Raw genomic sequence first — 143,912 nt, 5'->3', positions numbered from 1 at the left:
GGGTGCAAGAGAAAGTGTCTGTTTGTAAGGATAATTGCTGTCTAAGCACCAGATGGGCTGGACTTGGACATCCTCTCTTTCCTGAGGACGAAAGTTTCATTAGCATTTGTTGATAAGTGGTGATTTAGGAAACTCTTGTTTAGTCTTTTCATTCTCAGCACACTCTTCAATTTGGGTGCATCTTAACTGAAAAATAGGGTGGCCAAACTGGACCCAGTATACTATTCTTTATCCTGTGGTAAGTGCTTCCATCTCAGCAATATCCCCATGTACTTTAGAAATATGCTTGTTATTCAACATCTATGTTATTAACAAAATACTGAATACAATTAAGGCCAGAACAAATTCCTATGGGACCTTACTTGAAATACCCATTGAGTTTGAAAGTGATTCACAGATATCTTCTCAATGTGAGCCAGATAGGCACTTACAATATACAGTACTGTCATCACATTTCTCTAGTTCGCATGTGATGATTTTTATATGGGACCCCATCAAAAGCCTTAGTGATAAAAAAAAAAAAAAAGCCTTTGTGCCCCTTATCTACTAGGTAGCTATTATATCAAGGAAGGAAATGAGACTGGTTTGACACAGTTTGTTCCTGACAAGTCAGTTTTTACTGCAGTATTAAAGAAACAATTTATATTGAGGCCCAACATTTGCTTTAGTATATTTGTGAGACTTGAAGTTGGGCTGACTGTTCAGTAGTTTGCTGTCTTCCTCCCTCATCTTAAAGAGTGGATGTTTGCTCTTCTTTAGCTAATGTCATTTTACTGAACTACATTATGTGCTGAATTTATAGCACTCACAGTTCAAAGATAATGCTTTAGCTAGTTATTTACATAATCTGTATTGAGAATTTCATTAAGCCATTCTTATTTAATTTTCTAATCCACGTTAATATCGGTAATAAATATTCTGATCCTGCTGTGACTGCTATCAAAATTAAGCATCTGGTCACAATCTTTTCTGTGAAGAGTAATTAAATACTTCAGTTTTCTCTCATATTTGTTATTTATTCCCTTTTTTTCCGCTAAGGTGTGTCATTTCAGCTGAATTTTAATTATTGCCAAATGCTAGGTATTTTGTTTGCTTGTTTTGTCACAGAGGCTGAATACACAGCATAAAACCCATTGTCTTAAGGGCAGTTGCTCTTTGTGTTATCACTCAGCCTTTAAAAATGTTTTTATACGGCTTTTGATTGTTAGTTTGACCTTATCTTTGAATCTAGCAACAGATTCAGCCATTATTCTAGAGAGATTTTCTCACATCTAACCATGCATTAAAAATGTACTTATTCTCATAGGTATTTGTTTGTAACCTGAATTTTGCACCTAGTTTTCTTTTTCTTTTCAAAAATACATGTTTTTAACTAGTACAATAAAATATAACAGTAATAAAAATCCAACCTGCCACAAAAGTGACATTGTTCATTAGAAATTCTCTTTGATTTTTTTTGAAGGCTGGAATTGATGCTGTAGTGCTTGGTTGTGATATCCTTTGCAAGTACTCAGTATTCTTTGCAGTTTAACTGAGCCTTTTTTTGATTTTTATTCTTTTGAACACTTTGACAGAACTTGCTGTCTATTCCTCTAGATTCATATGCTGGCTTGTATAGTTTGCACTTACATTTTATATCATTTCTTTATAGAACCTTTCCTTCTTTGAAATTCATCTGTGTGTTGACTATTCTGATAAAATATAGGAAAATGTGTATGAACAGATTTCTGCCTGGCAACATTTATATGCATTAAAATCTAGTGAGTAAATTTCAAAACAGAAAAACAATATTATTTCAGTGTCTTGCCTTATCATTTAAATAACATTCCTAGGCAGCTTAAATTTGAAAAGCTGCAGCTGATGCTTATTTTAAATTATTTTGTTTATGTTCTTTTGATGGATTTTGTTAGTATAATGAATTCTCAGTGAAACACTATTGATTTCTTTGAGGCTTGTACGTTGATATGTGTAGGTCTTTCACCATGCACATGACTCTTGATAGGAGATAAACGGAAAAATGTCAAATTAATACTTCAACTCCCAGTGGGCATACTAATGCATCATTGCATGGTATTTTACAGTGGAAGATCTCAACAAAAGTTGACCCTGGAGGTGTTGAAGACTGCCATGAAGTTAGTATAAGAACCAGAGCGGTGGGGGTTTTTTGCTGCATCTGCTTCCCAGGTCCAGAGTTCTCTGTCTTTGCAATGAACTTGGCCAACTCCAGCTAATTGTAGTTAGAGGAAATTCCAAATGATGTTTCTAAGGAATCTGCCTCAGTGTGACTTCCAAAAGAGGGCTAGATTTAAATAAAAATACACAAAGATGTGCATTTATTTCAAGTGTTATGGATACCATTCATTTCTTTGAGGTATAGGCACAGAGGTATGTCTCCATTCCCCACTTGCCCCATACTTCCACTGTACTCCTTACAGCCCTTGTAACCTTTGGAACAGTACATCCAGCTACCAAGCAGCAGTTATGTTGATTTCCCCAGTGAACTAGTATTACTCAAGTTCCCTGAATCGATAGTGGCTTGAACCAGAAAAACTTCAGTCACAACAGATTTTGGAGTCGTAACTGAAATATTTGTTGTTAGGATGCATTGTTAACAGGAAATGTAAGGTACGTCATGGAAAACAGAGTTGCTTCTGTTTTGAAGAGGTATTTCTTCCTGCTTAACATATGGGTTCAGAGAAGAAGGATGGCATTTCTTCTGTGCTCTTCCTGAGCTGGGGAACTTAGAGAGACGCATCAAAACAATAGTGAAGCATTAGTGTACCACTGTTGTAGTATCATCGGTATTATAGTGTATACATAGTACATAGTGTATATATAGTGCATGTATAATATATAGTATAGTAGTATAGCATGGTATTATAGCACTGTAGTATAGTGTTATGATATAGTGTTTCTGTGCTACTGACATGCAGGTTTCATTCAAAAACTTGTACCAGGTGAATTCACGAAGGTCATAGCTTTAGTTCTTCTATTTACTTAGAATGATTGAGATAAAACTGGACAAGGAAAATAACTGGATGGGGGAACAGGACACTGCAAAATCTAGGACCTCTCTGCAGGACAGCAGAAGGTCTCAGGGAAACCAGTCAATTGTCATATGAAGGAGGAAGATCTGGGAACAGAATCTGAGATATAGAGTTGTTTGGACAAGGTGTTTATTGCTTATTGTCATAAACAGAGCATGTGGAAGGAAGGAGGCAAAAAGTGATGGTTTTGGGGAGCCCAAAGAGTTCAGGGAAGCATGTTGTTCACTTTTATGGGTAAGAGGAATTGGGTGGAGCATGTGCCAGCTGGCCAGCATCCAGATGTTGTTTGGACCAAAAATAAGTAAACCTTCTCCCTACTTGCAGTCAGCAGAGCCCTGATATTGAAGTTGGAAAAATGAACTTCTGAGCCTGTTGAATAAAGACAAAAGAAAAGAGGAATTCAAAAGGGGAAGGGGTGGCTGGATAGAAAAATTGAAGAGCTTGACAAAGGGAGGGGGTGTAGGAGTGGAAGGGTACAAAAAATAAAGAAAATGAGAAAGGAGGTGATGCGGAGACAAGCTGTATAAATAGACAATGTTTCTCAAGGTTTTTGGACTCATAAATAGAGCTTTTACATGTCTTGTGTCCTTAGCCTGCTGACATAGATAAAATTTTATGAGCAGAGTTTATTTGACAGTCAAGAGAGAGAGAATATGATAAAATCTCAATAAATAAGAAAGACCTTAAGAGCCAAGAGGTCTAGAAGTTTGGGGGTTTTTTAATTCTGACTGCAGTATTTGGGGAGTGTCAAAAAGATATTTCAAGAGATAATATGTTTATGATAATAAATTTTAAATGAAAGAACTATCAAGAAAAAATGTCAAAAAGTACTTTTTAATTTTTCTCATTTGAGTCACATAAACTCAACAATTTCATAACCTTTTATTCTAGCACCTTTTTATTAGTTTGGTTTTATTTATCATTTAGGCAATGGTAATGTCATCAAACCTCTCTATCAGCATGGTATTAAGTGAAATTAGATCTAGGTAAAATGATCTTATGATAACAAGAAAGGTATGGAAGGAACAAACATTCATTGACAGATTCTTCCCCATACCAAATCTGGAGGAGTCTTCTATTGTTATATACTGAATACAGTCAGAATTTAGTATGGTTATGTCCATTCTCTTTCCATTTTTCTTGTGAACTAGCTTTTGCTTTTGTCAGCCTTTTTTCCATACCTTTAGCATCTCCAGTTCAACTGTCACAGAGATACTCAAGGAAAGCCGTGAATATTCTCACAGGTATTTTCTTTGCACAGTGCCAAAGCCGCTTGTTGCAGTACAAACTGATGGCAATACAGAGTTGTTTCAGTTTATTCTTCTCTCCTCTCTTCCAAAGGCAGAAGCCATGCTAATCATGTTAGTTTATTTCCAAGGAAATAGTTTTGCCTGTTGGAAAAATGCTGGGACTTCTAAATATAATTACGTAGAGGGTGAATAATGACATGGGACGTACCAAAGAGCAGTTTTGTAGTACCAGTTGGGATTACTGGGAATGAGGGTAATAGCTGACTGCTGCTTGTGTGTGTCTTGCATGACAAACAGTACCATTAAAGTATATCTTGAGATTTTTCTTGTTTCTAGGGAATATACTAGGGAATGCTGGGCTCAATATCCATCCATATTGCAACCTAATGGAGAAAACTCCAGTAACAGCTGCTCTTGTGTTTTGTAAACATTCCTCTGATAAGCTTCTTAAGGATCTAGATATGAGGTGTTCAGTATGGATCCATCTACTGACAGTATTATAAATATTGTATTTCTGACCTTCAGATTTTCTCTCTTGATTTCTGGTGAAATGATATACTTGCCAGTTTGACACTACTGACGTTCTGTCTGCCTGGTCTAATATTGTTATACCATGATGCTTTGTGATCCCATTGTCATGGGAATGATATATCTCAAATGATGAATATACTTGGAAGCAATGTGGGAAATAAACACATTGGCTAAACTTCATTTACAACAAGACTTTTTGTTGCAAAATGACTCCTTTGGTGTCCAGTATAATTGATTCGTGTAATGTTGATGTATCTAAGATCAATGCTGTTTCTCAGATAATTTAAAGGAGGATAAGCTACTATTCAGGTGGATCCTGAGTATCTCAATTATGTTTTTGGCCAGATTTTCCCTTGCTTTTGATTTCCCATGCACTGCATTACTGGGCTTTGCAAGACAAACTGAACAGTAGTGGAAATAGAAGCTTCTTGTTTTCCTTCAGTGGTGAATGCTTCACTTCTCTAGAAATGTTCTCTTCCCTAGAAGTGGTGAAAGTTAACTTCTTTTTACCTCTAGAGAAGTGAACCACAAACCATATGAGGTGAGAAAGAGGAGAAATGAACACATAAAAATTTTGCACTCTGGTATAATTTTTTTCATATACCTGTTCTATGTTTTTGAACACACCTCAAAAGCAGCCCTACCTTAGAATTCCATGCCTGTTTTCAAAAGTTGATTGGATGTATGAGGTGAATGAGACCTTGATAGTGTTACCTACATTCCTGATAAATTGAAGTCTATTTTGATTCAAGTGTTTTATGAAAAGTTAGTGGGAGTTGTTTATGCATAACCTTCATGTCCTCATTCCTCTGTTATTAAAAAGAAATGAAATGAGAACTTAAACATAAAAAAAAAAAAATTGTCGACAATAAATGTCAGGCTGATAAAAACCTCACCACTGACCTTCAGAACAATGAGATTTGACTATAATGTGATTATCCTCTGAGGTCAGAAGTTACAAATCAGATGATGCAGTGATGACTCTAGTCCTCTGCAACCTACACATTCTGCATAACATCCCATGCCTCATCTGCCACATCTTTTCCACTGTCCAGAGCATGATCTATTATTTCTGTTTGCAATTTTGCATCTTTCCATTATTGGCGGATGTTGTGGTTTAACCAGCCGGCAACTAAGCACCACACAGCTGCTCTCTCACTTCCCCCCAGTGGGTTGGGGGAGAGAATCAGAAGGGTAGAAGTGAGAAAACTTGTGGGTGGAGATAAAGACAGTTTAATAGGTAAAGCAAAAGCCACGCACACAAGCAAAGCAAAACAAGGAATTAATTCACCACTTCCCATGGGCAGGCAGGTGTTCAGCCATCTCCAGGAAAGCAGGGCTCCATCACGCGTAACGGTTACTTAGGAAGACAAACGCTATTACTCTGAACATCCCAACCATTCCTCCTTCCTGACCCAGCTTTATGTGCTGAGCATGACGTTGTATGGACTGGAATATCCCTTGGGTCAGTCGGGGTCAGCTGTCCCAGCTGTGTCCCCTCCCAAATTCTTATGCCCCCCCCTAGCCTGCTTGCTGGTGGGGTGGTGTAAAAAGCAGAAAAGCCCTTGACTCTGTATAAGCACTGCTCAGCAATAACTAAAACATCCCTGTGTTATCAACACTGTTTCCAGCACAAATCCAAAACACAGCCTCATGCTAGCTACCATGAAGAAAATTAACTCTGCCCCAGCCAAAACCAGTGCAGTGGACTACAGCAGACAATTGAATTCTCTGGCAATTCTCACCTCTTGGTCAGCTGTGCCCCAGTTCATAACCAAAGCACTTAATGTGCTATACATATAACCGGCACATGGGAGCGCAAAAGCTATGGGAGCATACACTTGCCCCGATATACCTGTATCAGCAAAATTAAATGGAATGGCCCATAGCTTATAACCGATTACAGATTATATAATGTCATTGTAAAATTGCTCTTAACTGTAGTTTGTCTCTCCTCTTTCCTGTTGACTTGGGTAGCTGACCTTAGTTTAATTTGATTTACAGGCGCAGAAATGATTTACAGTTAACACTCTATCACAGTGTTTGCTGGAGGCTCTCTGATCCAGTGTCCCTATCACATCACTGAGATGATGCCATCAATGATGCTTACCTGCCAGCCCAGCTTTTGGATTTCTACTGCCAGTTTGCAAAGTGCTTACATCAGCTTCTAGAGTCATGTTTTTGTTTCTGGTTTTAAAGAAAGCTCAACAACATGTAAGGGACAATAACTACCAAGTAGTTTTGAGATTACATCTGGAAAGCCACACAATCATTTATTGATTAAACAGTTTCTTTCCTTACTGGGGATCTTACTCACTTTTTTTCCCCATAACTTTATCTAGCAAGACTTGATGCAGGTCCAAGCAATGCTTAAATTGAGGTATTGGAAGACTTAAGTGCTGAAAAATACTTTGCATAGAGAAGGAGTCAATAGAGGTTCTGCTCTGGATGGACCGAACTCAGGAAGTTCATGATACTATAAATAATTTTTTTTCATTTTCCTTCTCATTCTCACAATAGATGAACTGCACTCAGCTCTCTTACCTCTTGCTGTCTCTCTCACAGCACGCAAACCCCTGTGAGTCAACACTCTCTGTAAGAGCAGAACAGCGGGAGAGCAAGGCCACAAAGAATGCAATATTTTTGTGGGGGTTTTCTTAGATTAGTCTCCTTCAGATTTCTTATCTGTATCCCAGGAAACCTGAGAGCACAGATACTTGCTTGTCAAGAGGCTCTCTGAAGCAAAAATAGGCTGAAAACAATCTCTGAGAAGGCGAGGAACATCCTAGGAGGGATGTGGTGGCCAGCTTCGGCTGGCCCTCTGAAAGACTGGCTTCCACCCTGCTACTGATAGAAAGCTGGCTAAAAAAAACCAAACCTAAAAAACAACCCTCTGTTTAATGTAAGGCAATATATTCATAAGGATTGCCTTTCTGCTTCCCTTTTTTCCTGACTTTCTGTCAATTTGCCTTCAGATTGCAAACTGCCTGTGGGAGAGGGGAGTTGTCCCCCTCTTGAAAGATTAGAAACATCTTAACAATAAGGTGATTCTATTGTAGAAAAGCTGCTTTCTGTGTTTGCTCACTCCGACTGAAAGACAGAGCCTTTGTATTTATGGCATTTAATCCTTTAACACAAACATCCTTGCCTGTACTACCTATAACTAGTAAGAAAATACTTTTACAATTAGTTTCTACCATTACTCCAGTTTTAGAAACTCTTAAAAGTATTTCTGTGCAAGTGCATATAGAAGAATTCTAGAGCATCCATCCTACAGAAGTAGACTCTGTCCAAATACAATCAATCTCAGAAAGAGCAAAGCTGAAATGTAGCATTTCACATAAAATTTCTCAGTGATATTTGATAGCTTCATAACAGTAGAAGAATTTGGGAGAAAATTTGACAGGAATAACTCTCTCTGCTTCAGAAGGTAGCCACCTTCTTTAAGACCTAGTTGTAAAATTTTTTACCTAATAGAAGAATTTGTTTTGTGGGTATGACTTTGTTTGGAAACTTGGAAAGCAAAATCAAGTGAGCTTCCTGAATGGAGCTGACCCCCTGCTGTTCAATTCTTCTGCATCATTTAATGTGCTTGTAGAGAATGGATCTTTAGAGTCTCTCTTATACTCCCAGAGGAGATTAATAGTACTGGGAAGTATTTATCAAATGTTGTATGGGAATGTTACTGTTGAGGCTTAATTTTTGGTGAGGGGATTTTAGTAGTTTTTTTGCCTAATTCCCCAGTGGATTGTATCCGTTGGGCTGTCCGAACACATTGAGTGTTCTAATAATGTTCTAAATCTTTTTTTCACATTTACTCTCACAAGATATACTGCAGAAAATTTTTAATCTGATTACTTTGTTTAGAGATCTAAATTGCAAATCCATCACAGATAAACCCACTCATTTTTATAAACTGAGTAAGCAAAGATAAAAGCACTATCAGAAAGGATGCCTTTTAGCAAACTGTTTTATCAAAATGACCCCAGAACTATTCAGTTAAAGTTCAGGGAGAACTTGAATCAAATGAAGTGCCGTTTATTTCCAGAGAGGATCTTAATCCTTACTGTGCTTTGCTTAACATTACAGGATCTTCTGGGAGAAGTTGGGGCTTGCCTTTGAAGTTACCAACTGAATTCTGAAGACTTTGCAAGAGAGCAGAGCACTTTGCTGGACTGACAAGCACAAAGGTGGTGAAATCACATCACTGTTAATGAATGTTTTTCAGTATATTTTGAGAAGATGAGTTGGAGCTAAAAAGAAGTGAAGGGGATTATTGGTAACTATGCTTTTCACTGTTTGAATAATGTTTCAGATAAGGATATCAATGTACTTTTTTTTTTTTTTTTTTTCTTCCCCTCCTGAAACATGATGAGGACCTAGTAGAACAGGGAATGTGTAGTAGCACAAACTGTACTGAGGAATAAGATATTACAGTTGGTTATAGCAGGTGAGATACCCTGTGTGTTTTCAGTCGGCTCTAGGGCAAAAATAGGAACAGCAGAAGACTTTTTGAATGGTGAAAGGTATTTTATGTTGAACAGCTTTTAATCTAGTGCAGCTGATCTTATATAATATCTAACTAGTAAAGCTTTGTTCTATAAGAGTAGCACAATGAAGTTGCAAATCCATTCTGTATGTTATGAAATGAGTATTTTGAAATAGACTGCTTGATTTGAAGAAAGAATAGTGAACTTAGAGGTGGAAATTATTCTTGCCAAATATACACTTTCATGCAGCAGAGTGAAGGTGGCAGTGGCCACATACACATACTGGACAGATTTTTCCACTTCTTCAGGAAAATTTATTGAATACCATTTTAATGATATTTCACTGTGCTACATTTGTTTCTTACAGGATTAAAAAATGCAATTTCAAATAATTCACTTAAATAGCAAATCTCTTATCAAAAATGCATAGATGTATTTATAGTCCAGAGTAAATCCCGATAAGAGCAAGGCACTAGTCAGCCAACCCTGATTTAATAAATTATTTTCCTATATACTTGTTCTCTATATTTATTCTGAAATATAATAATGGTGATCAAAAACACATTGCAAAGCAAAACAATAAACGATCGTCTGCAGTTGCAAATATCTGTTATCACAGATTCATTCAATGAAACAGTTTCTAAGATGAGTTGCAATGCTATAGGCCTAGCTTAACTCTGATATATATGCAGTGCATGTATGAGATGCTAGCATTTAATCAAGAGAAATACAAAGCATTATAATGCCATGTTGTAACAGACCATAAGGGGGCGTACTTAACAACTACATTGAATCGTTAGAGCTTGGGAATAGAGACTGAAAGCAGGAGATTTGATGCAAGGCAGCGGAACATAGGTATTCTCTTCAACTGTTGTTGACAATGAAAATCAATTTCCTAAAAGACTTCGTCAGATCTTTAGACTCAAAGTAATTAAGTCCCCCCATGTATATATAAATTAAATAGTAAATACCTAACTGAACCAGGACCGTTTATAATTAGTTTTCAAAAATGGAGTGGTGTTTTTTGGTCACTTGGAAAGAAGTGTGATAGCTTCTTGTATTTGACTGGATGGTTACTTTATTAAGTGTAAAATTGGGAATATTTACACATACAAATTTACTGTTTCATTTTCTTTCCTATATTTATGCACTAAACACATGTTCTATCTGTAATTTTACCATAGGTAGTTGATGCACTTCTTTTATGTTGATGTTGTTTACTAAGAGACCTTTTATTGTTACTGCTGTAACTGAGATAGGAATCTAGCCCACAGTATACATTCATGCAGGAGACATTTGCAGCTGTCAGATAGTTGGCAGCTCATTGGCTTGTTTTGAGATCTGTGGATAAAAAACAGTGCAGATTAATAACAAGATATAGGATTGTATGTTTTTTTTGCTAACTGACACTTGGTATCAAGGGGGCTTAACATAATAGTTGACTGTTAGTTTACCCTGGCAAATTCTATGTGAAAAACAATAGTAATGTAACACTTTCAAAAGAAAATGTTATACTTTGCCCTTTATTTGGGAATCTTCATGTTCTTCTTAAATGCTATTCACACAATTTAAGCAAGTTGTAATTACCAAAGTTAGACAGAATTCTTAACGTTCCCCTATTTGTCAGCAGTGGAAAACCAACAAATACAATGTCAAAGCTTTGCTCTGTACAGGTGTGCAACAGCCTCTCACTGTATCTTCACAAGCAAAATATTGTGGTAACTCTAGAAGATATTTTCAAAATCTGCTCTTTATTGCGACCAGCATATGAAAGGGAGAGAAGTATAAAAGTGCTCCGTTTCACCTTCTCATTTGTCTGCCAGGGCTGATATTCCCAATGTGCGTACATCACCTTGTAAATAGAAACTATATTATGATATGCCAAATTCTGGCTTTGATACACTTTCTGGTGAATAGATGTTTGCTGATGATATAGTTTCAGGACTTAATGTTTGTTCAGTTTGAAATGAGATCTTAAATGAATGGTTTGTTTGAAGATGATATACAGACATTGATTGTAAGCCTAATGGATTTTCTCTCTGCTTTTGGATTGATTAAAGAGTGATTTCTGAGTTAGAGAATTGGGAATAAGTGATATTGAACACAGACATTCCATGTGCATTTTCATGCTTCGGTAAGTCAAGTTCAAAGAAGTGTGTCAACAGTATATTGGAAACGATACCTTAATCTCCATCAAACCATCTCTGAAAATGACCAAAACCTTGAAAGGAATTTCTGTCTTAACAATGAGTCAAAGACAATTGTTGCATTTTTTGAAAGGATTACTTTTTCTTGCCAGTGAGTTTGTGTTTAGGGGAAACAGGGAGTGTGTTCTCAGTCAGGGGCAGTAGTTCACACTCCTTCTTCAGATGAACTATTCAAGTATTTGACATTCCTTCCCTTTCCCACCAAAACCAGTGATCACAAAAATGTGGGAACTTAGCTGAGCTGTTCTTAGCACAGGATTGTTCTCATGTAGGAAGATCATCCCTTTGTGTTGAAGTAATTGATCCAAATCATTCACTGAACAATTCTTCCTCCATTTCAGTGTACTGTTCAAAAATTTGGTGGATAAAGCATTGCTAGATTTAACACTGGAATCTGGCTTAAAAATAAAAAAGTATTTTGCTTGATTTATTTCCATCCTATGGACAGAATGACTTGGCTTACAAGCTTCAATTAAAAAGTGCGAGATTAGTGCCAGAAGAATTTACATCTAGAACGAATCCCATGAAGAAAGAAATTAAACATATATGGATAGTACCAACATTTCTGTGATGCACATAAGGGTCATACGAGTAATCAGACTGGAATTTAATTGTCATGTCTTAAAAAAGCATAGAACATGTTCAGCCATTATGCAAGATGTTATGGTTTAATATTCTTGCCTGGATAGCATAGTAATAATTAGTTGGATAGAAAGAAAATGTGCCCCAGATTAATGTACCCCCTCAGTCTCTGAATCCCTCAGGAAAAAGTTGCTATCCTGAATCTTTGGTGATATAGGACTGCTCTCTCCAATAAAGTAGTACCAACCGAATCATAAATGTTTTCAACTACCTAATACAGACAAAATGTTTTTAACATTTGTAGATGTGAAACGTGCATATGCATGTGTACATACCAGTATGCAGATACAAAGCACGTTTTTTCTGCAGCAGTTGCAGAGTAAAGGGCACCACCCTTCCCTAGCTCTTACTGAACTCTTGTTTACTTGTTTAGACTTCTGAAAATCTTAAATGAATCCCAAGTTTTTTTGCCATCTATTCAAGTTAGTTATACTAATTGAAGCAGAAATAATCCAGAAGCTGGCCTTAAACCAGGAATGAAAATGGAAACTACTCAGTGTAGAAATCACAGTACTCATCTTACTCTCCTTTTTCATCAAGGCTTCAAATACAGATTCATAAATTCATAGGTGTTAAGGTTGCAAGTGACTAACAGTCATTAGAGAGTGTGACCTTTTGCATAACAGAAATTATGATTTATGTAAATAAATTCTTGCTTTATATCCTATGACTGTGATTGAACTAAAGCATATAGTTCATAAAAATATCCAGCTTTGATAAAAAGACTTTCCAGTGCTTGAAAATTTGCCACAATCCATCTGCACAGAAATTGTTAAAGGTGAATGGATCACATCTGCCATGTATTTCTGGTGAGAGCTTGAACTTATCAAGATATGACACCATATTGGTCTAAATACATCTAAGTATATCCCATTATGGCTAGTCTTCATATGCCAAAATATGACTACTAAAAATCAAGATCATTGTTAAAGAAATGGTTGCAACTTCTTTAAACACTAGCATATGTTTAAAAAACAAAACCAAAAACCCAACACAAATAACCTCCACCCCAAACACTGTTCAGTATTGTTATGAAAAGCCAGGGATCCAACATATAATATATGGAACTGGTTGTTCTGAGGTTCATGTTGCTTATGCCCATTTAGGACTCAGTGCTTACAAAACTTAGATAAACCAGTTAATGTCACCAGCAGAATGAGGTGAAATAAAGCGGTGGAGTTGTGTCCTTATTAGTATCGCATCTAACTAATATTTCTCCAACAGTGCTACTGTTGTGCTAAATTCAGCAGCATTACCTCTGAGATGTTTAATTAAGACAGGGACTTCTATGTTGTCTTGTCTTTTAATCACCTTTTGGAGAATGGAGGCATTTCTTCTTAGTGAATTCTAACAACATAATAACACCAGCTTCTGCAAAGCAGAGCAACCAGTGCTGCGTTACATAAAAATCTGGAAAAAAAAGTTCTGGGAGAGAAAAAACTGGAAATAGATTAAATGCTTTGTTTTAAGATTTGAGATTTTTTTACTTCTCATTTAAAAATGGTATTTTAAAATAAAAATATCCCTAAATTTAAAAATAAAATAAAGAATTAGGAAAACAAGTATTATGAAATTGCTTTATGCTGCCTGGCTTCACATCAAATGAAACACATTGTTCAAACTAAATTGAATGTGGATATTTTTGGATAATTGATACAAGGAGTTTCATTTTTGGTTGAATGAACACTTTCAATCACAGAGAAACGTTTTGGTTTCATTTCATGGAAAAAGTTCCACCTTTTCCAGTCAAACAAATATTTCTTTCAACAATTTTTCAGCAAATGAACTGAAAACACTTTCTTTACCTGCTTGCATTCCTACAGCGTGTGTGCTCCTCTGCATTCAGTATAAAGCACTTGCCAACATGAATGCACTAATTTGCCTGAGAGCTATGTTTAATTTAGGGCCCACTAGGGTCACAACAGAATGAAGAAAAGGGTCAGAGTTAGATTAAATAGAGAAGAGGTGTAAAAGCTTAGCTGAGAGTTCTGCAGAGGGAAATTGTTGCTTGTATGACCACAAAACCAAGCCAGGTGGATGCTTTTGAGTCAGGCCTGACTCCAGCCTGTCAGACACTGTTAGCCCAAACACAGCTGTTACCTCCCCACACCTAATACACTTACACAAACATGAAAGTTTCTTTATTCGCATGGAAATTAATTAGCCATAAACCCGTTTGGCAATGTGGATAAGTAACCCCAGCAATCCTGACCCCTGCTACTCTAATATTGTCTGCATGCCCAGAACTGCTAGCCCAATAGTACTTTTAGACATAGGCCATGGGATCCTACTGAATTCAACTCTTAACTCTACTGAACTCTGAACTCAAAACATTTAATCTGTTCATTAATGTTGAAAAATGATTCCTTTTAGCCAAAATCGAAGCACAGGTTTCAGATCCTTGCTCGCATCAGTGCTCAATCAATTTCTCATTTTTAGACATAGTCTAAAACACATGCAAATGAGCTCTATTTTCCCAAAACCTAATAACTATCCTAACCTGATTGTTGATATGGATATATTGCATCACCCATAATAAATGGAGGTTGCTGGCCGAGACTAAATCTAGTCTGGTGGCCCCTTTGATACTGATATCTAAGTACACGCTATCTGACCTTGTTGATCTGGACCCTAGCCCTTATTCCAGATTTAGGCTTTCTTATCTTAGCTACCCTTAGTCCAAGGTTATTCTTACTACCCTTGTTTGTAGCCATGTTGAACACCTCTTCTGGGTAAGTACAAACCAAACTTAAACCCTAATATGTATTTCTGAACCCACCTCAACCTCTTTTTATTCTCTCTTGTTTCTTTCAGCTGTAGCCATAACCTTTATCCAAAACATCATCCTATTCTATTAACATGCAAAAAGCAATATTTTTTATCCAAAATAACATGGCCCAGGAGGTAAAATCATGTTTGGAGCACTAAATTTGCGCTAAGTACAGTCCTAATCTTACCTTATCAGATGCTGCAGACCCCATTGCCCTTGATTTCAGGTTGATGCTGCTTTGGCCGTTCCCTTATATTTAGAGTGGGAATAAAAGCGGTTCCTCAGTTCAAGGTTTGTATACAGATGGACTGAGGTTTACGTTTCAGGCACAGAGTTAAGACAGTACCTCAAAAGATTGTGAGGCCAGATTCTTATATTTAGGGGTAACAGGATTGCTGCTTAATAATTTGCAACATAGGCTTTCTTAAATGCGTAAGCCTTAAGCTTGCTGTATTTGAGTCCTAGGACTGCACTGGAAAATGGTTATGTGTTCTCACAGCTGAAAAAGATTGAAAAGCAGTGATCTAAATAGAAGGTGAATGAGTTTGGAGCTTCTAGTCATTTGTGAAAATAAAAACCCTGAAGAGCACTAAGTATGCCACTTAAATTTACACATGTGCCTATTTTGAGATGTGAGGAATGGGGAGAGTATCGACTACTTTTCAGGCATATTCAGCATGAATTAGTGTGAAAAGTGATATATAACTCTTCAGGAGTATCCAGTTTATTTATAGTACCAAAACAATCTTAAGAAGGTTGAGCGTTTTTAATGCATCTATTTAAATGGATGCCTGTAAAACGTGGCTTCTCAGGAAAGAAAGCAACAGGACAGACCTTCAATCATTTCTGTAATGAGAAAATATTCTCAAATTTAACAGGAAAAGAAAATCTGAGCAATCACTGTTTTAATGTATTGCTAAAAATCTTTCTTGCTTGCTCTGGAGATGATTGAGGAGGCTGTATAGCCTTTTCTAAAAAGTAAGTCATAAAGCAACTGGCTCTACCATCGTATTAATTAAGTGCCTTCTCAGCTGATTCTTCTAACCTTAGCCTGCTTAGGCTTTGCAAGAGCAAGGTTTTTCAAGTTTTCCTTTGTGGTTTAGACTGTCAGGTGCAGCAGTTGACTTCTTTTGCCTCAGACATTTTACAGAGAGGTTGAGTTGTAAGTTTTCATGTCAAATGTACGGTATTGGGTTGTGAGTGACAAGGTGGTAAAAAATTGTAACTCCATCTGTTATATGTACTACATTCTCCCCCTCTACTCTGCTCTTGTAAGAACCTACCTGGAGTACTGCGTTCAGCTCTGGGGCCCCCAGCATAAGAAGGACATGGGCCTGTTGGAGCGAGTCCAGAGGAGGGCCATGAAGATGATCAGAGGGCTGGAGCACCTCTCCTATGAAGACAGGCTGAGAGCATTGGGGTTGTTCAGCCTGGAGAAGAGAAGGCTCCGGGGAGACCTTATAGCAGCCTTCCAGTACCTAAAGTGGGGGTACAGGAAAGCTGGAGAGGTACTAGTAGTGATAGGGCATGTAATGATAGGACAAGGGGTAATGGCTTTACACTGAAAGAGGGTAGATTTAGATTCGGTATTAGGAAGAAGTTCTTCACTGTGAGGGTGGTGAGGCACTGGAACAGGTTGCCTAGACATTGTGGATGCCCCATATGTGGAAGTGTTCAAGGCCATGTTGGATGGGGCTTTGAGCGACCTGGTCTAGTGGAAGGTGTCCCTGCCCGTGGCAGGGGGGTTGGAACTAGATGATCTTTAAGGTTCCTTCCAACCCAAACCGTTCTATGATTTTATATTTGAAGTAGTTTAATTTTATGAGTTTAATGCTCCATTATTTTTCTGATCATTTTTACTCAATGAATCTGCTAAATTCCTGTGCCAAGCAATGTAAAATAACCTCGAGAACATCTTATGAATCCAAACACATATAGTAGGACTGAGCATGACTGAAGAAGTACTGTCAGTTACTTTTTCTTTCCTGCTTAGTCCTTTAAAACAAACAGTTATCTCCAATTTCTGGCCCTCACGATCACCCTTCTACATTGTACTGCCATTTGTTTACACTAGTATTTGTGCTGTAGCATGCTTGTGGGTAGCACAGCTGTGGAGGTAGCATGAGGTGACCCTGTGGTGGTTTGCTGTGAAACAGCAGGGAGTGCGCACCACGGCTTCGTACCTCACCACAAAGGCTGGTGGAGTTTGTGGTTTGTTGTCTGTTGGTTTTGACCAGTGAGTAGTGAAGAAAATATGTATAAATGGTTGCTAAAGTTAAAGAGTGTTTGCCCCGATGATTACTACATTTAACTGTTAGAACTATAACTTTAATAGTTTGGCAAAATAATTTTATGTGGAACTAAGAGATAAGAAATTATGTGTATATATATATAGTGTACATGTATACATAAATAGTTTACTATTAAATGCAAATACTTTAAAGATAATTTTGATACCTTTCAACTTTTATTTGACAGCTTTCAACTTTTATTTGACAATGTCTACCAGAGAATAGCTATTTAGTGTATTTGTTAATGGCCTGTATCATATGCCCTTGATATATGCCTACATCCTTGCCATCATCCAGTCCTTCCTACTCAGAAACTGCTCTCCTGGACAGAGCCATCTTTTTCCACTGACTGCAGCAAAGTGAAGAATATTATTTCCTCTAATATTTTCTCCCTCAGATGTGAAGTTTTTTATTCCCTCTCAGAAACATCTGGTCTTACAATCTGATTTAGGTAGTTGCTTTAACCTCCCTCTATCAGTATTCATCAAGAAATATTTATGTTTGGTTTCCTTTCACGATGCTGTATGCAACCAGAACAGTAAGGGCTGTTGCAAAGTTGGACTGAAATTTTCCTTCCAGCCCTTTAAGCTGAGCATTATCACCCACAGTTGTCATGTCCCTCCGTCTCCCTCCACCCCGCCTTGAGTTTCTGACACCTGTACAATGTGCAGGAAAGGATCAAGAAGGCATTTTAACTCACATAACCTGTATACGAGTGAAACAAGTAACCAGAAAGCAATTGAGTCTGCATAAAGGGAAAGATATACACTACATATAATTATTTGTGACAGAGAATTTTCTGGATTTACTGGTGTACGAAAATAGACGCAGATTTTCCCTCTGCAGGTTGTGCAGTATGACATATTTTGTACCTTATTAGATGCCTACACAAGATAATGGACTGACTGACCAAATTTTCTGTACATACAAAACCATACTCTTAAGAAAATATAATTTGATCAATGTTAACTGCATGGTTCAGTGATTATGATGCTTATATACACAACTTATAATTTTTTAGTAAGATCTGTGTATATAGTTTCTATATCGTGTCCCATTTTGCTTACATAAGCTTTTTCTTACTTGTAACATAAGAGACATCTTGGACTACTTTTCCATACATTTAAAAGCATGACTACATCTTACATCATTATTTTCATCTTAGTAGTTCACTACTATTGAAGTATCTTCCTCTGCAGACCTTTTCTTCTTGACATGAGTTTGATATGCATTCACTTACAGCTGTCAAAACTGTAGCCTGTGTATGTTGTTATACCCATGGCTTCCTCATTCTTTGAAGCTTATTGTGCAATTGCTGTGCGTGTTATGTTGAGATATTCAGGTGTCTGTGCAATAAGTCTTCACAGCACAGACCAGTAGGTAAGACCGTAAGAGAGAAAAAGCAGTATTTTCTTCTGTGCTTCCTGTAAGTAAATCAGTGGTCTGGCCTAAGTACCAAAATCTACAGGAGATTTTCTCCAAATCCTCCTACTTGACTCATTTGCTTTGGACAATGAAAGCTGGGTGATAGATTGGTATGGCTTCTATGGTGCTTGAATCAAGCTTGTAGCAGAACAGCCTAGAATAGCTAGAAATGAGCTGGTTGGGTTTTGAAAACACGTATGTAGTACTATTGTCAAAATAATTGTTCTTGGCTGTATGATAACTTTGGCATCTGCTGGTACCTCCTCTCCATAACCGTCAGCACAGTCTCAGGATTTAGGCCTTTCTCTCCTCTAACTTGGCCTGATTTTACGTCTTTGTAATTCCACATATTTCAACACAGTCAAACAAAATAGATGCTAAATTAGTCTGTGTATCATGCTTGTATTCATGACATTTTGAATTCTAGTGCATTGTAAACCTTATAATGATCTGCCAACAGCAAAAGAAAACTATGATATTGAATTGTGTCCTTAATAACGTCATGAAGTGCAGTGACTAAATCAAAATGTCTTTAAATTATAAGCAGCATGTATTTTGAGTAAAATTTTGAGTAAATTGTTGTAACAGAACAGCATCCACAAATAGATTTACCTGCTTTATATCCTTCCTGCTGTCATGCTTCATAATATATGATAATAATTAGTTTAGCATAGGAATAGGAAACCAGAAGGATGTAGGAAACCTTAGCAGAAGAAAGACATTGAAGCTTTCTGACAGAAAGTTCTTCAGTACAGTGTGATCTTCCGATTTGTCACTTAACTATTGAATTACCATCTCCATTCATAGTTATGCGATAGTATGTTGAGTCTGACTTTTCACATAGCAGAAAATTAGCTTTCGTTTCTTAAAACTGAATCCTCTTTGCAGCAATAAACATGGGAAAGAGGAGTAAAGCTCATAATACAGGTACTTCAATTAGGTGGAATTATACTGTCTCTTTGAATAGTATAAAAATGTGTCAAAATTTGTGATGGAATTTCCTAATAAGTAGGTGTGCATCATAAAATAATGGCATGAGATTTACATCTGTGATTTAAGGAGTCAGAAAGATGGCTCTAAAGGCTGCCTTCTCAGAAATACCTAGGGACAGTGTGGTTTTCTTATAAAGATCAATCAACATATGTTCACAGCTAAGTATATAATACTACACTGGGACAGGACTTGTAGGGGCTATTGCAAATTTGAATTGACTTAGAAATATTGAATTTTCTGCAGAATGAAACAAGGGAGCAAATTTTGAGTTAGCCTGGAAAAGGAATTGTCAGTGACTTTGAGAAATAAATTTTTATGCAGCTTAAAAAAATTAGCTTTCATGTTAGTGAAAGGTAGAGCCATCAAATCCACACTTCAAAACAAAAAAATGTTTAAGTACTTTGTGATACTCCAGGCAGATGCCAAATTATAGGTAAAGTCAGTAAGAAATGGAAAGAATGCTTTTGTGGAAACTGTGTCAAGAGTGGTTTTGGATTAAAAAAATCCAGCTGGATAAAGCAAACTCTTTCCTGCTATGAATTAATCACCCGGCTAGGTTACTTCTGCTGTAATTAGTTCTGCATTAGTGGAACTCAGAGCCTCAATAAATCAAAAAGGTGAGAATTCTGCCTCATTCCACTCTGCATTCTAGCTTCCTTCAGTTCAAATTTCTAGAATAAAGAAGGCTTCTAATTGATTTTTCCTTCACCTACAAAATTCACAACACATCACTCAGGTGAACATCTGTTTTGTTTCCTCTCTGGAGGTAACACAAAGTTATGTGTAATCCTCATCAGCAATTCTTTCAGCTTCTTTGACTTTTTTTCTGCAGCTTATTTCAGTAGAGTGTGCAGAAAGAGCTCTGTCAGGACTCACCATACTGTTAGCCATCACCTGTTGCTTTTGCTCAATAGCTAGAAAGTGAGATAAACTTTCTTAACTTAGTGTGGTTTGCATAAACTTTTGAGAGGACGAGGGGACATACCGCATTCATAAGTTTTTCTTCCCTCCGCAACAACATTATCTATGGTACTTACTCTTACTTACATCTCTCTTTTATATTACCTGGTCTGATTATCTCCTCAGCTTGATGATGCGGGAACTGCAAGCCAAAGAAGCTTTCCTCTACTACTGAAAATTGAGTGTATAGCTGAAAGCTTTATGTGAAATGCAGCAGTAGCCTTTTCCCATTTTTCATTATTTTGGCTTAAGTACATCTATCTTTATTAAATGCATCATGCTTTACTATCTGTAAGTGTAGAAGGCATAAATGTCAAACATACTGCTGTTTGTATATTCTATAAACTAAATTGGTCTAGAACTGCATTTGCAGTGTTACTGCAAGATGCATCAACTCCACCATCTAGTAACTATTAACAACTAATTAAAAGAAGATACACGATCAATTTAGCTGTTACATTAGCAGTGTCCTACTAGAGGAGGAGGGGAGGAAATAAGGACTCTTTATGAGACAATGAAGGTAGCAGGATAAGAATTTTTGTATAACAGTGTATTAATTTCTAGTATTATCTTTTCATATAGGAAGTTTCTGAAATGTTCACAGGAACATTACTTGGTCATCATTGAGAGAAATAATCTTTTCAGCTGCTTAAATATAGACCGTGCAACACCATTTGTGTAGCTCCTCATCTCTGAAGCGTTGTTTGGTATTTGTTAATTAACGGAAATGCCCTTAATACTGGGAATGACATGAATGTGAAAGAATAAATAAATGGCACTCAACATCCAGAGACCTTTACCTTTGTAAACTGTGTTTGGAAGAGCTGCAGAACTGTCAAAGGACCTGCCTGACCATGTATATTGATGGGATTATGCAGACATGTCTCTGCTTGTTGCTGAGAGGTTCACGAGGCTCCCACAAGACTACAGTATAAAGAAAACCATTGATGCACCAGCACAAAAAATCAAAGAATAGTCCAATAACAATCACAACAAGGAGCAGCAGCTACCATTAGCGGAGTAACCAAAGAGAGCAATTGTAAGCCTTGTTACTGAACGGAGAGACTGAAGGAAGAGTAAAAATAATAGTTTCCAGGGAATATAGGCATATTGATGTGGCTAGGAAGTAGCTCCTGCCAGGATTTGTCACCAATTACTTTTCCCCATACTGTAAGGGGGAACCCTATTGCTCTATTTAATTATACAGCATTGTGATATCAGTATTCCCTAGGTTCCTCAGAAAGGGCTTAGAAGAACAAACCCTTTCTATAATAGCTGTGTATACAATCAGTTAAAGAAGCTGCCAGCTCTTGGTGTGATTTCTACATGGGCAGTTTTTGAGTGATGTTGCTAAATACATTCTTCTTATTCAGGTTTTCATCTCCAATTTGGGGCAACAAAAAGAGAAAAATATAATAAGCAGCTATTCTGACCACATACATCAGAAATGTACATTTGATGACAGCAACTACAAGATTTTCTTTCCTCTCTAAGCCTACTTTATCTTACATGCCAAATACTGTGATACAGCCAAGTAAGCACATTCAAAGCATACTATCAATTCATCAGTTTTTCAAAATTCTTGGTCATCTGGGTGGTTTATCATCTTTGGTGTGAATAACTCAAGCATGTATACTTCAAAGTTGCTCCCTGAAAATGTACTAGTAGTTCAAAGAATATAAACACCAAAGGGGATGAGGGAGAATTGATTTTTAAATGTATCTAAACATTTCCAGAATATACTTTTCAACTTTTATTTATCTTTAATAATAGTACATTTATTCAAAACACTGGAATCAAATGTAATAGCATGATGTTCTTTTTCTGTATTTTGTAGGCTAGCCAGATTGGTTTACCATGCTCATTTTGTAAGAATTTATATATTAGTATATGGGAAAAAAATCAGGACTAAAGAAATAGATTCATGCAACATAAGTTCAAACTGTACCTTGCTGGTGCAGGTAGCACTGTCCAGGAATTCCAGGAACTGACTCCTTTTGTCCAATGGAGTTGTAAGATATTGTTAAGGTTGTTGATTACCTGCTAAACAACAATGAAAACTTCCCACATAATGTGGAATTAAGGACAGAATCTTGAGGCCTTCATGAGTCCATATAGCTCCCCGGTGACAAGTAAAGCAGGAGACTAAAGTAAAACAAATAAATAAAAAGATGAAAACAAACCCTGTACTTGTTTGTAAGAGATAAAATGTCACAAACAAAGTTCGTAGATATTTTACATTTTGGTATATGTACATCCTTCAAGTTTGTGCATTGGCTAAGTGTAAGTGGTACAAATATAGAAAAGTTCTATGTAATAACTTAATTTAAAAATATAATTGGATTCCACAAAATTTTTACTAACACTAGAAAAACACCTGCCATGTTATTTTTAGGCATTGAGAGATTGGTAGAACAGGTAGAACAGCAAAGGGAATGCTTAGCAGCCAAGAAGGCCAGAATTTAAACAAAAGCAAAGTTGTGGCAATATCTAGACAAAAACAAATACCAGAAGGATTTTAAAATTTCCATGAAATTTTTCATTGGAAAATGCTGAATTACCAAAGACTTTAAAATGAAAAAGCTAAGAAAAATTAATCCTTGTGAAACAATACTGAATGAAACACTGTTAAGCCTATGTGAAATCAAACCCGGTATCCAAATAATTACTTCTCTACTTTTTATTGATGGTGCTTGAGAGATGCTTTCTCTGTAGGTTAGCGTACTGCAGCTGTGTTTTAAAAGCACATTTCACCCCTCTTCACGGGAAAGCTATATAAAATAGGCAAGTAACATTTTATAAAATATTTACAATGCAGTTCACATGAAAGCAGGGCACTAAAAGACTGACAATAATCAAGAAGGTGCAGTGAAAGCATGTGCAAATGCTGAAATTCAGAGGACCTGAACTGTGCTTTCCAGAAATTGTGTGTTCCTGCACTTTTACTCTCAAGGAAACCCCCTTTGAAGCCAGATCCGTACTCTGGCTTCAGGCTGAGGTCTGTACTAGACACTGCTTGAGGACTGCTTGGGATGCTGTTGTTGGCACAGACATCACAAGCGACGGAAGACGTTTACTTAAATGCCCAGCAACGTTTGTGTACATCTCGTTCTTAATCTGTCCCTTTGATAGCATGTAAAACTGATCCACAGCAACATCAGAACATGGAAATTTGCTCTAGATTTCCCCCCAGGGATGTGAACTACTCTGAACTCTGGGAGACTGTACCAAGATGGACAAATTTCTGCAAGTTTCTGTGGTTTTAGGCCACTAACCGTATGTGGTGTCATGACTTAGATAACAGGATACTTTTCCTTTGTCATAAATAAGACACATGCTTTTCCTCCACTGTATTTGCTCTCTCCCTAATGCATATTCTACTTTCTGTGTTACTGTCAAAAATATTATAATGTAATGTTGTAGGAGAGTAGGTTATTCACTCATCTGGGATATGGAAACCCTGTTAATTTTAGAACGTATGTTTAATAAAATTGCATCATTGGCAGGGACCCTTTCATGGTATTATACTGTGTTTATTAGACAGAGAAAATCTCTTTGCATTAGGTTCAAAGCTAGAAATTGATTACCAAAGGAGCCGGGTGCCTAGGTTGCTTCGATATTTTGAAAATCCCACTAGGCCTCTGTTTGCAGCTTTTTGGCACCTAAATACCCTTGAAAATCTGGCTCAAGAGTTATTACAGAAACACAAAGGAATAACAACTTATGTTTTTCATGCCAGAAGGATTTTACTGGCACTGAGCATCTTGATGTTGCACTGGGGGAAATTATATTTACATGTTTGAGAGCACTAAATTAATTATAACATAAAATAAGACTTTGTTTAACATATGTAAAGAATCTGTTTTAAAATACATTATTCCTTGTAGGGATTGAGATAAAGTAAAGCATTTTACCAAGCCTAGGAAGGCTGTAAACAGGGAGATGGCCAGTGTTCAACGGTTGATTAGTAGTCTGGAAAACAGACATGGAGCAACCAAAATAGATTGCTCAGCCTTAATGCCAGACCCATCACTATTAATTTTTTTTTTCTTCCTTGCTGCCATTCTTTTGTGTAAGCCTCTTAAAGTCTGCTTGTCCATTTTCCAGTTCTTATGAAAATATCTTGTATAATTTCAAAATAACCTTAAAATTATTTACTTTGACAATTTTAATGTTATGAATCAGAAAGAGGAAAAGATATTTTGGCTTCTGGGTTATCCTTAGGCAAGGGAAGAAATGAATGGAGTCTAGTGTATGTACTGAACTATGTATATATTTTCTTCATGGCCTCAGGAAGACCCCAGAGCTGAAAGCTCTATATTAATTTTTGATGGTTAGTTTCTATTCTGATGAAAACTGTTTCTTTGTATCTGTTACAATACAGTTGAAGCAGCAAGACCTATAGGGCTGGGAAAATGTCAGTAATAGGTCTATAATTTAATTTTTAACTCATGGCAATAATTGCAGGAAATGGGTTTTGACTCATTTTTCCGTAACTTAGGTTGTATATCCATCCATGATAAAATGACAGAAAATAAAATTGATAGATCTGACTTAGGCAGGATTTTTCCACCTTGCTTCCTCTCCTGAACATGAGCAATGAAAATTGCAAGATATAACATTTCTGACACATTCTGAAGGACTGGTAAAATCCAAATTCTCTGCTACACTAAAAATAAAAATCCAACTTGATGTGGAAATGGGGATATATACCACTGAAGTAGATTTGTGCTGAAATAGATGCACATGCTGTAAATCTGGTTGTTTGCACTCACTTTGCTCTGGTGGAAATTCAGGGTGATACCTAACTGGATCCAACACAATGTCTGCAACAAATTTTAGCATAGTTCTCTGATGACCAATACCCCATCTTCTAGGAGAGGATGGTACATCGCCTCCATAATCACCTCTGTAGTGGTTTGGAGGTCACTGGGTGCTTAAAAGCGGTAAGGTAGTTACTTTTTCTCTACTGTACCTGCCACAGATAGCAGTACTTTCCAGGGCAAATAGTAGAAAGCAATGTTGGCAATGTATGCCAAAAGTGTATTTAAACACATCTCTAATGCTTTCTCTTTGTCTTTCATTGCCTTAGTATCAAAACAGCAAAGGATTTCTTTTATTGTAAATTTAATTTCAACAACTTATTTTTTATTTGCTCTCTCAAAGAAACCTATCCATTTTAAATCAAATTAATTACAGAGAAGTAACAAGTGTACAGGCTATTCGACAACATTTTTGTATACTGTTATTTAGTTGTATTCTAAGACATAGTTCCTAGCTAACAGTAGGAAGAATTATTATTATTTTTTAAATAAATTGAAAATTAATGTGCCCTGCAGTTTGGAAAAGTGAGATCTGGAAACGATTTGAAAGCAGAAATTGATGGAACTGGGCCATTAAACCAGATGAAGACCCGGTTGATATTTTGAGATAATTTTGCTATGATCAATATTATTTGGATAAAGTCTTTACAGGTAATGGCTGTTTTAAGGAATGAAAGCATATTCGCACCTCTCTAGAGTAGTTCTGTGCAAGAAGTCCCAGCTGGTAGAAAGCAAGTGATGTTTCTGCCTGTGTAGCACTTGTTTTTGATTTCAGAGGGGAAACAGAAGAAAATTACTTCAATGGGTGGTGACATTAAATACAGCTGCTGCCTGGCAGAAAGTATGTTATCTTCCTTTTACCCAAGTGAAAACACTTCTACCTTGTGTCATGGATAGGATCAGAGCTCCAGCTGTATTGTCCCAAAGGAAGAGACAGAAAGGGATGCGTTCCCCAAACCTTTCCTGCAGTTATGAAATAAAGTTCAATAAGTTTGTCATTTTTATTATGCAGAGGAAGATGGGGATGACCAGAAGGACATTTTTGATGGAGCTGGCAAGAAGAAAAGGTTTCCGAGTAGAAAGTGAACTAAGGTAGGAAAATGTTTATATGTGTAGAAATAACATGTAGTAATGCTGCTTGAAGCGTTCTAATTTAATAAATGTAATCATACAAGTAAGTGTGGTTGAAGATTTTGCCTACGTATTTGGTGGATATACTTTGTTCTTCCCGCTATAAAGATGCTTCAGGATTTCAGTGGGTGTTGCTAAAGCGTGGTTCGTTTTTATTGTCTTCTGGGCAGAGAACAGGCAGAACACAAACATTAGCAAAATTTCTTATTTTTTACCTCTGAAATCTGTGGTTCTAATTTACCTTAAGTCTGTTAATTTTAACATGTCTACATTTTTCAGTGTACTGCTTCTCACATGACATATAAAAACTGTAAGGTGTGAACTTGTTTTTCATGGGATATGTTTCTATGCCTTTGTATAGTCTCACTGGAGTCAATGAATCATGTCTTTAGCTGATTTAAATCAGCCATTGTTTATGTCCTCCTTGAAGTCAGGTTAAGATTAATCTAAACTCAATGGCCAATTCCTGAAATGAAAAAACATTAAATACACAGGAATGGAAAATGTGATGGGTTGAGGGGGACATTTCTCTAGAACATCTCTAGTATTCTAATATTTAATCTTCCTGTGAGTAATACACTGATGTGAGTCTCAAAGTTACTGGCTTACGCTTTGGTACAATCTGTAAGAGCACTGGGGAAAAAACCTAGGAATAAAGTACCACAGATGTGGCATTTCAGGATGAAAATATACTCCAGCTGCAGATTTGTCTGGTGGTGTTTCAATAAGCCAACTCATTTTGAAGGAAGCCTTCCTCCAAATAGTGCTTTTCATGAGTGCTAGTTATATTATGCAGTTCTCCGAAAGCTACATTGTTATGTAGGCTCTCTGAAAGGCTGGAAGAAAACCAAGTATTGATCATTTGTCTGTATCTGTATGCAGATAGTATACAACTGGATCCACCCTGTAAAAGCTCATTTCCACAGACTTTTTTCAATCCCATTGACTTTGAAAGCCTGAGGAAGAGGGGAGGATGAAATAATTTGTAAAGCAAGATTCAAGCAGGTATTGAACAGAAGTAGGCAATTAGTATTTGATACAAAACTAATTGAATTCTCAGGGGAAAAAAAATGAACTGTGCTGTTCTGAATCCTACATTAACAATCCATTGAGGACTGAGTAGAGGCTTTATCTGGTCTGCTTTGACACACAGGTATTTATTGCCACTATTTCAGACTTTCTGTAAGTTGTATGTAAGGCAGGTGTTATGTTTAATTTCAGCCTAGCTGCTACTGGATAAAACATAACTATTTAACTGTTGATTTTTGTTTTTGAAAATGCCAGAGGAAATGCTAAATTTGTTACGTTCTGTGCCAGGAAAAAAGTACAGCTGTACAGGTACCAGAGGAAACTGGTGCACAGCAGCTAAACTGCTGCTGTGAGCATAGCGATGGCAAAGTTCCCAGATCTGCAGCTTGGTACAAATACATTACATATGAATATTTTATATAAAGTGGAATAAACCACAGGAAGCAGAAGTTCTATGTCTCTAACTGATTTTTTTTTTTTTTTTTTTTTTACTCAAGCAAAGATGTGACAGTTTAATTAAAGTAGAACCTAGCAGGGTTAGATAATAACAAATGCAATAGTATTTAATGGAGATTCACCTAACCTAGATTTTTAATCTTTTAGATTAAAATAAATTTGGATTATTTTTTTTTCCCAATGAGCTCTGCTCTACAAGCTTCACAATATGGAGAGAAAAAAAAAGTGCTATACTGTGACAGTTTTTGTATTTCCAAAGTATTGTACATTCAATACATTTCTTATCTTTCAAAAATATAGTACATTTAATGCATTGGAGAGTTATGTGATACCAGTTTTCTATGGTCAGTTTCCAGTATTTGTAATTGTGGTTTGGCGATTTAATGAAATCAGTGATTATTGGTATGAATCAGGGTCACAGGGATAGGCCAAGGGGTTTTGTTGGTCTCCTGGAAAGTAGTTTGCTTTGAAAGGTTGTACAGCCTGCCTTCAACAGTTATCAGCCGTCATTTTTAAAGTCCATACTAACCAGCTATCTCTACCAGTGGTGTCCTGTCTGCTTGGACAGGTTGGTGGATTAACTTCTCCAGGTGTTACAGAAGGGCTGCAAAGCAATCTGACAGGTCTGTTTGAAATTTACTGTATGTGCACAAGGCTGTCACCAGCATGGGCTAGCAGGAGGTTACGGAGGCTTGCAAATGGAGGCAGCTGCCATCGGGGCAGTTTATGTTCCAATTCTAGGCTTATTTATATAGAAACTAGGTCAAATAATGACGCTGTCTTGTCTGTGCCTTTTCCCCAAGAAGTTTAGGAATCTGATGACTGATATAATTTGATTTTGGCATATATTTCAGAGATAGAGGTCCTACAAGTTTCATGAAAATGAATAGTTTTGTCCTTTATCTGTTGTCTTTGTGGGTAACAGCACCCTCCTGGGGTTTGTGTGTGGAGGGGGAACACTAGGAATCACTCAAGATTTCCTACCAAGTTAGTAGTTTTCTAAACTTGCTGAGGAACATCAGCAGGCCAGGTAGAAATTTACAGATCATCCCAAGTATTTATGTAATTTTTTCTTGAAACATAACTTTTTCCCTGTCCATTATTTTCCTGTGGAAGGTGCAGAATTGTGTCTTTTTAATGATGAACTATCATGGGATTCTTTCCAATGTTATTCTAGTACATGGACCCAAATTTAGTGTAATAACGTCTGTGCTACTGTATTTTTAAGCAATGTACACCATATAATCTATTGAACAATAACTCAATCTGTACATTTTATATTCACTAAACTAAGATATCAGTTTCGTAAGAGACCGGCCTCTTAGTAGCAAGGAAGCAGTCTTTAGATGGAGTGCATAATTCATAAGATTTAAGTTATGAACATTTGACAATGCCATATGTAAAAAGCTTAATGTAAGAACAGAAAAGTTAAATTTACAAAAAGATATTACTAGCTGTAAAGCTTTAAATAATTATTGTTAACAGACTTTTTAATACTGTAAATCTTTCATTCATTCATCAGGAATATTGAGAAGGGGCTGTCAGGTATCGTAAAGTAGCCTTTTCATTATGGTACTGCTCGCGCAAGCCAAATATTTTCAGAGTTGCAAAAAGTGTGTAATAGGTTAAAGTCTTATGGAAGGCAAATGATACTGAAAGAAACAAAATGCTGCTCTTACGGGAGCTTACGGCTAAAGTCTTTCCTTAAAGGAGATTCGGTGACTGGAATAGATATATTGTGATATGAAAATACAACTGCTTCCCACACCCTAATGTACAATATATACTAAAATTTCAGGAAGTACGTGGTAAGTAAATATGGAAATAGCAGCTCTATCTGTGTACAGCTGGGTTCAGGAAAAAGGGAAACTTCTTTTTCTGTACTTCTTGACAGTGACTCTGTCACTCATATTGTGGCCGAGAACAACTCCTACCTGGAGGTGCTGGACTGGCTGAGAGGACAGGCTGTGGGCGACACCTCCAGGTTTGAACTACTGGATATCTCCTGGTTCACAGCCTGCATGGAAGCAGGAAGACCAGTTGATTCAGAAATGAAGTATCGTCTCATGGTAAGACAGATCCTTCAGTGCAAATACAGTGATGTTCAAAATGCATGACTGTGATTAGTTGTTTTTTTTATATACTTGTGTTGTGATATAATTTTTGAATTTAAAAACTTTTTTCACTAAAGTTTAAATGAGTAATTTGCACATTTTTAACAGATTAAAAAGACCTTCCATACCTTCTCTATCAGTGTCTGGTAATGCTAAATTACTATGCTATGCCATCACATGTTACAAACTGGTAATATACATCATTCCTGTAAAAAAAGGGGTGCCATTAAAGGGGAAATATCCATCAATGAAGCACTCACTGTTGTTGTGGTACTTGTGGTATTTCCACAAATACTTCAATGTCATGGTAAATGTCCCACTGAGAGCAGTGTGTTTTAAGGGGCTCCTGATGGAATACTTTGCCTCTTCAAAACAATACAAAAATATTAAAACCTTTACTGTTTGGAAGTGATCAGCTAACCGCTAGGCCCTTGAAGGACCTGTGAAATGAAGGCTGCTGCAGTCTGTAGACATGCATTTACAAACTTGGCACCATCAAGTAAAACTGTCCTAAGAAAAAAAAATGGTTTTATTATATTGTATTCTCTCTCAATGGGAGCTGTAAGTCAGAGGATATTGTGAATGGCAGGCTGATTATTTGGTGAACGGTGTTTGACCTTGAAGCAATGGATGATGACAAACTTTCCTCTGATCTATATCTGACAAAATTATGTGCTAATTTCTCAAATTGGAGCGTAGTGTGAAACGGTGGTATTCAATACCCCCAGTACAGACTGTAAATGATGAGGGTCTGGTAGGGATGCCTGGCGTGCTGTGCACAGAGCGACGACAGCACGTGCCGCTGGGCCGTGAAATGGACCCTGCGCTGCGGCACGATGAGCCTATTCCCTTGTTCTGCACGCACTCAAGCCTCACGGTGATGGATATAACGTGCACTGGTGAAGAAATTAATTCATACATCAAGAGAATTACAAGTCTGATCTAAAGCTCTCTGAAGTAAAGTGAGGGATTCCTGCTGATTTCTGAGGGTCTGGATTAGGCTCCATGTGAACTGTTATCCCACTGCAAAAATGATAACTGGGAAACCTGTAAACACTGGGACCACGGCAGGATCATCAGCGTGTACCTTCCTGTGAGGCAGAGGATGCCTGAATATTTAACAGCAATATCACACTGTTTGCTGCTTCTTCATCCTGATGTTTAGATTATGAAAGATGATTCATAAATACCACCCTTCCCCAAGAAAAAACTGTAGCTCCTGATTAATTTTTTCAAACATCTTTCATTACCCGAAACTATTTTCCAGGATTTTACATATAAGAATTACTGTTTAATAACACTTGGGGGTGGTGGTGGGGGGGTGAATACACCAGATGGAGCTGTCGCTCTCAGACTCAGCGTAATTCCATGACAGAATATGTGTTTGTATTTGCAATCCTTCCAATGAAGTATTTTTGCAGTATGTTTATAATATTTTCAGTGAATCTGCTGGAGGGAGAATAGACCAAAGAAATTAACGCAAAACAGAAAAAACCTGAAAACCTTGTAACTACTGCATTGTGTAATCTCACAGGCAAACAGGTCGTAAAAATAAAAATACTGGGTATGCAAAGAAGTTCTCTAAACAAGAAATAAATCCAAAACATGAGCAAAAATCCTGTGAACTTTGCTGAAAGTTTCACATCAGGATTAAAAGTAAACTAAATTACCCTTTATGTACATTCTTAATTTCAGCAGTGTGTGAAGACCTATAGATTCAGACATCTCAGAAAATAGATGGGTTTTTTTCCTTTCAAAGTAAGAAATGCCTTTGTCTTTCTCCAAAATGTCTCCAACGATGCCGAAGCTTACTTTTTTCCTTGCTTGCTTTTTTTTTTTTTTTTTTTTTTTTAAATCAATGAGGAGGCCACTGCAAGTTGAACTGCCTTAGTTTTCTTTTATATATAAAAGTCCTTTTGGAGTACTGCTGGAGCAAAAACTTCTGAAAAAGGTAGCAGCACTGTCAGGAGATCGTTAGTATACTTTGAGACTGGCTCTGCAAGTAAGAGCTTCTGTTTTTATTGAAACATAAAGATTTCGTGCTAATAAACGTAGAGTGCAATAAGCAAGCCAGTGACAGCTGTACCATTAACATTAAAGCTTATAGTTAAGACCAGTCTTAATTATATAGTGAGTCTAAAGAAATAAGCATATTTGTAAAGCAAACAAGGAAGGAAGAGCAAGGATTCTAGAATTTCAGCAAATTTAAAAATAATTTTATTGTTGCAGTGTCACCATGATTATTTTTTTTTTTCTGCCTTGAGAAATGAGGAAGGATTGAAGTAATGGTTAATTTTCTTTTTAAGTACTAGACCAAATTCATATATAATGTAATTTAATTGGAGTTTCACTGAAGACAAATTTGGTCCATTATGTCAGTCTTGTAAAATGTGAAATGAAAGTGAATTAACAACCCTTGAACTTAGGCTACATCATGAAGGCTTTGAGGTATAAGGAATGGATTGCAGTGGGGGAATGTTTTGGGTGAATAAAATTGCCATTAATATCAACAGCAGTAAGATTTCCTCTTTCAGATCTTACAGTAGCGTATTTGGAAGGTTGTTCTTCATTGAGGACATTTGTTTTAATGGATTACTAAAAAGAAATGTCCTTCTTCATGCAAAACAAGGGGAATAAAGTCAGAGTTACAGACCATTAGCTAACATATTAATTACAGTTGTCACCAAAGTACATCTTTCTGTGGTTGGGAATGATCCAAGAGGTGCTCTGATATTAGTGATTTATAGAGTATAAAAGGTTGGGTGACCAGATCTAAGATGGTCTGAATTCTTATTGATTCATTTGGTAACAGTTGACTTTTATAGTTAATAGCCATCATTTAATTTAATAGGCTATGGAAGTGTGGTAGCCAAACATCCGCTTTAAAGGGAAATCAAAGTATTTCTCTGCTTTGTCCAGAGATGCCCTTCCCACCACAGGCAGATCGGTATTCTGGACAAAGCAGAACATGGACATTAATATGTATGCAAGGGCATCCCCACATGCTAGAAAGTAGTGATGTTTCCTGGGTAATGAAAAGAAAGAGGCAGAGGGGAAGCTTTCAGAAGGGTAAAAAGAAAGGAAGAGAACGATAAGTGGGTTCACATCCTCAGCAGCCTTAGGAACTGTGCTGTGACTGTGTCTCTTCCTCCTTTTTCTCAGTCAGAACCCCAAAGTTGTTAGTTAGTTAGTTATTTTTTTAGAAAGGAAAAGGGATTTATTTCCTGAACAAAGGATTTCCCTCCACATTAGGAAACGGAAGTACCACATCTTTTGATCCCTTGCTGTATCATGTGACAGGCAACTCATATTTAACATTTTCTGGAGTGTCTCACTCTGTTGCCTCATGAAAGAGAGAGGCTCTAACTAATGGAAGAAATCCTTCATACTGACAGTCAGAGTTTCCCAGAAAATAAAATGAGACTTATAAACTGGCTGCCTTCTCTTCATAAAATGCTGGATATCAGCAGACTTCATTATTTGATCAATGCTGTCTGGACTACAAAGCTGCTGGCTGTTGAATAATGTGGCCTGACACAGTCTCTAGTATCTGCGCACCTTACTCACTGCTGCTCCGTTTTCTCTCTCTGTTATTTCCCTATGTCATTATACTACTTTGTGTATTAAAAAAAATAGTTTGACAAAGAGCAAAGTAGTCCTCTACAAGATTAATTCTGCAACTAAGCCCCTCTGCTGTGCAAATAGATGCTAGTGGTACAGGCTGATTTTCTTGCTTATGCCATGTAGAAAATGTCACCGTGACGGAGTGGCAGTGACTTTCACTCTTACTTCAGCCTGGATGTGGGGTACAAACTCTGACTAGCTCTAGCAACTCAGTAGCCTACACATTTAGATTTTTTTTTCAGTGGTTGCCCCTGTGCAGTGTATCATAATTTAATTTTAATGTAGTGGAGTTATCTGCAAAAAAAGGAATTCTAATTCTTACTTTTTTCTCATATCCATAGTTGTTTCTTCCCAGTACTACAAATTATTTTGAGGTAGTGTGAGTTTCCAGGATTGCTTGTTCTACACTGTAATTGCTACTGGATGAAACTTTTGGTTTGTCCCAACTGATCTTCCCACCAAAACCCAGTATCAATCCTGTTCCTATGTTCTGATGATGATAGATCATCTCTGTAGTTCTCATGCAGGCATCGTAATATTCCCTAAAAATCAGACTATAGTGATTACTGTTTGCTAGATGTTTTTGCTGTTGATTTCTAGCTGAAGTTTCTTCTGTTGTTATATATAATCAAGGCCTGTTAATTAAAAACATAACTATTACTGATTAAGAAAAATGCTCAAATATCTCTGCTAAGGCAGGAACAGGATGTTTATGTGCCAGCGTATCACCCTCTTAAATGCATAGAGTTTCTGCACTAATTCTGCTCTCATCCACAATGCCAGGTAATGCTACATGTAGGGCTCTTGTTCTTTGTGTGTATATATCCTAATGAAGATAATAGCTTATTATATATTCTATTCAGTACGTTGTGTTTGTTCACAGTCTTTGCAGCTGGCACTATCGTTTCAAGCAGTATATTAGCTGTAATCAGTCATAGTTTATATGATTTAAAATCAATTTTAAAGTATAATTCATGAATATGTGCAAAAGTGGATGAGTTGTGCTGTTGATCCTGGCTGAAACCCATTTCAGTTATTCCCAAGAGTGGTCTTACACATAAAATAGCTTCCTTCCTTTCAGTGTATACTATGGAAACTGCCATATAATTCACTGCTCCTTCAGCTGTGCAAGTAAATGCCTTTTTTGTGTGTGCATGAATACTGTTATTTAACTACTCTGTATCAAATACAAAGGCAATTTAGCATGAAATTATATGTGTGGGGGAGTGTGTGTGAAGGCACATACACATATTTATAGGTTTGCCTAGCACAGATGCTAGCTGTATGTCTGCATGTCTTTGGATACAGGGGAGAAAGGGCTCATCATTCCATTATTGGGGTGAAAATTTCATCCATGTATCTTTGTGATATTTTTTGTTGTTGTTAAACCATTTCCCTGTGTTTTTGGATAGTGCAATGCAATACATTTTTGACAGATCTGCCAAATGTTTTCAAACAAAATGACAAATAGCAAAAAATACACAGAAATGCTGAGAATGCTTTGGGTGTTTCCCAAGTGTTTAAGATTTGGGCACTTCTAATGAAAGTAAAGGTATTAAAGGACTGGGCATATAAAGCAGCAGAAAAGCTGGTGCTGGATTGTCTTTTCAGTTGCTCACTGGTCAGGACACTTGCATATTGAGGACTTGTGCTTAGGACTCTCTTTTGTCAACAGGGACACAATTCTGTGTATCCTGCCTTTCAGGAGAATTCTCTTCCCTCCCCCCCATTGGGGTGGGTTGTCCACAAACTTTTTTGTTGATCTTGGTCAATTTTGCATGGAGCAAAATTAGGCAAAAAGCAAACAAGCATGTAGGTAGCCTGGTGGTTGGGAAACTCCCATTTAAGATTTGGCACCTGGCTCCTTTTCCTTGCTCCAGCGAACACCTAAAAATGATGTCTGAATTGGATCAGCATGTAAGGAAGAGGCTGAGTGAGAAACCACATCATAAAAGGAACACTAGCTGTTGGTTGAAAGGATGGAGATGACTCTTCCATGGCTGTTTGTAAATGTTTCCTTTGTTTTATAATGACCCCAAAATAGAACATTTAGCTCAATGAATTAAATCCAAACCAAAAAAGTTTTCTTTCATTTTACCTGGAAGAGGGAGGAAAAGTTTAAAGTCATACAAACATTTTTCCTCCACCACTGAATAAAAAAAAAAAAAAAAAAAAAAAAGTCAGTTATGTGAGCATCTCCTTTTTTTCTTTTTTCTTTTTTTTTTTTTTCCTCCTCAGTCTAAATCCCTGATTTTCTATTGAATAATCTAGTGTTTTCTGGGAAAACTCTGTTCTTTCAAGCTTATCCGCTCTTAAAGCTTTGTGGTTTATCAATATTACTGCAATAATAAGAGTAGTAGAGACTTGCCCTGTAGAGAGACTTTTTTTTTTTTTTAAATGACAGTGCCATTGAAAACTGCCTGCAAGAACTTACTGCAGAAAATGAAAAATCCCAGTAATCACCAGATAAACTGGTATTGTTAGTGCAGCCAATGTGAAATTAAATGTTTTTCCTAGAAAGATGGTAGAAGCGTTATTATTCTCTTGCCTTCTCTTTAAAGGTACATATTTTTGGATCATGAAATGTACTTTCGGTATTTTAAGCTATTTGACAGGTGTGTCACCAACCTTCTCCCCGTTTTTTTGTTGTTAGGAACAAGATCAGTCTCCTCCTTTGAATACACCTGAGTCAGAAGTGCCATCATTTATTGCAAGCAAAGTATCTCAGTATTCGTGTCAAAGGAAGACAACTTTAAATAACTACAACAAGAAGTTCACGGTAATACTTATTCTATCTATGAAATAAAACCTAGCATAAATAAAATAATTAATACGGTACTTGCATCAGTATTTTCTATGGTACCCTCAGCAAATTCATGAGTTAAACAGGCAACACAATTATAAAAATTTAAAAGGTTATATATCTGCCATACTTAAATTAAAATTAAGTTCAAATTTAATTGCATCCTTTAAGTATTGCTGAAAGCTTAACACAGTGGATCTTTAAATACACTAATAGCTTGTAAACACATGAATTTTTAAAACAAATGATAGAATGGCATTCTGAAAATGTCTTTTAGCCTTTCATGACAGACTTATTTGACAAATTGGAAGTAATGGTAAGCAAAAGTTTGGTTTAGGTCAGTCCAAGGTACTTCACAATTGCTGTGCTGCCTTCTTGCTTGCCCAGGTGTTTGGTTCTTCAAAGTGTGATTGTAAGCTTGAGATTTTCACAACTGCTTAGTTATGAAAACAGATTGCATGATCAATGTAATTACTTTAACATGATGAAAAAAAGCCTTAAATTGTCTAGTTAAATAGAAATCTTAGAGACTGTCATATATCCTATTTAATGCTCATAACATTACACAGTTCAGTGGGTATAAAGAGCATGAGTCATCTGGTCCAAATTCCTCTTAAGTTATTGTGCCTAATGGCTCCTCTTGGCTGGCTCTAGATATACTCAGTGACAACTATTCAATAGGAAACGTTTGACACAGAGACTCTAATGTAGTATAATCTGAATAAATCTGGCATAGTTACATTCATATGTTTCAACTATAGCGTGAAACACCTTCTCATATTCCTAAAGTTTTATTATTTATTTTGTTATTATTTATAATTTTTATGCTTTTACTTTGTGTGTGCCTATAAATACACAAAAATCTTTCAAGTAAATATTATTTGTAAGATCCATATAAAAAGAATAAAACCAGATACCAGTAATTTGAGAATAAAAAACATTTACAAGGTAAATACTAAAACCTCTGGGAATTCAGAACTAAAGATAAACCTGAGAGTGACTCTGAAATGTCTTGAATGCACAGTTAAAAATTAAAACCCCTAGATTTTGCCTTGTAGTGATGCTTTTAAATAATGATCAATTATACCAATTATATAATAGTGTTTAAGGTTCTCAAGTAGGTCAAACTGTTTGCTTATTTAAAAAATTTTCCCATTTTGAGCAACCTGATGGGAATTTAGTTTTGACCCTGCTTTGAGCCTAAGGTTAGACTAGAGGCCTCCTGAGGTCCTTTCCAACCCCAATGATTCCAACATTCCCAAAACTGCTTCTTTTGAAATAGCTACCATGCCCCACCTCCTGCTAGAAAAACAAGGCTGTGAATGCTACCATTTAACCTCTTGAAAGTGGTCATTCTTTTTCACTGTTTACAAATATCAAATACACCCAGCTGGAGGGGAAGGTGTCAGACCAAATATAGTATGACCCAAAGATTCAGTAAAATACTGGCCTTCTTGGAGAAAGAGGAAGTAAGTAAGTGCCTTCGTTCTACACTTCCTGAAAACAGTGGAATATGGGAGTCTGACTCTTTCTTGAATTTTCTGTAGTAAGACATTTTGTCAGTCATTCTGAAGGTAAAAAATTAGAAGTAATTGTGATGGATTATGGCAAAGTACAATGGCTACTCCTAGAAAGCAACAAGTTGTTGATTTTTATTATCGTTAACAATTTGAGCACAAAAAGGTCTAGAATAAGGTAGTTCTCTTTTTAATGTTACCTTTTAAAATTATTTTTAATTTTGAAAGATCTAATATCTTTATTTGTAAATTCACACAGTATTTTTCCATTTTCAAAGACTGAGTACTATAACTCTAGTGAATATATAGTTCATCTCCTAGCTGCTGAATTCCTGAATTTAGTCCAAGATTCTGTTCAAGTGAAAACTGTGATAGCAGCAACATATTCATTGAGTGGTTTCTGTCATACTTGTGTTTCACAAAGAAGCAGTCCCTAAATTACTTCCAGGTTTATCATTGCAGCAGTCTTAATGTCAGAGGACAACTTGTATTTGATAAATGAATTTAGCTGAACACATGAGAAGCAGGGCAGTTCGATGACTGAAGCACTGAGACTCCCTTCTGTTATCCTATATATCAAACATTTCTGAGTCTGGCTAGAAATTAGGTTTTGTAGTGACAAAGGTGGCAGTTTTTCATCTTCATACTTTGAGAGTAACTGTTCTGAGTTCATGCTGTATTTTATTTCTGGAGGTGGTACTGGGCAAGCTGATAATGCGTATGAGCCTGCCTAGCATCTGCATCTTGACAGTTGTAATGTGTGGTGGGTTGACCTTGGCTGGATGCCAGGTGCCCACCAACCTGCTCTATCACTCTCCTCCTCAGTGGCGGGGCGGAGGGAGAAAATAAGGTGGGAAAAAACTCATGCGTCAACATAAAGGCAGTTTAATAAAAGCAAAGGGCGTGCGCAGAAGCAAAGGAAAACAAAAGATTTATTCTCTACTTCACATCAGCAGGTGATGCCCAGCCACTTCCCGGGAAGTAGGGCTTCAGTACGCATAGCAGTTGCTCCAGAAAACAAATGTCATAATAACGAAGGCCCCCTCACTCCTTTGTCTTGGCTTTTATTGCTGAGCAGACATCATATGGTATGGAATATCCCTTTGTTCAGTTTGGGTCAGCTGTCCTGGCTATGTTCCCTCCCAAGATCTTGCCCACCCCCAGCCTACTGGTGAGGGGGGAACGTTGGAGAGACAGCCTTGATGCTGTGCAAGCACTGCTCACCAGTAACCAAAACACTGGTGTGTTATCAACACCTTTCTAGGTACCAATGCAGAGCACAGCACTATGAGGGCTGCTATGGGGAAAAATTAACTCCATCTCACCCAGACCCAATACATAATGTAACTCCTTAGGGCTGTTGCTCTTTTTCCTCACAACCAAGGCTTGCAATAACAGCAGAAAGGCTTGGGTGTTTATGGACTGCAAGAGCTGGCCGGTTCCCTGGAGGCCTGCCAGTTAGTCTGCCTAATGTCACAGGAGCCTGATTTTCAGTTTTGCTGTTGTTTTGTTAGTCTTGCATTAAACCTGTAATTCTCGTTCTCAAATAAAAGTGTTCCAACAGATTTTTCAGTGCGAGCACTTAGCAAATGCACTGAAGCATTGGTATAATTCACTTGTGCATGCTGTGGGCAGCCAACCATTAAATGACAGATTTTCCCTGGCTCAGAGCTGTATATCCTGAAAATTATGTCCAAACCATCTTGAATTATGTGTTGATGATAGTATTTTGTTATAACAACTTTATTCTGTGAGCCAGGGTTGTTCCCTTTCCTTACAGATTTTCTGTTTTCTTTGGTTAGCTCGAAAATAATGTTTTTCGTTCTTGCCTCTAACAGGGTCACAAAACTATTCCTTGCTTATGTGTTCTTGGATGAACTCATGGATTCTTCCTCTTACTGGACTTTGCCTTGATACTGTGTATCAAATTCCCCTTTCAAATAAGTAGTAGTTATGTCTGAGAAAGAGTAGTATTTACATTTGACATCCTTTAGTCTCTTCAGAAGAGCAGGAAAACAGTCACTAATAGGAAGTGACGTGCGTACAACGAGGCTTTGACTGTGCTGCTTCAGACACATTTGGAGACTTCATTTCTGGACAACTTGGTATTTAATCATCGGTTTTAATCTTGAGTCCTCTTCTGTATATATTTTACCGTGAAAGACCATTTATTAAAACCAAATAGCAGAGATATTTGATGAGAGCTCATGAGGACAATGTGGTGGTTTAACACACTAGATGCAAGTTCTATGTTTAACTGTCCCATGTTTCCTTTCTATTGTAATGGCCAGAAAATAACTTACAGAAAGGTGCGCAAACCAGTTTTACATCATGGAAGAAGGTGCAGAAGGGTTGGCAGACTGTGCAGATGTGAAGGTTTCATGACTATGTTCAGTATGGGGTAAATCCTACCCAAGTTATTTTGTTTTATGAGTGGTTGAGTAGTAGTAAGGCCTGTTGTGTGAAGAATAGACTAGGTATGTCAGATTGCATGCCAAGGAGGAGACAGTGGCATTGTGTGGCAGTTCATGGAGGAAAAATGCAACCACTTCAGGCTTGTGGGGCCTCATGCAGTCTTTGGGTCACTGTGCGTGATGTACCATGAGGTCACAGTACATAGGTTGGGAACCACTGCCATGGGCTTTACTCATTTGAGGGATTCAGGAATGCACCTGAATGCATAGCCCTGACTCTAGAGGTGAACTGTAGCTGTTCAGATGGGTAAAGGTGCAAAACAAAAGGGCAAATCATTTCACCAGAGGCTGTGCCTTAGCATGTTTCCTTTACGTTTGTCTTAAACATTGATGTTATTATGGAATATAATACTATAATATTGTTCTCTGGCTCATTTGTAAATAGCTAGCCATCCTCCCTCTCTCCCACTGAAAATATACACTTGGGGGCTGCATTGTGTTTTCATGTGGTAAAATAAATGGAGTCATTCTGCTGTGCCCGAGAGGGGTTGTTGGATTTGAATATTAATACCAGACTGCAATAAAATTCAGAAAGACATTCTTCTGTGAGGAAAATACAATTTAATTCTTACAGAAGAAACTAATTAAGTCAGAGGCAAATGGTTCTGTGATTCTGAGGCTTATTGCTAATGCTACTGAATGTTACTCTGCTTTGGCTGTTACTCATGGTAATGAGAACGTGGATGTTTAGCATGGGAAAGATGCCTGGTTTCCTTTCCACTCTGTTAGAGAGAAAAAAAAGAAAATCCCTTTTTTATTTTCTCTTCTTTTTTACCTACAGAACCATTTATCAGTTATGCCAGTGGCCCAAGCAGTTATTATTATTATTCCATTTTAAAACGGACCTCAGGAGAACCTCAACTTTAATTTTATAATGAACTTGGGAGCTCTGTAGGTAGAAAACCACTAACTGAATGCATATCCTTAATAACATGTACTGTCTTACTGACATAGCCTACTTCAGCAAAAATTCTTCAGACAGTATATCAAAATCGCAAATTTTGTAAATGTATGTGAAGTGTACACCTACCCATAATGAACTGGTGGTTTGGTCTAAGGAGCAAATATCTCTTCTCACTTTTAAGGTAAGTGGGAGGGTGCTCCCTAAAATACAGACAGAATATAAATACACCTGCACTTTTTGGCAACCCAAATTTGTATGTATACATCAAGTCTATGCTGCTTTCTTTCACCACGTTAATATGTGTAATATACATTTAGCATTTTATGTTTCTTATTACACTGTGTGATTTTATCTAGGGCAGTGTTATGTGGTTGACACTCTCACCACATTTTTGCGCTCTGTCAGCAAATCTTTTCTCGAAATTGTCTTGTTTTCTTTCACATTATGTGGAAAAATATGGAAAGTTCTCAAGAGTACCACTCTTCTGTTGTAAGAAATGAACCTGTTATTATTGGTTAATATGAGGAGCAGCTGGAGCTAACATATTTATTTTTAATAACAGTGTGTATACAAGGACCCTGAGATCTTGCACATTACTATTATTCTCATTCTTTCAGCTCCTTTGTTTCTCCAGCTGATGTAAGCTGATGTGATCAAATCTTTGGACCTGGACATGTATTGGGCTTTTCAGTTCAGATACCAAAAAAAAAAAAAAAAAAAAAAAATCAGACTGAACAAAAATGGATCATTTTATTTATTTGGAAATCACTTTAGTCAACACTATAGGTTGGCTCAAATTGCTTAATTCTCCTTGAAATAAGCACCTAAAAGTGTTTATTTTCTCTCTCTGTGTATACAAAAGGCATCCACATGCCCTATGTCTCTTCCCATTGACACATGAAATTAGGATTTACACTGGGGAAAGTGAGAAGAAAATTATTTGAATGAATAGTTTGCTCTAAATCTCTTTAAAATCACTTTGGTCAGTTCTGAATGAATGCCAAACACTGGCAACAGCAACGTGATGAGAACTAGGACCCACCCTTTGGATTTATGACTTACTAAATAATTTTCAAGTAGAAAACAGTGATTGAGAGGAAAAGCAATTTAACTCAAATTGCTCTTCTGAGTGTAATAGTCCTTCAAGCAGGTATCATGTAGGATTTTGTTGTTGTTGTTGTTTAGCACACTTAGCTATTTAGCTCTTTGGTGGATTAAGTTCACCTGTACAACGGTTTGTTATTTTTTTTATTTGTGCTGCAGTAGCATTTGCAGGCTCAAGTAAGATAGAGGCCTTTTTTATAAGAGATGCTGTACAAACACATTGTAAAAGACAATTCAAGCCCTGGAGAGTTCATAGCCCTAATAGACAAGCAAAGGAAAGATAGCAAGGGAAACAATGGCAGAGAGGTATGAAGCAGCTTTCCAAGGTCACACAGCAGAGGAGCAGTGGGTATAGGCATGGGAATAACACAAGTGCTCTGTCCATGAAGCTGTAATGCTTTTTTTACAAAACAGATTAGATTTAAAATATGTTCTTGGTAGTATAATATTGGTGATATCTGTTCTCGCAGAGTCTTAAGCTGGAGGAAAAGACTATTTTGCAAGTAACAATGGAACTGCTCTGATAATCTTGTTGAAACAAGCAGGACAGTATGAAGCATAGCATGGGACTGTTAGCTTCTTTTGCTTTCCTGAATGTGAGTGGACTCATACTCTGGTATTCGTGCTGAACATATCGGGTTAGCTGTTCAGCAGGCATAAACCAGCATAGCATTATTGATTATTATTTTTTTCCAAGAATCGTTCTCATATATTAGTTGAGAATCTTGCTCTTTGTGTTGATTTCAGTGTTGTGATTTTAGCATTTATAATATTTTAGTGTGCATTTTTACATGTGCAAGATGCTTACTGGTAGCTTTGCTTTGTTAATGATATTTAATATCTGGCATAAGACCTAGTAAGATAAATAAGCTTCAAAATTCCTGTCAGTACATCCATCCTCTTCCTTATTTCTAACATAATTCAACAAACTCTTTGTGTACTTTTGTATCTGACCCATTGGGATCTGGAAGTCCATTCCATGCCCAATTTTTTCCAAAGCCCAAGTCTTGCCAACATACATTCCACAGTTTCGGACACAGATGGAAAATTTGCAGTAACTGAAGAACTGAAATGTAGCCCAGCTATCTTTCACATTTAATTAGAGCAGCCCCTGCAGAGTATGCCGGAGATTATGAAAATCCCACGTGTTGGAAATCTCTAGAAATTTAGTTTCCTATTAAACTAGTACCTTTTAAATGGGCAATCTGAGTATTGATCTGATTGATAAAAAGATGGTGAGGTGCTTAGTAAGAAATACAGAGGTTTAGAATAAATCAGGGGTCAGTAACTTTCCTTTCTATATCGCCGTAAGTAGATTTCACTAGAGATCTAATAGACTGCAAGCCTTTTCTCAGCTAATATAGGAGTTTCATGTGCTTTTCCCTTCTGGAATATTGTTTAATATGGACTATAATATTCAATAGGGAGCAACTCCACTTGGAGAGCAGTTGCTTTCTTTTTTTAAAGCAGAAAGATTTTATCAAAAAGAATGTCAAAAGCAGTTTTATGTAAAAAGACAGTTCTGTAATTAATTGCAGCATTTGCAGGCAATGTTTTGTACAGGGAATAATGAATATTCAATACTATTTAATTGTTTATTTAAAACAGCTTAATGAGCTTCACAAAGGCAGGAAAACATTGAAAAATGCCAACTAGAATGATGAAAATGCTTTGATTATATTTTCTTACTGACTGTCAGCAGCCTCTGAGTAAAATGCTACATGTGATTGTTTTTTCTCAGTAATGGTGGTGACACAGCTTTTCTGAAAACTGCCCTCCTGCTACTAGGAAGGGGCTAATACCTCTCTAAAACAGCAGTGGTGCTGGTATATGCAGACACATTTATCATGATGGCTGATTATTCAGTGTAGAATATATCTATTTAAATGTGCATGTGAGAGGCTGCCTGTTGGGAGTGAGAAAAAACATCCCTAGACTTTGAGCTTCCTAATCAAGAAGATGACTTTGCCAGTCTGTCATTACTACACACAGCTGAGTAGATACTTATGAGAACTGTTTTCTGTCTATGTATTTGTCTGTATAGACTATGTTATCAAGAAGGTAACAACTATATCTTTTTGGTTCTGTTCCCTGATTAATTCTCCTAGTGTTGACTGGAGTAAGAAATTTCTTGCCAAACACTGCTTTCTTGAGTATTCATGTGCATAGATTGTAAAGAGAGAAAAAGAAAGAAAAAGTAATCATAATTTTGTCACTGTAAACCTCAGTTAAATCAAGAATTAGCATCTTTTATTGCATAGAAGGAAAGAATCTTTGAGCTGATAAAGAATAAAAAGAATAAGAACTTGAGACAACATCCAAAAAAACCTCACAGCACAGGAAACACCTGACTCCTGTCACCCCACTGGTAAAAAAATATATATTCCCCATTTGCTTTGCAGTACTGTGTATGCTGTATTTGTTCTTCCATATGCAAAGTGGGATGAATCCATGCTGCTTGTGACCTCAAATTGGTAGTTTCCCTTTTTTTTTGCATTAGTTTTCTTTCTAAATGGGAACTATAATGTGCACCTGTCTTTAACCAGAAAGTATGTAATTAAATACAACATAATCTGTCAAGCAAATAAAGATCTTAAATGTGGAAAAAAAGAAAAAAGAATAGCAGTTGAACAAATCCAACAATTAGCCACTGCAAGAGCTTTAAAGACAGCTGTAAGGAAGCTAAGTTTTTGTGCACTATTTTTGTAATAGAACTCCCCCCCCCCCCCCCCCTTAAAGGAGTGTTTTCCACCCTCCCTTTGATTCCTTATACCCAAGGGCTAGCTGAATGTAAATACTGGTATAAACTTCCAGATCAAGCATCTTGCTAAACGGCTCTCTATCTCAAGAGGTCTTTCATGAAATGTTATGAAAATGGAATTGCACAGCGCTTACTAATCAGGGTAGCTGATAAATAAATATGCAGCTAAGGGGAGGATTCTTTCAGTGAGATGGACAACAGGTGACTGATCCTTACAGAGATCAAGGAGTGAAGTTATACTGGTGATACAGAACAAAGCAAATTCTCTATAGCAAGCCCTAATTAATTATTTTTATATACTTTAACATGGTAGCACAGAAAAAAAAAAGGAAAGTGAAGTGGGTTTGTTCAGCTAAGGTGCCTACTGTCAAACCAATTAAGATCTCATATTTTTGATTCATTAAGAGGAAAGTTTTGCAAATCCTAGGGTCAGTAGAGAACATTTTCTTGCAGATTGTGGTTTAAACCTTCATTTTGCTTCAATGAGACTATAATGATTATAATCTGAGCGACACGACATATCAGATGGTCTGTTTTTCTAGAACTGACCAAACAATAAAATGTAATATGTAAGTAATCTACGTTCATTTGTGAGAAGCACATTTAATTTTAAGAAGTTGTTCTATTTTAATGATCTAAATGATTGTACCTCAAGTAAAATCTTTTTGTTGTTGTTGTTTAAATCAGGCTGTATTCCTTCAGTGCAGGGTGACAGATGCTGTTCTCAATTCCACAGATGTAATAAGGGGACTACTTCACTGGATTTGCTGTCATGTCATTTAGTGGGCCTGCAATTGACTCCAGTTCACCTGGAGATGTTACTCATGTAGCATTTAGGATGTGCAAGGCCTGCTGTTTTTTACTTGGCTTTATTTTCCAATATAAAGCACATTAATGCTAAAATAAAAACCAAAGCAAAATCTAAATTATTTTTTAAACTATATAATAATACATTTAATTACAAATTAAATGAAATATGAGCCTAAATATGAACAGTGATCCCATAAACACTGAGGGCAGGAAAAAGCTGTTCAATCTCATTCCTTCCTACTATCCACTGCAGTCATTGTTCTAGTAAGCCATTTGCTGTCAATATCTGTATCACAGGGCGTTACTCATCCTTATTCCAAAGCCATTTCTGAACAGACACTTGGACTACTGCTCAGTGAAGAGATAATTGCAGGCAGACGCACACTGACAGCAACTTCTTTCTTATTTTGTAATGCCTCGTGGGGCAAAGAAGAAACAGGAGCAAGTTGGAAAAGAGGAAGGATATGCAGCAACGGATGTAGTGGGACATGTATCCCTTTCAAGGCCGGGATCTGTAAATTGCTCTTTAGAGACTTTACTAAACGGTAAGAAATGGGATCTCCAGGAGGAGTGCAGGACACAATGCAGTGCTGGAACTTTGCAAGGCTGGCTTGTTTATGGTCTGTACCTAGCCTACCCTGTGCCATTTGAATGGTGCACAAGATCATCCCTAACAGCCAGGTGTGGGATGCATTTTAGATAAATATTTTGAACAGTGAAAGTCTCTTCTGGAAATGGTACACTCTTAGGTGGTTTCTTCGGAGATGTTTAATTTTGCAGTCTTTTTTGAGGTTTTGTGCAAGGTTTCATTAAGAACTCAGATTTCCAGTTGCTGGTCAGCTGCAGGCCTTCTTAAGTTCTTGTCTTAGGTTATTCACAAACTTTTTTTGCAGCATTTGTTCTCTCCCAAAACATAGTGTTCCACAGTGGGAAACCAAAACCTGCTTCTTTTCTCTACCACTGTGTGATATGTTCCCTGCATTTAATTTCTAAAAATTGTTGCTATTAAGATATATATATATATATTTTTTTCATATTCTTGGAGGGAGGGAGACTCCAAAGCTGCATAAATCACATATGGATAGTTTACAAATAAATAAATAAATAAGTTGTACTGGCAATCTCTACGTAGTTTTGTATGCAATGTCAAATAAACCAAGCCATGGATAGCTGAAGAACCATAAAGAAAATGTTTTTCTCTTTGCATAGGTCATACATCTGAAAAAAGAGGAAAAAGTGAGTTTGTTCCTTAAATTCCTAAATGGAAGCATGGCTAAAAGTTCAAAAAGAAGGTGGTTTCCAGTATTGCCACAGACTCCTATTTGTTTGTGTCTGAAAATGAAGACATCATGTACTGACCTGCTGGATTACTTATGTTTGGACACAATTCTAAAAATTATGGTGCTCTTTCACATTGATTTATTAGATCTGCACAGAATATGGAAAGTCTATCTCACAGAAGATTTTAAAGTTTGGCTTTGTTACAGATCAGAATCTTTTCCCACATTTGCCTCTCAAATACCATTTTTATGATACCTGGAAAATTTCAAGTGGTTAGAAAATTATGCTGAATTTTTTTTAATGAACTCTATTTTTCACCTTAGGATAAAGAAATCATTCTTGAATTAGCATACAAAGTAACCCTTCTAAGGAGTATACTGAATAGTTTAAGCTTTTATTAACCTTTAACTTTTTTCTACACCTGCCCCCCCCCCCCCCCCCCCTCCCCAGGATGCCCTTGAGATAATGGCTGAAAATTATGAGTTCAAAGAAAATGAAATATTCTGCCTGGAATTCCTGAGAGCAGCTTCTGTGCTGAAATGTCTTCCATTTCCAGTAACCAGAATGAAAGATATACAAGGGTTGCCCTGCATGGGAGACCGAGTCAGAGATGTCATTGAGGTAACATACCTCTGAATTATCTGCCAATTGATTCTTTTACAGATCTACTTTCAGAGGTCACAGAGTGCAGCATTGATATCTGTGTGTATTTACATAACCTTCTGTATTTCCTGTAATAACATTATATTACCCTTGTTACTAAGAATGCAATGATTTCTGGAAACCTTTTGTAGTAACATAAGGTTCTGTCATGGACCCCCTGCCCTTAGGAATAAAAGTAACTAATGAATAAATACAAATTAGTAAGTAATACAATATCACCTTTGTATGTATGTTTTTAAAGGCTCACTCTGATTTGGATGTGACAGGTTAACTGTTAATAGTTTTCTTCATGTGACTTCTGCCCTTGGCAACATCAATTTGCTCACCTGAATGCTTTATTGGAAATACTATTTTTGCAAAACTGGTAAATATTTTAATACTTAATATTAAATCCTACCTTGCTATGAGTTATAGCAGAGCCTTTTATCTAGGTGATGGATGAACTTTACATTCTTACTGGAGCTTTGAGTATTCCCTGCATTTTTCTTTAATTCTTAGCCTTTTCAGGACCCCACATCTCAGGTGCTGTTACTCCAGCAGGCAGCTGAACAGGGGGTCTCAGCTGTCTGGAGAGGTCATTGCTGACTGCTGTGATTCACTCTGGCTCCTTGTTTGCCTCACTCCACCAGTTAAGAATGTAGCCCCTGAAGTGCTCTTTGTACCTACTACCTGGGGACTGGGAATTCAATTATGATGCCACAGAAAATAGGATGATTTGGGGGGTTTTATTGGTGGGGGTTTTTTTGTTTGTTAGTCTTTATCAGAAAGATGAAAGGAACTGTACACTCAAGAAAAAATATATCTGTTCTTATAATGTTCTTTTAAGAGAAGTAAACTCAACCAAATAATGAAATCTAATTTTCAGGACAACTCATTGATAGCTTATGATAAATAACTGCTTTCTGGCTGTGAATTTATGAGTAAATAAGTACTGTGAAATATATTCCATGGTCCCAGTTTCTACTTCATCCTTGAGTAAATTTATGAGTAAATAAGTACTGTAAAATTTATTCTGTGCTTCCAGTTTCTCCTTCATCCTTCAGTAATTATCTGTCTGAACAAGGACTGCAGAATTTGATCCTAATGCAATAAAACAATATGCTTGCTAAGGATGTTCTTCATGTTTTTACAGGTTGTTATGACTTTCTTTTAGATTAGTTTACTAAATCTTACCATAATCTTGATTTTTTTTTTTAAACTAACGTTTTTTCTTTGTTTAGGAGATTATTGAAGAAGGAGAGAGTTCTAGAGCTAAAGAAGTGTTAAATGATGAACGATACAAATCATTTAAGGTAAATCTTTTGAAGTTTGTTGCTGTTGTTTAAAATTGCATATATTTTCTTCTGTTTAGTAGAGCTTAGACATTACCACCAATTTTATTATAAAGAAACATCCAATGTCAAGTATAAAGAAAGAAAGATCTTGAATAAAGAGAAAGGGAGAGAAACTGATAGAGTAAGGAATAATGGTGAAATCAGTTACCTTTCTAATTAATGTGATGCATACACAGCTGCTCTTAAGCTTGAACAAAGCAATCTCTTTTTCCTGAAAACTAATGCAATGCATAGTCTTTGCTGTAAGTTTAACCTGATGTTGGGTTTATTTTTTCCTCAGTTGATTATTATTATAACACTACACCATCTTATTCTGGCATTAAGAGAATACCAGGTGAAGAAGATGACTCAGATCTATTTTAATTCTCTTTTGTGTGAGGCAGAAGGAAAAGGACTGGAGATACTTCTTTCTTAGGCAGATTGTAGGTTCAGTGTCACGGTCACACTTCATAGTTACAGGGAATCTAAAACACACAAATAATGCAGTTTGTATTTCTAAAGTTTTCAGTGAATTCTCCACTGGAAAAATATATACTGCACATTTTTTTTTAATTTTATCTACAGTTTTAATATCTAAAAATATCCTGTTTGTGCCTTCAGAAAAATTTAAATCAGAGTAAAAGGAATGGGACTGTTTAATTCTCCCCTGCGTTATTCACTTTTACATCAGCTATTGAAAGGCTCTTCCATTCTCTCTGACCCATAATACAAGTATGAAAGGATGTTCAGTGATAGGTTTTGATGCTACCTGTAGCAATACTCAGAGAAGAGGTGTAGATTCACATGTATAGCAGAATTCAGGAACCAGACCTGCTTATTAATGGTAATAAAGATTGAGGATCTGCCATTAAATTTTATGTTTCAGGATTTAAGAAAATTTCTTGGAGATCAGAATAAAACCTATCAGGGGACAGATTATCTCAAATATGCTTTATGTCTTGTTTCACATGCCAAATTACAGCAAACTTAAGTGGCTCTCTTGTTAGCTGAGTACAGTCTCAACATTTTGACTAAATTGCCTGTAGCCAGTTTTTTCCAACAATTTTTTAATGTGTTTCTAAGAAAGCTAAGTAGAATCCTATAATATTAGTGAATTTCTAAATTTTACTGTTTAGCATGGTTCTGGTAACGGCTACAAATCACTGATCATGACTTAAAAGATCACCTCTCATCCCAGGACCACAGTTATCAAACAACTGAAATAAATTATACAGTCTATGTTTGAGATGTAGGGTACATGAATGACATGGTCAGTTTGCCTCGTTATGGAAGTGGATGCTGCAAAGAACAAGTTCACAAAATTCACTTTCACCAACTGAAAAAGAGCAATGATTGCATACACAATTGAAGAAATGGGCTACCTGCTACTCACACTGCACTCTTGGCAGTGTCTCTAAATTGACATCTATAAATATATTGAATAATAATGGGTCTTAGTATGGAAAGAAAAAAATGTGGTTGTTTTTTACTAAAAATTTGAACAGTGGCATAGAATCCATTTTCTTTAGTTCTCCATCCCAATATTAATTAAGTCTCTTGGAATTGTTCTAAACCCAGTAATAGACCCTTTTGGAAATCTTTTAGTACTAGCAAAAACATTAAAAGATAACAATCTAAGTATTTAAAAAATCACATTCTTTCATAAACACCCGTGATTCAGACAAAGAATAGGTAATTTCGTCCATTATATACAAAATGTAGGGTAATTCCTATTTAATATTTAATTCCTATTTAATATTATCCAAGATTTTAATTTTTCTCTTTTCTTTATCTTAATTATTTCCAAGGAATTAATCTCTTTAGAAAAACACAAAATAAAGCTAGTATGGTTGGAATTCAGAGGTTGTAGATTCAATGGAAAACAGCAGTTATTCGTGTCTTACACAGCTACTCATTGAATTCTATGAAAGTACAAAGAAACTATTGAGACCTTCAGTATTGACAAACTGAACATAAAGAATGTGCTTTTGGGCAAGCATGAAAGTTTTCTCTCTTGCTTTTATGTCACTGTTTGTCTGAGATATTGATCCACTGAATAATGCTTGCAACTGTGACGTTTTTGCTTTACATCCTTTCTCGGGGAATAAGTTAGTGTGCAAAATTACTTTGGCATAAATGGAATATAACCCTAGTAAAACTTCAGAGACTGGTAGATTTGGCCTTCCCCCCCCCCCCCCCCCCCATTGGGCAAAATAGTGAAATCTGTGCTCCAAGTAAGACGTACAGGAATTTAGCTTGGCTCACGTGAGGACTGAAGAATTGTAAGACTGTTTATAATATGCAAGCAAACAAAAATTACCATTTGTACTTGAAATTGAATCCCATTTTGGAAAACAGTATTGGGCGTGACCTCCAAACGTACGTGTTTTATAGAATGCAGTATAAGAATAGATTAGTTGTCTTTACATACTTACCATCTGTTTCCATGCACCACTAAGACCCATTGCCCTCGGTGCAGAATTTCAAGGGTCACAGAGTTCTCACTGACTGACTTGGCAGTGCTGCAGCACCAACATCACGTGTACAGCTGGGAGCTGGTAGTGCATATAATACAAAATCATAATGTCGGTCAATGAGGAAGATGGTCTTGAGACATCTCTTACTCTGTGAAGTCAGTGTAAGGGAATCCAGCTACTTAACATTATTGTTTGCATTTCTATTAAGAAATGCAGTAAAAATAAAGATCACTATCCTTATTTCAAACCTTAGTTGAAAGTGTACATTTAGATAAATCATGTAAAGATGCTGGAGCTGCTACTGTGTTATTGTTTAGATTTCATTTTAATGAGAACTGTCCATGTATAAAAAACAATTGTCTGTTCAATGTAACTTTGCAAAGAAAGGAAGCTGAATCTGTATGTTTGTATTACAGTATCTTCAATATAAGATAAACTCTGCCCAGTGTTTCCTGTGAAACCTCGTTGTTACCTACTTATTGTTAATTCACTGCTCCTTTAGAAAACAACACTGAAATGTGTGTTCTTCCACTGACCTTAGCTGTTTACCTCAGTCTTTGGAGTGGGAGTGAAGACATCTGAGAAATGGTACAGAATGGGTTTACGAACTCTGGAAGAGGTAAAAGCTGACAAGACCCTGAAGCTGTCAAAAATGCAGAAAGCAGGTAAGGTGAAAGTCTCATAAAAACTTGTATCTCAGTGCTCTAAGAACTTGATAACAGAATCAGAGGAGGAGGCAAAGTTCACTTATACATCCATTTCTTGCTGCAGTGTCTTGTGAATATTAAATTATTAGGTTAAAATAATGTTTGGACTAACAGAGCTCCTACTTAAAAATGGTGTCATTCAAAACATATGAATATGCATCGTTTTTTAATTGCTTACACAGATACCCAATGAAATCTGCTCTTATACACAAAACTATTGATGGGTCATTATTGCACAGATCGTGAAAAAATTACAACATTAGGAAAGCCCAGAACTACTTTTTAGAGGAGACCTGTCTCCTTCAAGGCAGCCCCACTTCAGTGATAAATCTAGATTTGTAATAAAGTACTTGTAAAAGTACTTCCATAATCCTAGCACATCATAATTTTAAAGTGTTAAACATGGTCAAATGAATAATGTTGCTTCCCCATAGATTTGCGTGTGTGTGCATGCACATGCCGTGTCCCTAAATAAAGGAACTCATTTAAACAAAGGAATCGGTTACATTAAGAAAAGGAGATTATATAACAGGACATTAACATAATGTAACTTTATGTTTGCATTAAACCCATGTGTTTTACGTCACCTCAGTAACCCTTGGATCAGCTTGCCTGCATTCATGCTCCATTGTCCTTTTTTCTTTTACATATCATATCCAAATGTGAAGCAAGCTGCAGGACTGGGCTTTTTTGATACAAGCTCTGTGATCAGACATAAAGATAGCTGGAATATTTCACATACCTCTGAGCCCTGTACCTGGGCAGAATCCCATCATTTTGGGAAGAGCACCTTTTAAAGCAGTATGTCCCAAAATGCCATTGATGGGAGCTGGTAGAGAAGTCAGACTAATTTATAAATATTCAGGTTCTCAGCAAGTGGAGCAATTATCCTGAATGCTATGTTGTTATAAATTGAAACAGCAAATTATAATGACTAAAATATATATAAACTATAAGGACAAAGATGAGGGAAGGAAGAGGCTGTCTCTTGCCTGTGATCCCCCACACCCCAAGCAGGAAGCTGACTCCAGGAATGGCAGGGAGGAAGGAAAAGACTTCTGAACAGGCTGGATGTAAATATATTTGTTCCCACAACGTCCTGTAACAAACCTATAGTTTCAGGTTCAAGATCAAGCATTTCTTAATTCTTGCCATTAGATAAGGTTCCCTTGCCCATGCTATGAGTTGTGTGGTTTAACTTCTTGATGAGAGGAGGCTATTTCACATGGGGCTTACATAACAGTATGTAGATTTTGATAATTCCACAGAGTGATTGGCACTTTTTTGCCTTTGATTTCCAGGGTTTCTCTACTATGAGGACCTTGTTAGCTGTGTATCTAAGGCAGAAGCGGATGCAGTAAGCTTGATTGTCAAGAATACTGTGTGTACGTTTCTACCAGATGCTTTAGTTACCATAACTGGTGGTTTCAGGAGGTGAGTGAAAACAAATGAGGTCACGTGGTTGTTTTATTCTGGTACACACAGAATGATGTTTGTGTCTTGGAAAAATCAAAGAAGCTTACTGGGAAAGTATCAGAGGGTTTTTTTCAATCCCCCCCCCCGCCCCCCCCCCCCCCCAAACAGGAAAGCAATTCCCAGGTTCCCATGTTTTATTACTACAAATGGTTGGTTTGTCGGAACAAAATCTAAGAATAGCGTGCTGGAAAAATGATGTTTAGATCACGTACCATACTTGAGCATATTTTTTTTTCTCTTTTGGTGGCTCTGAATCCGAAGACTGAGACTATTGTAAGGCCATGTTGAAACAAAGATACGATAGCTTTAAGGCAATCTTGGTTTGGTTTTGTTTGGTTTTTTTTTTTTTTTTTGAAGAGAACTTGGTAATATGAGATTGAAAGGTGCTAAGGCAGAGTTTGTAGTGTTGCAAGTATACTTTGCAGTAAACACTGACTAAACTGAATATAAAGTACTGACTAAACTGAATATACACTAAGCTCTGTATAGCTAGGGTGATCTCAGAATTTCTTTCCTGGGTGATTTTTGTTCCTAAAGCTTTTGATCTTGGTTTGCAAAACCAAACCCAAAACTGTTGCTCAGGACATATACAATTCATTCTTTCAGCACTTATTTGAGAGCTTTCCTAAAGCCACACAGCAAAGTGTTGAGACTGGGAATAGTCTTCAGGAGTATCAGGTTCCTTGCTCTGTACTCAGTCCCCCGTTATGTCACTACTTGTAGTACATGTCATGCTCATAAACCTAAAAAACTTAGCACCTTAAATCTCTTGCTGCTGAATTTGTTACTGTGTAAAACTTTGACTATGTTTTTAACACAAAAATATCTTTCAAAAAATACTGAAAGTATTCTCTTAGAACTCAAGATACACAGTTCTATCACTCTCATGCAACTTAAAATGGTATGAAAGCAAAAAGACAGAAGTATGCTAATAATTAATTATCAGTTGTGTGATTTATTATTGTAAGCCTACATAGGCCTGCATAGACTCACTCTGGTGCTAAATTAAGACCTTACAGGATTTTTAATTGCTATATACATACACAGTGATTATGATGAATGTATTTTATCACCTTTGTGCTCCCTCATGATATTTGTAACTATTCCTTGTATATCCCATATTTATTGTAAGAATGTTTGCAGCCACCAGCTACATGATTTCTATAAAACAGCGTGGTGAATAAGAAGCATTAGGCTCAAGTATGAAGCCTGGCCAAAGGTATAAGAACAAGATAAAATTTTATATTCAGAACCTCAAGTGTCATTATTTTGTGAGTCCTTGTTTAAGAGGCATGTGATGGCAATCTCTTCCCACCGATGCAAATCAGTCAGGGACCTTGTGTTAGTAACTTGGATATAGCTGATTAACACATGTCTAGATGGGTCAGAGAGTTGCAGGGACAGAACTGTTATCACACTGAAAATTCCCAGTTTCTTCTGATATGATGTATTTGTGAGCTTTGTTGGCAGCATAGTTGTTTGCAAAGTTGGAATCTCACACATCAAATTTAAGCCTGTTTTGCTTATTATTTCAGGGTGATATGATAGCCATTCTCTTTTTAATTAAGAATAAGCTTTTGTATCTTTAAATGGGTGTGTCAAACCAGAAGAGAAATTATTTAAGTATTTAATGATGCCTTCAGTGAGTAATCCTGTATATTAATTATGTGCCTTTAAATATACAGAGCATATATTAAAAAACTAAGTTTCAAGATGTCAGTCCTAAATGATATTTTACCAGCCCATGGAAAACAAATACTGCAGCGTAGGATTTGTAGAAAACTTGATTAAATGGATTGAGGTACCTTTATTAAGCACCTATATTTTAATTACTGAACTGCAATAGAGTTGACTACTCTGTTCTTTTTTGCCTGTCTCGTATAGTGGCAGTATTTATCAGCATGAGGTATGTGTTAGCTCACTAGCTCACAGTTTCCAATTGACAAATTATTATTCGTTTCTTTCATCATTATGTAAATATTTTAATAAAAGTAGGCAAATTTTATTAATCAAACAACTTGATTCCCTCATACTACACCTTGTACACTACTAACATAAGAGAAAAAATAGCTTGTCATTGCTCTGAATAATATATTAATTCCCCAGGACCCAGATTTGTCTTGTTTTGTATATTTGTTTCATAACTTGGAAAAAATAAGCAGTTGTTTGTGTTCCTCCAGATTTGACTGGAGAGTTGAAAGTCAGGAGTCTTATAAACCTTACTTACTATGCCGGACGACTGGATGAATTACAAGGAACAGAACTTCCGTTAGTAATCTACAGTCATGGAGATTCAAAAGGGTAGAGGTAAACTACAGGAAAGTTACTTTCTTTTTCCCAAACTTATCAAACACACACATGGCTGGATATATTTAGTGATTTACTAGACCTTTTCCATTAGATTCCTGGATTTTCATGAAATCGGATGTTGTAGTATTTCTTTTAATCAAAATTAGGAAGCATAGTATAAAATTCCAGTAAATAATAGCTTTTTTTGAAACCCCAGCAAACTTGTTCATGGACTTTGGTTTGATTTAGCTTTCACCTTTAGTCTTCTGTATTGCTTCTTGTACTAGTCTTAATGCTAGTTGGTGTTTATAGCAGCCATAATCATGGATGATGGTAGATGAACCATGTTTCAGATATGAACGAAGGAGCAGTTCAAAAGATTAAGAGCAAACACAAGAGAAGCCACTATCTGAAGTATAAAAGTATTAGGGCATCAATCCCTCAGTAGTCAAACTGCAAGCACAAGTGCAAAAACAGACTTGGTTGGCAGCTGTACGTTAGAAAGCAACAGGAAAACAAAGAGCAGGATGGACAACTGACAGTGAAAATGATGGAGTCTTGAAGAGAGGAGACAAGGATATTTTGAGCACAGGTTTTGCTGATAGTCTGGAGACTGTGTTAGGACACTGATCACTGCTTGTGTCAAGGAAGCAGGATTGCAGGATTAAGCCAGTGGTTACCCATTTGCTGATTATGTAGTACTGGGGACTACTGTTTGCATATTTCTAATTCAGAATGGTGGAAGTTTCAGGGGGAGAAAAAGGCCATAAACAGGAAGTGAAAATCAAATTACTAAGTTGCATCTATGTGGTTTAATCAAAATACCCGACCTACAAGTTGTTAGACTGAAGCATGAAAACTGGAAAAGCTGATGCAATCTTATTGAGAACATACCAAGACCTGTTTCTCTGACCCATTGCATACAGTTTATTTCCTCTTTTGCACTAACATTCTGTAGTTTCAGCTTAGCCCTCAAATTCTTTCTTTTACCTCTTCTCAAGGGTCATATTACTGAAGGAGACTTCAGTGTCTGCTACTTCTTTGATGCCTTTTCTTTCCGACTCTTTCATCTTTCTGCCTGTCTTCACAAAACAATAGCTTATAAAACATCTTTAATCAGAGGTGCTTTCCTTGTGGTTTTGGTTGGAAGTGGCAACAATACTACGCTTGGTTGAAGGCAACTCTCTTTTCAGCTATCTGAATCCATAAAGGAATATGAAGACTTAAAAGTAACTGAAAATAAAGGTTTGTGATGGCAACCCTTCAGTATCTCCCTAATTTGAAATCATTCAGGAGCAGAAATGAATAAATTAATGAAGTCTGGATGAGTTTATCATTTGTTACTCCCCTACAGAAACACTTAGCTAACTGCCTGTTAAACATACTCCTTGAGTTTCAGTTGGTATAGTTTCATATGAGAAGTTGGGAGAATTTTTTAAAAATCTTTTTCTGACACTTATCTGGGTCATTTTGAAACAGAAATTACAACACTGAAATGCATAGAAATACAGAAGTAGAACAATTGTATTTATGAAATAAATAAATCACACCCACACGGTGTGGAAAGCATTTCATTGTCTATCTAGTGAGGCCTATCAGCTCTACTGTAGAGAAGGAAGTATTGAAAATGCTGATAATGCACTATAAAGCATACCATGGACAATGCTATCAGAAAGACTGAATTTGCCATGCAGTTTATTTGAATCAGGAATTGGCATGGCATTAGTTTCAGTGCTCAGCCTCTCTTATTTTGAATTGCTGAGATTTAAGACTGTTTTCTTCTTAAAGTTAATGAGACAAATTCTGAGGTGGGGAACAGCACCTCATATTACAAGTTACAAAAGCCACTGCGGGTGAAGTTTTCCTTCCAACATTGAGTTAAAGAGAGGCCCTGGGATGGGGAGAAAAGAAACTTTATTTTAGTGTGCAACATCCCTGACTAGTACTGTGTTTGTCCCAACTATATCCAAGGCAGGAGTGTAGTTTAGGCTAATGTATGTTACCACTTTTAAATGAGAGTTAAACTGAGGACCTGAATTTTTTTTTCCTGGTTATTAAAATTGTAATTTTATTCTATGAGGAGATTTAAGTTTTTTTCAGTAGTAATAGCATTATCTCATCTTGTATATATCAGTACGTTACAGAAAGTTTGATTCGTATTAGCAATGTGTTAATGCTATTATTAATAATATTAGCATCTTTGTGGGATTGTTAGTAATGACAAGTAGAGAGAGAACTTCAGACTAGGTTTCATGGCAGTAAAACTGGAGTACTTTTCGCCTTTTCCCATAGCTCCATGTTAGGACATGGCTTCACAGTGACTTCAAGAACAGGTTGTCATGGGCTGAATCATTATCACCACATGCTGCAAGATCCTGGGTTTTTTGCTAACTTGATTTAGCTGCTGATATTTGGTTTTGCCACAAGAGGTAATCTAGACTGAGGGTTTCCTAAGAGCAAAAATGCTTGGAGGAAGCATTGTATACTTACTGTATGTAGTTTACGGCTTCAATCCCTGTACTGGTTATTCATATCTCAATACACACACCCACAAAACCCAATTTTGACTGGAGATGTTCAGAAAAGGATCTGGAATAAGAATTAAATACAATAATAAGGATAAATCATCATGTTCATTAACTGCGTTTCCAGTATGGCTTTCTGTTAGCCTTTCCGTGTGCTTTGTCCACATGATTAACAAATGATTTACAAATTAGGTTTCAGTTTTCTTGTGTTCCATGTAGCACACTCGAATAGTTGTGGTTAGCTCTGCAGCAGCAGGATTGTATCGCTATGATATGAGCACATAGTTACTATATCATCAGCAGGCACTTATTTTTTAGAAGTTACCTAGGCATCCTATTGGTATTACGATTTCAGTTCTGGCTTTCTCAAATGAGATTTACTTAGACACACTTTTGTTAGTTTCTCCCATCTTTGCCTTAAGATAAAGTGAAGTAGACTAAGGAGACACTTCATTTTAGATAAGTTTTCATATTGCAGTTCTTAAGAAGGTGTCCAAGTGTCTTGGGCAATGCATCAAGCAGAATATCTAGTGCCTATCGTGTATTATTTGTCTTGGTGGGAGGCTAATTTCTCCATCCTGCATCAGTCTTCATGGAAGTTTTGTCTCAGACTCTCTTGTTATTGAATTCTGTTCTAACATGAACCTAATTGTAGATCACTACCTCCTTGCTTGCATTTTATATTATCTTTTACAAATCGGGATTTGAGGCTCTGTAACATTTGAAGATAAGGACTGCTAACAGAAGAGCAATGAAGACAGCAAAGGACGGGGTCTGTGTGTTTGTCAGGCAGCACTGCCACGCTTTTGTATATTTGAAAATTTCTTTCCTGTGTGCAGTGACATTTCTTACAAGGCAAAGGAATGTATAAAGGAATGACATGGGACAGGACTGTTGTGTATCAAGAAAATCGTTTAAAGATATCCCTCCTTTCAATCTCAGAGATAAAGTAAAATGAAATGGCTGGGACAAGGAAACACTTCGAGAGATTATTTTACAGGCTCACGCACTGATGAATAACTAATGTTATTGTGGCACCTTCATTTCAGAAATGAGACTTCTATAAGGCATCTGGAATCAAAATTATCTAACTGTATTGACACATGCTCATAAATGAGAAAATGTGAGATCGAATGTATGAAGAATATTATACTTCCCAAGCTCTTGGTATATACTCAGGACTTTATGGTTTATTTAAGTGAGCTAGTCATGTGGCCTCTGACTGAATTTCTTGATAAATCCTGATAAAAAGCTCTCTTTGACCTTTTCATATTGGATACTCCTAATAAAAGTATTCTTTAGCAGTCTGTAGAGGTTCTACAAGGAGGCTAGACCACCTGACATGACACCAAATCTTTGTTAGGTTCTGAGAAATAAATGTATTTGAAGTCCTATTACATAACTTTTTTTCTTTCTGCTCAGATCTAGGATTAAAATAGTGCCAGATTTCAAACTAATATAATTAATTTAGTAAAAGTTTCTTTCATTAAGTTTTTAGACAAACTCCCAAGCAGAGGTTCCTTATTCTACTCACACCTTGTTGTTATAGTGTATCTTTACATTTACACTCTTCTTAGATATAGTGGTTTCTATGCTTTTTTTCCTCCAAAACACAAGCTATAATAAGGTAAGATATAAGCTGTACCCAGCTGTTCAAGTCCAAATACTGTAATTTCTGCTCACTTTCTTCTACTGCTGTTATAAGAAGTAAATTTTTTAATCTGCTGTTATTTTTTTGTCAGGGAGAAATGTGCTATAAAGGAGCTGTGGGGCAAGCTGCTCACTGAACATTTGAGCTGATGCAGTAGTTTGCACACAGTCTAATTTAAGCAGATCCTGGAATAATTGAGCAATTCTTCCAGCAACAGACTGGAGACTATTTGGATATCATTCATGAGCACAGCTTTGCCTCTGATAAACTATAGTCCACTTTGGATGAGGCTTTTAACCCAGAGGAGTTCTAATCTGATCTGCTTGGTCTTAGAGTTTAGTAAAAGAGCTTCACCCTACCGAACTTCCTCAGTTTAGAAGTGTTTGACCTTGAGGTATTGGGATGCTGTGAATAAAAATATTCTCTGGCAGGAGTTAGAGGCACTACAACTGGGAAAGAACAGAGGTCGTCACTAGTTTCTGCTTCTAATTTTCTGTAACCCATTAAAAAAATAAGTTGAGAAAGGAGAAAATCATTTTTATCCAAATTAATGGCTAGCTGAGTCAATTTAGACGATAATCTATTGGAGTAATTCAGACACTTCCTTTTGTCATTAGAGCTTTGATTATTTTTCCACTCATTTCATCTATTATTAGCCATGATGAATCATGAACTAGAAGCTAATGAATAAGGTATCTGGGAGTCATGGACAAAAAAGTACTCAGCACAGTGTATTCTTTCAAAGCCTTTCAAAAACTTGATTCAGTATTTTTTACACACCCTACTCTACTCAAACCTTTACCACTTTCACAGGTTTATCAGCTCATTAGAAGGATGCTGTTTAGTTATATACCTCTCTTCTCTCTAAAGCTACTTCAAGTGATGGGTCCAGAGTGGAGGTAGCAATGCTGCCAATTTCTGTGAAGCCAGAAGTTTTACCCTGTATACGTAGAGCCAGAAACTCCCTGGATTAGCCTTACAGTCTCCATGATAACTTACACCTCCTGGAATGCATTTGTCACAACCTTAACAATGTTTGTCATTTTCCATATCCTATCAACAGTGGTGATGACTACTAGTAAGCAAGCCAGAGCAATACGAATAACATTTATAGAGCAAGAGATGAAATCCCAGACTATATTAATTTAGCACTATTACAACAAAGCCTTCTGTATTAGCTTTTTTTTTTCCTTTTTTTAACTGAATTGGACAAAATGAGACTGAAAATCAAAACTAGGGGTAATGTATTTCCTTGTCAGGCAGTCAATCTGGAATTTTAGTTATGTACTGATCAGGTTTGTTACCATTTTAATTCTAAACAAAGTTGTTTTTTTTTTTTATGGAACTGGCTAAAATCTTTGAAGTTACTGCATTGATGACTGCTTTATGCTATTTACTGTATTTGTCGTTATACAGAGTATAAGGAATATTAGCAGTAGCATTTTCAAGTCACAAAGGCAAAGCAACATATCACAGGTACATTACTAGGAGAAAGATAAGGTATTGTCTTAAAAATAGCTTATTTCTTTACAGTTCACTTAATAGTGTTTTGTTCATTTGATATCCAAATCTGATATTCAATGTTAAAATGAAAACCAAAGTGTGCAATTAATAGAAAAAAATGCAAGAATTTCTAGTAAAGATGCAACTATTTCTAGTGTAATAACAAAACTAAAATTCACAGGACTCTAACTGGTTTTGACCACAAATTGTAAGTAGGTTGCCTTTTTCCTATAAAAAGTTATTTTAAAATAATGTATGAAACAAAGTTGCCAGATGATCTTGGGCTGCTGACTGCATAGATCAGTCTGGCCATTATCAGAGGCAGAAATGCCCTGTAACAGAGAAACTGCTGATAGATGTGGTAAGGTGCAAAAGTTTAAAACCAGCAACAATAAAATAGATGTGAGTCAGAATAACTGAAAAACTTGCTGTAAGCAGATAATTTATGTATGTATATGTATGTGTGTATACAGTAATATAATACATACATATAAAGGCACTCTATATATATGAAGGAAGAGCAGAATGACAGCTAATAATGGCATTCAAAGAATTTTTCTCTTTTTGCTTTTTTTCTGATTTGCCCTTTGAGGTCACTTTCAATCATTTTTGGTACATAACAGTCAGCCATTTGACAATTCTGAGTTTCTGAATTATATGGAAATATTTTTAGAATGCTTGCCACTGCATAAAACCAAAATGTTAATGGCTTCACTAAGTCAAATTAAATTTTAATAGCCATGGTTTAATTTTTCTTTTAGCCTGTTCACATCCTTTAAGTACCATTAAATGTGATTCAGTTGTCTTCTAATATCAGCTGACCTGAATAGCCTTTTCAATTAGCCTTTTAGGTGAAGCAGATCTGATACATTTTAAATAAATAAAGATCTCTTTTTATTGGTTAAATGCTGATATTCACAGCTCATTTAATCCATTTATTGAGATGCAATGTCAAAAGAACAACACTTTCTTTGTGCAATGCTGGTGAATAACGTGTAGAGATGAGACAAAAAATCACAGCATCTTTGTTTTGTAAGTAGATGGAATTTAAGGAAGCAAACTCAGATCTACTTAAGATTTTAAGAAAGATGCATGACTGAAAAACGAAGAAACTTATTTGCCAAGAAGTTACACATTGAAAACATTTTAGGAAACAGTGAGAAAAATAGTGAGCTAACAATGCAGATTCCTCTCATAAATTTATTCTGATGTCTTGCAAATAATCTAATCTCTAAAGAGTAAATGGATGTCCCATGTTTTTTAAATCTGTTCATTCTATATTAATGTATTATGTTTTAATTTAATCTTTTCATGGATTATTTTACTGTTTACAATGTCATAAGCCTTTTACTTACACAAAAAGTAATAGAAATTGTCAGAAATCTACCATAGTTCATTCAAAACATCTCTGATGTTTCCATAATTCTGTTTGATGTTTGATCTCGGTTTTGGATGACAGTTTCTCAAAACCTTCACCATGTAACAGAGACAGCCTACTGTGATTAAACCTTCACTGTGTATGGGGGCAGGCATGGGGAAAGAGGTTTCTGAGTTTGCTTCTGTTGCGTCCCATGCTGAGCAGTAATCTGGGGTGTCTATTATGTAGAAGAGTGAGGTTGATGATTTGGACTGTAGGTGTATCTTTCCCAGTGGCTGTGGTTATCAAAGTGGAATGGTATTGTCATTAGCTAGAGACGATTTCAGCACTGACTTCAGCTTTGCCTTCACTGACTTCAGCACTGCCTTCAGTTTAGTTGCTTGTATGAGTGTCAGATTATAAACCTGCCCACAAGTAACCTCCTTTCTCTTGATGTAAAGTCCTAGCTCTGAAACAAATAAGAGTCTATCATGACGGCTGGCTCATTAGACTCACCTAAGTGGAAAGAAGCGGTGACAGCTGTCAGTACGAATAACAGTACTCCCAGCTCCAAACTCCAGTGGCTTGTGCAGTGGCACTCTTTAAGATAATACACCATTAGAATTCAAAAAATGTTAAAACAGATTTTGCATTATTTACACAATTTTCTAGGCAAGTTTGCCAAAGTGAATGTTTTGAAAAGTTATAAAGTGGGGTCATAATGCAACTATTTATAGTCCCAATGTATCAATGAAATATACTTAATAACCTATATTCTACTGACCATTCCTATTTTAAAAAGGTTAGCAATAAAAATTGTTGTGATTTTTATTCTGCTAGGTTAACTGAAAATTATTCAATTCAGCATTTTAGAACAATTGACATAGGCAGTACTGGATACTATTAGCATTATGAAAATTAAACATGTAAGTTACTAACTTCTAGTATGACTTATATTGAAAACACTTCTCTGTTTTTTTTGGAAGGGGAAATGCTCTGCCTTTCCTTGAACATGATTCTCCCAAATACATGATTCTTCCAATATATAAATATGTCATTTTTCAGTGAGCATAAAACACATATTAAATAAGCTCACAAAAGGTCTTTTGCACAGGACACAGGCATTGATGCTGATACAGTTTGAATACGATACCATTTCATCCCAAAAAATCGCATCAAGTCCAACAGCCCTAGGCATTATTATAACATACAGTCTGGGGCTGGGGCAGGGAGGCAGGTTGCGTGATACAGAGCATGTACTAAAATTGATTTATCAGTATAATTTTCTAAGCTGGAAAATCTGCTTCCTACACTAATGGTGAACTATTGCTCTTTGAATGTTTTGGTAATTTGGGAGTAGATTAGTATGATATGTCATGGGGGAATAAAAGCTGTTCTGATTAAAAGGAAGCTGTACAAATAATTGGTACCTAACATTAACATGTACAGAGATGTATTCACAGACTGAATGAGCTTCATTTTCAAAATCTGTAGAGAGAATGACAAGTAATTCTTTACAAGAAAATCTCAGGCAAGATCAATGATGATAACCTTAGAACTATTCTGTAGCAGAGTCGTGTTATATGTGCTGCAGTTAATTTGAAGTGCATGAAATAGGGCTCATGCAGTTTGCAGGCTCATTCTTTTTCATGCTACTGATATTAGACATATAATAGGAATATGACAAAGAGAGAATCCGAATATCTAACTTCTAGTGAGTTTTGATTTTATCCCATGCTTCACTATGTGGAAGGAAGTCTAAATTCACTGAAGATTTGATTAACTCTTTCTGGAATTTTATTTTAGTGGCTTTTCACTAATGTTTGTTTGTTTGTTTGTTTTGTTTTAAATACTGGGGGACAGGGCAATTTGTATATTAATATTTGGGAAGAAGTTTGATGAAAGGGGATGCTGACAATGTGAATATTGCAAGCCAAAACATATCAGTGGTGTTATAGAACATGTCTATACCCAGAAACTAAGATAGTGAATGAAGTAGATCATACGTTTATATTTAAGGTTAGTTGGAAAATATTAGTCGAAGTGTTTATAAGTATTGTTTGTTTTCTGTGAATATTTTCAATTCTTCATTGAAGAACTGGACAGAAATGTCATTCGCTTGCCTGGTAGGGGCTATAATTCAAATGATTTGTGTATCTTTACTGAAATGAGTTCTTTAGCTGGAATTTCTCTTTCATGATGAGCCTCAGCTATAGAATTTTCATACTATATTGTGTCATTTCACCTAAAGACAGGGCTATGTGCATCATGGAAGAGGTAGTTAGAGGCACAGAAACCTCTGTGAAGTGTTACAATGCCTTTTCAAGATCACTGAAATAATTTGATTTAGGTTTTGGCCAAGAAATTGAAATGACAACTTGGATTAAAACATTTCTTTCTCATTTATATTTAACTGTCCACACAAATCCTTCTGCTTTCTCTCATTTTCCTGACCAACTCTGCTAAACCCTCATTGTAAATAATAGATAGAGTGATTAGAGAGAGAGAATAAACTATCAACTATAATTATCACTCAGAATTTGTAGCAAAATCAAGCACCAGCAAATATTTTCCAGTCATTAGTGATTTTTTTAATGGTTGGTTTTTTTGGCCCTTTACATGGGTGTTCCGTGGACACATCATATTTTGGAGTACTGCTCTGAAAAGTGGCAATAATCAGGGTGTCTCTTATAAATATTTGACATGAAGACAGCTTAATATCATGCATTGATTTCTGAAATGCTCAGCCAATGAATTTAAACTGACTGATTTTAATACTCAGGCTAGGAAGTATGTTGAAGTAGGATATTTAAAATATACTACGTGAAAAGTATTTGCTGTAAATGGATAAGCACTAAGGGTTTTACAGGCTGGCTCACAAATAAATAGCTATAGAGTAAAATATATTCATGATAATACATAAAACTGGTAAGTAAAAATCTTCTAAAAGTTATAGAGCATTAGGTACAAGGAGGACTATTAAGATAGTGGAATATATTCAGGGAAAGATGAAGTAGCAAGATAGAAAAAGAGACAGGATATTTCAGATAAGGTGGTAAGATAAAAGAAAAACATAAGGAACAAGAGGTCGAATCAAAGGTGTATATGGCCTTGATGAGATAGGGATGCATAGTTTGTTAGGCAGTTCTGTTCCTTAGATTTTATATATATGTATTGAGTTTGTGTGGCAAGGTTTTGGTAGCAGGGGGGCTACAGGAGTGGCTTCTGTGAGAAACTGCTAGAGGCTTCCCCTATGTCTGATAGAGCCAATGCCAGCCAGCTCCAAGACAGACCTGCCACTGGCCAAAGCCAAGCTCATCAGTGACAGTGGTAGCGCCTCTGTGATAACAGATTTAAGAAGGGGGAAAAAAAGTTGCTGTAGCACAGAAACTGCAGCTGGAGAGAGGAGTGAGAACATGTGAGAGAAACAACCCTGCAGACCCCCAGGTCAGTGAAGAAGGAGGGGGAGGAGGTGCTCCAGGTGCTGGAGCAGAGATTCCCCTGCAGCCCGTGGGGAAGACCATGGTGGGGCAGGCTGTCCCCCTGCAGCCCAGGGAGGTCCATGGTGGAGCAGATATCCACCTGCAGCCCGGGGAGGACCCCACGCCGGAGCAGGTGGATGCCCAAAGGAGGCTGTGACCCTGTGGGAAGCCTGTGCTGCAGCAGGCTCCTGGCAGGACTGGTGGCCCCGTGGAGAGAGGATCCCATGCTGGAGCAGGTTTTCTGGCAGGACTTGTGACCCTATGGGGGACCCACGCTGGAGCAGTCTGTGCCTGAAGGACTGCGCCCCATGGGTCCCCATGCTGGAGCAGTTCATGAAGAACTGCAGCCCATGGGAAGGACCCACTTTGGAGAAGTTCATGGAGGACTGTCTCCCGTGGGAGGGACCCCACACTGGAGCAGGGGAAGAGTGTGAGGAGTCCTGCCCCTGAAGAAGATGAAGTGGCAGAGACAACATGTGGTGAACTGACCAAAACCCCTATTCCCCATCCCCCTTTGCTGCTGGGGGCGGGTAGGTAGAGAATTCAGGAGTGGAGTTGTGCCTGGGAAGAAGGGAGGGGTGGGGGGAGGGTGTTTCAAGATTTGGTTTTATTTCTTATTACCCTACTGTGGTTTGATTGGCAATAAATTAAGTTAATTTTCCCTAAGTCAAGTCTGTTTTGCCCATGACGGTAATTGGTTGAGTTATCTCTCCCTGTCCTTATCTTGACGCATGAGCCTTTTGTTATATTTTCTCTCCCCTGTCCAGCTGAGGAGGGGAGTGATAGAGCAGCCTTGGTGGGCACCTGGTGTCCAGCCAGGGTCAACCCACTACAATATAAAACAGTTTCATTGGGGTTCACCTCCTAAAAAGAGGACGCCTTACAAAATCCAAGCAACTCAAGGTGGGAACAAAGAGAGACAGTAACACTGTCTGCGGAAGAAAGTGGTACTCTTGCCTAAAGGGAAATCGAATCAAAACTCTACATAAAGGTAAATTGAAACAAAACCCTGCTAGCAGTTCTCAATAAGTTCCCAGCAGTAAAGTCAGCTGTAAGGTAGCATTAATGGGCTAAGGATAGAGCCTGATTATGATTAAGAAATTTAATTAATGTGTTAAGAATGAATAGTGCCAATGATGCTTAGTGAGTTTTCTGTCAGACAATATATAGGTGCACCAGAAAACAAGTGTCTATTTCTTATTTTGTTTCAGACAATTGTACTTAAGCATCTCTTTCCCTATGAACTCTGATGCCTGTCCCTAAGCAATTCAGGACAGAATTAGAAATAATTCATTACATATTGTCTTGTTTGTAGTCCTTCTTGAATGTATGTTGCTTCCTCTGAGAGCTTTCTGATGCCTTACATGTTTTCAAGTATATTTCTTACTATTCATATAGCAAGATAATTTGTTTGTTAGAATGTTTTACTCATAAGTGTTTCAGGGCATCTACACCAGAGATGAAGTTGCTCTGAAGATTTTGCTCTCTATTAGTGAGCAGTTACTAAGATGAACAATATTATGTGGTTCACTTTGCAAAAGAGATTTTGCAGGCTCAGATGCCAGACAGTTCAGGGTTTGCAGGATCTAATGTCTGTTGTTTAGAGTGAAGAGATTGAAAACCAGTTCTAATTATAATATGTAATATACTGCATCACTTTTACCATGGTTTCATTCATAGAAAGCTGGCTTGAAAACAGGATATTTATAGCAGAGTTTACTCATTGCTGATTTACCCTTTAGCAGAAGTCAAAGTTTATTATAGGCTAGTTAGTTGCTGTAAAGACGGTTGACAGCACAAAGACTGATGTTTTCCTGGCAGATAATCATGAGAAAAGCTGCAAGCATCGGTGACCTTGTAGTATGCTTAGAGCAACCAGGACGTACGTTTTGCAGATCCCTGTGAGCAAGAGTAGCCGTAACATTTTACTTAAGTGTGACATGATCATGCTAGTGGTGTGGGGACATGACAATGAGGAAGTAACTGCTGGCTAATTATTTTTTTTTTTGCTACAATATGAATCAGACAGGACATTTTCTACATGTCAGATAACAAGGAAAAGACTAAAATGGTTAAAAAATAAATCATGTAGGAAATGCCTGAATTACAAGATATAGCCAGAAATAGTTCTTTTAGTTGTTTTCAGTTTGGGAATGGAGGAATTTATTATGGAATGTTGCTATACTGTGGGAGAGTTGATGGAAATGTTTCAGGCAATCTTTTTGAAGAATGGAAAATCAGCATTAAATAGAGAGCAGCAAAACTTCATAAGATAGACTTGGCTACAATCATCAGCTATGATAGCTGTTCTATGAGACTACTAGGGGCTATCTTGGAGAACAAAAAAAAAAAAACCCATGAAAATCTTATGGATTGCTGCTTCTCATATACAAGTTTATAAACTCATATTAGTTCATAAATTAATAACCTTACACTCTGTATGTTATGTTAGTGATCAAAGACTGCAGAAAATTTTCCTTTTATCTTGGCATATCTTACACCTAGACACAGTTCTAGTGGGTAAACACAGCAAACATTCCTGGTTATTTGATCCTGTTGCAGAGGTTATTGTGTCCAGCTGCACCTAGTTTGTCTGCATTAGTAATAAGGTCCTCATTGAACATTGCTTATGAAATGTCTTGATGTTGATATTATATTATGCATTTGTATCACTACCATAAATAGTACTACATCCAGACTTAGTAAATTTAGATCATATCTCCACAATTCAAATACCATAAATGAAGTGTGAACAATTTATTGGTACATTCTAGCTAAAGGTAGTTGAGAGCCTTGACACTGATTTCAGCTGAATCATGACAAAATAGAAGGATACTTTCTCCTGATTGTTTGAAAATTTGAACTGGCAAGAAATGGTGACCCAGGAAATGCATCTTCACATTTCTCCTAAAGAAATAAAAATATGTAGCTATAATGAAGATACCCTTAAAATGCTCCATTACCTGAGGTCATACAACAATGCAGGTTGAAAAAATCAAGGTTATATTCAGAAAGAAGTCAGAACAGAACTTTAGAGAAATATGACATGACTGGTTCTTTCAGAGAATCGCTGAAAATACATGGCTAGAGCTTTACAATATCTGGATCAGGAAAAAGGGCGGAGAGAGAGCACACAAAAGTTACATTCTCAGAGTATCTCCTTGCCATGGTTTGGGAATTAAGAAAGTTGGTTAATAATAATCAGAGAAGTTTTCAATTTAGGATTAAATCAACTAAGCCAACTTCATGAGCTCCTTAGACTGATGGAGGATCATGTCTTGAAGCAGAGCAAGGGAATTTTGTAAAGGAGAGTAACAAGATTTCACTATGGAAAGATTTACTGAAGGTAGAAGGTAGATTTAATGACAGGCTTGTCTACACTTTAAAAGGCTTTTCTGGTATGCTTATACTTGTAGAATATATTGGCAGCCTTTCTCTGTGGAGATGCACTGTTCCTTTGCCAGTACAGTTTAAATGATTTTCTCAAATGGAATAACTTATATTGGTCCAAAGGGTATAACTGTTTCAGCTCCAGGGAACTGCTGGCTAACAATGTGATTTCACACAACACAGCTATCTTGGCAAAACACTGACGTAGACCAAGTAGACAAGTTTTGAATTTCAATTTATGTTTGAAAACTGATTGCAAAACAGGCATAGTTGTATTCCATAATTCTGGTGTAAAATATGTTCATTTTAATAGTAAATACTTTCTCTGTAATAGTCTAGTTTTATAAATGTATCCCATAGGTTAAGAGTAAAGTCCTCTTCCCTTAGGCAAAATTAGTTGATTGACAAATTAGTTCTTAAAAGAGAGCAATCTCATTTTCTTTAGATTATGCTTCTGTAAAATTCCCAACTACCTTACTTGCAGTAGGGTTATGTAAGCGTAGTTATGGAAAAACCATATGTAAGCCCAATCCTGGAAAAACTTAACAGTTCACTCTAAAAAGTCAAGTGAGTGAGCAATGTCACTAAAACTAAACAGATTGTACACATACTCGAAGTTTAAACTGTGCATAATTTTTTCGGAAGTACTTGAGTAAAACTTTAGTGTCTTGGTAGAAAGGCTAGACTCAAACTTACCATCTTGCAGCTGTATGCTAGCAACACGCAACTGATTAATTTGAAATTAGTAGATATTATATTCCATTAGATGGAATAGGCTAGTAAGATATCTTAAAGTAAATCACAACTAAAGTGGAATTTTACATATTGCCACAAAATGCCAGAAAGTTCGTAAATCAGCTTCTCATGTCTTTGTGACTAACCCAAATGCATGAACAATTACCTGCACTTCTCAGCCATCACACCACCAGCTCAAACAGAAGTCTTAATCCTATTTTATGTTAGAATTGGGGGGGGATGTCTTTTTTTGGTGTTTTTTTTTTTTTTTTTTTTTTTTGTGTGTGTTTAGTGGATGCAAGCAATCTATTTCTTAGTTCAAGGAATTTTAATAGAAAAACTGTCATGTTTATATAACTTCCAGTACAGCTGAGCAGGAAGCAAATAGAAACCTTTATTTTTATGGTAGGTTGATTCTACAGATTGTCTCATCACTGCCAAGTAAGTGAAACCCAGGCTGAACATCTAGTATCATTCAGACATTCTGAAAATGCACGTTTCCTTCCTTGCATGAACATTAATATGGTCTTTTAAATTGTTTAAAGTGAATGTTTTGATTTTTGGAAATGCCAAAGTAGACATGCATGAAAAAGAACATTTTGATGGCAGTTTCTGTGACAAAGGGATATGACAAAGAAATAATCCATTTGAAACTCTAAAGAGAATTAGCTAGAGAGAATTAAAATGGACTGGGATTGAATGCATGTTTTCAATCTACCACCAGAAAGCTTCAATACAGCAAAAAAAAAAGTTGCTATAAAGCTATTTGTTAATTTTGTTATAGTGTCAGTATAGAAAAATAACTTTTTCTTCCTTCTTTCAAAATAAAATATCATATCTTAAAAATTAGCTTATATATATTAATGAGATTCTGAGTAAGTAGAATAGAAATACAATTCTTAACCAAACAATTCTCTCTTGGACAATAATAGTAAATGGAACCTGCCTTAGTTGCAAAATCATTTTTTCTAGTTAAAAAAAATGTTGTAAGTGTGACAATAGCTTCATAAAAGCATTTTTCAAAATATACCGCTTTCATAATTAATAATGCAGACTGTTGTCTACTTATTTCAGTAAATAATTTGAATGCAGCTGACCTTTCTGTTTTCCCTGCTGCATTATTAATGATGTTGAAGAGATCACTAGGTTATTGTTCTAGCAATATATAACTCGCTTAGCTGAGGTTTTGGTTTGCAACTAATGGTATTGGAAATGTGGCACCTGAGTAGATTATGTACCAGCTGAGACGGAAACAAAAAACTGGAAAGCTTTCTGACTTACAAATCCAGACAGAACGTTAATGCATTTCAACTGTTCAGTTCCACCTTTAGGCAATTGGAGTACATGTATAATCTACAGCCAGCTCTTGATTACTCCATCTAAATACCTCATGATGGCAAACTTCATTCTCTGTCAGAACACCAGCAGAAGGTGGACACGGCACCTGAATTTGTCTTGAATCAGAGCAATTTCTATATATAATGATTAATGCAGATCTAGAAGGGTCCAACTCTCTCCCAGTTTGCGGTAGCCTGTCCTGAAAAGTGCTGATCACCAACTACCTCCAAAGAAGTCAGACATTAGTCCTAAAAACCTTATCCCTCTCCTTTCATCATCTCATATTGATTTATTGTTGGATAGCGGGAGAGGTCTTTTTCTTTACCTTTTTTTCTTTGTTTTTTTCCAAAGTTCATCATATTCTGAGAGTTCACTGAAACACCTGGCATTTTTGAGTGCACTGATCTCTGTGTTGTATTCTTCCTAAGTATAAGTAGTTGAATTTCCTTGTCTGTCAGTTTGCATAAGTCTAAAGTCTTTGTTAAACCTTTGAATTAGGCCAAAAGAGACTAGGTATTTCAAGATGTCTGAGCAGGTCTAGTCTAAGATGCCTGCTCTTATAAATAATAAAAATGTACCTTCTCTCCAGTCAAGCCTGATTCTTCAGTACTTACTACATATTGGAATATGTTCTTTTTTCTCTGCAGATTTCAGAATAATTAAAATTTTACAATTTCTGGTAACCAAAGATACTGTACCACTGTCATGCAGACTGTTTCTTAAAGAGTGAGAAAGCTTGTTCCATGTTATCATAGAATACGCTGACAGTAGAGTTTACACATGCAAAACTAGATAGATGTTTTAAGACTAAAGTATCATCTGCATACTCTTACATTCCAGCTGAATACATAAGATCCCAAATCCACATCAATACTCATTGGAGTGTATATGTTTTTCAGTGTTGAAGAGGTTTTGCTTCGCCATTGATTGGCACTCAGCAAAATTTATGTATGCAGGAAGTTTCTATGATGTCATTTGAAATGCTTGATTGGAATGGAGTGTAATTTAAAGGATTTGCCAAGACAGCAAAAGCAAAACTTCAGCAATGTATTTCATGACTTTAAATAAAACTGTGACAGATTGGTATGGTACATTTCATAAGCTTTAAAAGCTTGAAATTATATGGACAGCTTCCAGGTACAGTTGCAGTATTTACATGAAATTGAGACAGCACTCTCAGTGATTCAAAGCTTAAGCATAGTTTTGTTTTGGTTGGTGGAATAGTGAATTTACTTCAAATATAGAATTCGGAGAGCCTAGAGCTGTTAGTAGCAAAAAGTCTTCTTGTGTGCAAGCCAGAGAGGCATAAATATTCAGCATCAGGGTATGATTGGTAACAGCCACATTCAGGCATTTATGTCACAGAAAGCTGGAAGACAATAATGCCATCTAGGCAGTACAACTGTTATAATATATAGAGATAGCCATAGTTTCTGATTAAGAAGTAGGTGACTAAATTCTTACATGGCTATTATCCTATTTTGCTGTCTCAGTAGAAACCAGACCGGTAGAGGACTAGTTTTATAAACAGTTTTAATAGTGTGTAATAAATTAAGTTGAAATTTAATTTTGTAACTGTGTTTCACAATTTTTTTTGTTTTATTTTTTTTAACAGCTCTGAGGTTGAGTTAAGGTTGAAGGGAATTTGTTTCAGTACGTGAGTAATAGGTGGTCCTCCTGAAGATAATACATACAAAAGTAGGTCAATCATTGTCTGTAATGCTTTTGTTTGTACAATAATGTTTTCTAGTCAATTATAACCATTTTCTGATTTATCTTTTCTTATTGCATTGAAGTAACATCCCATATCTGCTAAAGCAAAGCTTGAAAAAGACATCGGCATGACATGCAGTACCCAGGTGTCTGGTACTCTGAGAAACAGTGTTTAGGTTTCTTTGGGGTCATAAAAGACACACACAGTCAAGCATAGCATGACATACGCTTGGTCTTTCAAAGCGTGTTTAATGAGAGACTAGGTGAATGGCATGCATTGCTGTACTTTTTTTGAGGCAATGTAGTCACTGAGGGTGAAATTAGGTTTTAAGTAAGATTTAAGTGGTATTGCACAGCTTTTGCACTGATTCTCCTCACTTCAGTGATTTTCACCCTCAGAGCATAACTCACAGAAATATCCAGAGATGTGATCCCTTCTGCTGCAGCAGGTGACACTTTATCCTGACTTGATACAAGAAAGATCTTTTAAGTAATGCATTCTCTGCATTGTTAGGTGTTTCCCTAAAAGTCTCCTTGAACAGCAGCTACTGATGCTCCATAGCACTGATATCCTGCTGAATAAATGAGAAAACAAAAGTGCTTGTTTTGTGTATCCAATATTAAAGCTATATTCCCTTATGCCATATGAGTAAAGTTTCTGCTCCTAAAGGGAAGGGGATTTTTCCATTGCTACTTCATAGCAGAGTTGGATTAACTTCAAAAATAAAATAAATAGCTTCCACAGCTATGAAAAATGAGTTCTGCCCCTGGTGTATTAGAATTAGTGTTACACTGGGCAAGAAAAGTAGCATTTTAATGAAGTGTCCACCCTCAAGCACCTCTTCCAGAGAAGACACCTGTGAATCTTTGCCAAATACTTATGTAGTTCAGCTGGGTTTATGTTGAATTACTTGGCTGGGTGAAGAAGCTGCTATGTGCTATCTTTGGCAATTCAAACCTTTGTAGAAGCCTGATTTATAGCTGCCCAGGAGAACACTGGCTCAGTTTTCACTATGTTTTTGTTTCAGAGACAGTCTAATCTAAAATGATTTTATTCTTAAATCAGTGGGAAAAGTAATTCTGCAGACAAAGCTACAACAGCAATTTTTTTTTTTAACCACAAATTGCCTCAAAATGAGTCAGAGTATCTCTCATAACTGTATGTATCTTTTCAGTTAAATATATCATGAATTCAGTTTTAATTTTAATTGTCTTTCCTGGTGGCAGAATTTATTTCAGTTAATTTCATTTGATTATTGCTATTTCAGACATTAATCAGCATCCTATTAAACGATCTCACGGATATCAATTATGCCCCAAAATAGCCCTGTGATGTACAGTCAGGGAAGAATTAATCCTTGAGGGACAGGAATTCCAGAATTTCCTTTGATATGGAATATAAAATTTCAGTCAGTTTGGGTTTAGATTTCCAGAAATACTCAACTCTCAATTTTTGTCAGCTTGTGCAAACCAAGTGCAGTAGGGTGACTGAAAGGCCGGGCACTAAAATCAGAGTCCAGCTACAAAATGTCTGTGCAAGTATTTTCCCACACTGGCACTTCTCATCTCAACAGGTATTTTATAGTACATTACCACCTATATGGTATTAGAAAGAGAAGAGAATTAATTTTGACACTGGCTGGGAACCACTAGTATCAAACTGCCTTCAAAGGCAGCTAGGATCTAATTCAAGTAACAAACCAGGAGAGCAGAAATTATCCCAAGAAGCCAGATATTCCTATACACTCATATCTGTCTTCCACAGAGCCCTGATCAGATCTTGCTTTATTGTTTTCCTCATTACTTCAGACATGTTACTTTATTTTTGAAAAGCAGGGACAGTGGACTGTGTTGGGATTCATTCACTTGGGGTGAAATAACAAATGACACCTGCCATAGATACTTTCAGGGTAAGGTGGGGGGGATCCTTCTTGGTTGTTCATTTTTTAATAACCATGGGCAAAATTATGATATAGGATTTGTAATTATCCATTGCATAAAATAACCTGATAACCTATACAGCTCTCTCTTCCTATTTACCACCCCAGTACTGCAATGGAAGGCTTCTGTGAGTTTTACTTCTGGAATGAGAGCAATCTATGATTCCAAAAACTACAACCTTTGGGAAGCTTAGTATGTCTTCATGTGATAAATGGTATAGATGAGCCTTCTGACTATCTAATTTGATGAACTATAAAACGGTATCTTGCCTCTGGCATCCTCATCAATCTTATGTCTTTGTCACTTTTAAGGTGGAGGTATAAAGATCATGCACCTAGAGAGCAAGTGAAGCTGCTGGTAGATTTTGGCATGTTTGAGTGCCCCTCGTTTATTCTGGCTGAACGTTCCCCCTTCCACTCTGCCTCCACTGACAAAGTAATCATTGCACAGTATGAGTCATGCTTGCAAACAGTCACTTTTTGCATTTTGCTGTTTCTGCTTTCTGTGTGTCAGTGTTTTTGGATTGTTAACTTTGGTTGAGATGCTTTTGCAGTTCAGTGAGCGTTTATTTTCTTGCTACCTACTCTATATGTGTGTGAACCACCATTGCATTGACACTGTTGAATCTAAATGTTGTTTTGAAAATGTGGAGCTGACTTGAATATTAAGGAAAACTGCTGAGCTAAAGCTGGCAGTGATTTGAAGAACAGCTTATGTGTGGTGTACAGGGCTTAGCTGGTCATTTATGATAGCAATGGACTGGTATAGTGTTATGCTGCTACTTAGGCTGTTAATACTCTTTACAGCATTGATCAGAATATGTAATTGCAAGTTTCTGAGGAAATAACTTCAAATAAATGTTACAGAATTTTATTGTAATTTGGAAGACCCTTTCTGTCACAAACAAGATAATTTTCTAACTTTTTTTTAAGCTATCACCCAGTTCGTGTTGCAAATGAAATGAGACTGTTGCAAACATTATCATTTCTGCCATTCAACAAAATCCTTCAGCATGAAATCACTGTTGCAGAAAGCCTTGCGCAGATATGGTTCTGTTCATTTCCTTGGAAAGTGCCTTGTTCCTTCCTGTCAGCATACTAATTACATATGTAGCAAAGGTCAATGGCCTTTTAAGTCAATAAAGCCACTTACACTAGGTCCAGATTTCAGACCTGAAAAAAAGGTCAGAAGAAAGCGTGCTGAAAGAATTGATTTCTGATTAAATTCTGAATTGAGTAAATTCACTCAGGCAAAATATTCTGAGAATTTTACTTATTGGTCTACTTTGCATTTATATTGTATTAAACTGCTAGTAACTTATACCTGAATATGGAACATTATGGAAAAAGGTTTTGAAAATCTGTAGTATTACAGCCAAGAATTATTCTTGGCTGAATGAAATCTGTGACTACTTTGCAATCAATGGGATTTTTCTCCTCTGGCTGTTAAACAGTCCAGGATTTTGCCTTCTATGTAATAGTTGTAGCACTGTCACACTCCAGTACTTCCAGCATAAAGATTTTTTTAATCTTTATAATGGGGTTTATACAAGAAAAAGCTGTAGTTCTTCATAGTTTGAGGGACAGTAACTCAGAATTATTTTAATATCTGGCTGTAAGAAATTGTCCATCTCTTGTTCAAGGTCTCAGCAAAGACTGCTTAGTAAGCAAACCCCCAAGCATGCAGACTACCTGAGATTTGGAATAAAAATTTCTGTTCCTCTTCTGAGAATGCATATGCTGGTGGGACACAGGTAGTAGAGATACCTTAATCAGGACTATGGTTATTAAAGACAGCATGACAGTTCTATTTGGTCAAACTCGGCTGATGTCAAATAATAGTTCTATGTTGCCAGTACAGTGGGAGTTAAATTGGACCCAGCGTAGAGGATAGCTCCCTTGAGTAAAAATATGGCATCAACATCAGAATAGTCAGAGAGAAATCTTTGAACTATGTATGCATGTGTGTGCATGTTTGATTATAGCTGTAATTATATATTTGACTATGCATGCACAGTGTGTCTACTAAAGTTTTCCATCAGGAACATGCATTTTATGGTACTTATAAATTATTTGTTTGCTGTATCTAAAATGAGTGATTTTGCTACTTGTCCAAGCTTTCTCTTTGCTGCTTAAACAAAAGTTCATTGTGCTATATCACAATTTGTCCGTTTCTTTAGCTATGTGTAATCTTCTGCAACATTTAATCCCTTTTCCATTGCCACACAATCATCACTTCAGCAATTGCATTTGGTCTTCCTAGATGTTTATGCATATTGCTCATCTATATTCAAGGGAATATTCAAATGGCCTCACATATTTTCAAATCACTTGGGGATATCTGTCTAGAAGCTGTCCTCCCTGCATTTCCCAAAAGAAGAATGCAGAGAAGATGACGCTTAATTTAACATGTAATGAATTCCCATATTTCTTTCCACAAATAAAGGACTCGTCATTTTTTTATATCGGCTTTCAGCATTTTAGCTAGTATCCAGCTTGCTATACAAATGAATATCAGTTGGATTGCTTTTAATCTGAGCTCTTTGGAAGGAAGGGAGAGTTATATCCTCTGGTATTTCGTGCATACTCTCTACATGCTATCTAAGGTTTACTTTTACTGATTTTCCCTGCTTTCTGTATCAAAATACAACTATACAATAAAATGGTCAGGAAAGTGAGAGTTTAAAAATCTTACCAGTTTTGTGGTGAATATTGGTTGCATAGCAATTCCTGATGGCCTGATTTTTTTTGCTGTCTTTCCTGATAGCAATCATTCTCAGGAAGCTATTTCACAGCTATAGGTTTTTTCTTATTCAATTTAAAGTCTTCAAATTATATGCATTAAAACATCCATTAACATTTTTAAAAACCATTTCAATCTGCCAAATCTGAATATTACTATTATCATAAATGTACTGTTTTAGTAAATAAAATCCAGTTTCATCAGACAGACTAACTCAGAACATTAGCCAATATCAAATGTTTAGAAGTTCATATGCCTTCCTCCACAATCAATATTATCCCACAACTTTAACAGGAATAAAAGGTTCAGTCAAATAGAAAGAAGCCTGAAATATCTATGCCAAATCTGTTTCTGTTCTCCATTATTTGTCCTAACTTCATTATGTTATATTTTGTGGCAGTCAAATGAGTGTATGAATTGAAGATTTATTATGTAATTAATTATATGCAATTAATTTGCTTCATTCCAAGAACCCCACATAAATTTATGCTTCTTTATTATTTAATATAGCTGATCAGACATTGGAAATAAGCACGTTAGTTGTTAGTCTTCCAGGTTCTTAAATATATATGCTTGGCTTCATGCAAGTGATTAATGCCGCTGATATGTGTGGCGGTGTTCTCATGTGTGAAGTTCAGTATGCGTGTGCAAACACTGAAGGATTTAGTACACATGCAGCCTCATTCAACACTTAGAATGCTATCATTATGCCAACAAGAATTTTGTCTGAATAAGGAATAGATAGGATTTGCTTAATAAATGGAGACTTGACTATGCTGTGACTGTTACAAAATGAAAAAAACCAAAGTATTTGGAAATTTTCCATCTGTTTTTTGAGAAACAGAAATACAAGTTGGCCAGCTTGTCTCCAGAGCCAGTGGGCCAGTCATCTCTGATGATCTTTCTGAGCAGCTATTGAAAACCTTTTTCTTCTGAATATTAAGTGCCTTCTTCCCCCAAAAGAGTGCTCAAGTGCCCTTCCTAAGATGATGTTGAGAATTAATTGAATTACAGAATATGGCAGCTGTGAAGAAAGAGTATTTTAGACTGCCCTGGAAAGTCTGATACTAAAATGGATTCCTGGTCCAAAATTTCTAGCCAACAAAACAAAGTTCACTTTGCGTTTCTAATCAGAAGTCAGGCAAATAATTTGTTGTTTAGCTGACAAGGACAGATCCGAGGGAAATCATTCAACCGGAGAACTGTTTTCACACAGAAGTGAAGTCAGAGTTTTGCTTGAGAAGGATTTGTAAAAACTATTATAATCCCACTTTGAATGAAGTGTGAACCTCTGAAAACAAGAAAATGCAGTCTCTAAAGCAAAACATCACAGTGACCCATTACTAAACAACCTAAATAAACCAAAGACTAATCTAGTACAGTGTTCGGGGTTTTAAAGTCAGAAGTCATTTTTATGATCACCTAGTGCTGCAGGTAGGCCATTCAGTTAATCACTTTAATGGTTTGAAGGACTTCACAGAAGACTTTTATCCAAGGATTTATCCTATTCGTTCTGGTGTATTCAACAGCAGGGTAACAGTTGGATTGTCAAATGAGAGAAAACTTAACATCTTTCAGAATATGATTCTAGGAACTTGAAAACTAATGGGTACTTTTTAAGAAGCTGTTGGTGAAAAAGAATAAGTGAGGTACGCCCAATAAGAAAAAAAATCTAATACAGAGCCTGTAAAATCAAACCAGGAAAGAATTCCAGGGAAACAAAAAAATACCTAGATCTCTGTATTCCTCCTTATCATTCCCATGGTCTCTGAATGCTAAGCAGACAAAGAGTGAGAATGTCACTGCAGTAGAGCATAAAATATTTTTTAAAATAAATTATCCATATTGTGAAAAAAAGGGAAGAATCATGTTGTAGGGCAAAATTAAAGAGACCTGAAAGAAAACTGGAGATAGAGGAAGCCAGTGAAGAAAAACTACAGTACAGCAAGCTTAGCTGGAAAATACAGGGCTGTGTGTATGTACTGTGAATAATGCCAGACTTGGATACATCTGACCATAGCTGAAGAAAGGGTCTGCTCTTGGAGAAGAGCCTTCACAATTGAAGGGAGCTGATAGAGAAGATGGTGGTGAACAACTCTAGGACTTAGACTGCAACATTTCAAAGGAGAAATGCCTTTCCTTGGTTAGCAGGTAAAGCCAAGCATATTTTGGCAACACCAAAAAGTGAGTAATATTTCTACGCACAATACAATGTCAATAGTAAAGGTAATAATAAATCATTTTTATAACAGATCCATCCAAAGGTGGTGTGCTGTCTGTGATTTTGCTTTGATGCTTATATTTCCTAGAAATATGCCTGAGCAGGAGATGCAGTTACTCTTATAAACACAGGCTGTTGATGTTCACTTTGTATTTCATGCACTTTGGGGTCTTGCAAGATTAAGAAAAGCTTACAGTTTTACCTAATGCAAGCACACGTGGAAATACAGTATCATCTTCTGTATCCACTTGAATTCTGTATAAGCACAAAGATTGCTAAATGGTTTTCAGGGTTTTGACACAACTCATCACTGCAAAAAAGTGATTTAAGCTCCTCCATTAGTGAAGTTTTGTGAGTGGTAGAGGAATGTCAGTCCATCTTTCCTCAACTAAAGTCACTTTATCAGAATTGTCATTGATATGGCTTAGCTGTTATGTAATATCCTGGGATTTCAAAATACTTTGCACACATACTACTCTAAAATGTCTAGTCATGCAGATGTTGCCCTTGTAGATTAAGACAATATGATTATCTTTTGCCATACTTTCGTGTGTTTAAGTTTTAGTCATAATGACAGTTATGTTTGATGACTTGGAATCTAGATTTTGTATTAAAACAGTAACAGCAAAAAAGAAAATTCCAACAACCTTAAAGATAATAAATTGACTACTAAGAAATGCTTACCAGCTTTAGACAAGTTTAGTCAGCCAAGAACTGAACACAGTTAATTAACGGTGCTCTGTCTTTTATAGTCTTCAGGCTTGAATAAATTATTAGTACAAAACTTAAACTGCAATTTCAGTTCTGCAAGGTGCTGGGTTTCTTATAGCTCCAGCCCTACAAGGATTCAGGTTTAGATTTAAAGAAAAGAAAAAGAAGATGTAAGCAGATCTGAATAGCAAATCCAAAACTTGAATCCATGTCCTTTCCTGTTCAAAGCCTCAGAAACCTAAACTCCCCAGTCATGGCCCTGATTGCTCTGCTCCTAGGGGCACCTATGATTTTGCTTCATAACAGCCCCAGCATTTCCAGGTATAAGCAAATAATTTCCCAAATCCTGCTTATGCCCAGAGGGAATAAGAAAACTAGACAGATTATCACTCTCATTTCATAGGAGGCCTAGAAAACAGACAAGCTCTGAGCAACTCTCATACACATTAAGAGGATGTATATTATTTTTTCTAAAATGTCATTGCAGCTGTTTTTATTTTTAAAATAGTACTCAAATTTTATATAAAAGCCTTGTGATTAGAGTACATAGGCAGTGGCCTGCCAGAATCAAATCCCTACATCTCCCACCATCCATTAGTGTGCTAAAGTCACTAGCCTGGGTGGATTTATGCCACCCTGCAGTATAAAATGGGAGATTTGTAGACCCAGGGAGAGTGTGATATAGCGTACTGACTAGGATGCCCATTTAGAGAGGAGAATTCTCAAGACTCTGCTCCCTGCACCAAGCACTGGCTCTGTATTTTGTATTTCACAGTCAGTGGATGACAAATAACTTGGCTGTGAAAACATTAAACAGTGTTCTTCTTCCTGGCTGAGTGGTTTTAATCCAATAGCTAATAACAAGTAAGCAAATAACCTGTGGACACTGGCGTGGACCCAAAGGCTATCTCTCAACTCTGGTCCTGGAACTATACCCCAGTGGAAGGCAGGAGAGGAGACTGAAGAGATGCCTCCTGTGAAGCGGGAACGTTGCCAATATTCCTAACTGAGAAAAATAAGGCAATAAAAAGACAAGGAATCACTGCACCAATCACTGGGCTACCAAATGCAATACAAAACCAGGCACTGATAGCATCAATTTGGTGTTTGTTTTTCAAACAAAGTGTTTGTTTTCATTTTAAGTGAATGATGCTTAGTCAACCTGTGTAAGGAACCTGCTTTCTTGAATGTGAAGGGGTTTGAAAAAGACTGCAGCCTGCAGCGTTCCTCGTGGAAAACTTCAGGAACGAACAAGAGATTGAAGTTTCATCTCTGAGGCACTTAATCAGGTGATGAATTCTGGGTTTTCATATCCAGTTTGAAGACCATGTGTCTTGTACCATGGTGTTTAACTTGTATATGATCAAGTCCTGTATCATATCTAGTCTTTAGGTATACAGTTGGCTCTAGCTTCAGTGAACTGTTGATGTGCAGATAGAGTTAATTGTTGATAAACAAGTACAGATATTTACATACTTCCTGAGCTGGGGACAGAGCACCTTGGTACTATCCCATCCTATGTGCCTTTTATGTAATTTTATGAATACCCATGGTTGTACATTTGTATTTATACACACATAAATATATAAATATATAGATGAAAAGTCCTACTCTGCTGAAATCAATGGCCACATTCCCTTCAGCTTCAATAGAATGATGGTCTGAATCTATGTGCACTTTACTGCATCTTTTTGCATGATTTACAAGCCATGAGCAATATATATTATACAGGTTTTTTTAATTTACTAGATTGTTTTTCTATTTTAAGGAAGATAATAAATTTTTCAAGGGTGAAATACATTATTTGGTAAAGAGTACTAGTGGAAATTAGACTAAGTGTTCCAGTAACAGCCTCACAAATTAAGTCAGAAATTAATCCAATGTGAATTAGTTCAAAGAGAAACTGAAATAACTCTGACAATAACAATGATTTTATATTGTGTGCTTTTATATGAGATTTAAACGCTAACTTCACAAATAAAAAGCGTTTCAATAAATGCTCTCTGTCTTGGGAAATAGATGGCCAGTGAAACACCTTGGATTTCTTGGGATTTTATGGCTGGATTGATGCAGGATTTTGTAGATGTGTCAAGTACCAGAGGAAGAATTGGGAATCAGATCCCAATTCCATCAGCTTCTAATTTCTTCCTTTGATTTTTTTTTTTTAATATATAATTTTAGGCAAGTTTTCTTATGCCACTTTCTGCATCTCTAAGATAGGAATAGTAAATTCCTTCCCTTTCAAAAAACATTTTGAGACATGTAAGTAAAAAGTGCTATGTAAGAGCTTTGGATTATTATGGTAATTTAAGAGATAACGAATGTCATCCTACAAAATAACTCAGTGTTACATGGAATACTAAATGTTTTTTAACTTCTTGAGTTTGCATTGCTGTTTGGTTTCTAAGCCTAGACTGATGCTTTGTTTGAAACTTCTTTTGAAATCATTTCCACCTGTTTAAGCAGTTTTGACTTTGCTGCAGACACGGCACAATAGTTGCATTATAGTGAGTTAGACTGCTTGTCAAATGTAAAACCTAGATTTTCATTTCCTTACATCTTGCTGCTAACGCTGTTCAACTATCCATCAGTTAGATGATTTCCTGTCATGCAAATGGGAGTTGACATGTCTGCCAATCAGTTCTGTTCCTACAAATTTCCAAGTTTAAGAAATCAAATTCGGTTTTATGCGCTATTTTAAAAGAACAAACTATTTCATGAAATACAAAAAAGCAAATCTTTTGTTTTGTACAGTTCCCATTTTCACTGCTTGTATAACAATTCACAAGTTCTCTGAACACTGGACACAGTGTTGAACTGAAACACACCTCAGCTATAACATCGTGTACCCTTGTGAACATCAGCAAGAAGAGACTCTTCCCCTGCACACAAGAAGAAGATTTGGAGTGTTACACCTAGGTGCCACTACTCCACATTTTGGGTGCTTACTCCACCTCTTGCATACTGCACCTAGTTGCAGAAATATCTCCTCTGCTCCTTTCTCCTTAGGCTGGCCTGGTTACAGCCAATAAATAGATATGTATGCAGTCCCTGTTGCAGTATTTAGACCAAAATGAAAACCTTGTATTGGTTCTGCAATCCTCAGATGAATTGCACTCTAAGATAAATTTTCAGATGTTCTCAAACATTTTATAATTCTGAAGGGAAGCATTCCGACAGCACGCTTTTGCCTGTTTTCCAATGATAGCTACATCTTAATCTGACTTAGGTTTAACGCATTTGGTAAGTGGATGAAAGGCAAGCTGAATGCTTAGACTTAAATGAAGAGAAACAAGAGGTTATGACACCGTTTTTCATTAAGAAGATTTACAATTAAACTTTGTGCATATTGATTTAGTTGTGAAATCCTTAGTGGATGTAATAAACAAGCTTTAGTCACATTAAGGCTGAACTGTTCTTGAAAAAAAATCAAGCTCAATCTCTGCAAAAAGCATTGTTATATTTTAAAAGAGAAGAAACGTAAAATACTCAGGGATTTTATGTCTGCCATTAAAAGAAACAATAAAATTATTCTTAATCACAGTTTTGTTCATTAAAGTGTCCATCAAAAGCTAAAGAAGAATATTTAAGCCTGCATTAGTCAGACTGACAAGTTTATCTGCTGTTACTGCACTGGATTCATAATATGTACTATTGTATTTTGATTATGTTTTTTTATCCAAAGATGACTGAAACCTTTTCTGGGACTTAAGGGGAAGACAGAGAGAGATTTAACATCAGCAAATGGATCTGCAGTATCTAGTTGAACAACAGAGAAAATACATCAAAAAGCTTAAATTATTGCTTAACAAAGAACACCGACAGACCCGATAAAAGAAATAGAAGATTCCATTTTGATTATGTTTCAAGAAACATTGCTATCACTTTATGCTGCAAACTTTTTTTATAATGCAGCAAAAATATTCTCTTCAAAAGTAGTGTGAAATTCAACAGGAACTTAACTCTTTTAGCCTTCTTGTTATTTATTGCTTCCAGGGGTAAGAAGATTGGACATGATATAGATTTTTTGATCACCAATCCAGGACCAAAAGAAGATGATGAACTTCTGCATAAAGTTGTTGACTTATGGAAAAAGCAGGTATGAACTCAATAACATTTGGCCAAAAAAGACATATTCTAACAGTACTGAATTAAGCCTATGTAGTGCTTAAAGAACATTGACTCCTTTTTACACGACTGCAATATTTTAAAATTGGATATTGGTCTATTTGGTTATTAATAATGATGATGTAGGTGCATCCTCCAGCTGTGAATGCTAAAGTTGAAGGTTATATCAGAAATACTCTACACACATTCTGTTATTTCTTACCCTAAGAATATGCAGCTAGTCAGAGGTAAGACATTGAGCTAGGTGGAGTTTTGATTGACACAGCAAAAGTGTTCTTATACTTTGAAACAAAACTGTATTTGCTTGATTTCTCCTTGAGATGGGAGTAGGTTCTCCCAAGGGAAACTACTTCAGGGAGCTCCAGCTTTAAGTGTAGTGGATTTGGGTGACCTCATGGTGTGAGGTGAGCAAGTCTGAAAGCTTAGGTACCAAAGGCCTGGAATTCTGGCTTCCTTTGAGCCCATAGATTAGCATTTTTCCTGGCTTCCATTGGAATATTGTCAAAATTGACATAATCTTCCATGATGTCTGGGTTTGCAAGAATGCACACATTTCACAGAGGAATTTTTCATCTAAGGGTTTTGGGTTTTTTTCTATTCAGCTTTCTTCAGTTTCAAGCAGCTTTACAGTTGGAAGAGTCTGAATTATAACAGGTGCAGGTACCTCAAAATATTCCTAGGTCAGAAATATAGTATGTTGGGAGTAGTAAGCTTTTGTTTTTTCTTCTACCTTTCTAGCCAGCTAAGATATTTTTCAACATTTGCTACCTGTATTGCTCAAAGGAATTGAGGACATTTCAACAAGTAAAAGGCCAATTCTCTGTCTGAGGTGAATCACCAAATGCCCCACTGCTAAGTCAAGTCAGCTTTCAGTGCAGACAGCCTGGAGACCATGCTTTTGAATTGATTCTTGAACGATATACTTTAATTAATGTATAATGGGTTAACACGTGAAAGATTAAAAAAATCCAACCCGACAAAGCTTATCTGATTGTATAAAGTTAACTGTTTCGAGGTGGTCAAAACTTTTCAGTTGGCTTTAATGGAACAGCTTCAGAATTTTTTTCCTGGTAAAATACAACCTTAGCTGAATTCCTTTTCCTTCAGTTGGCTTTTGGTCTTTGAAAAGTTAACAGACTATTATTAATATTTAGATTTCTGTGATTTCCATCCTAATTCTGTATGGAAAGTGTATGTATTGAATTAGATTGCTAGAAGGTATAATTTATCATTCTCCAATGAAAAGCAATGAAGCTGTGGCAATTAATGAGTGCTGAAGAGCTACTCTATTTTTATCTTTTTATTATTTATGTAAAGTTTCTTTCTCAATCATTCTACTCCCTTTATTCTGGAAAAGTTGCATTTCTTCTTGGAAGGTGTCCTGTTACCTTCTTAAGCAGACTGGAACCACTAGGAAGCCATGTGTGCGTCCTCCAAAAATCATGTTTATTATCACACAGCAGAAAGGAAAAGTGATGACAGGCTGAGGCTAGAGCCTGCCCCAAGTGCAGCCTTTCATTCCTTCTCCCATTCCATCACACTCCACTTACATTAATGAGAACAATGGCTGTGATCTGAGAAGTCTGGCAACTGCTGAAGCTTTTCAGGTCATTCTGAGCTGCTTTCATGAAATGGAATTGAAAGGAAAGAAATAGAAAATAAATTGTTCTTGCTGATTTTTTTTTTTTTTTAAGGATAAAATTTGGCAGAAGTGAGTACAGGGAGAGTATGGGAGGTCAAGGGTGGCCAAGGGTTTGATGAAAAGATTAGGATTCCTCTAGGAATCCCAGCATGGAGAAAATGTCAGAAGGGGAGACGCACAATGGCTCTAGAAACCAAACCCAAAGAAGCTGGGGATTGTTTAAAGCTCTGGACAAATATTTTCTGTGTTCTATTTGTCCTCCAGAATTTTTATGGCTTGTTCTACTAGCTATACTGCCTCTCTACTGTGGCAGTTGTAATAGACAGGCTTTTACTGGTACTACTAAAAAATAAGCTGCCAGAAAAATCAAAATGCAAAAAAGGAGAGGAATTACACTCCTCTTGCCTTTTTATTACCTTTGATTTCTAAGGGGGAGGGGAGGACACAAAAAACCCCCAAACCTAAAGCACTTTTATACTTTTTAACAGTCCATCTGTCGTCTGCTTCACAGCTTTCCACTTTTGTGCTATTGCTTCAAAGCTCAAATTCATCAAAGAACATCACTGAGGTCACAATGTTGACATCCTTTCAGCAGCTCTTGGAGAAGGATTCTGCAATGTTTAACTTCTAAACTATGGACCTCAGCCTTATTTAAATAGTTTAAAGGGGCCTTTTTCTTAGCTGAAAAGTTTAACGTAACAAGATCCTTCCATTGAAAGATGTTGAAAACTTAAGTGGTTAAATCAACACCATCATGGTCTTTGATGCAGCTGCAATGCAGGTTATGGTTTTAATGGTTCCAAAAAGCTTCATAAAGAAAGTAAGAAATTACTTCTGTGCGTTAGAGCTTGGTAGTCCATGGCCAAATAGGCTGAGCCATCTGTGTCGATGCATCTTCATTCACATAGTGTGTAAAGACATTCTCATTTTTTTGCTTAAAACCTATATAGCTATATTTAGCACAGTTACATATGTACTTTCAACAGAGGAAGAGATACCATTACTACAGACATTCCTGCACTCTTCATTTTTTCCCTTTGTATTCATGTAAGTATAATGTTGCGTTTTTCTTTTGACTTTTAGGAAAATGAGGAGTGTAGATGCCTGCCTGTGCTTACTTATTTTAGTATATTAGTGGTCTGGTTTACAATCTATTATTCACCCTTGCTGAAGTGAACAGGCCAGGAAGGGAAAGCCTTGATGTCCCATTAAGGTGGATGGTGAGGAGCAAGTAACCAGTCTCACTTTTTCATTGCTGGAAATATTTTTTTGTAAACAGGGTTCACAGAACAGCGGCACATTCATTATTGAGTGACAGCTGGATTTTAGCAGCAACAAAACCTGTTTCTAAGATACGGAAACGGTTAAAAGGCCAGAACAAAGAGCTTATTTTTTTCAGATGAACGCTCTGCCCATAAGGATGCAGAGCTCCTTTGTGAACAGATATTGTCTCACCTTTTGACTCAATGCATTATGAATTTTTGTTGCATTCTGGCTCTGCTTCAGCAGGAGCTGAGGATGTTCTTACCTAAAATAGACTATTGCATGGTGGTTAGAGCACTGGACATGAGAGAACTTGGCTTAAATTGCTTTAGGCAGAGGATGGGGCTGAATCTGATTGTCCTGCTTATGAGGTTACTGCATAAAGTGGGCAGAAGCGTTCCATTTCCTGCGATGTTTCACGTGAGGATCCAGGCAGCAGTGGCATTTCTTATGACATCTGATCCTTCTGGTGTGTGTTGTATATTTGTATGTGGGTAAGTATGTATGTATATGTCCCTATCTATCTATCAGTTTATCTTGCTCACCACTGCAAATGCTCATGGCATAGACAGAGAGAAACATCTTCATTCCTGGACTCCAGTGCTGGTCTGTCCATTGCTGTTAAAACCAGGCTGTTCAGGACATACCCAGAATTAGACCGTTCTGATGTACAGGGAACTTGAAGATGAAAAAGGGGCCAAGGCAGCTGCATGGTTATGCAGCAGCTGCAAAGCTTTGTATTGCTGATCAAACCTTTGATGCCATTTGCTAATGATTCCTCACCCTAACAGGTCTGACTGCTCCCAGGCATAAGTTCCTTGAGCTGTTCCACTTTATAGAATTCCATGTGCCTCACCTAGGTATTGATTTTTCTCAACTAACATACCTAGATCCTATTTTAGATTAGCTATAGGTATTTCACTGAAAAAAATCCAGTTTCACTTTACTAAACCATCTCAGAAGGAAATTAAGAGCAACAACATATATACATTTCAGAAAAACATACTGGTTTACATCTTCAGGTGGTATAAAATGGTCCTACTTAGCTTTAACAGAGTTAATCCAGCTACCAACAATTGAATTATGACAACTTGTAGCATTAAAAATAGGATAGGATTTCATTTAATTAAAAATGACAAAGAATGCTAATGACCATATTTGGATTGATTTTTCAGCTGTTGATTTCATATTTTTCTAGACATTCACACTTTTCCTCAGTTTGATCATGGATTTACTCCAATATCAATGCTATTGATGTGCCAGCACTCAGTCTATTTAAGTAAAAGTGTATAATCATTCTTAAAAGGGAAAATTGTTGTGGGTATTAACATAACTGCCCTAAAAACATACATTTGGTTTTGATGATGTTGTAAATTTGAGAAATGAAAATGCCCACATTTTAAAATGATTGTGTAAACAAAGTCTACAGCACTTTATGGTGTATAGATCAAGCTGAAATTTGCAAAGAACTGGGGATTCCCTGACACAGAGTAATGAGAAGGCTGCTGTTTTGCACCTAGCAGTAGCCAGAGCTTCACACAATCTTCACAGCTGACTGCCCTTTCAGGCAATACTTTTCCAAAATGTACAGAAGTGCCATTTCAGCTTTACTTTATGGGGTGATGGTGATGTCCAGTGCCTAATCAAATTAGGTTAATTGGAAACATTATCCCAATGGATATGACCTAGGCTTTGGCTCCTATTTAAAGGTGATATCCTGACTTTGAATCAGGTTTCAATTGCTTGTTGAACTCAGCACTTGTGTAATTGTTGCCTAATTGCATTTTTTTAAAGTTGAAGTAGATATTTACAGTGGTCTACATACTCTCATGCTCTTCTTATTAGCTTTAGAAATTGCCCAGCCAACAAACTATGAAAAAACACTACAGAGCAACCCAGAGAGAGGTAGTCCTAAAACATCTTCCTAGTCAGACTTGCTAACCATGGCCATCTGCAAATACTTAAAATGTATTCAGGTAGAAGACATGGCCTAGTCAGCAAGGGAAAACAGCAGTAGGAAGGCTCCAATACTGATTTGTTGTAACTTCTTCATGATTGCTTGATGTTAAATCTCAGGGACCCCAAGGAGTGTTCCCTTGAAGTTCCTAAGTATGAAAATAGGATGAGGGAAACAAAAGAGAGAAGAGATCCATCTTTAAACGCTGTGGTTTAACAGGCAGAATTTGTACTCTTCAAGCAGCTGAGAGATCTCAAAGGGAGGACCTTTAGTAAGTGTGGTATCCAGGATGACTTTAGGTAAAGAGAATTTCTTCATTTTTAATACGGGCAATGCAGCAAAAACTGACATGTCAAATTTACCCTGTTTCATTTACTACTATATATTCCTGTATTGAGTAGCAAGCTGGAAAAAATGACTGAAAACTAAGTAAAGCTGATGCAGAAGAGATCATCTGTAAGGTGATAACACAGCTAAGCATTAGAATGAAAATATTGATGAAGCAGCAATTACAATGTATGACTAAAAGTTAAAAATGAACGTCTTAAAAGGCCTGAGCATTTTATGTCAAGGCCATTTTATCTATTACAGACACACAGGTAATACATCAGCATATCTCCTCAAGAGCTTACAGGCTAAAAATCCAAGTATGGGGTACTGGTGGCCATGTGTGACTGTCCCCAGATCTCACTGAGACAAAACACTCTCTAGGTGCTTGTCTGCTTGCCCCTAGAGAGAGAAACCACTGCAGGCTGTGATATCTTGCTGGATTTCTCAAGTGATCAGAAACAAAACTCCTTCTAAGACTTCCTATCTACAGTAAGAATTCCATTCCTTTTGTAGTCCACCTAAAGATGGGATTTAATTCCTGATTTCTTGCACCAAAACTGAGGAGATTTCAACTTCACTTGAACAAAGAGGACACAAACACTTATATAGACTGTGGCAAATGTGCAAAATTGGTGATCCGAGCACACCGTCTACAAACACCGTACAGGTACAGGAAATGTAGTTACTTGGAACTGTAAAATAAGACTTTACCAAAACGTAATGTAGTTGGAACTGTAAAATAAGACTTTACCAAAACTTAATCTAGTTAGGATTCTGCCTAGGGACATAAATTACTTAGATTCATTCCGGGATATGCTCTGTAATGCCTCAAATCTCAAAGAGCAAAAAGGAAAATGAAGCAAAAGATGAGAAAGTGCTGATGAAGTAGCTAGAAGATTTTTATAGAGAATGGGAGGAATGTCAGTGCTTAATCAAAGCTTGAAGTCATCAATTAATGGTCAATGATCAATGAGATTAAAAGCTTTTTTTAGCATTAAAAGCAACAAAATTAACCTGAAGGCAGGCACAGTTTCATCAAAAAGAGAGAGATAATAAGCAGTTATGCGTTAACATTCAACAGCTGTTTTGAGTCTATATTTGGAAATAGCAGGCATCAGTGCCTTGTGACGTTGGGGTAAAATTAAGAAAAAATTACTATCTGTTTTAAAGATGGATGTGAGAGAGTACCTGCTAAAATTAAGCATTTTCAAATCAGCAGACTTGGAAACTAGTAATCCAAGAGAAAGAGCTACATAAGGAATTTTCTCATATTAGTTTATAATAAATCTTCAAAATCAGGAAAAAAATCCAAAGAAGTGAAAGAACGTCAATGCAAGTCAAAGAGTTATCATTAAAAAGGTTGGCCCAGTGATCCATAAAACAGCCTGTGACTGATTCCCAGTAAAATAATGGGATTGTTAATTTGGAACTATCATCAACAAAAACCTGGAGGCTGAAAATATAATAATACCTATCAGTGTCTCTTCATGGAAATCATAACTTGTTAAGTGGTTTTGTTATGCTTTTTTTGGCCAGAATTATAGCTGTGAGCAATAAAAGTAATTTATTGTTGTAAAGTATTCTCTAAGGTATTCAACATATTATCATGTAAAGTTACCACACTTGCACTATATAAAAGAAATAATCAAAACCTGGTGTTTAATATGGAGATATTCTTCCAAAAATCAGTTCATTGTCCCCTGTGTTCATAAGAGATCTGACCTGGAAGACCATTGTAGTTAACCATCGACAGCCATCAAATAAAACCACTTCTATACATGCTTAATTCAGTATTGCAATTTAAAAAAAAAAACAGCAAAACTAATATGATTCTTTACCATATATTAAGGGATGTGTTAACTAAAAGTCAGGAGGCATTCCTGATTATGCTTTTTTTATGGTGAGACTAGTATAAGAATTCCTAGTCCAGAGGAAGGAGAATGTGTAAACATTCGAGGCACTTGAAAAGGAGAGACAAAAAATTGATTCAAGGACCTAAAGAAATCCTGATGATGGAAATTTTAAGAAACTGAGTCTATTCATCTCATCAGTGAGAAATCTGAGAAGTGGGTTTGATCGATGTGTAGATTTAAAGAAATGTAAAAGGAGATATGAAAAGACATGTGACAGTTGTAGGCTTGTTGATCTTGAAGATGAAAACTAACGAGCTTATTTAGTCAGAACATGAAGTTAGTAAGTTCAGCTTAGTAGTTTTCCTTCTAGTAATAACAATTAAACACCTGATAGACTATGAAGAAAGTGGTTTGTGCACTATTGTTGCTAACCTTTGTAACAAAGTTAAATTTCTTTTGCAAAGGCAATTCTCAGAAGTCTCTACTTTCTGTGAAATCAGGAGCTCAGATGAGGCAGTCACAGTGGTCTTCTATATTTTATGACTCTATAAAAGCTAAATTAAGGGTGAGTGTACCAGGACTTAGGCACACATCTAAGTGCTTTTGTCATGTGGAACCACTCTCAGAAAGCGGAATATTTTTGCCAGCTGAGCCCTTCTGCTAGAGATGGCTTCAGTGACACTGACCATTGTTGTATTATTATGTATCAAGCTCCACTTCTATTCTGAAGACTCAAGGATGAGTGAAGGAAGCGGTGTGATGGAAAGTATCTGCTTTATTTCTTTGCTATTGTGTATTTGATTGTGTATTCTTTAAAAAGGATGTGCTGGGCAGCAGAGAGAGGGAGGCTGCTCCTTGTCTTGTCCCAGGTGCTGTGCTTCAGGTGATGAGAGGTTTTCTGGCTGGTGAGGTGAGATTGTACTTTACCTGAGGGCAGCTGAACATGCAGAGCTCTAAGAAGCTTTGGGAGTGCAGGGTAAATCTGAGATGTCCAGTAAATCAGTAGCCTTGGAAGCTGCCTAGAAATGCAAAGAACAGGCACAGAGACGGGCCGGAGGAATGACAGAAAGATGCTTTTCCTAAGGGCCTAGAAGGGATAGTGCAGAGTTCGCTGCAACCCCAGGAGCCATTGAAAGGTTGCTGGCTACAGAGCAAGGCTGGAAGAAAGCACGACCTCTTTCCACCCAACCCTTCCTACCGTGCTGGATTAGAAGGAATTAATTTACAATGCTCCATTACTTTCATTTTTCTTACTCTGAATGTTCTTTATTATAAAAAGAAAATCTTGTTTTTATTTTAATAAAACCTGGCTCTTGAGGATCTACATTTTTTTGATGCATTCCCTTCAAACAGAAGGCATGGGCAGGGCCCTTCCATCTCTCTGGAGACTCCAGACCTTGTCACGAGGAAATCTCACACAACAGACACAGTCCAAATGCTTTGTTTGGCATCTGTCAGCAAGAGTGTGCTCCGGACTAATCTGTTTTTCTAGATGTCTGCCATGTGGGAAAGCATCAATCCCTACTCAGAAGTTTCTGTTGACATAACTATAAAAGGCTTAGGAGGAAAGGATGGAGGGGAAGAATTGCAAATATTGTCTCCTTAGTACAGGGCAGGACATAGCCACTGTCAGATGGCTACAACTGCACATTTCCCTCAAAGGGTCTGCTAATATTTTTCAAAAAGCCACAGCTGTTTCATGTCTCTGCTTAGCCCAGATTTGGCCCGGCACAGTTCTGTGTTTACTGAAACTGCATTTTCCATGAATTTTTAAGACAACTGCCTAGAAACTCTGGAATTACAGTAAAACCAGTCCAGCAATTCAATGTGAGCAATGTCTTCTCTTTAGGGCTTACTTCTATATTGTGATATCATTGAATCAACATTTGTAAAGGAACAGCTACCAAGCAGAAAAGTTGATGCCATGGATCATTTTCAGAAGTGTTTTGCAATTTTAAAATTGTATCAGCCAGGAGTAGACAACAGCAGTTACAACGTGTCAAAAAAATTTGATATGGCAGAAGTCAAAGACTGGAAGGCAATCCGTGTGGATCTGGTCATAACCCCCTTTGAGCAATATGCATATGCTCTTTTAGGCTGGACAGGCTCCAGGGTAAGTAACCACAACAGTCTGTGTTTTCTCAGCATTTCTAACCTATTTTTGCTGTTGCAAGACCATTCACAGTTCATGGATTTTTAAAAAATGTTCCTTCTCTCCACATGTCACATTTCATGCTGTCATCAACCTGTGATCATAGGTTGGAGCTGATGAACTCATCACTGACATTTATGGATATCTCTCTAAAGGAGTTAACATCTATTTTCCTTGAAGCTTAGTGTTTAGGTTCATGGACTGAAGAGCTAGATTTTCAGTCAGTTGTGTTGTCTTTTTACATCATGCTAGTGTTAACAAGCAATTTAAATGGTTACTGAGTAGAGACATGATTTGGAAAGTGTCACAGAATTTTACAGGAAATTAAATATTTGAGGAAGAGATGTTCTGAATTGGAACTTAATGTGTTTTGTAGGAAATTGAAAACAATTTTACATGTTTCTTTTTGGATTAGATAAAATGTTTTGTTTCAGTTCTGTTTTGAGTGTTTTAAATTGTAAAATATTGGAAAAGTTTAGAATTTACACATTAGTTTTGAACTAGAATAAAATATGTTTTGTTTGATACTTTACTAATTGAAGAAAACTTGAAATGATAGCTACTTTCACAATAGACACTGTAGTCAGTGGGTATAATATAAAATAGTACAGTATTTTCAAAATAAAAAATTCTGTCTAAATGCAAACTCAAAACTCAAATGATTAGTGTCTCTCAAAACAGAATTATTTTTTAATCTGTTCTACATGCTTGCCTTCTGATGTTCATTTTCTTAGGAAGTGATTACATGGTATAATGGAGAGCTGCTGAGCCTGCTCTGAACACTCTTTTTGATGTGCTAGAAGCAGTACAGGTGCATTGCCACTCTGTTCTACTCAGGTTAATTGGAAGCAGGATGTTATAGACTAGGCAAAATGTTGCAATTGATGTGTTCTCCTGCTGAGCTGATGAGTTACTTCAGTCACTTTTCTTTTTTGAGATAATAAAATGTATTTATTTGGACCCTGGATAAGTTCTGCAGACTTTGGGGTCCTTCTTATCCTGGAAGTGTTTGGCTACTTAAAAGCCCTTCTCTCAACTCTGTAGGTGGGTGTCTACACTAAAAATGCACTTTGTGAGGCCCTTTGGTTGAGTAGGCAATGACTCCATCTTTCTCTGCCTCACTCAGCTCCTACTCCCTGTTGAGATAATTCACCTACAGACTGTGGGAGCCCATCATAGCCTTACTTTGTCGTACAGTGCCCAACTATTCTCGGACTAACCAATGGAAATGATGGACCATTGCCTATCAAAATATTGTCCTTTCAGATGATCAATTTTTTTCAGTCTGTAGTCTTTTAATAAAGGTAATTTTTACATGTTAGTTTATTATTTGGTTTGGTGTTGGAACTCTTATACAAAGGATAACAATTTTGGTTTGTCAGAATTGCTGGTATTTGCTATATCTTTTACAGCAATTTGGACGTGATTTGCGGAGGTATGCTACTCACGAAAGGAAGATGATATTGGATAACCATTCCTTATATGACAGGAGAAAGGTACTGTTTATTCTCAGAAATAAAGCTATCGTTTTTTTATTTCTGAGTCTACATTTTCAGTTTATTTTTGGTATTCAAGTGTATAGAATATTTTAGCTTGATTCTCTATCCATTGTGTGGTAAAACAGTCCCACCTTCACAAGATTTAGTTTCACTGACAGAGCCTGATTAAATCTGAACAAGTAAGTCCAGAAATCTTTTTTGGTATTGCTGAGGTAATTTCTGAAATTTAACAAGAAACATACATTAGACAATGGTGTTTGGAAGGAACTGTGCAACCTTCACAAAACTGAGAACACCTCATCTGCAAGTGTTTGAAAAAAGTCTTTTATTATCCTGTTTCAGAATGAAAGGTCGTTTCTGTGTCCCAGGCACAATTTCAACAGGGATTGTGCTGACATTTCGAAGGAAGAAGGGATATTGAGTGGTACAGGCTCAGCTAGAAGGCCTGAGGAAGTTTTTGTAGGGTATGATACTAAGTGGAGATCAGGGATCATCCTGCTTTTAAAGCCCTGCATTCAGAAGTCTATGTGGAGTTCTGTTTAGTCAGGCTTGCCAGTCTTGGTAGTAATTGGTAGTATTTCTGGTCTAAATGCTCTTGGCTGCAGTTATACTGATCTCTGCATTTATCTGGCTTAATGTCTGTATTTGTATTAGGCCATTTTAATAATAAGCAAAAATCAATATTGAAGATGTTTATTGATGTCATTATAGGGGAAGGCAAAAGTACCATGTCAAGATTTTACATTAATCTTTCCCATATATTTGTTATAGAATGGAGACTGCTTTTAGCATCTCTACTTACATGCAGCATTGTCTCATTGTTGGTTTGTGAGATGCAGCAGTGATCTAAGCCCTCACTCCATTTCAGCTGTCTCCATATGTGCTTGTCAGGCTCAGATGCTATAGCATCCTCAGTTCACATAGAAACCTGGGGAAATGATCAGACTAATGATCCATTTAGTCAAATATCCTGTCTCCAACAATTGTCAATACTAGATGCTTCAGAAGAAAATATAAAATCGCATAATAGGTAAATATGCTATCAGACATCTAAAGGGGGAAGTTTCTTCATTAACTCAGGGATGACGTCAGTGTCTTTCTTCCTGTTTTTTATATTTCGAAAGCATTCAAAACATAAACTCTTTGCCTCAACATAATATAGCAAATGTTATTATCTGCAAGTTAATATGTGCTCTGTTAAATAGCTTTTTGGGTGTAACAGATAACTGCACTAGGGAAATACAAAGAATTTAAGAAATGACATTGTTATTTTTTGTGTGTAGCAAAATTTGCCTGCCTGGTGTACAAGGATCTATCATTATATCTGCTGCTTTTACCCGGAACACTGAGGTGTTCAGTGATGCAAAATGGACACTGTTCAATCACAAAGAGCATCAATCAGTATTTTTTTTTCTTTATTGTGTTTAGGCTTTACGTACCATTCAAAACCTTCTGGGAAAGAAAATGTGAGTTTCCATGTGTATTTCACTGGACTAGCCAGGATGTTTCACAGATAAATGATGAGTTTATCTTCACAATACCCTCTGGGAAGAAAGATGCTCTTGTCTTCGCAAATTTTCAAGTAAAGAACTGAGGCAGAGAAAGATTTAAGGCCCTAAAAATCCATTGATTTGAAGGCCCCCCTGTTTGCAGTGTTTGGCCTGAATTTTCTCTTGTTGAATATCTGCCTCAGGACTTTGAAAAATACATAGAAATGTGTATATCCATGACATGTTTCCCAAAGCCACATCAGCTGTAGCTGTAACTGAATCTCCAGACCTTCTACAAGGCTGAGTCTCAACTTACATTTCCCCACTGCACTGCCCCAAACCGAAGAAACAGCATTAGTGAGAGGGCTGAGAAGCAAGACTTACAAAATTTTCCTTATTACTTACTATAATGCAGGAATTCTATGACAAGGGCAAGGAAAAAAAAGCCAAAACAAACCTTCAGGGCAAATTTCAACTGTCTTGACCATGAAGTCTAGGACTTCCATATATCAAATGAAGGACATGAATGGATCAATTGTCCCTTTTTGTGGGGGCACTCTGCTTTTGAGTGTGTCCATCATCGTCCACAATAATATCTAAGTCTCCCTTTTCTCATTTAATCACAGACACAGCCAGTTTACTTCCAAATTTTATTTTCTGCTGCAAAACACAGATGTACTACAGATTTCAAAACAAGAAGTCATGTTAATCTGTTGACACAGCAGAATACTGTTCTTATCTCTGCTGCATTCTCAGAAATAGCTAAATTACATCAGCTGAAATTTTCCATAAAAAAGAAAATTCTAAGGCAGATATGCAACATGAAAAATTTTAGACCAGGCAGCACTGAAGTTATAATCTACTTAAAACAGGGTCTTTTATTAAGTAGTGTCATTCTAACGAGAAGCAGGGAGACACCCCCCCCCCCACCGCCCCAAGTATTCTACTATTTATAATCTAATGTGTTAAATTAAAATATTTTTTTTCTTATTTTTAACTTTGCAATTTTTTATTAAGTTATTCCCATAAAGGGCATTTTGAACAAAAAGCCTTCCACACTGCCACCCAGTGTGTAATAAAGTCACGAATGTGCATAATACAGCAATGGTGTCTGTAACTGTGAAACTTGAGATGATGACCCATAGTGGAAGAGAACAAATTTGCAGTAAGTTGTGTGGCTGCCAAGGTTGATTAATTTTTAGAGACATCAGGTTAGTAAGCTTAAAATCAGTGATTACAATAATTAGTAACTTTAGTGCTGTTTCAGGGAACATATACCCAAATTGTGAAATGTTTAGGGGGTTTTTTTCTTAATTTAATTATGAAGACTAGAGAATCTTTACTATAATTCTAGTGCTTTTATTTAAAAAACATTTGACTCGGGGTGGAACACTAAAAACATGGATGTTTTATCTGTACCATCTCTTAAATTTAGATTGGAACATGAGTGTATGTATTTAATAAGGACATTTTTCTTTGTGGTAGGAAATCTTCCTTTCTCAAAGGACAGCTTTCTCAAAGCTAAAAACAATCAGGAAACAGATATCCCTTGTGCAAGCTGCTCAAGATCCCTCAATACAACCTTAATTAAGGTTAATTAGGCACCATAGGTAAAAACTGAATTACATCTTTTCCATATTTCTCTCCTTGTTTGCTGAAGAGAGGTTACCTGGTATCACTGGCTCTGTCCAGGCAGACAAGCTTTCATGCACAACTCTGGAACAGTCACTGGGGTATAATTCAGGAGCTGGGCCAAATCCGTTCTGCTTCGTTCTTCTTTTATTACTCTGTGTGTGTGTACAGCAAAAGGGATAGAAAGGTCAGGGAGAGTCAAACTAATTCTCGATCCTGATGAAGACCAAATCCCTTCTTTAAAAACACTTGCCTGTTGTCATTTAAAATTTTGCAAGCTGGTATAAGTTAATAAACCATGCTATAGCAGATATACTTTGATTATTATTTTTTTTGATGGAGGGTAACAGTGCCTCTAAAAGATTGTATTTCACTATAAAAGACAACAGTTTCCTGGTTTACTCTATGTTCCAATATATAGTTTGGTATACTTTATTCTTCTATATTAATATTTATCAGCCCTTCGGCACTGAAGCTTCCTCTGTGGCCCACTGTCTGAAATGTGATGCGTGTCAGAGAATCCCAGATTCCCACGTTTGAGGGGTTGCATCAGGAGAGAGTCCTGGTTACTTTAGTGTATTTCCAAAGGGATTCCGACAGGAATAGGGACCATTAACACAGCAGTTAGGAATCAATTACATAGCTTTGCAGAGGGGAACAAAAGGAATAGATATTTCCTCCAGGGACTCGTTACAAAGTTACACTGTGAAATTATTCCTCAGCCTTGATTTTTTTTTTTTTCCTAGTGTGAATCTTTTTTATATATTTGTGGAGTTTAGAAGACAGCGTGCAACTATCAAACTAATCATTTTTTTTAGTTCTGTAATAAAAAGGTCATTTTGTAGATCTTCCTTTGGTAGGAAAATTGTGACAACAAAAATTGCAAATTTACTACCAATTATCTGTCAGCCTCTTTTTCATAAAAAGATGAGTGGATGTCCAAATCTGTGCCTCTTTAGAACTGTGTCCTAAAGCTATGGAAATCAGCACTTCTATATTTCAAGCACCAACTTGAAGTCTGAAGTTTCTGTGATTTACATCAGCTGGAGATCAAACCTTACAATGATTTCCACAGTTATGGAATGAAGAAGTTCGTGGACCAGCCATCAGGAAGAAAAAGAAATTTTATATTCCCTGTGTCTTATTGCTGTTGCCCTGGTTACAAATGGCATGACACATTTATGAACCAGGCCAATAACATTCTCACTGTAAAACTTTCCTGATTCATGAATGAACAATATGCTCTCTAAGTAAAGTAGAAGTGCTTTTGCAAAGAAGAATTTAATTTTTCTGTGTGAACCATAAGTCAGGTCACCTGAAGAATAGGCTCTTCCATAGAAAAAATAAGGTCTTTAAGTTGGAAACCATGGCATCACTGGTTGTTTTTACACCCCTCTGCATTGGATTGGGGGTCATTTATCGCTTAATCCACTATAAAGAACTTCTGGTTACAACATGTGTTGTGTCTAGACTTAATCAGGAGCTAACAGAAGTGTAAGCACTGACCTTTGTTAGGTATTTATGTAACGCAGTCATCAGTTCTCTGTCTGAACTGCAGTTTTTAGTGTGCATGTATATATGCAGTTTGCTACATACGGAGATTTGAAGGGCACTTTCTTTGCAATGATTAAAAGTTTGTGATGTACTAGGGCAGTTGTTAGCAAGTTTTAACAACATCCTGACAGCTTTTTAACTGGGTGAAATGGAGAGAGATCTAGTGGATCTAACTAAAGAAGATACAGCTCTAAACCCTGTTTTAGTTTTAAACACCTGTCTTTAAGCTGAATAACTGTCATCTGCTTGAATGAGAATGCAATAAATGTGTGAATTACTTTCATTTTAATGTTTTATTATTTTTAAACTGATTTTTAAAGTGGCTGGCAAACCACAGGGTTTCTATTCTTAAAGGTGTAGCTGTCCTTGAAGTATGAGTGCTTCTCCGCTTTTACAGTGTCAGCAATCTGGAATAAGATTCAGGAACCGCAAAGGTTGTTGGCTGCTTCTTTACCAAACTCTGGTGCTATTAGCTAGAATAGAGTATCCTTGTCATGCAGAAGGGCACTGCAGAGTGTCTGAAGCTGGACTCTATGATATTGGATTTTTGCACTCTACACCAAGAGGGTCGGTAAGACTTAGTGTGGAATTACTGTTCTCCCATGAAATGGCTCTCGGACTCAAGTGTGTGCTTTTCTTCAGTAAGAATGTTACTGAAGGAAAAACTGCCTTGTTCTCCAGAATATGAAATGCTGTGGTCCAGTCAGCTTATAAACTTAGCATCATCTTTAACTTTGAAGTTTGCTCCACCATAAATATAATGTCTTATTACCTGTCTGTACTCTCCGTGCCTTTACTTTGTCTCTATGATTAAGCTCATCCAAGTCTCCATTTCTTCTTAATCTGACATCGTTTCATTCAGTTTTGTAGACTCCAATAGTTTTGTAGACTACAATGTTGCTGTCTACTTTCTCCTGGGTACTATTAATAGCACTTCAAAATCCTGCGAATGACTGTAAAAAGGGTGGCTACAATGTGGTGGTGTAAAATGTCAGTTTGAGAAGTTACTTTCCTTACCCCAGTATTGAAAGGATTCCAATAGGCTCTTGTGAGTTACCTAGAAAGCTACCGTAGCTCTGGAAGACATAAGCTGTCTTTCTGCTGAAATGAAAATTAACCAGTTTTAAATATAGCTTAGATTCCACACTGTAAGCACTAAAATGAAATTCAAGTTCCAAAAACTTTATCACCAGGAAAAGCTGTGGTTTTAATTTAAGCTAATTTTGTTTTACCTTCTGTTATTCTGACATTTGACCTTAGCTGCTTTTTGGCATTGCTGCAAAACCTTTTTGTTGCTTGATACTCTTAAACTCTCCTGTTCTTACAGGAACATAAATATGTTGGATTCCTCCCCCCTGCCCCCGCCCTTACTCTGTGTCCCTGGATGTTATCTGAGGTTGCAGCTTGCAGTTCATAAATACCAGACTGTTGCTATCCTGTTCTTTCTCATGGCTCATTCATTTGAAGATCCAATTCAGATACCCAGTCTTTGTTATAAACAGCTATAGATTTGCTGCAGTCTGGCTTGTTGAAGCTCTCTCTGCTCCCTCTTGTTCTCTATGTGTAGTCACTGGATATAAAAGGTCCTTCTTCAGCTTCCAAAAACCCTGACATATGTGATTGTTAAGACATTATGCCTGCCACTGGTATCTGAATTGTTTACACTGATGATTGAGAAGACAGTTGTCCCGCAAACTTCCATTCCCATTGAAGAAACACAGCCTAGATAACTGTTAGTGTTTAAAGGAAAGGTTGAATGAGCAGGCTGAAAATAATGTGATGTTTTATCAGTTAGATTCTTCAGGGTTGTGCAGTGTCCAAGCTCTGAACTTGGAAATGTCTTATGTGCACAGCCAAATCACTCTGAAATTTATGTGTAAAATTTTGCACACACTGCTGGTGTTTTGGCTCAACAGAGAAAACAATCAAGAATAGCTATTAACATGTGTGGAAGGCATTCGTATGCAGACTGGGAGTAACGTCTTGAAGATGACCTACTCTATTTGTGCCCTTTCTTACTCTGCAGTAGGTCTGCTCTTGCCTAGTAAATATGTCTTTTCTTGTATCACTTTGTAACAGGACATTGTGTCAGGGTGGTAGACTGATGTGATTACAGTCAGCCAAAAGATCATGTACTGGTTCAGACATGACATCAGAGGGCATATTCAAACAAATTTCAGATTTTCATGTTCTCTCATCCCTCTTTTAATCCTGATTTGGCTTGTGAAAAGGCAACTTTTGAGAAGGAATTTTGACATTTGGCATGAAGTGACAATTGTGTGAGCTGAATAGAGCATACATATTGTTGTAATGTGGCCTGAGGAAGGAGGGTGGTGCAGAGGTTTGGCTAATAGCTTGCAACTCGGGTCACACTGTAGCCAAATTTTCTCTGTGGTTTTAAGCAGGTCATTTAACCTTCCTTGATCTTACTTCCCAACAGTAAAACCTAATTACCACAATGCAAAGGTGCAGTAAGGATAAGTAGTTAACCACTGTGGCAAAAACTAGGTTTAATGAAGAATTTTGATCACTCAGCATTTTGCCTTTCCCTATAACTAGGAGAAAGAGTAAATGTTTAATGAAGAATTTTGATCATTCAAAATTTGCTTGTTCTTTTAATCAGAGGGAAATTCAAAATGTTGACACTTTCTGCAAAGGTAAATATTTTTGGAATCTCAACTTTGGAAACAATCCATGGACCAGACTGTTCCAACCCTCCAAAGCTCAGACAGCTCTTGGGGCTCCAAGCTCTGAGGCACTCAGCTTGGCTGGCTGCTTCAGGCTCATGGAGGATAAGCTCTGGGGATCCTGGCTCTGATGTAATTACAATGACTTATTTGAACTCCCAGTAAAGTGTCAAGCAAGTTGTTGAGAAGACAGGCAAGCTGGCAGGAGCTCAAATAGGCTTAGATTTTTAAAAGTGCCTGGTAAACTAGGTTCTGTTGGATTTTTTTTTTTTTTTCAGGGCAATATCTTGATAATTACATCATTTTTATGGAACACCCAGGTTTAGGTGAGTAGGAAAATTACAACAAAACTAAATTCATTAGTGTTTTGCTGAATAGATCTGTTCACAAGGCAACGGGATATTATGTTTGTGGGACTATACATGTGTTAAGTAGAAATATTGTTCCCTAGAACTGTCTTTTCTCTGGGAATCCTGGGAAGTTGCATTCCAGTGATTCTCAGCCAGCAGAATCCATATATCATGTTTCTCTGTAGAGCTTGGTGTGAGGATGCCCTAAACTTAAGTACAGAAGATGCTTCTGAAAGGTCTACTGTGCTATGCAAAGCCCAGCCCTACCACTTATACCATGGATAAATCTGGGTTTTTAAAATGCAGGTTTACCAACCTTTTTTACTGTTACTTCCTAACTAAACTCTCTTATCTGAATTAATTTAAAACTAGTACCATTACCAAATACTTTGGAACCCATATTGTCAGAAAATAAGCTGCTTTTTGGTTGTTTTTATATTTTGGTAACTATTTGGAAACTATTTCTTGTAGCCACAGGAAAAAAAAGATGTTTAAAACTTCCTCACCGTACTTCACACAGTTTCAGCTGTAGTGGGATTCTCTATTGCTCCTTCCTTTCATTCAAGGTGTATTCACTCTTCTTGATGCCATTTGCTCTTCAGCAGTTACTCAGAACTGAAAAGCCTGGCAGAAGTCTGCTGTATTCAGTGTCTGATCTGTAAGCACTTCCTATTTCGTAGGAGAAGACTCTGCATAAAATGGGAACTAGTTTCAACTGCTCCATGCCCGAAGTTCTGAATGCTATATTTCCTCAGATTGTTATCTTTTGAGCACATGTGTGAGCATGTGGGAGTTAGGCTGACTGAGAGGTGGAACGGGCTGGATGCATTAAGCTGCTGCAGGTACTTTTCTCTATTTCTGTTTTGTGGTGGGAGATATCTGGGGATGGCATACGGAACAGCTTCACGGCTGCATCATGGCCATGTAGAAAGTGTCTCTTTCTTGCACCTTTATCACACTGCTACCCAGCAGAAATCCTCAAGCTGGTTGTGGGATCTGAGGGCTGGATTTGTCTTGTAGATTTAGCTTTTTATCTTATATAACCCTGTATGTTTTCACAATAATATTCCAGAAAGTCACTTTTAAGTCCAGTTATTACTTTATGCAGTTCAAGGCAGCAAAATTAAATGATGTAAATAATTAGCATTGCTTTTTTGTAAAAGAGTAGCTGGGATTCCTAGGGTATAATAGATTGATTAAATTATTAGCATATGAATGTTCTTGCACTAACATTGTAGGTTGTTGAGTTTTTGTAAGAGGAAGGGCACAAGCTCAGTGTTATTTTGAAGAATCATCGAAGCAGAAAGCAGTATTTAGTTTTATGTCCTATGAAAATTTAAGACGGGAAATAGCTGCCCTTAATGTTTTCTATTGTTAAAGAAATATTGGAAAAAATATGACACTCTACGCAGAAGACTGTATATGATTGATGACAATTTTGCATTTAAAAACTATTGTGTGAATTTGAATGGCAGTAAATGATATTTAGTTGTTGAATAGCGAGAGAGGCGGTTTATATAACTGCTCTGAATAGTAAATTCACAAGATGCTCTGAAAACTTCATAATGGGACCCAGTTTTGCAAAACATTAAGTGCTGTACAGTTACAATGAAAATAGTAAAACCCTATGCTCCTAACTTTTTTTTAAGATGAGTTTTCCTTGGGAAACCAGTATACGCATGAAAGGGGAAATTTATCCTGGGATTTCTTCCACACTCCGAAGATCACTGTTGCACAGTCTTCAATTACTTGCCTGCAGAAAGCATTTCTATTTAGGAAGATCCTTAACTGACTCTTCAGGCGGGGCTTGCCTTGTCTGTCTTTGCATATATGAAGCCAAATGAAGGTGTGATGGCAGCCCAAGTAAATGACTATTATATGACTGTAATGCTTTGATGAGCTGGCTCAAGGGTGTATGTAACTGCTGAGTTCTGCTACTACCCATCTTTTGCCCAAGTAGTTGCTTCACAGACCATGGTGTTTGCAGCAGCAGCCCGTTCAGTCATGCCTGGCAACATACTTGAACTTCTAGCCTCCCCCATGATGTTCAAATTTTTCTCTGGCTGAGTCTAAGTCCCTGTTGCTGGCATGCCACTTAGCCAGTAACTTTTATTTTGAAAAAAGTCTTACCTGACATTGACCACATTGGTCGGAAAAGTTATGTTCATGTGGTAGCTTGGCTTAGAGGATGGAAACAGCTCTGACGAAGCCAGACTGATTGCAGATGGCTGGCCTGTTACTGAACTTTCCAGAACTTTATAAACAGGTCTCCTAATAAAAAGCCAGCTTTGTTTTCCAAGCATTGATTCTTTTCTGTCACTACCCAATACGTCATTTCTCAAAAACGTGTATCACTGGGAAGAAGAGCTGGCTGTGATTCTATACCCTCATTTTATTACGTAAAGATGTGTAATATTCACACATTTTGGCTGTGTATTCAATAGTTATAGTCTCAAAATCAGTTTTCTTGTGTCATCTGAGAACATTTACTCCAGACTACCTTCCACTGAGAAAAGATGCCTGCAGAAGTTTACTTGCACAGTTAAAGAGACTTTTTTTACGATTCTTTAAAAACTGGATGTTATAGTCTTATTTTGGCAGATGCTGCTCTAAAACTATGAAGTTATAACAGTGAGATAGTCAGCCTTGAGAACATCTTGATGAATTAAACATGCTGCAGCTGCAGAGTTTGCTTTAGATGTCTGCAGTAATGACTGGATTAAAGCTAAAGTAAACATAAAGATCCAAAGTTTGTAATATTGATTTCCAATGTGATCAGTTCTTCATACAATCATTACTACAATTAAACACTGAGTCATTGTAAACAGATGCACGTACTTCAATTTACATTCCAATTCTTCTCTCTCTGTCTCTCAGGAAAGTGGAAATTGCATATGTGATTTGAGGGATTTGTTCTTTTTGCACCTGGTCTATTTTTAAAAGTTAAGAATTAAAATAATATACTTTTCTTACCTCTTGGTAAATTAAAAAATGATTATGTATTTTCTTCCAAAGTGTGCTTCTCCCCAGTGTTCTCTTAGCAGTTTAAATGTTTCACATATACCGTATGATTGTTCATTTTTACAATGTCTGCGTGTAACTCATGTATATATTTAGCTAATTTAATCCCTTTGTAATAGCAAGCTGTACATCTAACACAAAGATACATGTACCTAATTGTTTCCTTTGCTCGATGTGTTTTCTGAACAATTCAGTGAAACCTGTACTGCTAATGAAAAGAGAGAGCTCTCAAAATGCATAAGTAGGTGCAGATCCAGAATATTTTGACTATATTTTTATTCATTTTAATTTCTAGGGCAGTACAGAGCCAACCATTTTCAAGTGTTTTAATTCAATTATTCAATCAGTATGCTTGGGTAAGTTAGAATGTGAAGCAGGTTAACATAGTCTCAGATTTTCTGTTAAAAGAAAAAAGAAATCAATTGAGAAGAAGCTAGGTAAAGAGGAAGCTGGAAAAGGAAAGAGCCAAGGGCCAGAAAGGAAAATGGGCTATGGAGCGGGAGTGAGAATGGGAAGTCTGTGGTGGATGTACAGATTTGATAAGGAAGCGCAGAGTGACTGGACGAAGTGATGGGGAAAGGAAAGGGTATCTTTGATTAGCAGCTGCACTGTGGAAAAGAATATGGGTTGGTTGAAGAGGCTGAGCTGAAAAGGGGCATGAAAAAAGAATGACAGGCGAGATATGAGTGGAAGTTTATGGACTAAAAAATAAATTAAATTCATCAGGCTAATGCTCTAAGCTGGCAACAAGAAATGGGTAAACTTTCAATTGCCCCAAGTAACTGAGTAAACCATGCTTATCTCACTTTACTCTGGATATGGAATGAGTGGAGCCTGAAGTTACATTAGAAATCTGAGGGGAGAGATCAAGGCTACAATTTAGTGTAGGGAAGTAGGGAAGAGAGGGAGCTAGAACAGGTAGCTCCTGTGGATTGATCCCACATTGGCCTGCAACCCAAGACTGTTGCCAGGGCTGTCAGCAAATATTTGTTAGCCCTGTGGCACAGTATATTTCCTGCCTAGTGAAAGAAGCCTAAGTACTTTAGAGGAATTGAAGGAAGCAGTATTTCTCTGAAGAAAAAGAAGTCTTTATGCATATACATAGGAAAACTGAATTAAGGTTAAAATACAATCAACCACATTCTGGGATTTCTTAAATTGCAGGTCTTTGATTTTGCAATCTCATTAAAGTTATTTTGAAGTGGTTTGTTTATAATAATCCCATATGAATTACACTCAACTGTGTTTCATAAAATCGAGGATTCTGCATTTTTCTTGTTTCATTCATTCATATGAAGCTTTATAAAGAAAAATACAATAAGTCAACTTAAGAGTATTTGACAAGCTAAAGCTACTGTAAATAACATAGACTTAAAGCAAAGCAGAAGTATAGCTAAAGTGGAAAAGTAATCCCTGTTAATATTTTTAAGGACTTTGTGATAGGACACAGATTGTCAGAGAACTACAGGGGACAATAAGGTTTTTTTTCTGGTTTTGTTTACAACAACTTGCTATTTAACGTGTTAAAATTTTTGCCTCAGTTGTCAGATAGAAAGTTCCAAGTTTCTCTTCACTTTGTGTGCCCAAAACTGAAAACATATTCTTATAGTCTTGATGGTAATGTATTATACTCTTTATTTCTTGTGGAAAGTTTTTAATTATTAAAATTGTAGTGGGAGAGTGGATGCATAACTATGTATTGTTTTGCAACGAAGTAACCACACATCTGTAATTTTAAACAGAGAAGAGTTCTATTTTATGCATAGCGTGGTCTTGTTTACAAACTAAGTTTTAGCAAATAAAAAAGTGCTTCTTCAATTAAGTCAACAGATAATATTAATGTTTTTTAATGTTTTATTTTTCAAAGTGTCAGCTCATCAGCACTGGCCTTTTTCTTTCTCCTTCATCAAAGCTACTTGTAGTAATTAGGTTGCATGTAGAAGGCCTGAAGGTATTTTGTTACTCCATGTTATGAAATAGTTAATAGGATAACTGCCTAGAATATCCTAATATTAGCCTGATTATTCTATTTTTCTCAGTGAATATACTTCTTATTGTTCAGAAATTTAATATGACTAAACCTATAGCTAGATTTAGAGAGTAGTTGTAAGAGAAACATTCAAGTATGGTATTTCTGTTTAAAAGCAAAGGACATGTCCAGTGGTAAAATGAAATGAGAATTTATGATTCTGGCTTCTATTACCTTCAAAAATTATTCATGCCCAGAATTATTAGAATAAATTCCACCGCACTATTTTGCATCAATACCATTACACGTGATTTTGCCTGAGGGTATTGAGTCAATGGGTAATGCTCGTAATACTGCTTTTTCAATCATGGTTTGTTGTAATGTCATTTCAAAGAGTCATTTTTTTCTCTCTGATTTATTTATTATCTTATTTGTAGCTGGATTAGGAACAGATTAGTTTTTATTTTAAAGTAGGCATGGTGTTGTGAATATTACTACAGAAAATACCAGTTAAACATGAAAATTACATTTGGAGATAATATAATGTCAGAGGCACTTCAGGGTATTTGCTACTGAAAACCATTATGATACCATCAAAAGGAAAATGCACAGTGTCTACACAGTGCTGTGCAATATTATTATTGAACTTGATGAAATACTTCACATTTCTAGCACAATTAGTACTTAAGCATTTATGTTCTATAATTATCATGAAATTGTTTGTACTGTTGATAGTCTCATTCATAAACATAGCATAAATATTTAGCAAAATGTCTAATTACAACCAAAGCAAAAATCACCAACACCCAGTCCTAAAACAAAACCTCTCTCTCAAAAGAAACCCCAACCAAACAAGAAAAGATTGGGGAAAACAAGGAAGAAAAAAACGCCTGAAAGCTGTTAGTCCTATTATTTAGGAAAGTACTAGAAGATAGATGCTTAGATATTATAGCAATCCACAAAATGTAAAAAATGTGTGTTGACCGTAGCGAAGATAAATACTACTCACAGTAAAATATACTAATGGGTAGTTACTACACAGTTCCTTAGGGCTTGATTCTCTTGTGTTTTTTCATCAAGCAGTGTCTTATTCTGAGAATGCTGTCTGACTGACTAGTGATGGAATAAGATGCTGTCCCTCTCAGGCTGGCTAGCAGTATGAATATCAGGACCATGGAGAAATTTCGTTTTTCCATGTTACATTCCGACAGTGTTCATACTACACAAGATAACCATTGAATACAATTATTTGAAACGTCTTATATAATGACAGGATTGTATGCATTTTTATCTGGAAATTGCTTTAGTTGGACTTTTTTTTTTAATTCCTCTATTCCCTCCCCTCCCTCTCCATAAAACCATTTAGCTCGCTGCGAAAGTTACTGATTACAATGATTCTTGTTAGCACTTTGTCTACCCTAATGAGTCAGCTAATGATTTCAGAGAAGTAGCCACCATTTTATGGATTGATGTTACATTGTATTCCCATACTTTCATTGTTGATTGAAAGCACTCAACCTCATATCGCTCAGTATATTGCAGGAATTTATGGATCTTACTGTAACACTTTCTCTACAGTTGCTTTACACAGTTCTGGGTCTGTAACTGGTGTAAAATTGCAAAGCTATTTGCTACACTGAAGCTCTGAGCAGATTTATGTTTTCTACCAAAGATGTACAACATTCATTCTTGTAAAGTTAACAGTAGCATAGAGAAGGAAGAGAAAATAGCTGGCTTCCTGATCAGTGTTTGCAAAGTATGCTTTCATATTGGTCATTACAAGTTAATAAAAGGGAGTGGAGTTGGTTGCAATGCTGAAGGTAGGCTGCATGGCAGAATGTGACAGACCTGAATGACAGATGGAAATCCTGGTGCAGGGTCTGCACCCGTTTATCGATGGCCATAAATACATGGATTGAGGAGGGGCACATCCAGCTGTTGAAAGAAAATAGAATCATAGTCCCTGTGGGTAAACATTGATATCACCAAATTCTGCTACTGAAGTCAATATTTTTTAAGTGTTGATGGCAGCACTGGGTTCCTGTTAGTTATTTTAGTAAACATCTCTATATACTACCACGTGTAATCCTTTTTGACATATAGCATATAAAATAAAATCACAGCCTGCTGTCTTGGTTAGGGTGATGCTCAGTGACTCAAATTCTACATTGTAAGAGCTGGAGTTAGATATTCAGGGAAGATTTTAAGGAAATATGCTTGAGAGAGGCTAGCTTTCACTCACATCCGGTATTTATTATAAATCATACTAATCAAGTAATGTTGCTTGTCTTTAGGTTAGTAAATCAAATATAGACACAAGCCCATGGTAATAACCTCAGCAAAATACTTCTTTTCTTTGAAATCTGTTCCTTTCTACTGCTATGGAGAGTTATTGTGCATTTTCTCATAGGTTTCCTCAAACCTTGTGGCTTATACCTTTCAGAGCTATTAGCTGTCCCAGTTAATGCATAAGCTCTGTCTGCAAGAAACCACTCCAGAAAGTGATTGGTTTTGATAGTGGAGAAGGTGGGAATATCTTTTTGTGAGTAAACAAATTTTGAACAAGAAGTGATTGAAACACTTTAAGTTTGCAACATCCTTCCTCACCCTCCCTTGCAGCTGCTATTCTTGCTGAGTCACTTTGCAGGCACTACCTGCACCTTCCTCTCAGAAACACACTCATAAATCCATTAAGATAAAACAAAAACGGGTTAATTAATATTTTTTTATTCAATCTGCTGCATGGCTTTACTGAGACCTTAAGAAGTTTATCTAGACTATTGCTTTTCCCCCACCTTCTCTTTCCATTACTTTCTATTCTAAGTGCCCTTTCGTTCTTGCTTTTTGGCTGGCTGGTGGTTGGAGTAGATTTGTATGGTTCTGTAAATTTTGGTTGCAGTAAAGTGTTCTGAGTAATTTTATTAGAGATTTTAGTGTGAGTTAAAATCTACCTGAAAAAACAATTCAGAAATGTCTGTACTAAAATTCCATTGAAAATTTCTTTTCGCTATTTTCTTCAGTTTTACCTCCCTGACTTGTTGTATGTGTTGCACTTATTCTCCATATGAAAGCACTGAACTGCAGAAGCTCATCAGCAGGTTCATTACTGTAAGAAGTGTTAGCACAAGAGGCACCATTAGCAGGTCATGTCAAGTCACTCGATGACACTCTCATCCATTCTGGTTTTTTGTCTTTTGCTAGTCTGTTACTGACATCCTCCCCTTTGTCCTTCTCTCCTCCTTTATTTTTTACTTATTTTTAGAAAATATTACTAGCATCTCCACATTTATGACTCCAGGATAAACCTAATTGAAGTTGATGGGGATCAAGAATATAATCAACTCAAAGTGTTTATTTCGGGACTTGCAATAACTTAATTGTCAATAAATAGAACATCCAACTAGTTGTGCCATGGAGTGAATTTGGATAATTTTTCATCAATCAGTCTGTATAATTTGATTACCTCTCTTCCAAGTGACCTTTCTGAGAGAAGATGTAAGTGCATAGCTGAAACACAACATATGTTCTCCCTGTCTGTCTTGTCTTCTCTTGGGCTTTCCTGACTCAGTTTCTTTGACAGTGGTCCTTGTACTTGTCACATCCAAGAATTCCTAGACACCTGCATTCAGTGGATGGCCTTGGAACTCAGCTTTTTGTTTGAAAAATATGCTTTCCTTGCCAGAGGTTGACTTTTCTGTGACCTTAGTGTTTTCAGGTTTTCTTTTGATTGTGAGCTAATGGAGATATTCAGGCTAGTGAGGCAGAGCAGGCTTCCCAGGTGAAAAGCAGCAGTGAACTTGCATGATTTCATAAGGCTTAGGTGCTAAGGTTTACTAGAAATCCATGCAGCTCACTGTAGTCAAATGAAAAAGCCTATAGCACTGGACCATCTTTAAATTTGCACTGAGAACTTACTTTTCTCCTCTTACTGAATTTGTGTACTGTCAGTCACAGGAACTAACATTTAACTCTCAAAAATAGGAAACAACTGGAATTACATGGATATAAACCATTAGGTGTTTGCCTAAGGACTTTTAACTTCTAGTTGACAAAATCCATGCAGCAGAATTGAATTACTGAATCATATGAACTTCTTCATATGAAATTGAGCCAGAAAGATGCATGCTTTTCTAATGTAATAATTTTTTTGCAAAATTTTAACAGCTAAGATAACAACATATTTTTTGCCTTCTGGCCTCTTTGTTCCTTCTTTTTTCCTTACCTTTCAGGCAGATCTCGTTTCTGGTTTTAAAGAATTTTGTAGCGCAAGCCCCAAAACTCTTTTCCTTGCAATTCTGATCACACAATAAATGAAAATGTGACTAGTTCAAGCTTTCAAATGTCTATTTATTTCTTTCTCCTCAGTCTTTTGTGGGTTAGAAGAAGCTGCTTGAGGCTATTGTCACATATTACATTTAATAACCATATATCAAGAAACAATTTTATGTACTACTGCTACCTTTTTAGAAAAATTTCACCAATGGTTGTTTTAGCATTGATAGAAATTCTTCCATAAAAGTGACAGTTGTTTGCACCTATTCCAACTTGTTTGTTTTATTTCTAATTATTGTTATTTCTAACATTTTCACATATGATAAATAATTTAATGCTATACCCATTTATTGTCAGAATCTTGCTCTGAACTCAATAAAGTATGAGCATTGAGTACAGAAGATAGCTGCAGTCAATCTAAGAATTGTGGGAAGTGTTACGACAAAAAGACTTCAATGTATTGTTTTGTGGACATATGATTGTGCAGACATTTTTGATGCAACGATCAGACTCCCTCCTTAGCTGAATATCTTCAGCATGGTATGCAGGAGTTTAGATCAATATAGTCTGAAAATCATAAATCATAAAATAATGAAATATATACTTAAATTGTGAGGTATACATTATTAAAGGCTGATTTATGAAAAGTAGCATCTTCCTAAAAGTGTCTGCAGTCCTAGTGTGACCTGTGTCCAGTGGTGGTGCATCAACACTTGTTCGAGCAAAAATAGCCCCGTGGCAGAGAACAGATAGGGTAACGCTCAGGTCAGGTAAACATATGTGAACATTGCCACTGCTAATCATGTAGAAAGTATTTGCTACCTGATGGGTTACTTATGTTTCTGCCTTCACAATTCTTCCTGTAAGCTCATTTATTCATTTAATTAACAGCTATTTATATTGTTTTACTGGGTATAAATGTTATTTGAGCAAATGGAATCAGAGAAAAAGGGAGTGTGAGCGGTTTAATAGCTTTGCACCTTTAATCTAATAGGACATCTTAGTATATTCTGTAAATTGTAGGTCTTTGGTGTTATGGTGCACTGCTTCACTGAATGCAGTGGCCTTTCATATCTAGAGAAGTGCTTTCACACCTTGGAAGCTATTGCAAGCAATGTAAATAGCATCATCTCTGCATTAGTCCCATGTATCATTAATTAAAAATCTTTAATTGACCTGGCATAAATGATGACATGTGAAGATGTCACTTTAGTGACAAATACATATGTAAGAAAAATTTAAGGTGCATTATGGTATCTTTTACTATGGTTGATTAAGCAAGTCCTGTTGTTACCATCATTCATATACAATTGAGTTTACCACAAAACTTATTTTTAGAATGGACTCTGTCCAAGCACAATGAACAGTTAAGTTCCAAGTTTGCAAATGACAGTCTGTCCTCTTCTTTTCTGTTGTTCATTTATCATTGTCATGTTTACTGCCACTGTAATAATTCCAGACATGTAAAGTGATGGGGGTTTAGACTGCTTGGTATTCATCATTCAGTATACTGGAAATACTACAAAGTTAGATACGATGATATTTCCATTATATCTCCATTTTAATAATTTAAAAAAGGAAAGAAAATATTAAGGTAATTAAACTGATGTGAATAGATGTCACATGTTAAACACCATATAAAAATCAGTGAAAGAAGACAAAAATTAGATGAGAAGATTCCTAACTACCCTATGTAAGAGTTTGCCATTTTAAGCATGCAACATCATCAGGATACAAACAAAAGATTAGAATAAATGTGTATTTTAATGACATTCCCAGATACTTTTCTAGAAGCAAAGTTGTATCAAACAGTTTTGTAATTTGTTAACAAGATACTGTTGGCAATATTCTGTGTCATCCACTCCACACTGCCCACCCGCCCAATTTATTTGATGAAACAGTATGTCAGAAGGAGTCCAGACAGACCTTAATGATTATGGCCCTTCAGGGTCTTTTGTAAAAGGAGGGAGGGTGCCTCCTACACAATGTCATAGTTTTCCAAAGGATAATGAAATCCGCTGGAGTATGACTGCATTCTTTCTGAATTACAGCTGCAGAGCAAATAAAAGTCAGCACTATGAAAAGGAAAGGAAAAATGGCATATGGAAGGAAATTCTTTGGTCTTTGAAAGGGCACGATTTTGCTATGACTTATTCAAGAATAAATGCTCAAATAATGTATAAAGTAGAGTTGGGCCAGTAATCATCTAGGAAACTTCATAGTTAATTCCAGTTTTAAAGAAGGAAATTAATCAAATTTCCACCATGTCTTACCTGCAGATCAGTGGGTTGCACATGTACATATGTTGTACATACAAACCTGCAGCTCTTTGCTCTCCAGCAGATTCTGTTGGTTCAGAACCATTAAATCCCATTTCATCAATGATACTGTCTACATCATCCTACAGGCTTTTATTCTGAGGTACTTGTATTCAAACTAAATTCCTAAGTTCATCTTGAGATGAGGAAAACTATAATGAAATGCCATGGTGACAGGCTGAGAGTTATTTATAGTATTACTCAATAATTATAGATTACTCAATTTGGTATTTTGCCACACACTATTATTACCAAACTATTTGGTAATAAAGAGTAGGATATCAGCCTACTTGTAATGTGATTAAATGTGTGCCCTTCAAGAAGGCTGAGTTAATATTGATGGAGAGCATGAGTAGATTTGGTTTCAGGAAATTTGTGTACACAAAGCTGGCGGAGCAGTTGTGGGCAGAGCGACAGCTTCTATGTCTCCTGAGCAAGCAACCTCAGCAAAGTATAGTTTTGTTCAATGCAGTGTTAGGAGGTAGCTATCACTGCAGTATTTTTCCTTCCTGACCAAACAGAGGAAAGGAAGATGGATGGCCACAGTAGAGGCAAGTGTGGGCTGTGTGTCTAAGCAGTATATTTTCATTTCAACAGCCTAAAGGATTTATCTAGGCTCACTGAAAGTACAGGTTGCTTAATACATGAACAGTGCATATCCAGTGGCCTAAATTTTCATATAATAGCAAGATCCTTTGTGTTATGAAAATCAAGAATTTGTGCACAGTAATGTCTAGTAATCTCTGATTTCTTGAGATCTGTTCTTCTACATCTTTACTGGACAAATTGCTAACCATATTTTAAGGTTTCCTATCTTGATGTGTAGGGTCAACCTACTTGTTAAACTACTTAAGAAGTAGGTTGGAGGCACATGAAGGTACTCCAAAAATGGAAGAGAAAAAGGGGTCTGAGGTACTTTCCAGTGCATTCAACTTTTCCCCATTATTTAAATGACCTATATACAAAATCAGTAAAATCAGTATTTGTCCCCCAAAAGAAACGTGCTGTTGGCCAATGCTGATTTGTATAACTAAAACTAGAACTCTACTTTATTGAGTAATGGTTTTGTTTTGCTGACTTTGTCATATTAAAATGTGCGATGAAACCAAGTGACAATAGTAGTATAACATCTGTTTGAACTTTGGCAGTGCTAGTTAGGATATCATCAAGCAGTGCTAGCTCTGTGCCTTCACTCTCTGCTTCTCTTTCATCAAAAGTGTTATTGATCATTAATGCCAAAATGAAAAATAAGAGGTAGCTGTTCACATAAGAAAACATTTGGATGGCAGCTGTTCTGCATTAGGTGTAGTTAATGGTCGTTTGCAACCACAAATGTAATATTTACATCCATTGAAATAACAGAATTGATTAAATGGGATAAGAGCAGAGTGATACCAGCTGCTCCAGAGCATTGTTTTTTGTAAGTTTGATTGATGTTGATTGGGCGTGTCTTGGATCTGCTGAATATTACTAAGAAGCTGAAAAAAAAATCACAACTAGGCAAGGAGTTAATTACTTCTCTTGAGCAAAAAGAAAAGGAAAAAGGAAGAAAGAACAGTAGTGAATGCAATAATCAAATTTGCATCACTGTATAAGCTCTGCATAGATTGACAAAGAAGGAAAATCACAGGTTATGATTAACATTAATAACACTTACACTGCTAAAGCAGTTGGCAGATATCAGCTAGAGATTCATTTAGAAACATGGCTTGTAGCTACTGAGAATGGTATTCAGCATCAGATACTTTGTATTAGAAATTTTCCCTGTCAAGCAAATGAAATGAGTTTTGCTTGCAGAAAAACATAAAGTGACAGAACAAAAGAAATGGGATGCAATTTGGGGTCCCAGAGATATGAAGAGCTTCTATTAAAGAGTATCTATAACATCTGTCTACAAGTGTAAGATCTTTTTTCTTGTTTTACTTTTCTGCAGTAATGTATGTGTATGGATTGCCCTCTCTTGTTCTTAGTAATAGTAAAAGAAAAAAAAAAAATCCCTAAAATCCTGTCCTCCCAGGACATACTCTAGGAACAAAATATCCCCAGTATTGTTAGCTGATGGACAGCTATCAATGTGGTCTTTCCTTTTCTTTTATTCTGTTCAATATCTTCTTTTGTACCATTTTTTCTACTCCTGTCTATATGAAAAAGAATCAGTTTTCCATTGGTCAGAGTTTTTGGTAGGTTCTTTTTATTCTAGAATCTGACATTTTAACTTCCTAGGAAAAAGGAACATTATTTGTCTATGCTTTATAAGCAATCTTTGCTATTGCAGACATAACTTTGAGCTGTCAGTTCATTATGGATATGTGGCTGTTTTCAGCTTTTCATGCTCCAGCAATGCTCTGTAGTTGTCGGGGGCACTGTCCTAGAGGCTAAATATTCATATGCTGAGAACTTCATGGTGGAGGATAAAATACTTTAGAAAACTGAAGACTGTTTTTTCACTACAGGTGTCAAAGCAAAAAGGCATACCATGTTTGTTCTGATTTGATGTAAAAAAGAAAAAATATCCCTGAAGCAATGCACCAAATTATTCTCATATGGTGTGTTTGAATATGCAAATTGTCTTATATAAGTGGAATTCATTATGGAAAAGTGTAAACAACTTCATATACCTTGTTAAGTACTTTTACTGTGCACTCTAATAACAAATCTCTGATACATATGGAATGTATCACTGCCTGAAATCAATGCCTCTACAGTAGAGCTGAATACAATGTCTACTGACCTCAGTGTGAAAACCTTTATTTCAGTGGGTTTGGTCTGGGCAAAGAGCAACGGATGCACGACAGTTCTGCAAATGCAAATCTGGGGAATATAAATGCCAAAGAGTTAATATGACAAGCAAGTAGCTTCTGAGCATGGCAAGACACTATTTGTGAAGACTGCACTGTACGTATTGATACAGGATATTACAGAAACAGATACAACTTTAGAAGTTACTTTCTGATTTTGTAATATATTTTATTAACAGAACACATTACTTCATGCTGCCATAATTACCGTTGACTCTAATTATTTGCCTATTAAGATTGTTTTTGTCTAATTAAAGATGAACTGTCTCCAAATAAAATAGTGAAAATGTTCCATATTACTTCACCGTATAGCAATAATTTGCTAAGGAAGATAAATGACTTAGTAACTTTGGATGATTTCAAGAGGATATCAGCCAGAACTGCTCTTCAATACCTACTTTGCTGGTTGAAAACTCTGGAAGAGCAGAATTGGAACCTCATATTCTGTCCTTTCTGTCCTCCCAAGCTCAAGGGAACACTAATGGCCTCTGGCTCTATTCACTCAGGAGCATCTAACCTCTACCATCCAATTTAGTCTTCATAACCTTTCTAGCACAGTTAAACTGGCTTTCATTCTGCTTTGTGGCATTGAAAAATAGCTGTTAGGAAAGCTGCCAGCTTAACTATTCTGGCTGTTGTTGCCGAATAGCATCAACGAAAGACGGGCCTTTTCTGTAGAGTTGGACTTAGAGCTTCAAATTTCAAATACCTCTACACTGAAATGGAAACAAGCTTCTGATTTGGTTGAATCCCCAATGAAGTTTGAGTCCAGCAGGCAATTAATGTTACGTTTCACTTTAGGGGTTTGGTTCTTCATTATGCCTTGGCAAAACTGTGGCTCCTAACAGGACTGAGATATTGGATCAGGCACTGGAAAGAATGGGACTGATGGAGAATAGCAATAAGCCAGGGGGTACCAGCTGATGAGGTGAATTTTACTGGTGATGCACAAGCATATTTCAGGTGCAGCATGAGGCTTCCCTGGGCTCAGTGGTTTTGCTTATTCCTTCTGGCTCATTGTTCTTTCTGCTTTCCTTCTACTGATGCAGCAGCTTAGACTGCATTATGTAGCCTTCACGTGCTCTGGTGCCATACTGCTTGGCCAAGCGGCATCACCAAGTCTTTCCTACCAGTGTTGATGATCTTTGCTGACTGATAAGTAACAGGGGGGTTGAAAGGAGAAAGAGTGAAGTGTCAGTAACGAGAAGCAGGATCTAGCTGTTCCAGCAATCTGCCTACCTGCTGCTTTCTGAGTCCCTTGAGTTATGTGATCTCAATGGGAGAAGAGACAGGGAAGCACCATCCAGATCAGGGAGTGAAGGAGAACAAGAAGGAGAGAACACAGAGGAAAAAGAAGGAAAAGTTGTGAATCTCTGGTGCCAGAAGTTGTTCCAGCATACCCTGGGCCTGCTCTGATCTGGTTATGGACTGCTTTTCCTGACCCATTCCCATGGGTATGCTGGACAGCATAGCCCTCCTGGAGACACCGCTTGGCAGCTGAGAAAGCAGAGGTGCTGATACAAATGTCCCTAAATTTTATGGTTCTCAGTGATTTTCCTGACTCAGTGGAATTCATCAGTGGGTAATTCTCTGGACAGCATCTCCGCTTTCAGAGTAGAAAGTAAATCCAGATTATGAAACTTTAACCCTGAAGTTTTCATGACAATGGAGTTTGAGATTTTTCAGAGCTGAACGTGGATTGAGACTTAACTTCAATGACTCGGGAACTGCTGAACTATTAAGTATTCTTTTCCAATAGAAATTAGTTTTTCTTGTGTCCAAACTCCCCTAAATGGTGAGGTTTCACTGTTTTAATATTCATCTACCTTAGCAGCTTTTTTAATTAATAATGTACTTCAGTGATGAAAGGAATTCATAAAGCTTTACTGTATCAGTCATCTTAGGGGAGGTAGGCTTGTGGGTGGTTGCTGTGCAAGAATACTATCCTGTATTATCAGAAGTGCAAATATGAAAAAACAAAACTGGTTTTTACTGTAAAACATTTGTTAGGAGTGTGTGTGTAAAAGAAAAAAAAAAGTTGCAGTTGTTGATCCCTTATTTTCGGCTTGTTTTTCCAGACGGAATATTTTGTCTTTTCAGATAAGTATATTTTAGAAATTTGGAAAGCGTTGATGCTTTTAATGCTTGACTATACATAGTTAGTGTAACCATTGAATCAGCTTGAAAGCATTTATAGAGAAGATTACTATATTAATTTAAAAAACATTGATGTTTTTATGAAGAAAGTCAAGCTGTTGACCCTCATGGAAGGGAAATGTAGGTTTTATTTGAGTTCTAGTCCTAAAACTTGTGCACAGAGCCTTGAAAAAATAAATCAAAACAAAGAATTGTAAACTATCATTAGAACTGAAAGCATCAAGCAGCATTAGAATTATTTTTTAACTTGCTTTCACATTTCAAGGTCAGCATACTGATGAAGACTGTATTCTGGAGAGGATACAATGGGTAGAACTGTCAAAAATTAACTCCTTTTAAACAGCAGAAAACATCAATTGAAATTTCCTTTTAACACCCTTATTGTCTTCCTTTTTTTTTTTTTAATTTTTTCACAGAGGATCTTTCTCAAAGCTGGAAGTGAGGAAGAAATCTTTGCACATCTTGGCTTGGACTATATCGAACCAGGGGAAAGGAATGCTTAAAATGATTTGCCAGTGTACAGTCATCAGTTGACAGCAATGGTCTTTCTGGCTATCTTGTGGTCTGATTTAGAGATATATATATATATATAAATACTTGTTTCTATGAAAACTAAAAAAATTTAAATATATATTAGTTAGAAGCCATTATACACGCTAGAAAAGAAGAGTATAAGTTCTTCAGAATCCTTTCCAATCTTTTCCGTTTTATTTTTTGAAGTTTCTACATGGGAGTGACAAGATAGAGCTTGTTTTGGGGGGGGGGGGTAACTTGAAGCTTGTGAGATTTTTGCTTGTGATAGGAATTTAACATTCCTGTGAACAATACTTGCTTGTTAAAATGCTGTCAGCTATGACAATACCTAAATAATACAAAATATTTGAGCTGAGTCCAAAAATTACTGAAATGCATGCTTATCTTTAACTGAATTTCTTAAGTATTTTGCTGAATCCATATATAAAATTGCTACTGTATATAAGGCTTAATGACCTAGGCAGTAATTAGTCTGGCAGTCTCAGCAAGTTGAGGCTTGAATTATAATATTTTTCCAGGTAGGGTACCACGCTACAAAAACTGTAAACAGGTAGAGAATTCAGTGAGAGTTAAAAAATGTTTCACAGGAATGGAAAGAAAAAGTGGAATAACTCAGTAGCAATCTTCAATTGTGAGGAAAAAATACTATAAATTTGGAATACTCATTTGGACTAAAGAAGATTCAGGTTGTGTGATGTGATGGTCCTCATTCAGGAATTTGAATCATAACCTGCATGAAAACAGATGCTTTAACTGTTAGGCTGGTGCCTGCTCCAAGTTGAAAGCTTTTAATTGTCTATGCTCAGTTTATATAGATGGAAATTTATTTATTAGTATATATATATGCATTGGGATGGAAGTTTACCTGAGCTGTTTGGCTATTGGCTGCTCTAGAATGGTATTCCCTCTTTTTGGTCAGAAATTCATCTTGGATGTGAGAGACATTCTGATAAAAGTAATCCTATGAGATATTTTGGTTTCAGAAAATTTCCAGGTAGCTCTTGTGACTGTAATGATAATGAAGAATTTGTAATACATTTATTCTTTAATGAACAAGGGCATTTAGTGCTTTAGGACATGAAGTTACTTACTGACCATTCATTTGTCATTTGTAGAATAAAGGTGATTAAGAACACCAAGACTGGTCAAAAAAATTTCTTTCTTAAAAGCCTGAACTTTATTTTCTCTGTTAAGGCTGATTTCACATCTTGGCATGACAGGGGGAGAATGGCAGCGACAGGGCCGAGCACAAAAATTATTACTGACAGCAATGGCATCCCATATTCAAATGATGGCAATATTCCATGGCAACATAGACTTGAAGGTTCTACTCATGCATAAAAACATATGCCAAGGTTTAGAAATACAGTGCTTAACTACAGGATGAATGACTTGAAGTGCAAGTGCCAAAGCTATTGCTGGTAAGAGAAAATTAAATAGGAACTTCTGAGAAGCTGCTTCCCCTAAGGATGATTTGCCTGGTACAGTAGACAGGATAGTACAAGTATTAACAAAACTTCCAATGTACGGTTTTATATGCAATAACCTATTTCTGGTTATTAAAATAGGTAGTAGCTGTATTTTTGTGAAATGTATTCATTCATTATCATGGTTAGACTCAGTACTATAAAAACACTTTGAAAATATGAGTTCACATTAAATTCTATTTATTTGTTGCCCAGATCTTTTAGGATACAGTTTATGCACCCCACATTCTATCTCCTCTACTGTATTCAAGAAAAAATACTCTTGTCAGTTTAATGCATTTATTCACCAGGCTAAAATGTTAAAGGATTAGGCACAAAAGTGATTGCAGGAAAATGAAGGCTATTTCAGATCAAAGGTTCAGTTTTTCCTACAAGGATCTCATTCTGTACATACACCCATCTAGCTCACAGGTAGTGGGTAGATTTCCTAAACTTTAGCAAGCAACCTGAAACAAAAGCTAAACAAGAATGGCTTTATCAGACTTACTGCAAGAAATGCATGCTATGCTATGAATCTATTCTATAATTTGTGATAATCCTGATTTTATGGTACAAGCAATTTAAATTCTGTAATTTAAACCTAATTTGGTGCCATTAGTAGAAATGAAGGCAAGACTTTTTTTTTTACAGTTATAGTTACATGACAGTTTTGATACTAAGAAAAAGTATGCTGAATTTGTTTACTGGTTCCTTTCAACTGAGGAATGGACTTTTAGAGGACTGCATCGTAAACTATTCTAAAACCTCAGTCAGGGATGTAGAAAAATGTAATAACAGCATGGAATTTTATTCTTGTCTGTGCCAATAAAACCATTCTTTTTAAGTGCAGTTTTACTAACTGAGCAGAAAATATAAGGCTGCTTTCTAAATTGCTCTAACTAGAAAGCACTGGTGTTGCTTCCTGCTTTATTGTGCTGATGTATGAAGCACCTTCTCTGTGTTTTGCATCAGGATGCTGACACTTAAGTAGCAATGACATTTTTCAGTCCTAGTGGAAGAGAACAAAAGCTATGGTATCTTATCTGAATATTCTTTCTGCCTGGCCACCATTTATCAGAAATTACACATTCCAGTTCTGCTGTTTCTGCATACTTCAAGCCACAGAGGAAATATGAAACATTCTGATTTCCACATAAAGAAATAACTCCCATCTTGCCTGCCTATGCATCACTTATAATTATACCACCTGTGGGGGAGAAGATACCAAACACAAGTTCTGTCAGCTCCTTCAAGATTGGAAGAAAACAGAATATCACTTTATTCTTTTTTTTCCCTCGATTTTTCGTGAACTTTTGTTAGAATACATCTTACAGATTACTCACTGGATTGAGTATTATCAAAAATTACGGAATTGTTAAATGGGGGGTCAGATTAGATGACCAGGGTGGTTTGACTATGAAGAAGATAGCTTCTGTTATGAACACCTCTGCTGAAGAAGCTGGTACCCCAGTCACTATCATAGCTACTGTATGCAGGATCACCCCTGATAGCACTAGCCAAACTCATCGTGCATGCAATGGCAGAGTCAGGAAAGCACAAACTCAGTTTTTAGTAAATAATCTCTGAATTATAACATGGTGCTTCTTGTATCAATTAAATCTAGTCCTACAATTCTGAACAGTCTCAGCCTTGTAATGATTTCAGTGGTTCTTGATGATGCTAGTCAACTAAGACTATAATTAGAAAAGATGGAAGTCATATAGGAGAACTGGGGTGGAACAGGTTAAAGGAAATAAAACCTTTATCAGTTGAGCATATCTGGATCCATGAGCATGCTGAAAACTCCCTACAGTGTGGTGGAACTGTTGGAGTCAACGGTAATGATGTTTCTGAACTCATGAAGGACAGGTGAGGCCTGGGGGCCTGGAAAAGGGCAAACACTTGTAAAAAGAACAGACTGATGTTTGTAATAGGGAGAAGGGAAGAGAGAATTTCAGATCAGTGCACTTAATATATCCTAAATTGCTGGAATGATTAATAGACTTTATTTTTAAAGCACCTAGAGGAAAATAAAGCGATAGGTTATTGGTAACTTGTTCATCAGACACAAATCATATCAAACTAATACAGTTGTAAAGTCCCTGGAGGCTGATTTTTAAAATGCCAGTCCCTCCTCCCCTGCTTCTATGCCAAGGCAATTTGGCAAGTAGTAAGAGGAAAAGGATCATTGGTTTTATAAGCATCTACATACTAACTCTCTAAAAATTGATCAGTGACTCTATCTCTGGGAAAAACATATAAAAGTTAAAAAGAAAACCACTGTATTTATTTCATGGTTTGTGGTAACTTGTGTTTTGTCAAATACCCCACACAATGTTTTCCAGTGACAAACATGGTATAACATATATTGTATAGGCAACACAAGGTAGTCATTAAAAAACAAACAAATAAACAAATCCAAATGCATATACAAATGCTTTGCTACAAATCCCTTAAGGCAAAAGCAATGAAATATATCTATTTAGATTGGTGGGTAATAATGTAGTTAATGCCATCAGTGAATCTAGGTGGTATAATATACTAAAGGAAGAGCTTATTGTACCTACACAACTCTACAAAATTGCAAATCCAGGCAACCTAAATATTCATACAGCTGGCATTATAAACTTGAAGCCACACAGACTTTCTGGAAATTACTGGAAACCTGAGAACTGCTGCTAATTTACATAAATAACTCCAGAACTTCAAAAAAACAAACCCAAAGGTCTGCATACCTTATAGTCCCCAAATGAAATGTGTTTTCTATAGTTTATGGCCAGAATTGTTTGGATTTCTCAGGTGAGACCATCTTATTTGTTTGTATGAAATGTATTCTTTCACTTTTTGAACAGCTATTTCTGTCTATGATACAGTTTCCTTCAGCAACTGCAGTTAAAATAATCAAGTCCTGGCTGTAAAAGGTTAATTGAAGTCACATAAACAAATGAAGACAGGGAGCTCTGAAAACCTTCCATAGAGGTTAAGCTTCTGCTGGCATGGCTGTCAATCTAGCTAGGAGATGATGCTGCTGGCTTTGCCTTTAAGGGCCCAATAGGGGCCATATCCATAAAAATGTCATTTGTGTAGCTATAGGTGAGTCAGAGTTTCAGAGCTATCCGCTTCTAAATTCAGCTAATAGCTAATCTCTGTCTGTATACATGTGAAGCCTCCTTTTTTGTTTTTTTTGGTTTTTTTGTTTCATTTTACAAAGAGGACCAAGCATTCTTTGCCCCTGCTGTGTAGATATACTAAGTGCCTTTTATTTTAATCAGGATGCATCAGATGTAACTTGTTTTAGCTGATGATGCTCCTTAGGAAAAAAGATCAGTTCACAGTCATGGTTAGTATCCCCGCTTTAGGATCTAATTTACTTAGGATGAATTGTCTCATGCCTGTTTACATCTTCTTTTGTATGATTTGTGGTATCATACATTAGGTGTGTCAAATTCTAACTCTGGATTTGGTCTATTTATTTTTAACTAAAAATGTGGAACTTTGAATGGGGAAATGAAGTGTCTTCAGGTGTCCTATATCTCTGCCATAATTCTACTGTGCATGTGTGGCCTCACATCTTGCTCGGGTATCTACAAAGTGGGTTGCTCTAGGAGTGCCTGCTCTTGATACTTAGATTCCCAAATCTGTCTACATGGACCATGTGTTCCACATTTCCATTTCACTCTGCCATGTCAGCTCCTCCTTCCTGTATTTGACATGACAGTGATTTGTAGCTAGAATGTGATTCTGTGGTGGCCAAAATAAATGCCAGCCTAAGCATCAAATATTGAAAACACAAACCTCACAAACTATTCATCAACTTCTACTTGTCCCTCATCTTCTCCCTGGTCTTTGCTTCTTTCAGTTTGTGTGGTCACTTCCTTGTTTGAAGGTTGTGTGGAATACAGTGAAAAAGTACATTGTGCCACCCTGGCCTAAGGTGCTCTGCTAAAGCCAAATGTTCTCTGTTCTGGTATCACCTCACAATGTCAAATCATACCTAGGAGAGGCTTTCCTCCATGAATGCTGTTTAAACAGCTTCAGAATACTTAATTTAAAAATATATTTAATGACTTCTTCAATAAATGTGTATTACAGGCAACCCATAAAATCTAACACTATTTTTCACCTAATGCCTCCAAACGAATAGTATTCTCAAATAGTACTGGTAATACAGACAATCCATACAAGTTGCATTGTGGGGGCTACTGAACTACATATCCCAGAATCCCAAGTGCCTCGGGTAAATGTTCTCTCACTTGCTTGATCAGGATCAATCATACCTGCAGCTGGTGACTGACTAATGGGAGAGAGATCATGTGTTGGGTAAGTACGAAGGCTCCCAGTTTGCAGTGTTTTAGTAAGTAAACACACTTATTTGAAAAACAGGCTACCTTTTTTTTTTTTTTTTTAATTGTTGCAGGCATTTGATTCTAGTTCCTTTGTGACTGTGCAGCAAAGAATACTGCTATATGGCATATTGCCTTTTGTGTTGCATTCTCTCCAAAATCAACATGTTAATTCAAAGGGATTTTTAGAAATTGCAAAGCTTCCTAATTCCTTTGCCAGCATTTTTGAAGTTATAAGGGAAAAACATTTATATGAAACCAACTCAGAAGCATTTCTATTAAATAAAGAAAGCCTTTCTAGCAGGAGTTATATTACATGAAATACATTATTTCACGTATTTGTTGCTATATATACACACACTATATCCAAATTATCCTAAGTTTTCTGTCAACTTCAATGTCTTTTTCTCTTCAGGAAGCTATGCATTAAGATATAATAGAAAATAGCAAGAAAGGTCTCCATTTTTAAAGACTAGGTCATCTCTTTGCTAGGGGATGTGTAGTTTATATTCCAGAAATTGCTGGTTGCAACATCAGGGAAAAAAGAGCAAATAATAAAAACCTTATCCCAGCATTTAGAAGATAAAATAGTAATCTTTATATATTTCTAACCACTAAAAGAGAGATGATTTGGAATTGTCTTCACAGCTGTGTAGAGAGGCTCAGGAGTTTATACAGCTCCAAAAATGGAGCTTGACAAGGTTATGTAATTGTGTGACTAGGTAGGAGTGTTTCTGCAGTTGGAAACTATTGCTGATGATACAAGTCTGAAAGTGTTCAATTTTTGGTAAAGACCATATGGTCCTGTGGCTTCCATAACTGTATTCTGTGAATCCTACACTTCAATATGCAATTGCTGGAAAATTTTGCTTTTGCCCTACTCTGAAATGCAAAAGTCAAAGAGACGATGTTGAGCAGGATAGCTAGGACCTACTGCTTCCAGTGATCCTGAAATCCTTATGCTCTGGTTTAAACTACATTATGATATATGTGTTGGTTTTCTATGTTTTAAACTAAACTAAGGTATCAGAGATATAGTGTGGTGCCTTTTGGCCTTTTGCACTATGCTTTTAAGTGTGTTATAGGCTGCTAGAAAGTATTTTTGTGTTGGCGTTCTGTGAGTGGGAAGTGGTTGTTTTGGAAACCCTTCCAGACTATTTGCAGGGCTGTAGCTGTTGCAGGGCTCTTGACAAATGATGGATGACATAATTTGAATCCTTCGTGATACCAACACTAAAAAAGAAACCAAATACCACAAATATCAGTATCTGTTTGGAAAAGATGTCAGAATTACAGAAGGAACACGGATACTTCTCTCCCATTCTGTCTTGCCCCTTGCCCCCAGTTAGATCTGACTTCATGAGGGGAAAAGGACATGTATCTGAAGAACTCAAAGGTCAACCACAGAACAAGTGCTCTCCTGCTCCCCATTGAAGGGGCTCACAACCCCTTTCTTTACCTACTCGCCTGAAGGACCCGGAGTTTCCCTTTGACTGCATATGACCAGAAACTGGGATATTGAACATTAAGCAAATTTCTGTTGGATGCAAATAAATGGGGCCTAATGAACTATATATTTAAAAAATGATGCTGCAAGTCTCTCTAGTACATGTGTGTATACAGGGAAAGATTTTCAAAAGCACCCAAGTGAGAAAGAAAGTGTAGATGAGTTGGCCACTCCACTATGAATTTTAGTGACAGATGGCTGCTAAGACAATCTGCACTAGATGATAAATGACTATACATTAAAGCCTACAAACCAAAAATAAACACAAAAAATGCCTCCAAGAAACATTTGAACTGAAGTTTAATGATCATACAAAATTACTAGCAAATCAAGAATTACAAGCTTTTGAAGAGAAAAAAGGCTGAACAGAGAATAAATATTCTTCTAACGTAATGGAGGGATGGACAGGTATGAAGACTGTCAGTGATGAACATCAGAGCTGTCAGTAATGAACTTATTATTATGATTATTTCAGTCCCTGAGAAACCGAAAGAACCTCAATGAGATGTGGTAAATCCCCCTAGAAGCAAGTACTTCTCATGCCCAATAACATGGGTACACACTAAATCCTGCAAAACCAAACTTTGATGTATAAGAGAGAACAAATTAGCCACAGATAAATAGGTAAGAATAACAAAAATGAGTAATGATGAGCTATTATGAGTTACAAATTTTAAGATAAGGTTGTAATATTTGTGAAACAATAATGGAGGCCCACTTGAGAGCTGAAGTAAATTACGTTCAATTAATAGAGTTCAAAAAACCCCAAATGACATAAAACCTCATAGTATGATAAACATCTTTCTCAATGGGCTAGTTGTGACAAACCACTATTATGGGTAATTATTTTTTACTGGTGAGAAAGGGGAATAGTATCTTCAAAAGTATCCAGCTTCCAGATTCTGTAATCTCAGCAGTTCCTTATAAAAGAAGCAAATAGCATTGACAGTTATTCTTATTGCAACAGAACTTAATTGGAGAGTGTTTATTTTTAGAATTAAATCATGTTAAAAAGAGACATGAATTTTGTAAGAAAAGAGCGGAGAAAATAATTTTCTATAGGCAGAGGTTTACCATATGAAAAGGAATACTGTCATTGGTAACTTTCTTGTAACAAGACCTTCTATTCTCCACCAAAATCCTCCCCCCCCCAGACTAACTAGTGTATTGATACTAAAATCTAAATTACAGTATTGGCAAGAGCTAGGAGTTGTTGAAGACTATTAGGTCTAGGGAGAATTTGATTGAAATAACAGAGCAAGAAATTGTAAATTTACTTTAGAAGACACTAGATCTGTATCGACAGAGAAATGTATTCAATAGTTTGTATGCAAGGCCCCGTTAAATGTGATTCAGACTGGATGAAGAATAAAATTGCACTACCGTTTTAAGTTACCCACTTATGACATCTTTACTTCCTTTTTTTTCTCCAAATTTTTTCTCTCTTTTTCTCCAATTTTTTTGCTTGTTTTGATGGGGAAAACTGCTCATTTTCCCTTTTTATCTCTTCAAAAATATTTCACAAACAGCCATATAATGTTGAGTACTAGCTGAATTTCACTGCAAATAGTTTATCTAAAAGCAGACAGAGATAACAATCTCAAATGATTATGCAGCCATATCAATCATAGGATGTCACCGGGTTCTCTAAGGGAACAGAAGTTTAAGCCTCAAATTCTTAGCTTTCTATATGTGTGATTCATATTCTTGCTGTGGTATAGATTTCTTATTGTAAAATACAAAAGTCACGTTTTTAGGTCTTCATGCAAAGGTGATCAAGAAAGTATTGTTAGGAATTGCAGTGCCACAGCAGACCAGTGGTCTTTCCACTGCTGTGTCCTTTCTTTGATCTAGGTTGTTTCACAAGTTGTGTAACACTTCCTTAACTCCTTAGTGCTCAGTTAAACATGCCAGTCATTTTTGTGCAGAACCAAGCAAGCTGTGTAAAAACAAGCAAATATTAAGACACCGAACAGCAGCATAGTGTTGGACAATGATTGACTTACATGTATGAGTAGATGTTTGCTCTCACCCAGCACAAACCAGACCCTAGGCTTCTCAGTCAGGAGACCTGTTTCAGCTCATGTTGTGTGGATTTTAAACTGATGAAAAGCTATTGTCTTTAAAGAAGGCTGGGCTCATTTAGGCCAGCAAAAGAACTGCGTTACGCTTGCAGTGTCTGTGTGGGATAAAACTCATGGATGGAAAAAGTAATCTGACAAGAGGAAGTTTGTGTGAATCAAGGAAAATCTGTAATCATAGTCAGAAAGTAAGCAGAGTTCATTTATGTAAAAATATACCTTAGATGCTGTAAAAACATAATACTGTTGGGACCTGCATATATTATTTAATCTATCCCTTTTAGGAAGTTACTCAATAGGGTATTCCAGACACTTCTTAGTGGCATTCTAGGTTCCAGAATCCCAAAATAATGGAAAAAATAATGTAAGTTGAGAATAAAATCCAAAACAATTTGGAATTGGGGGGTGGTGGTGTTATTATTTAGCAGGACCATCATCATGCCCAAGAATAGTGAAGTCACTATCTTTATCTGGCCTCATATTGTTCAACTTGCAATTATTTCACTTTATTTATGCCTGTGAGGACTTAATGAAGTAAGGTTATCCAGTTTTCTTTCTGAGAATGTAATACTTAGAATTAGCTCATAGCTTAGAAAATTAGGATTTCTTCCAAAAGTTATCCCATCTTTGAAGTTGAATATTTAACAACCACAAACAGAATAAATATGCACAGATCAAACAAAGGTAAAAACAAAGTGTTATCTCTCTTGCCCCCCTTTTTTATTCTTGGGGTTTTTTTTATAAACCTTACCTTTCTCTGCAACTGAGAAAAAAAATTTGGTTCCCTGATTGTATTATCAAACTAACTGATTTTTATAAAGATGCTATGGCTATTAAAAATATCAAACCACAAAACTCAGTTTATGGAATGCATTAGCATTCATGACTGATAATGCAAATGTGAATTATGTCACGGTACACTCAATATACCATCTGCTCCAGAAAGAAAAACATCTGCTGGTAAATGTAAACTGTGGAGCTTATGTGGTATGCAATATGTTCAGATACTGTATGGAATAAATAAATTGGACGTTGACAATCTATTGTGTTAGAAGCATTCAACTACTTTCTTATGTGGAAAAGAGGAAGAGCTCAGCTGCAAGTATTTTTGAGATGGTGGAGGAAATTATTGTGCCATGTCCCATCCAGATGGTTTTTGCTGAAGCCAGTCACTGACAGGCTGCTGCAATCATCATCTGTGGTTATGAGATGCTTTAACATAGTATGGACATAGATGAATGTGCTCCTCTACAGTAGAAGTTTCTGTGCTTGAATTTTCATGATGGTGATGACAGTGCAATTTGTGATATCGTTGCTGTATTTTCTGGCTTTTAGGATGAAAATCATGATCATGAAACATGTATAGTCACATGTATGAATGATAAAGACTGTTGCATCTTTAGTAACGATAAATTGCATCAACAGAAGAATAAAACTGTATATTTTCAATGTGCTGCACTAATATAAAAATGTAAAATGGACAGTAGTTTTAGAATTCTAAGGACCAATCATATAAAATCTAAAATCTAGCCCTTGTAAAATCATATGCTTTTTATTTTCCTGATTTAGAGTATCCTGTTTTCAGATTAATTTGTTCAATTGATTTTAAGCACTTAGACAAAGAAATTCTTTTTTTTTCTTCACAACTGAGTGGGACAGCTGAGGCAGAGGTGAAAATCTTAGAACACCACTGTTCTGCACCCATATGCTGTGATAGAAAAGGGTAGCACCAACAGTACTTCAGAAATTTCCTTGACAACTCTCCATCCATTCCTTGTCAGCTGATAGAAAGCACAAATAGTTTTTAACATATTTAACAAATTGTTAAGTATGAAGAAATGCATATTTGGACATATATCCAAAAAGGCAGAAAACTTATAAAAATACTGGGATTTTTGTTTCAGTTTGAACCTCCCCATTGTGAGAAGGAATTTATCATAATCTGTGTTAAAGAAGTCAACTAATGTTTGTGCTAGTGATGGTTTGCAGGTTCTGCTTGTTTAAGCATCTTAAACTGCTGATGTTTATTTGCCAGGGAATAAAAGCCATTCTGTGGTATGCATAATGCTGGTGTTACTCCATTGTGGAGTAATCTGAAAGATTGGGAAGCCTTGCTCAAGGAGATTTGGGCTTCTGCAATTCTCCTCTGCAAGAACCCTCACAATGCTTGCATAGTCAGTCTCCACATTGCTTTTGAACAGCTCTTAAGCTTTTTACTCCAGTGTTGTCCTTGCATGTCATGGTTTCTTTTCTTCAGTTTTCCAGCATGTTCACATTCATTTTCAGGCCACAGATAGTGATGCAAGAATGCTGCGGGCAAAATATGTTTAAACTATTTGTTTGGATCAAACTCATCAGTCTACTGTTCTTTGTGGTACTGCTAATAATACCTGTGGTATTCTTCACTCCATGTATCCATTATTTGAGAGAACTTTTTATCCTTAAGGATATGAACTGAAGTGAGTCTCACAGATCTCTGTATTAGTGTTAGTTAGCACATTTAGTCACTTGCAACAGAACTGACTGATCAAACACATGATGAAACCTCTTTGCAAAAATAAACACTAAAGAAGGGTAGATGTAGCAGTTTTTAAAAACTGTATGTTAAATTGTTTCCAAATATTACTACATTGTAAGTATAGTCTATGGATTGATATTCAAAGCACTGACAGGGATCAATGCCTGGACTAAACTCTTTGCTACGTATGGTTTCCCCAGCTGCACTACCAGTGCTCTAGCAAGAGTACCTGCTTTTAACCCATTATCTGTGACATAAGTGAGCCATACATCTTCTCTTAGTAGACCTAGCCTCAAGTTTTGCTTCTGTCAATCTTTCCTGGGACTTGTGGTTTATTCTGTGCTCTGTTTTAAAAAATTGGGGTGCAGATATGTTTTTCAGGTCTCCTCTGTACAAACAGAGATAAACTCTACTGTTGAACATAAATGGTTTAGAAAATTCCAGAGAAGACACAGGCAACAGTATTTTTTATAAGCTCCAATTTGTCACAAAATAGGTTTGGAAATATGGAGAGGTTCACAGCTATCTTGCTGTAAGAAATAAAAGCACAGTCCAAGATATTAATATCCAGATAATAAAAGAGCAGTCTATCTTAGTTGAAATAAAGATAAGTTAATAGAATGTACATAAGCCCTAAATATCAATCACCAGACTAGCAGCTCTCTTCTCCTTTTCATATTTGGACTGAATGTTAGATACAGGAACGGTTATGTACTAAAGAGGAAAATAAGAGCTAAACAACCTTTGTTGCTTTTTTGTTGAATTTAGATGGAAAACGTTACAACACATCCAGTAGCAGACAAATTATGTAAGAACAATAAAAATGCCTGAGGGACAGAAGGTGTTGAAGAAAGCTACAGTTAAGTATCAGCATCCATGCAAAAGCATGCAAACATTGCCAAAGAATTTGGCCTCTAAGTGCCAGCATATATATTAGGAACAGTGCTGGGCCAAGAACGGAATGCTCTGAGGGACATCAGAGCTGAGCTTATGCTCTGTAGGAAATTAAAAATCCCACAACAGCGCAAGGTCAGAACCTGACCACCGGTCTGCAAATCACAGCTAGACAAGATTAATATAGGCAGTATAGGAAAAAAACAGTATGTTAGATCTCCTCATTAGAGTCCTATGGTGCAGTGATGACTGAAAGAATACAAAGAAATGCATAAAGAATTGGAAGGATTTTTAATTTTTTATATTTGCTCAGTCCCATAATTCTGAAATAATTCATAGCAGATTTAAAGGAGATACAGCCTTTGGATGCAAAAGACAGCTATTTGAAAGCTTACACAATATAGGGGATTTCTTAGTTGAGTGATTGTCCTAACCTAGCAAATCAAAGCAGAATGGCAGTCAAAAACATTTGACAAAAATTTAGAAGGTATAAAAAAATTATCAGCAATAAAGTTTATAAATTACTAGTGCAATATTTCAGTTTGAGAAAACAAAAATAAAACCGTAGCTATACGATCAGTGTTTTTTATACTACTTAATGTAAGTTGCACTCTGAATCTGCGGACCTTCTTAAACAGGTGTTTACACTTGGCAGGAAACATGGAAGTGTGTGTTGAATAGTAGGTGTTGGTGACTGCTGTGGAGATGCAAAATACAACTCGATCATTGTGAATCTGTAGAATATGTCAGAAATCTTGTTTGACAGTCTTTAAAATGAAGGAGGAGAGTCTGAGAAAACAGACAAGGGAGTGAAATCCAAGAAGCAAAAGGAATTTGGGGAGTGAGGCAGTAATAGAATTCACAAGAAGCTGCTCTCTCCTGGGAGAGAGCGGAGGTGCTGGCAGTTGACAGGCCAAGATGAAGTGCTGTCGTATATGCCTGACAACAGTGGAAAATGGACATAGAAGAGCTGGAGGAATAGAAGTTTTAAAAATAATGCTTTAGGAAATAAGGCCTGAAAAGAACAAGTTGCTATAAAGCTAAATACAAATAAAAGTGTGAAGTAAATGAAAGGCTTATCAGGAATCGAAGCAATGGCTGTGATTCTCCAGATCTCGGTTCACCAAGCAGTCAGCCTGTCTTTTTTGAAGGGCTGCAACAGGCAGGACAGTGGGGGAGTTCTCTTCCAGTACAGGATGACATTTAGGTATGGTGCAGATTGCCATGTCTCCTCCTATGTGATCACAAAAATCCTTCTCTTTTCTCAATCCATTTTAAGACAAAAATGTTGCACTGCAAAGTCAAAGGATATGTAAGGCTTTAGAGGTAAGAACTCTCCATTGCAAATACAAGATTCAGTGGTTAAAATAGGATCAAAGAAATTAATAAGAATTATGCAATTTACCTCTAGTTACGGAGGAGGATTTTCTGTAGCTTTTGTGTTAGTTACATTCTGCACTTGAAAATGCTACATTATTTATTCTATGCATAAAACTTGATTCTCTAAGGTCTGTGAAGAGCTTTTTTATTAAAAAGAAGTGGCAGCACATTCTGTTTCTTGATATCAAACCAACAGCAAACACTAAAGTCATGAGTGCTGCTACCTCCCTTGATTTGTATCAAGAGTATATTTAAAATTTACATTAATCTTTTTTTTCCAGAGGATCATGGTTCTAATAGACTGTTGGATATTTAAAATGTGAAAGGTGACAGGTTGATTAGTTTTTGTTTGTACAACTTTTAAAGCTAAGAGTGTAACATAAATAATACAGTATGTTATTTTCAACTGGTAAAGAAAGAGAATAGCAGTTACCGCAGAACACCAATTCCTGTTTACCAGGATATTTTGGAGAAACTGTGCTACTGTGGCAAGAATACTACATACATATTCAAACTGTGCATTTATGATACCCAGCAGTTAAATTTAAATTATTATGAGCTATTTGGCATTCTATTTGGCATGTGAAGTACCGTGGTTTCTGGCTTTAACAGTTAAGTGGATTGTATTTCTAATAAAGAGAGTTTTTGCAGCATGGTAAACTATCATTTTCAGTTGGTGTCCACAAGATACAGCTTTAGCCCTGCTATAACTTACATGTCTGCTCATTTCCTCTCTGCTTGTGTTCTGCTTCTTTCTACTCATCTAGCAATTATAGACACTTTCAGGTCACTCTCATTTAATTTTTTTAAACATTGTGGTTTTCAAAAAAGCAATGACATATGAATGCAATATGAATATATAATGTGTAATATGAAACATGTATTTGGTTTCTTTATTGCTAGAACTCAGAGGCAGCCAGCTCATGGATTAGATGCTTGTTATAGTCCCCCACAGTATCTCAGAAACCTCTAAACTATTTTCTAGTTCCATACACACTGATGGTCCTAGGGTAGGCCTAATGCAGGGAGAATTGGAAGCGGTGGTGGTGACACAAGGCTGTTCCCAGTGAGGTGAAAGAGCCTGCCTGGAAACAGCTGACGCATAGGTCTGGAAAGAGTAATGAGAGATTTTTAAATGAAGGGAGATCAAAACAGGAAGCTGAGAGAAAGAGAGGTGACATTGCAAAATGTGCTGTGCTTCTCTTCTGTTTATCTTCTCTATACTAGTCATAATAGTGTTGCTTTCATCTGCTCCTTAGTGGCTCCCTGATAACCTGCGTGGTCTCATCAACCATTAAATCTTTTCTAATGGTTTACACTAAACAGCTTTTTCTGTGTTGCCAGTCCATGTTCACTTATTTGAAGACTTTACTATTGTGATAGTTTTGCCTTCCTAATTGTTCCAGTGCTCTCTCCTTCTACACTCCATAAGTTTTTTCATCTTTCCTACCTTTTTGTCCCCTGGACCCATTGTTAGCAGCTTCCTGTTTCTCCTGTGCCAGTAACCCTCATCCTCCATCACTCAATCCTCTCATCCAGCAGACTCCTCTATTGGTCCATCAGTTATACACATTTCCTAATAATCTGACCAAATTAAGCTTCTTGTTGACATCTGTTCTTGGAGTTAAGTGTTGTGTACTTCTAAACTTTTCATTTGTAGTAACACCTGAAACTTTTAAAGGACATTTATGTTGTCAGAACTCAACCGATTAAACATGTGGACTATTCTCCAGGGCATTAGGAGGTAACAGATGACATTTAAGAGCTCACTAATACTTAAAACCTCTTTACAGTGTAGATTTGAATCATTGTTTTCATTACATACATTAAGAAACAGAGACACACGGTAATATAATCAGTTGTTCAAGGTACCTAGCAGCAAAGCAGGGGAAAAGGTCTTGAAACTTAGTCCTGTCTTTGACACACTAGGCCACACTGAGAAAACACTTGTTCTGACTGGACTAAGTCTTTTTTGTCTGGAACATATTACTAAGACTTTGTCTGGAATAGCTATTATTTTGAAAATGTTTGAAATTATGTTGAAAACGATTACTATTTCCTTGTGGGAAGGAATCCTGAATAGAATCATGCTGACAAGTTTGCCATTGTGCTAATAACTCCCTGCTTGTGTTCAATGTTTACATTATTTTCTAAAACTACTGAAGGAACAATCACTTAAAGCACAGGAACAAAACCAGAATTCATTTTCTCCTTTAAAAAAAAAAAATTACAGGGTTTCAAGAGCATATGAAGCAGAGAGCTGTGATCTTTGTCCCAAAGGAAATGACCTTTGTTCTTCCTATGGTTGTGCTTTCAGTTGTTTTCTGCTTCTTTTCTTCTGTACTTCATATACTTGAAAATTATTCCTGAAAGAATCTTTCCTAGAAACTATATGCCAGCTTGGCTCCCTTGGACTCAGTGTGCATTAATAGGTGGGATGTATTAGGCACCTTTCTGGAGTGCATCTTGGGCAAGCCTAAGTGTGGTGAGTAAGAATAATCAGGAAATTTGCTCCAAAAATTCATTCCAGAGCTAGACTAAAACAGTAATGTAGGTGCACCCAAGGGCTCAAAAGGTATCAGAAGATTTCTACATGTCAACCCTCTCTGTCTCCTCCCCTCTATCCCCCGAAAAAAAACCCCAAAACAAACACAAAACCAAACCAACCAAAAAAACCCCCAAACCCCAACAAAAAGAAAAAATGGTTCAAAGATTGTAAAAAAGTCTCCACTCTGTAAGTTTTTGGTGGTTGTTCTGTTAGTGTGCCTTTCGTCTTAGGAAAAGTGACTTTTGGTCACTGATGACATAACTACAAATTAAAACTTAAAGAATTCAGACCCAGTTTCTGTGTTAAGCAAATTCTGCTAAGATCAGTAGTAGAGAATTTCATCCCAAAAGCAACCTCTGTTGCACAGTTTAAAATCTGTCATATTTTCTGTTTCAAAGGAATTTCCTATCAGTGCTCCATAACAACTGTTGCAGGAACAAAAGGCCAAGGGTTTCCCTTGTAAAAAGATACAAATTCACTGATCCTTTTACTGTAAGGTTGAGGGATTTGTTCCCTAACATTTTTATTGGGTTAAGGAGTCAAAGTTATGAGCAAGCAGTAGCGCTTTTGTTTTTTTTTAATATCCTGCAGTATCTGTTTTGTTCTTGTAGAAAGGCCTTCTAAGAAGTAACTAGCCTCCACTTATGTAAGGCAGGATGGAACTCCACCCAGGATTTAGTGTGACCATCACACATGGAGAATGCTAACAAATTATTCTAGAAGCCTGAGAGGTCTGAGAGTCTCATGTCTCAGACACCTCAATTACCATGAATTAAAACCTACACTGAAGTTTTCTGTGAGACAAATATTCTAGTTTTCCCTCTCAAAGTACTTTTGACACCCAGACAAGAAAGATACCCAAACAGTGAAGACAACTTCAACCATGCTGTGTATTCTCGGCCCATGAATCCATGTCTACTGGGATGAGTACTGATGTACATAAAATCTGAGAAGCTTCAAACTACTCACACAATGTTCTTTAAAACATTCCACTGTAATGTTACTCCCTTACCTCCTCCTACAAGAATCATGCTTGTTCACTGAACGAACAGTGACTATCAGACTTGAGTTAGTTTTAAGTTCTGAGACAGCTTTGAAGGCTAAAAGCTTGTGGACTATCAGGGTTAGAAATGGATGACTCTAAGACTCCTGGGAATCTCCCATTGTGAGTGGTAACCAGCTTTTGTTTCTCTCTCTGATCCATAGCAAGGTTTTGAATAAAACATGAAAATAGTCTCAGATAGATTAAAGGATTTTGTGATCTTTAACATATTATTTAGCATTTTTATCTATAAGGCCTCTATGTTCAGACTTACAGAACAAACAGAACATAGATTTTGCAGGTGAAGGGATTGGGGAAAAAAAAGGAATGAGCCTTTGAAAAACTGTTTAAAAAATAGTTTTCAAAAATTCATGCAACAGTTCTAAGAACAGTTTATTCCAAATAAATGTCCAAGTTTGATTATTCCAGATTTATGAATTTCTCGTTTTGCAGTTCTAGAACTTTTTGGTCCAGAGGCCTATTTGCTCAAAATATTGTTATGTTTATCACTTCTATTACAAATTCTATCAATAATACTGAAAAATTGTATTTTTAGTTCATTTCTTGGCGTGTAGATGATCCACTGATCTTTAATTCCTACTTGAGTTAGGAATACAAAGGATATAAATAGGTTGGTGTACGCAGTAAGGGTAAAAAGAACAGGAAGGATCCTATCAAGTTTGAAGAGTTCTTGAATAATTCTGTGATTTCCTGCAGCATTTGTTCATCCTCTGCATACTTGCCCCAGATGGAACTTTTATCTCCTCCTGCAATTGCTGTCTGGGCTTCCTGAAGCAAATTTTCCTATTGCTGGAGATAATTTAGTTCAGCATTTTCAAATGGGTTTTAATTGTTTGTTTTGTGAAATTAACTAGCTAGATTTCTAGTAAGGAGATAGGGAATTTTTTTCATCCATTAGTGTACAGCTTTCTTTGCATGATATTTAGATAATACAATATAGAACAGCTACCAGCTGCATGAGTGCCTTGAATATACAACAGGCCCAACAAGACAGTAACTGGGAATAAGAATCTTTTGCTTAACGATTGTTAGTATTTAAAGCCTTCATAAAAAGAACATTGTTTGTCAAGAATACCTGGTACATCTGTCATTTCACCATTCCTACGATGTGAGAAATAGGACTATGAGAAACATGTTGGGGGCATGGCATCAAGATGTATGCTAGACTGTTCACTAGGCAGATTGTATAAGAGGCACAGAAAAAGTTACAGGCTGGAAAGATCTTGGTTTATTACAGGCTATGAAACTTCTGGGCTGTTAATGAACAACCACTATACTGTAGTTTCAGTGAAATTAATAAATAGTAGGACTAGTTATTTATTGATCTTTTCATAGACTGTGCTTAGATATATTGAGGACCATTTAAATGAATGCATCATCAGTATAACCCTAAAAATAACAAAATGACAGAATCAGCATCTGCTGGTTTTTGGTTGGGGTTTTATTTTGTTTGTTTTTTCTTTGCTACAGCACAAAACAGAGCAAAAAGCAAATAACTGCCAACTGTATACATAGATAAGATGACATATCTTTGTAAATATTTAAATAATTGTTAAAATAACCTTCCTAGTTTTGTACAATAAGTAGTGCAAACTGGTAAGTATTATGCTTCCAAATGTGCTGCTTTCTCAGTTCTGTAATCAATGCAAAGATATAATGGGCTTTATTTTAAAAGAGGATTCACCCAAGTGTATTGTGTTTGTTCTCATGGTTTTTTTAAGACATCAGTTGGATGCTTTCTAAAGCATTTGAAAGCAAAAGTATCATTTTCTGAAGATGCACCACTGGGATTTCAGTAAGCATGCAAAAATTTTTGTACATTTTTTGGCTTCATAGCTAATAATCCTTCCCAAAAATCAACACATTTCATGTCCCTACTCCCTGCCACCTTTCTCTTGGACCAATACATTGATCAGGTAGTCAGCATCTGCAGTGATGGCTGAACTTTCCAAGGGTGTGGTTGCGTCTTTGCCAAGGTCACATACCACCATGCTGACTTAGAAGCAAGCCAATGACTAAATCACTGTTTACTACTTTTTTTTCTGCTCCAGCAAGATATGTGCGTCCATCAATGTTGCACTGCTATAGGAATGGAAAAGTCGTGCAGAGACTGTGCCTTCTCTGTGATGCTGCTAGACTGTGCCAAACAGCCAGGAGTTGTCCTAGGCATTCTGTATGTGAGGAAATATCCCATACAGGTATTTTACATGGGTTCATTGTTGGACCCACTTATTCCCTATAAAGAATGTATCTTTCTTTAACCTGCTTTGGAAGTGGATTACATTCAAACACAAAAAGACAAACACAGAGAAGCACAGGTTTGCTTTCAAATGAAGCCAGTGAGAAAGAGCTGTTATACTTTAAACTACCACCAAACTTGTTTTACAAATGCTTTCTGATATAAACAAGTACTAAAGCTTTGATTCTTCTGTTTTACCAAAAATGTATAAAGCAGAAAAAAAAGTCCACATAAGGAAGTGCCAGAATACTGTTTTGCTTTAAGAATACATTTTATATCTTGGGATTCATGTTTCATACCAGATATATAATGTGCTGTACAGTGATGAGAGAAATAAATACAAGCAAGGTTATAGCAAGATGGGCTGGGACTATGCTCTGCCCTTAGTTATTCCAGTCCCTAATGAACTGGGCATATTTCTCCCTTTTTTAGTACTTTCCTTTTGCTCCTTTCTGATAAATGTCCATATGTGAGCATAGAACATGCCTAAACCATTAATACTTACATATTAGTATATCATTTTCCTTTCTCTGAAAGTGGCACTGGCTTCTCGGAGATGATCCTCTTGACTGTTCAGGGTGATGATTCCTTACAGCACACTTATATGAGAGATGACGATGTACCTTAGAGCCACCCCCAATCTTCCATTACAATGAACTCTGGTAGAGTAAGACCCCGGAGAGTAATGTTTTTACAGTCTCATTACTATCTAGTGTATTAGACCATGGCAAAAACATAGCTTAATGAAAAATATATCCTGTTACAGTGAATGATCACTTGGCAGCAATGTTTATTTTAAAACTTTATCTAAGGCCTTTAAACTAAGCTTTCACCATCTGTTCTACCTTCTAATTATACATGCAAAAAGAACATAATTCACAAGTGTATCATAAAAGTGGATAATGTAATTGATTAAATGATATTGCTGTATGTATGTGTGTTTGGTTATTCAGTGCCTCTGTTTTGCTTTTTAGCTCATAAATCACTCTGAATACATTGTGCAGTGACTTTTTCTTGGCAAACAGACAAGATATGTACTCTCTCACATTTGAGGGGAGGCAATGAACTAACTATAATGATAGATGGAAAGAGAATACCAGAGAGGTACAAATACTGTGTGGTGGTGCAGCCCTTGCCCTGGGCCACATTGTGATGTCAGGACCAGCCAACATTGTGTTCTCATGCAATGAGTTGGGACAATCTGGTACTTTCTTATCCTGGCTATGGTACAGTGAGTTGGGATGATTAGGCACTCCCTAACCATACCTGAAACTCCTGTTGCCTAGAACTGTACCTGAAACTCCTGCTGCTTGGATCATGGCCCACCTTGGAAGGTGCCAGAATTACCTGACAAGAATTATGGCCAGAATGGAAATACATTGACCAAAGTCAATCACCTTGAGAACCTATAAACAGTGGTCCTAAGTGAGGCCCTTTGGACTGCAGCGGGCTGCAACCAGCATCTTCTTCTGAGTGGGATGCCTCTCAGAGCTTGCAAACTCTCCAGTTTGCAAATTTCAGAGGGCTGTCGCTGAAAGCTGACAATGGGATCTGAGCTGAAACCCTTCACTCCTTGAGACTCAACCCTCACCTTTTGAGAAATGCCAAGACATGTGAAGTGAATATTTCACTGAATTTGAGGGGAATTTTTAACAGGTATACCTTTGGTTATATCTATCTATCGATCTTTGTGTCTGTGTATGTGCATGTGTGAGTTGACCTAGGTATCTGATAGCAAGTATAGTATAAATATTGCCATTTCAAATCTATAATTGTCACTGTTGTGATTGTAGTCAATTCTATTGAATCACTTTGTAAATGTTAAAATAGTCAATGATTAAGTGCTGCTAAATCTTGTGATCCACTTTAAACTGTGAATGAACCTTAGACTGCTGCTACATGCATATAATCCCTTAAAACATAAACTGTTGATCAAGTCTGGGACTAGGAGTGGATCCAGCCCCACCTAGCTCCATCAGCAGTTTAAGAAGCAAGGGGTTTTTCTCTGAACCTCGTGACTCAACGGAGGGTCTTCCTTACTCTTTGTATTCCTTCCATTAGACATAAACCGTTGCCTAAGTCTGAGACTAAGATTGGACCTAGCCACACCTAGGCTCCATCAGGAGTTTAGGAAGCAAGGGGGTCTTCTTTGAACCTTGTGACTCAATGGGAGGGTGTCCCTTACCCTTTTGCATCTTCTGCCTCTGTATAAATCATTCTAGTTTGATTCTAATTTGATTTTCCTTTGTACACTTCATCCATGTATTAAGTAATAAGAGTAAACCTTGCCATCAAACTTTGTGAAGTCGCACTCTTATAAACTCCTATTAAATCACTTTTGCTAATACCCTTGATGGTGATTCTCTAAGCAGCCCAAACCACTCATTTGGGACATATTGTCAAACATCAAGTGTGCATGCTCCAGTTCTTTGATAGAGTTGGACCAATCTGCTCTCTTGCAGTACCTCAGAACATGAGGACCTACTTGGCAACTGTCTGACATTAAATAAATAGCAAGGAAGAAATTGCTTGCTTAAATGGCATCTGACTGCCATAGTCTGCATGTAACCTTTTGCATGACATTCCAATGTCTGGT

At 36.7% G+C, this 143,912-nt stretch overlaps 1 protein-coding gene across 2 annotated transcripts; it reads left to right on the top strand.

Moving 5' to 3' along the window:
* The first annotated feature begins 25,965 nt into the window (after nucleotides 1–25,965).
* On the top strand, nucleotides 25,966–122,416 carry DNTT (DNA nucleotidylexotransferase). 2 transcript variants are annotated; one of them, XM_030029775.1, is made up of 12 exons: nucleotides 25,966–26,080; nucleotides 26,442–26,521; nucleotides 29,940–30,114; nucleotides 36,437–36,562; nucleotides 47,888–48,058; nucleotides 49,321–49,392; nucleotides 52,432–52,555; nucleotides 53,899–54,031; nucleotides 85,668–85,770; nucleotides 94,694–94,957; nucleotides 96,409–96,492; nucleotides 121,160–122,416. In XM_030029775.1, the coding sequence occupies exons 1-12, from the start codon at nucleotides 26,048–26,050 to the stop codon at nucleotides 121,244–121,246; spliced, it is 1,452 nt and encodes a 483-aa protein (XP_029885635.1). In that variant the 5' UTR covers nucleotides 25,966–26,047; the 3' UTR covers nucleotides 121,247–122,416. The 2 variants fall into 2 exon arrangements, with proteins under 2 accessions (XP_029885635.1, XP_029885634.1); XM_030029774.1 differs by lacking the exon at nucleotides 25,966–26,080 and having other exon boundaries at nucleotides 26,319–26,521.
* Nucleotides 122,417–143,912: the final 21,496 nt, after the last annotated feature.

Source organism: Aquila chrysaetos, chromosome 11, assembly GCF_900496995.4.
Source record: "Aquila chrysaetos chrysaetos chromosome 11, bAquChr1.4, whole genome shotgun sequence".
NCBI classification, from domain to species: domain Eukaryota; kingdom Metazoa; phylum Chordata; class Aves; order Accipitriformes; family Accipitridae; genus Aquila; species Aquila chrysaetos.
This window is presented reverse-complemented; position numbering and strand designations above follow the sequence as displayed.

Bases quoted from the DNA above. Each gene is read 5' to 3' on its own strand.
- DNTT (XM_030029774.1), top strand. From the start codon at position 26,319: ATGGATAGGATCAGAGCTCCAGCTGTATTGTCCCAAAGGAAGAGACAG. The intron at 49,393-52,431 runs GTAAATCTTTTG...CACTGACCTTAG, and splicing joins AACGATACAAATCATTTAAG to CTGTTTACCTCAGTCTTTGG. The intron at 94,958-96,408 runs GTAAGTAACCAC...TATCTTTTACAG, and splicing joins TAGGCTGGACAGGCTCCAGG to CAATTTGGACGTGATTTGCG.